The sequence below is a fragment of the Lithobates pipiens genome, unplaced genomic scaffold (genome assembly GCF_037356315.1).
Source record: "Lithobates pipiens isolate NorthernLeopardFrog02 unplaced genomic scaffold, aLitPip1_a1.2 Scaffold_28, whole genome shotgun sequence".
Classification (NCBI taxonomy): Eukaryota; Metazoa; Chordata; class Amphibia; order Anura; family Ranidae; genus Lithobates; species Lithobates pipiens.
In genome coordinates, this window is record NW_027507789.1 from 31,122,023 (window position 1) to 31,246,719 (window position 124,697).

Consider the following 124,697-nt stretch of genomic DNA (forward strand, 5'->3'; position numbering starts at 1 on the left):
AAAAAGTCAATAACTGTATATTTATTGGTTTGCGCAAAAGTTGTCACATCTACAAACTAAGGTACGTTTTCTGGAATTTACGCAGCTTTTAGTTTACGACTGCCTATCTCATTTCTTGAGGTGCTAAAATGGCAGGGCAGTACAAAACCCCCCCAAATGACCCCATTTTGGAAAGTAGACCCCCTAAGGAAATTGATAAGTGGCATGTTGAGCCCATTGAATATTTTATTTTTTTGCCTCAAGCGATTGAATAATGACAAAAAAAAATGTATTTTATTTTTTTTACACAAAGTTGTCACTAAATGATATATTGCTCACACATGCTATGGGCATATGTGAAATGACACCCCAAAATAAATTCTGCTGCTTCTCCTGAGTACGGGGATACCACATATGTGGTACTTTTTGGGAGCCTAGCCGCGTACGGGGCCCCGAAAACCAAGCACCGCCTTCAGGCTTTCTAAGGGCGTAAATTTTTGATTTCACTTCTCACTACCTATTACAGTTTTGAAGGCCATAAAATGCCAAGATGGCACAAAACCCCCACAAATGACCCCATTTTAGAAAGTAGACACCCCAAGCTATTTGCTGAGAGGCATGTTGAGTCCATGGAATATTTTATATTTTGCCACAAGTTGCGGGAAAATTACAACCTTTTTTTTTTTTTTTTTTTTTTTTTTTTACACAAAGTTGTCACTAAATGATATATTGCTCACACATGCTATGGGCATATGTGAAATGACACCCCAAAATAAATTACCACATATGTGGGACTTTTTGGGAGCTTAGCCGCGTACGGGGCCCCGAAAACCAAGCACTGCCTTCAGGCTTTCTAAGGGCGTTACAGTTTTGAAGGCCATAAAATGCCAAGATGGCACAAACCCCCCCCCCAAATGACCCCATTTTGGAAAGTAGACACCCCTAAATTTAGGGGTACACTAGTGAGACTAGGTAATAAATGGCGGGTGCCCTGAAACTATAAAAAAATAACTAACCAACCAGCGTCACCTGTAACAGTTATATGGTGATCACTGGTGAAAGGGTTAACTAGGGGGCAATCAGGGGGCTTTATGCGGTAGTATATGGGGGTCCCTGGCGCTATAAAAAGCTGCGGCGAACCTAAATACCTACCTGCCTAACTAGCGTCACCTGTGACACTAATACAGCGATCAGAAAAACGATCGCTTATTAGGCTGGGTTCACACTGGGGTGATGCGGGAACGCCACGAATCCGCGGCGGGTTCCCGCATCGCATGCCTCCCGGCGGCAGTTCACACTGCCCTATGCGAACTGCTGGGAGTGTCAGTGAAATGTTAATGACACCCTCAGATCAGTTCGCATATCGCAGTGCGATCTGCAAACTCGGATCACATGGTGTGAACACCCATGCGATCCGATTCTGCTGCGGACCAAAAAAAGGGTCCCGTGCGAATTTGCGGCGGGTGCGGCGAATGGCTGAACTCGAATCGCACAGAGATCGGATGTGATTTGCACTGCAGTGCGGTGCGAATCACATCCGTTCTCATAAACCGCTGCAATGTGAACCCAGCCTTAGTGACACTGGCGACGGGGGGTGATCACGGGGTTAAACCTTTATTGGGGGGGGTTAGGGGGGTACATTAGAACTAAAGGGGGCTAACCCTAACTGCCCTAACAGTTATTACAGTCACAAATGACACCAATGCAAAAAAAAAAAAATGCAATTGGTGTCACTGTGACTGGGGGGGCAGGGGTAATTGGGGGGTGATCGGGGGGTAAAGGTGAGTGTGCCTGGCATGTTCTACTGTGAAGTGTCGTGTTGGTGCAACTCACCGATCCTCTCTCCTCGGTGCCGGAACGAAAAATACCGACACGGAGGAGAGATTACATCACTTCCTCGCCTGTGTTTACATTACAGGAGAGGAAGTGATGCAATGCTTCACTCCCATTCGTCAGGAGCGATCGCGAGGGGGTGGCCATGAATGAATGGCCGCCCCCTCATCCCGGATCGCTCCTGCACGGATACCGACCGCCGCTGGCACCGGGGGGGGGGGGGGGCGATCGGGCCCCTCACCCGCGGGAAGGAAGGGACGTACATGTACGCCCATATGCCTGCCCGTGCCATTCTGTCGACGTACATCGTCATGCGGCGGTCGGCAAGTGGTTAAGGACAGATTACTGACTGGATTGGTAAGGCTGATCTAAAAGCTGTTGTGATACCAACATTCAAAAAGGAGCTGAGGTATATACCTTGAAACTAAAGACCAGTAAGCCTAACATCAGTAGTATGTAAATTACTGGAGGGGAAAAGGGACCATATCCAAGAATTTGCTGATGAAAATGGTATTTGTAACCAATATAGATGTATGAAAGATCATTCTTGCCACACCAGCGTTTTAACATTCTATGAGGAGATGAGCTGTAATCTGGATAGAGGAAGGCCTGTGAATGTTGTGCATCTGGATTTCGCTAAAGCATTTGACACAGTACCCTATAAACTAAGCATTTACAAACTAAGGTCTGTTGGCATTGACGATACTGTATATACCTGGATAAAAAAACTGGTCCAGATGGTGGTGATAAATTGCATATCTTCCCCCTGGAGAAAAGAAGCAAAGATGGTAAAGGGATATGATCGTAATATGCAAATATATAAATGGTGATCCTTACATGGGGGAAAGATATTCAATGTTGGGTCTCTTTAAAAGTCATGTGGTCGCTCAATGAAGTTGGGCAAGAAACAGAACCATAAACTGCATAAGGGGTTCTTTGTCAGAGCAAAAAGGATTTGGAACTCCCTTCCATAGTTTGTAGTGTTAGTGAGGAGTGTAAATAATTAAAAAAAAAAAAACTTTTAGATGGGCATTTTAGGGGAAAATTGTAGTGACACACACACACACACACACACACACACACACACACACTTTGAACTGGATGGATTGGTGTCTTTTCAACCTTACCAACTATGTAACACTAAAGTACGTATTCTGAAGAAGTAGTGAAATCTAAAACAGACCCTCATTTATCTATGTATCAATAAGCATTGCGAATAAATACATTTTTAAAGTTTACAACACAGGCATTGACGTCTTGGCTCTTTCCCTGTTTTTTTTTTTTTTTTTGGTGAACCAGAATCTTGGCAGCCTGCTAGCCCTCTATTATAAACAATCAGCAGATGTTTCGAAGTTGTTAGAAACCAACTTGAAACCCAACTCTAAAGTCTTTGTTGAAAATAATAAAATCGCATTAATGGCTTATGCCCACAGGTGCATTCCTCCTTACACCATAAACACGCTGGTTTGTTTTGGTGCCCAGGAGCCCCTGGTATGCTGCATACAGCTGCCCATGAATGGGAGAAGATGGATTGCATTCCGGGCCTTATCTCTACCGCCTACCACTAGGGTAGTATAAAGTCTAGAATCAACCATGACCATGAGTGATGTATTATTGGTCTCCTTTTCGCAGTTGATTATAGGACAGAAGGATATTCAAAAGCAGGAAACCAAAGATCCTTCCAGACCAGCACGTCTCCAGCTTCATCTGTGCAGGAACTGTACCGCGTGCCAACACCTACCCAAGAGCCTCCTCAGCCAATGCCAAGGAGGATGAGTCTGGTAAGAATTAAGGGGATCCTAGTTTCTATAATGACAAGATATTTGAACTTATTTATATTTGGAGCTGGGGAAAAAATGTTGTTGCTGTTATGTAATTATTTGCAGAAGCAACTTTGACATTGCTACATAGAGCCTGAAAAATACTACCTAACAAGTTCTAGAACCTCCAAAAATAGTTCCTTCCTTACCTTAGGTATTCTACATTTTGAGGTATCCAAGCTTTGCAATAGGGACCTGAATGCATCAAATGCTCCAACAGCAAAGAGCATCCACAGACACAACCCAATGTCTAAATATCTTTTTCTTGCTCCTCTTTTTTTTTTTTTTTGTAAAGAGTAAACCAAGGCTCAGACGGGTGAAGGCTTTGTTTGACTGCACAGCCGATAGAGAAGATGAGCTCACATTTAGCACAGGAGAAATTATTGTAATCACAGAAGAGGAGGACGACAACTGGTGGGTGAGTAGCTAAGCATAACTTTCTCGGATAACTCATTGTATAAGCGCCTTCAAACAGTATAGTCACATATAGCAAAATGGCTTGACAGTTGGCTCCAGCATAGTAACGTTTGACATTAAATGGGGCCCCTATGGTAAGTACAGCCTTGTAGGTTCGGTTTAGGCTTTAGAGGTTAAAATTGATCAAAACCTTAACCTTTAATTTGCTAAAGCACATCCTAAATCATTACCTTGTCTTTGTTTTGTTTTTAAAACCTACTTTCCATCCCAGCGTGGCTAATTTCATTCAGCCTCTTTTAGACACTTGCTGAATTCATGCACCCTCTCCAAAGTCAGCTGCTTATCACTGCTCTGGACCAGCATCTTTATAGTGACAACAGTGGCCGGACCTGTGCAATGTGTGTTGGGGTGGCCAGTTGTAGTCTCTCTCAGAATCTCTTGTGACAGTGCATGGGAAAAAAAATTACTTTTGAAATAATTTAGTGATTGTTTTTTTTTTTTTTTTTTTTTTATTGAAAAAGCCAACTTTATTGAGGTACGAATGCTTGGTACATAAATTGACGGAGGCCAACATGGCCAAAACGATAGCACATATATAGATACATTACAGTAACCGTGTAGCATAAAACAAACTACCCACAAGAGGTAGAGCCATCACATAGTACATATGTATGTATAAAAAGAGACAAAGGAAAGGGGGAGAGAGGGAGGGGAGAGGAGAAAAAAAAAAAAAAAGGGAGAGGGAAAGGAGAAGATGAAGGGTGAGTATATCAAGTACACGTTTCACCATCTGCCAACCATCTACCCCAGACCTTTTCGTATTTAGGTGAACACCCCCTATGCACATAAATCAGCTTCTTATATGGAAGAGTATCATTTACCTCTTTTTTCCAACACTGGATTGTGGGGGGCAGGGCCTGCATCCACCTTCTAGCCACCGCTTTCCTTGCCAGGAATAGGGTCTCATGCAAAAAGGTGCGAAGAGATTTATCAGCTTCTAAGCTAGGCATCAGACCGAGCAGGCACATTTTGGGGTCTAGGGTAGCAGGTGAACCCATCTGGTCGTGCAGGAATCGTATCACTTGCATCCAGTATGCTTGAATAGTGGGACAGGTCCATAGAAGGTGATAAAGGGAGCCCGGGGTATGACCACATTGACGGCATCCCGGATTGTACATGGGCTTGAAACGTGCTATATTCTGGGGAGTTAGATATGTCCTGTGTATGATATACAGCTGCGTGAGGCGATCTGACAGCCGGGGGGATACATATTTCACATCCCCCAGAATGTCATCCCAATCCTCATCCGCAATAAGCCCAACGTCCACCTCCCATCTGGTCTTCGCAGCATAAGCCAAGGCCATGACACCAGGGAGACGGATAGCGGAGTACAAGGTGGAGATTAATTTAGCTGGCTCAGTACCCGTAACTGTATCTACTATAGAGGGGACTGCCAAGGATGGGTTAGAGCTAATAAATTGGGTTTGTATGGCATGGCGGAGCTGCAGGTATCTAAAAAGGAGATGGTTAGGGAGGGAAAATTCGTCCTTGAGCATTTGAAACGTTTTTATTCCCATATTAGTCATGACCTGATAAATATATAAGATCCCGTGGCGTATCCACACCACAGGATCTGGAATGGACAGCAGTTCAGGTAGGTGCATGTTGAACCAGAGAGGCGTGTGGGAGTGGACCCGTGGGATCCCAAGTTTTTTCAGTGCCACCCCCCATACCCTCCGGTGATGTGTCAGCATGTCTGCGTTATGACGGGGGGAGCAACCCGTCAAGGGGGCCCTGAGGACTGCCTGAAGGGGGGTGTGGGCTGGATTGTCAGGATGCCCACAGATTAGTGCCTGATATCGTAGTAGTTCGCTTTTATCAAAATAATAAAAATGGGATAATTGTGAGGCAAGATAGTACTCCTGAAAGTCTGGAAGAGCAGCTCCTCCCAGCGTCGCCGGGTTTTTCAGGAGCTTCCAGGATAATTTATGTCTGCTGTGCCCCCATATAAATGAGTTAAGAATAGACTCAATCGTTTTGAAAAATTTTTGTGGTATATATAGGGGGGCATGCCACACAAGATAGAGTATCTTTGGTAAAAGTATCATTTTAACCAAATGAATGCGTCCCATAACCCCCAGCGGTAGTCTGGCCCAATTCTGTGTCTTAGTCTTGATCAGGGTACATAGGAGTTCAATGTTAAGGAGTGTGTAGTCTGTGAGTGATCTGGTCACCTGCACCCCGAGGTACTTAATCGAGGAGACCCTTGGGAGACTCAGAGGTGGAGACGTGAACGGAGGGGGAAAATGGTCAATGGGAAGGATCTGAGATTTGGACCAGTTAATACGCAAACCCGAATGGCCACCGATACATTCTATAGAATGAAGGGCAGCGCACAGGGAAGGACCCGAGTCTGCCAGGTACAGGAGGGTATCATCGGCATACAGCCCGATCTTCTCTTCCAGGTTACCAATCTTAAGGCCACGGATATTAGCATCTGCCCGAATCATGATGGCCAACGGCTCCACCGCCAGTGCATACAGCATAGGGAAAAGAGGACAGCCCTGTCGGGTCCCCCTCTCAAGGGGAAATTGGTCCGATAACCAACCATTCACAAACACCCTGGCCTTGGGGGATTGGTATAGGAGTTGAACCCAACGAATAAAATTGGGGCCAAATCCAAATCTCGAAAGGCACTCCCATAAGTAGTTCCACTCCACAGAGTCGAAGGCCTTAGCGGCATCCAGAGCCACCACGACCCTCGACCCGATGTCATCGTGGGATCCCTGAATATTCATAAATAGACGACGAATGTTCATTGCTGTATTTTTCCCTGGCATAAAGCCTGTCTGATCTGGGTGGACTAGGGACAGAATGACTTGGTTGAGGCGGGAGGCTAGGATCTTAGCTAATATCTTAATATCAACTTGGAGCAGGGAGATAGGTCTATACGATTCTGGGTATTTAGGGTCCTTGCCAGGCTTGGGGATTACTACAATTTGGGCCTCTCTCATAGAGGGGGGTAGGGTACCTGTATCAAACATAAATTTGTATAAGTCATAAAGTTTAGGGATAAGGATTTCAGAGTAAGTGGCGTAGAATTCAAGTGGTAAGCCATCTAATCCTGGGGCCTTGGACGCTGCCAGGCAGGAGATAGCCACAGAGATATCTTCTATAGTAATAGGGGCTTCTAACAGTTCAAGCTGTTCATCAGCCAGTCTGGGAAATGCAACTCCCGCCAGGTAGTCCCTGGTGTCTTGGGGAGAGTGGGTGACCCGGGAGGTGTAAAGTGCACGGTAGAACTTCCCAAATTCCTCCGCCACTAGTTGCGGATCGGTGATATCGTTCCCCCGCGGATCTAACAACGACACTACCACAGGGGGATGCGCATCCAGATGGGCCAGGTATGCAAGTAGTTTGCCTGATCGCTCACCGTACTCAAACACCCTCTGTCTACAAAAGAAGATGCGCTGCTTAGCTTTCTCAATGTGCAACTGGGAAACCTGTCGCGTCTGTATCCTAAGATTATTGGCTGTGCTGGGCGAAGGGTCCCGATGGAACGCCTCCTCCAGCACCTGTAGATGTTCCGCAGCCTGTTGCAGAATAAGTTTAGATGACCTTTTGACTCTATTGATGCGCGTGGAAAGGAGGGAGCGGGCATGCAGTTTAAACATCTCCCAGACCGTGTCATAAGCAGCTGAGTGCCCGTTAGCCGTGAAGTAATATTGTAGTTCAGTGGGGATGTCTTCCTGGTCCCTCAGGGCCGTCAGCCAAAACGGGTTGAGCCGCCAAGGCGGAGCAGGTGAGACGCTCAGGAGCTGGAGCGCAATCCAGTATGGAGTGTGATCCGAAAGTATTCTCGGAGCAAAGCCCACATCCCCTAGTTTCGGTGTTAGGGACCTTGAAATTAAAATAAAATCTATACGCGACATAGTGTTGTGACTGGCCGAGAAGCATGAGAAGGCTTTAGCGTGTGGGTGTCTGTGGCGCCAAGTGTCAACAATAGCAAAGCCAGTCAGCATGCGGTATAGCCTAGTGTGGGCTGGCGAGTCAGAGGGAGGGTCTGGTGCACCCATACGGTCCAGGGCAGGAGTGAGAGTCATATTAAAGTCTCCCATCCACACCGCTGGTACGGAGGGATATTGAGTCATAAAGGCAAGACCCTCACTAATGACAAGTGAATTGTATGGGGGGGGGACATAGCAAGCTAGTATCAGGATGGGGGATCCATTAACGGTGGCGTGTATAAACACATATCTGCCCTGAGTGATTGGTTTTTAGAACAATTTTAAAGCGGAGTTCCAGGCTTTTTTCAGGTTATTAAAAGTCAGCAGCTACAAAAAGTATAGCTGATGACTTTTAATAAACAGACACTTACCTGTCCCACGGCCCAGGGGGGACTGTGCCTAGCCTGTGTTTTACTAAACTGTGGGAGATGCTTTTACTAGGGGAAGGCATGCTTTGCAGAGACACAGAATCCATGCCTTCCCTCCTGTCAGAATGGCGATGTGTCTTGTTTACATAGGCAGACCGCTGTTCTATCATTGGTGGGTGCTGGCAGACATAGAGTCCACGGTACCTGCTGCTGGGCTCCCGCTGTGTGTGATCACAGCAAGCCAGCGGCGCTGCACGTGCCCCCCCCCCCCCCCCCCAAAAAAAAAATTGCTTTAGGGCAAACCTGAAGTTGTTAAGAATTAGGTGTTTAGGTTAGTTTAAGTATTGCAGTTTACATTTCAGGGTTATATTGAAGGTTGGGCAGCACAGTGGTGTAGTGGTTACCACACCTAGCAGCAAAAAGGGTCGCTGGTTTGAATCCCGACCATGACACCATCTGCCTGGAGTTTGCATGTTCTCCCTGTGCCTGCGTGGGTTTCCTCTGGGTATTCCGGTTTCCTCTAACACTCTAAAGACATGCTGGTAGGTTAATCGGACACTGTCTAAAATTGGCCCTAGTATATGTATGAATGTGAGTTGGGGACCTTGGCTTGTAAGCTCCTTGAGAGTAGAGACTGATGTGAATGCACAATGTATATGTAAAGCGCTGCGTAAATTGACAGCGCTATATCGGTACCTGAATTAAAAGGCTAAAGCGGAACTGAAGGGTTAATACTCGCCTGTCCAACCGTCCTTCCCCAGCGCCAGCCTTTTCTTCTGAGTGCCTGTCTTTGGGCCTCTTCATTGCCTGGCGTGGGATGAAGTCACTCCTGCACATGCTCAGAAGGGACGTCATTCCTGCACTCAGAGACCAGTCTGATGCTGTAAGCTGAGCTGCACGTGTTTACAGCTTACAGAGCTGGAGAAAACGGTGAGCAGGCAGGTAGGGGCATTTATTGATCCTTCTGCAATAAAAGCCTGTCTGCTCGCAGTTTGTTACAGAAAAACTTTAGTTCTGCTATAAATATTAGGAGGAGGTAAACGGCTTCTCTTTTTCTCTGTATGTTTGCCAGTGGAATCAATACAGATGCCAGCGAATGCACCCTGCATTGGAGGATTAATGAGGAAGTGTGCTTGTAGTGAATTTCCTAACTCATACTTTCTTTTCTCTTCTCTAGAATGGCTACATCGATGGTCAGTTGCATAGAAGAGGAGTTTTCCCAGCATCCTTTGTGCACATTTTAACTGATTAGTAAGCACAATCTCAAGGACGGGACATGAGCCAAAATAAGACAAAACCAGAGGTTGGGGTCGTCCGATAAAAAGTTCTGATTTGGTTGTATATAATGTTGGCCTTTGTATGGACCACGCCTTGGCCTGGTAAATGCAAGAGCAGATGGCAGAAATATGGCAAAAGGACCAATTCCAACTGCTTAGACTGTGCTGGTCAATGGCCTTCTTAATAAACAAGGGACCACACCTTCATCACCAAATCTGTGACTCTCCAAACCATGTAATGTGAGAGATAAAAGAGGTTAATAGACATGCATTTTATGCTTGTGCTGTGCCTTGTAATGCATATAGCTTTGTGTCATTTTTACAGATATAATCCTAATAATGTGTCAGCTTAGCTGCAAAAGTACAATCCATACAGCACACAACTTGGGGCAGTTGTGTCCACAATAACAGCAGGAAAACAAATGAAAGGCACTGCTTGGGTAAAAAGGTCTACATTTTATGGACATGGCACGTCCACATTTCTGAAATTGTGTTCAGCGGAACAAAAAAGTAGATGTCCACCCTAAACCTGAAATCCATGCATCTATAGACATCCACGATCTAACAATAACCCACTTAGCCCTGTAAAGAAGAAATCCTTATACATACCTTTTTTGAAGCTGGTCCGACCCAATCTCCAGCGGTGGAAGCTGTGCAGAGGGTACAGCCAACAACGGCTGTGAAATGAATGGGAAGTGACGTCACGCATAGAGTTACTATAGGGCTTCCGTTGTCGGCTGTGTCCTCTGCACCCGCCTACGCAAAGAAGCCACGGTTGACAGCTCAGCCTGGGATCGGGTCGAATCGACTTAAAAAAAAAAAGGTATGTATACTGATTTTATTTTTTTACAGGATTAGATAGGTTAGTGTTAGATTGTGGATGTCTATAGATGCAGGGATTTTAGTTTTAGGGTGGACTTCTAATTTAAGTGAGATTTCCTTGAAGAAATCCTTCTATGGAGAACTAAAACTTCACAGATATTGGAAACTGCGCCATAAAGTAAATGACTGTTACAGCTGGAAAAGAGCATATCACATTGACGGGTGACAATGCTGCTATGCAGTTTCTTTGCAGAATGAACTGTGTTGTCACCTTGTTACAGGAAGTGTAAAATAACAGATCTACTGGCGGGATTGTCAGGAAATAAAACAAGGTTACTAAAAGAATTCAAAAAAACATTCTACTAACGCTAGTGACAGACTGCCCCATACACAGTATATCATTTTAGATTTTGACAATAATTCCACTGCAAAAGAATCTTGTACCAAGAGGAATATGGAGGGTGTCATTCTTCACCTCTTTCCTAAATTGACATTTGTTTGGCTGTTTTTTCTTTCAATACTCTTAAAACTTACCTACAACAAGCTTGCATCAAGTCAAGTTGCAATGAAGTCAAAACTCCCAATCTGTCTAATTTTAGATGGGTAAGAATATTAAAGTTAGCTTGGCACAACAGCCAGAGAACTACATTTTTTTAAAAAGGAGAGGTCAGCATTGGCAGCACACATCCCCACTTTTGTTAAGGTAAAGGATAAGTTCACCTTTTGGAATGTAATCCATCTGTATTTAGGGGGGAACATGCAACATGTTCCAGCAGCTGCAACTTCTCCCCCTCCCTCCCCAGTGACGGCGGGCGGGTATCTTTTCCACGCTCCTACTGTCACTGTTTGGAAATATTGTGACCGTGCGGGACTCCGCCCGCCAAAGTAATTTATTTACAGCCCACTGTGAATGAGAAACTACAAGTCCTGAAGCCTTTGTGTCTGTCAGCTTGTCGTTTCAATTAACTACCATAGCGCCCTCGTAGTTCATTTATTCTTCCTGTCAATGTGTATCTGTCTGCCGGTATGAAGTGCAAGCAGAAAGATACACTGAGAAGTGTGCAGGAGTACTGCATGGCACCCGCAATCTGCTCATCACAGGTGAAATACTTTACAGGCTCCATGTAAAAATAAATAAAACATGCAAAAAGATGTGCATTTATTTATTCATTTTTTAAAAGGTGAACTTATCCTTTAAAGCAGGGGTCTCCAAACTTTCTACACAAAGGGCCAGTTTACTGTCCTTCCAGCTTCAGGGGTGACCAGTGGGAGTAGAAAATGCTCCTGCATCAGCGGGAGTAAACAATGCCCCATCATTGGTTTTAGTGGAAGGAATAGTGCCCCAATGTTGGTTTCAGTGGGAATAATAGTGCCCCATTGTTGATATCAGTGGGAGGAATAGCACCCCAACATTGGTGTCAATGGGGCATAAGTGTGCCCCATCATTAGTGTCAGTTGTGGATGGAATAGGGTCCCAAGGGCCAAATAGAGGCAAGAAAAGGGCCACATCTGGTCCCAGGGCCGCAGTTTTGAGACCACTGCTTTAAAGGAACATGTCAGGAAATTATCATTTAACTGCCAGCGACTTTTTTCTTTCGAGCAATATACTTGTATGATATAACTTGTTGACATTGTTATCAGTTTTACACATGAACAAGCAAATTGTTAAAGAACAATACTTTGCCCTCCGTCTTGATGAATGATCAGACTTGTTACTGGTAGACTTTCCCATATGTTGTTTGAGGCTGAAAACAATAAATTCGAACAAGTCTACCCAACTGTTCATCCGATAATGGTGCTCTGTCTGATCTTCGCATGCATATACACAAATCAGTCATTGGAAAAGGTTAGGATTGTAAATAATATGATCCATCCCCTGGCATCTCTTATAACGTAACCTGTTCTCTAGGAGGTGAACCAACATGTCTGATATCGGTGTATTCTTTCCATAATCTGCTGTGTTACCACCTCCTCCTGCCAGCCCCTTGATACCCCAGCTGACTTCAAAGCACAATGGAGCACTGTTAGAGCTTGCTCCCATCATTCCACACTGCCCTCCCCCCCCCAAAAAAATAGAGTGGGGAAGGGTTAGAACCCATGTCAAGTTTTTACTGCTATCTGGAGCACATTTAGAAATCTACCTTCACTTCCTCTCCTGCTGAAAACATTTTCTTTTTAATTCTTTATGGCTCTGCGTTTTACAAACATTATGCTAAACTCAAAGCACAATAACAGTTGCGACAAGCCAAAAACTAATTTTATAAAAAAAAAAACACAAAGAACAAAGGCTGAGCAAAACAAGTAAAAATGTAAGAGAAAATACTATTCTACTTGAGTCACATAATGAAAATATTTAACCAGACGGGAAGCTAAGGTAACTCTCCAACAGCCACACAGACACAAATAAAAATGTTTTTGCTTCTCGTCCATAGGAAACACAGAAAGTATTTTACCTTCACATTATGCTGCTGCCTCAACCTGGGGATCTGGCTGGACTGACTGTGTCAGGATAGCCTGGAAGTGACTTTCAGGCACCATGTAGGGGGATTTCTAGACTCCATTGTGTTGAACGTAAGCCATGGATTGTTTTCCAGGTGCTGAGTTGCTGGCCTTGCCTTAGCACTTGTCTTGTCTCTAAAAACTCGCTTAAAGGATAAGTTCACCTTTCAAAAAAATAAATAAATGCACATATATTGGCAGGAAAAAAAATGTCCCTTTATTACTTTTTACTTCTGGAGCCTGGAAAGCATTGCACCTTTGATCTGTGGTTTAGGGGTGCAATGGTCAGCCATCTGCACACAAGCCCGGCAGCTTTCTGTCCATACCTTCATATGGCCTGTCTGTTGAAAGCTGCAGGGCTTGTAAATGAACAATGAGAGTGCTCATCAGCTCCCTCACAGTTCATTCAGCACTACAAGCCATCAGCTGTGGTGGCTGACGATAGTTCTAGTTCATACATTCACAGAAATGACATTACCATGTGGGCGAAGCCCAACACGACCATGGATTTTTAAAATTGTGACAGCAGGTGCTGGAAGAAGATCCCCCACCCGCTGTCATACTGATAGGGGGTGAGGGGGAACTGGGGGCAGGAGCTGGAATATGTTACATGTTCCACCCTAAATATGGGTGTAACATGTTCCCAAAGGTGAACTTCGTCTTTAATAGGCCAGTTGGACGAGGCACCTAAAAGGTACCTCAATTATTCCCAATTCCCGCTGGCTTGGCAGTGGAAGGGGTTAATGATGTGTGACTGAGCGCAGATGTCATTCAATGTCTGGAGTGTCATGTGCATGATCTGCATTCTCATTCCTGCTATAGAGCACCATGGAAGCATTATTTCTATATAGAAGCTGCTGTTCCTGCTTGAAAAGAGTCATGTGTAACCTTAGTCCGTTCTTGCTGCATACCTACAATGACTTTGGTCACCTCCCGCACCTGCTGTATCTTATTTGCTTGTGGCCCTATCGGTCTCCAAGCCATCGGCCACAGAGACTTGAATTTTGAGTTGCTCCAGTCTTTGACAGATGAGCTTAAACCTGAGGAGTTTCAGTATACTTATATATTGCTTTCAAACAAAAGAAGACCTTTTTAGCTCTTATTGATGCATGCAACACCACTCTGAAACTAGAGGGTGGGCCTGTAGCTTCTACCTTTGCTGTTTCCAGGCTTGGGTCATTTTAAACTCTTAAGACCCAAAGACTTTCCTTCTGCACCCGCTTTTCCAAGTATTGAAACATCCTGACAGTTTTCTTGTTTGCCAGTGCCTAATCCTCCTCTAGGTGGCAGTATAATCCTGAAGGTTAAATACTTACTGTGTCCCTCAATAGACTCCAAAAAAAGGTTTTACAGTGAGTACAAAAAATCCTGTTTTTTTTTCCATCCTTCCCTCTCAGCTGCATCTTTAACAGGAGATCTGCTTAAAAGACTAGTTCATCCAAAAGCTATATTTTAGTTATAGGCAAAGCCTGGTAGACTAGGTCAGCTCTTAGCTTTGTATAAGTAATGGAAACTCCGAGAGCTATCTCCCTGTCGTACTTTTTCTTTCTGTTCCTGTCCACCTGAGAGTGTGGGAAAATGGCGTTCACCCAATACCCAAAATACCAAACGCAACCCATTCTTTTAAAATCCATCCAATGTAATCCCTCTTATAATTCCTTCTCCCTTCGGATCGCTTTTCACAGGGGCAGCAATAATAGCCACACATGTGAACAAGCCCTTAAACATAAGAACTTTGATACAATATTTTTTAAAGGGTAACTAACCGTACAGGACTTAGTTGTATTTTGTTGTTATGTTTTTAAACAAATTATTACAACGAAGTATATAATTTTATATGACAGGAAACTTAATTTTAAATGTCTGGTTATATTTTTTTCCAGTGCCAAATAATTGAATGGTGAATTTGCACAAACCCAGAAAATAAGTTTTGGGTGAATTTGGGCATGCTGCATCACAAACTAACTTCTTAAATCTCAGATGAGTTTTCTTCATCTGGGTTTCCAGCCACGTCCACTTAAAGTGGACCTGAACTCCAAAAATGAAGATTTGCTCTTATGAGCATCTAGAAATGTTTTCTGTGCCTAAGCAATACAGCTTGAAGAGTACAGGTCCTTGTATAATGCACCTATTTCAAGCAAGGTTCCAGTCTCCCTGTTCCATAATATAAAATATCTATAAAATATATCGGGAAAAGTCAGACTCCATATATAGTAGGTGGAAAGTTTTGGATCCTGATACCAATGGAGTCCTCAAGAAGAAAAAAAAAATGATAGGTGATTAAAACGGAATCCGGAGATTTGGTTATATATAATATGGCACACTTGCCAGTATTCCCAGTGCACACCCATGAACAAACTAAATGACACTCCAGACCAGCCATTCTGGGGTTCCTCCAGAGGTTGCTAGGGGTTCCTTGAGCTGTGGCTGATGAACCACCTATTTGATAATGCCTATAGAGTTCAAAGTTCAGGACCACTTGACAAAGACAGCAGCATGACACCAAATTTCTTTTTAGCTGTCTTTGAGGGTGGCATTCTAAACACCACTTTATGGGGGACATTCTTCCTATTGACCACTAATATAAGGAGAATTGTTCCTATTGAGCCCTGATGATTTGGTTTTAGTAAGGGTTCCTCAAGACATGAAAATTATTTTTGGGGTTCCTCCAGGGTTAAAAGGTTGAGAAAGCCTGCTCCAGACCATTTAGTTTCGACACAGGTGCTAATATGACTGATAAATGACCAAATTCTGTTTAGTTTAAGTAAAGGAGTCCAACTCCAGCCACAAACTTTTTATTTTTACGTTTTGGATGGGGGAAAGGCTTAGAACTTTGACTGTTTTTTTGCTACTGTCCATATCCTCATTGGCAAGCTTGCCTTCCACGTCCTGTCCTGGTTGCATGGTTGCATCCCCATTGGCAAGATTGCCATCCACTTTCTGTCCTGATTGCATTTCCATTGGCTAAACTGCCATCCACTTCCTGTACTGGTTGTGTCCCTATTGGCAAGATTGCTGCCCATTCCTGTCTTGGTTGCATCCCCATTAGCAAGATTGGCATAAACTTCCTGTAGTGTTTGCAGCCCCATTGACAATATTGCTGTCCGCTTCCTGTCCTGGTTGCATCCTCATTGGCAAGATTGACATACTTTTCCTGTCCTGGTTGCTTCCTCATTGGCAAGATTGACATCCTTTTCCTGTCCTGGTTGCATCCCCATTAGCAAGATTGTCATCCACTTCCTGTCCCGCTTGCATCCCCATTGGTAAGATTGCCATCCACTTCCAGTACTGGTTGCATCCCCATTGGCAAGATTGCCATCCATCCCTGTCTTGGTTGCATCCCCATTGGCAAGATTGCCATCCTTCCCCTGTCCTGGTTGCATCCTCATTGGCAAAATTGCCATCCACTTCCTGTCCTGGTTACATCCCCATTGGCGATATTGCCGTCTACTTCCTGACCTGGTTGTATCCCCATTGGCAAGATTGCCATCTACTTACTGTCGTAATGGCATCCTGTCTCATGGGGTGTCAACAGGAAAACTCCACAGGGAGAACAAAGATCAATATAAAAACATGGTGAAGGCTCTAACCCTTTACCTTCAGCTGGAGGTGGGCTTTACTCTTCCTTGTCCCAAAAATGTTTCATAATTTGTGGAACAGAATACCATATGAAACATTTTAGTTCTGTGTTCTAAGATGATGAAAGTTCAACAAAACTGTGATGCCCCTTTTTCTGCTGTGCCCTGTACTTGCTGTACATAGAATCGTATAAATAATAATAGTTCAGGTAATATATATATCTCTATTTATGCAAAAATGTTTAACTTGCCAAGAAAAAAATAAATAAAAATATACTAATGATTGTATCAACAAATGTGTTTTTTTTTTTCCTAAGGAAAGTTTTATTGCAACTAGATTACCACCTTGTATCTTGGAGAGAAATTATTCTATATTTGCAATGTGTTGTAAAGTTTATTTTAATGTGATTCTCCATTCTAAGCTGCTTTCTATCTGTTATTTCAGAAACATTTTTAATCTAGAGATTAAAAGTGATCTCTCCATGTGGAGATTTGTATATCGGACATTGCAATCAGCATGTTTGCTGAACAAATACAGATAACAGGAATAAACACCCAGGGAGTACGTTGATCTCAATACAGGTATATTACAGAGCTCTGGACAAAACTTGCCTTAAAATGAGTTTCACCACATACTAAGCTACTTAGCAGGAAACTCATAATGTGTGTGTAGCCCTCTTTTGGGATCAGGTAATAGGGGGAATAAGAGAAATGGCCCTTTTTAAACAGAATATTGTGCTAAACCTGTCTAAATCAGAGGACCAGAACCTTTGCTAAATGGAAGAGTGGAATTAATAATAAAGTTGGCAGCGCCTCCACCCAGGACAGGCCTCTGTGAATGTAGAGGATTCCCTTCATAGGCAATTAGCCAGTAATCTAATCAAAGTAATTGGGAGGAGAGGAACTACTGCAACCAGCACATAACATGAAGCATAGGTATATAGGTGAACACCAGTACAGAAATAATACAAGCTTTATGTAACAAGAGATTAATACAGTACATACTGTACATCCAATGTACAAACCGGTATTATCAGCAAAGGGCCCGATAGGAGTCTTGGTGGAATGGTGCACACACACTTACCGGGCACTTTATTGGGTACACCTGTTCAATTGCTTGGTAACACAAATTGCTAATCAACCAATCACATGGCAGCAACTCAATGCATTTAGGCATCTAGACGTGGTAAAGTCGACTTCCTGAATTTCAAACCGAGCAGCAGGATGGGGAAGAAAGGGGATTTAAGTGACTTTGAACGTGGAATGGTTGTTGGTGCCAGACGGGCTGGTCTGAGTATTTTGAAAACGACTGATCTACTGGGATTTTCACACACAACCATCTCTAGGGTTTACAGAAAATGGTCCAAAAAAGAGAAAATATCCAGCGGCAGTTGTGTGGACAAAAATGTCTCGTTGATGTCAGAGGAGAATGGGTCTGACTGGTTCGAGATGATAGGCAACAGTAATTGAAATAACCACTCGTTACAGCCAAGGTATGCAGAATACAATCTCTGAATGCTCAACACATTGAACCTTGAAGCAGGTGGGTTACAGCAGCAGAAGACCACATCCATGGAATGCCATTTCCATGAAGGGGTGTACTTGGTCAGCAGTAATGTTCAGGTAGGTGGTACTTGTCAAACTAACACACACATGAATGGCAGTACTCAAGGTATCTCAGCAGAACATTGCCCAAACCATCACACTGCCTCTGCCGGCTTGCTTTCTTCCTATAGTGCATCCTGGTGCCATCTCTTTCCCAGATAAGTGACACACACCCGGCCATCCACATGATGTAAAAGAAAATGTGATTCATCAGACCAGGCCACCTTCTTCCCTTGCTCTGTAGTCCAGTTCTGATGCTCACATGCCCATTGTAGGTGCTTTTGGCTGTGGACACGGGTCAGCATGGGCACCCAGACCAGTCTGCAGCTACACAGCCCCATACACAAAAAACGTATTTTCATTTTTTTCTGCTTTCAACGCATCAACTTCATGGACAAAATGTTTACGTGATGCCATAGGAAATCCTTCACTAAATTTCTATAGAAAAGTTCGCACTGGAGCTGATACTTTGGGTCACTCGCCAGTGATATGAAAACTTGTCTTTCTTGTATTGAGAGACATCATTTTGCCCCTGTACAAATCATTAGTAAGACCTCATCTGGAATATTTAGTTCAGTTCTTGGCACCAGTTCATGAAAAAGATTAAAATAAAACCTGGAAAAGGCAAAGAGAAGGGTTACCAAACTGATAAGAGGCATGGAGGAAAGATTAGAGGAACTGAATCTATTCTCTCTTGAGAAGAGGAGAATAAGGGGGGATATGATCAACATGTTCAAATACATAAGTGGTCCATATAGTGAACTTGGTGTTGAGTTAAGCTCATCACAGAGGACAAGGGGGCATTCTCTACGTCTGGAAGAAGAGATTTCATCTCCAAGTACGGAAAGGTTTTTTTCACAGTAACAACTGTGAAAATGTGGAATAGACTCCCTCGAGAGGTGTTTCTGGCCAGCTCAGTCCAATGTTTTAAGAAAGGCCTGTATTCTTTCCTTAAGGTACATAATATAACTGGATACTAATAATTATAGGTAAAGTTGATCCAGGGAACATGGGCTTCCGCAGAACTTTTTTCATGGGGAGGCATCATTTTAGGGTCACCCATGCACCAGCCCTTTTCGACAATGTCATTATCACATTATCACGGTCAGAGACTGCAGACGTAGTACAGTCCCTAGGATAAGTAATGGATAATGACCAACAGGCCCTCTTACCAGATCCAGCGAAACTGCAGCAGTGATCCCTCCGGCTGGACGATTGATCACTCTGGGTCCCCCGGGGGCGACTCTGGTCAGTAGTGTAGCATGTCTGGTCTCTCTGGCTTCCGCCTAGCACACTCCTAATTCTTTGTCCTGTAGTGCTCTCTCCCTCAGCTTTTTTCCAGGCTGCAGTCTCTCAATCTCTCTCTTGATCGATCTGTAGCCTCCTCCCTGTGGAAAATGGGGCTGCCAATTTTGGGACTACATGATGTTCTCCTCTCCTAGTCTCCTTTGATTAGCCCTCGGTTATGGCCAATAGGGAAGGAACGGAGAGGGCAGGAAGCCCTGATAGCGACGCAACTGTGTTGAATTTAAGATCTGATCCTCAATTCGGGGGGGGGGGGCACTTGACCCCCCTTGCCCCTACCTGTGGATGCCCATGCCAGGGAATATCCGATTGCCTCTCTGGGAATCAGGAAGGATTTTTTCCCCCCTTTTGGAGCAAATTGGATCATGCATTATTGTTTTTTTTTTTTTGCCTATCTTTGGATCAACTGTGGGTATAGGATTGTGTAAAAACATTTATTTTTTTCCTTCTTTTGGTTGAACCGGATGTACTATAGCACACCATGATGCACAGATGTGAATGTTCCGTGTGCTGCCAAAAGTAGTGCAGATAAGTTTTTTTTGTGCATTGAGGCTCGTTAATTATTTATTTCAAATCTAGGGCAGGGGTTTTCAACCCTATTGAGAAGAGGGCTAAATATATTCTTCCAAAACACCTGCGTGGAGAACAGCGGGAGAAAAAAATAGTACTAGTATACTCACAATAAAATTATGGGAATACAAAGTTTGATATTCTGGAAGGACGTGGATGAGGCTGGGTGTCATTGTGGGGAGATGAAGGTTCTGTGGAGGCTTCGGGGACTCTGCAACAGACCTGGCCCTGTAAGCTAGGGGGTCATTTGGGGGATTGGCAGACACTGTGTGGACTGAAAGCTTTTTTTGGGGGGGGGGGGGGGACATGAAAGGTTAAGGGGCACAAAGGGCCACCATGGTAAGTTGGGTGACACTTTGGGAGCTGGGAGGCACTGTGTGAGGTTAGGGGATCTGCAACTAGCTGTATTCCCGGAAAGATTGAAGCCACCCAGGGGTTGAAAATCGCCGGTCGCACAGTATTTGCGCAGTTGTCTTACAAGCGCAACTTTTTTTAATTAAAAAATAAGACAGTTAGCCCAATTTTTTTTATGTTATGAAAGATAATGTTACGCCAAGTAAATTGATACCCAACATGTCATGCTTCAAAATTGCGCCCGCTCGTAGAATGGCGACAAACTTTGACCCTTAAAAATTTCCATGTGCGACGTTTAAAAATCTCTACAGGTTACCAGTAATGAGTTACAGAGGAGGTATTTTGCTAGAAGTATTTGTCTCGCTCTAACGATCGCAGCGATGCCTCATATGTGATGCGTTCGCTTCTGCGCACAAGCTCGGCAGGACGGGGCACTTTCAATCAATTTTATTTTTTTCTTATTTATTATATGTTTATTTTTACACTGTCCTTTTAAAAAAAAAAAAAATGTTTTTGGTCACTTTTATTCCTATTTCAAGGAATGTAACCATCCCGTTTAATAGAACAAAAGCATGACAGGACCTCCTAAATGTGAGATTTGGGGTCAAAAAGATATGTAATTTTTTTCCCCACAAATAAAGCTTTCTTTTGGTGGTATTTGATCACCTCAGTGTTTCTTATTCTTTGCGTTATAACCAAAAAATAAGACCGACAATTTTGAAAAAAACAATATTTTTTACTTTCTGCTATAAAACATATAAAATAAATCTAATTTCTCCATCAGTTTAGATGAATATGTATTTTGCTTCATATTTTTGATTTAAAAAAAATAAAAAATCCCAATAAGTGTATATTGATTGGTGTGCGCAAAAGTTATAGTGCCCGAGTGTCTGTTACGCTCTCTTTCACGCTGCCCAAAGCCGGCACTAACAATCCCCCCGCATACAGATGGAAGAGGAGAGAGGGCTCGATCTGCTCCTCTTCCACCCACCCCTACACCTCTGTGTCTGCCCACACTCCTCAGAAAAGGAAGGTTGGGGCCAGAAATGTAAAGTCCAGCAGCCTCAGATACATCTGGATGAGAGGTGCTGACTGCAAAAGGGGTGAGTGAGCTCACCATCCATCATTAATCCTTCTCTCTCCTGCCTCTTGAGTGAGTACACTAAGGTAAATCAGGGTTCTCAGAGCACACATCACTTTAGAGTTCCCCTTTACAGAAGAGGCCACAGTGTTCCCCCTTACATGAGCGTCCTCTCCATTCTCAGTGTTTCCCCTTAAATCAGGGTTCCCAGAGCATCCCTTTACATCAGAGTCCCCCCTTACAGCAAAAGGGAACTCTGCGTATTCAATTGTAAAAAGGGAACTTTGTAGACTGATATAAAGGCGGACTCTTGTGATTAAATTCATATGATTAGAAATGTTATTTAATTGCAAAATATATGTATAGTTTATACTGTAAAACAAAATGCTGTGTGCTGCGTTCACGTTTGACTTGAAGAAAAATTTGCAACCCTAGATCCTCCGCTGTCAGGCACTGGGGTGCCGCTTCCCGGGTCTGGGGATTTGAATTCCTCCTGGCTTTTTCTCCTCTCCTCTCCTCGCAGCGCTGACAGATTCTGATTGGTGAGCGCAGTCCATGTGAGAGGTACGGAGAGCGGGGAATCACGGGGCACTGGTACAGGGGATGCGGGGGGGTCAAGTGTAAGGTCACCTTACAGATTTTCTGTAAAAGTGAACTTTACACTTTAAAGTCCGAATCTGTCTGCATACTAAACCATCAGTTCCAGACTTCGAAAAAACATGCAGTATGCGACAGGCTCGTAAAGGCCCATACACACGATCCGAATATTGTACGACAGATTGTACAACCTTTTTCGCTTAATAGTCGCAAGTAGAAATTGAAATAGGAAAATACAGTCAAGAAAATTCTTGTATGTCAGGAAAAAAAACTGGAAGTGATGTCATGTGTTGTAATGTATTATGTAACTATACTGACTAAACGAAAATCATATGATCTGGAATCATATAAGGAAAATTTTTGTGCATGTCCGATCAAATAATATCGGATGACATATATATGTGTATATGTATATATATATATATATATTAGGGCTGTGGAAATTAAAGATTAATTCCTTGATTAATCGATTCATTTTTTTGATCAATCAAAATTCTTTTGATCGGTACTCGCCTCTCCGCCGGTTTCTGGGTCCTCAGGGAGTTCCGTCGGAGATCTGGTGACGTCATGGACATCGACGTCACTGGACTCCTCCCCCCTTCCCCAAGTGCCTCTGTCTGTTAACGAAGGGGGGAGTAGTCCGGAGACATAGAAGTTCTGATTGAACGCAACACGTACGGGGGGGTAGCTACGCATGGCGTCACCCGTTGTTGCCCTACGGAACTAACACGATTGTCGGCTTTACATGCTGTGTTTTTATCATCTTTATGTGAGTAGTTTGTGTTTGAACACAAAAATGAAATCTTATACTTAAGCGGTGAGCACTTAGATCTTTTCTTTCTACCCATGACCTGGCGTCCTTGCTGAGATCTAAGGAGATGTGAGAGAAGTTTATGGTCCGTGTTAACCCTTTTGATACCCGCTTGCATGACCACCTGTTTGCACAGGGGTCCATGCCATAAGGTGAGAGTGATTAGTTAGACCGGAGGTGGAGGGATTGTCACGCTACTGTGGGAAAAAAAAACCTACTTACGTCAGTGCTACAGTTTGAATTTAAAACGTATTTGTGTGAACTGTGAAGTTAAGTCCTGGATTGTGGAAACATAAGAGGGACAAAAACTAACTAGTGTCGAGTGATTGTATATAGTGTATACCACATTTACCACTGACTAATGCAGAGTTGCAATGCAAGGAGATCAGCTAAAAGTAGTTGGCTCTGTATGTGCGTTATAATTAATTGAAATTAGTCGATTGATCGATTTTAAAAAAAATTGATCGGACACAAAAATTTTAATCAGTAACAGCCTATATATATATATATAAGAAGCCTTTACTGTGTACACAGAGAGAGCGCACAATGGTGGTTGGCAGCTTTCAAGGTTTAGGCTCCATGCACACTGAAATTCAAAAAAGCTATTTCTGGATGCCAGATTGCTGGCACAAAACGCTGGTTTAAAAACCTGCTTTTAACAGCGTTTTATACTAGCGTTTATGAGCGTTTATGAGCGTTTTACAGCGTTAGCGTTAATGGACGTTTTTTATAAAAATACACAGAGGACACTCCAAAAATCCCACAATGCATTGAAAAATAGAATGCCGAACACTAATGAACGAGCGTTTATGAGCGTTTACAAGCGTTTATGAGCGTTTATCGGCGTTTGTCGTTTTTTGGCGCTGAAAAACTGCACTTTGAACGCGAATTTCTGGCGTTCAGAAAAAAGCCCATAAACTCCACCGCTCATTAAAGCTGAAAAACTTCCATGTGTGCATGGACACATAGGCTAACATAGAGTGGAGTTTATGGGCTTTTACAAAAAACGCCCAAACTCCAATAAACTGCAGTTTATCAGCTTCAGTGTGCATGGAGCCTTATTCTAAGAATTTTGTGCAGCTACTGTAATAGATAAGTGTAGATCTCGTGTCATTTGCCTAAACAATACAGTTCTATGCCTAACAAGGTCATAGCTTGCTATGCGCCTAGAAATAATGTTATCTGCATTTTTCTCATGAGAACACAGCTCAAGCAAAAAAACGTTTTAAAGCAGAACTTCAGTTTTTTTTTTTTCAACTTTGCATCTATTAAACCTTCTGCTCTTGTTGTTTTAAACATTATTTTTTTCTGCCAGTAAATACCTTATACAGCCCGCTTCCTGATTGTCTGGTAAAAAAAAAGCCTAGGCTTATGACGTCATGCACAGCTCTCTCTTGTGACAGTTTGCCGGGAAGGGGGATGAGTCATAAGAGGGCCAAAGAGAGCTGCAGGTGTGTGTCTGTGTAAATCCAGGTAGTGAACAGGCAGCAGGTTCAGCTGCCCACAGTTAAAATGGTTGCAGCCAGACTCAGTGGAAGGAGATTTCTGGAGTGTATTTGGCAAGTACAGAATCACAGTATATATATAAAATAATATGCAAAGTGGTCGGAGGGAAGCTTCAGAATGGCAAAGATGTTTATATTACAAATTATGTGAGAAGACTGCAGTTCCTCTTTGAACAAGAACCCTACGGGAATAACATAAAAAAAATATGGAATCTCTAAAGCATAATTCTCATCGAGGCCAACTTGCTCAGTGTACTGCTGTATGAAACGGAAGAGGTTAAAGGCAACAGAAAGTATTTCTGTATTTAATATGGTCAGGAAACAAAAAAAACACCGTAGCTTCTGCCTTTCCTACTACAAAAACAGACCTGAAACACAGGAGAGATCAGATTAGATGTACAGCAGAGTAACTCCAAAAGGACCCCCCAAGCAGACATGGCGCTTCCTTCCTTAGCTTGTAGGGGTTTCCTCCAAATATATAGTACCAAGCTGTCTCATTAAAAAAAAAAACAGTGTCATGCATGCACCCTGTATGAAATGTTTACTTTAATATTAAACATTTATTTAAAGATAAAAAGCTGAAAGGCCTCAGTTTAAAACGCTTTAATTGTTCAAAAAATAAAATAGTCCAAAAATCATTGTGCTTTTACTTTAGGCTGGGCACTAATGTCTGGTATTATTAGTTAGTTTCCTGCATGGCACAATAACCTGCCAATTGCTCACTTCCCAATTTTTTTTTTTTTTACCTTTTGTTGTCTACATTGCTCCAGTCCAGCATCCTGAGTGCCAACGATGGACAATGCCAGCACAATGTATGTCGGCAAAAATGAATTGCATTCCCCACCAGGGGGACTTGACAGAACTACAATGCAGGAGATCGTTTGGAAGTCAGTTGTCGCTCTGTAACAGAGAGAGTGCCTGAACTAGGATCTTCATGGCAGGATCACAAGGTATTTTTTTTTTTAAAGAAAGCTGCTGATGTAAACAAGAAAATATCTATGAAATATTAACATGTTCAAGCTTATATAAGATTTTAGGCTGGGTTCACACTAGTGCGAATCTGAATCGCACAGCGGGAGGTTGTGACCAGCTCTCAAATTCAGCCAAAAATGTGGACCTGAAACCGTGAATGAGGACGCACCAGACTGTGAGCCGTTGTGTGCTCATAGGTGAACCCAGCCTTTGTGGTTACATATATTGTATGTGGTTTGCAACTATTTTCATTTTTTTTTCTCCTTTTTCCGACCATGTTATCAATTTAAAAGCTTATCAGACACATACGGACCATTGTCTAATATATTTTTTCATAACCAGGGTTCCTTCAGGAAGAAAGGAACACCTACAGGTTAATGCCCTTTTTAGCGATTTGTAAGGGAGTATTTTTTTCCACTGAACACCAATGTAAGAAGCATTCTTTCCATTGACCACTAATGTAAGGAAATGAGCCTTTCTTTCAAGACCAACAGTGTAAGGAGCCTTTCTTCCAATGACCGCCAACGTAAGTTGGTCCTCCTCCCGCTAGCCACCAAACTACAGGCTCCTTTCTCCACTGACCACCAATATAACGGATCCTGTCTTTTACGAACAATGTAAAGGGGTCTTTCTTCCAATGTCCTTCAATGTAAGGTGGCCCTTCTCCCACTGTCCAACAATCTACAAGGCGCCATCTCTACTAGACACCAATGTAAGGGGACACTTCACTGACTAGTGACCACTAATATAAAGGTACTTTCCACTGACTCTCATGCAAACAATAGAATTTTCGGCCACTGGCCACCAATCTACAGGGTCCTTTCTCCACTGACCACCAATGTAATGGATCCCTTCTTTTGCGAACAACAATGTGTAGTACCCTCCTAGACTGGGAGGCTAGGAAAATTCAGTGTTTGGCTTGCTATGTAGCCAGAGGAGCAGGATTTGATTGGATAAATTTGTGGTTTCTCAGGTGGTGATTTTTTTCCCCATCTCTGTTGAGAATCTTCTAGAGTTTAGGGAGGGAAATTCAAATCTGTCACCCGAATATACACTACCCTCTGGCCAATCCCTGGGCGGTGTGCCCAGTAGGTGATCAAAGAGGGAGTTAAAAGGCTGGAACCTGTTCAGACTTGTTCTTCCCTGAGGGGAATTGGAGCCATGTGCTTCATGGGGCTGTTTGCCCAGCAGCTTTCTATGGACAAACTGCTGGACTACTTTCCCTTGGATGGAGTACACTTGTTCTCAGTTGGGATCTATGAGTAGAGCCAAACCAACTTTACTGCAGTTTATCCATGGTCCTGCCATGGTCAGGCTCAGAGACCAGTAGCTATAGCAGTAGCAAGGCACCCACTGACCAGCTGGATAAGTACAGAAGCCCCGCCAAGAGGAGAGCAAGCTGGGGTCCAATAGCAGGTAGGGATAAGCAGATGCGTAGTCGGTAAACAAGCCAGTGGTTGGTGACAAGTAGTTGCAGGTTGGGATCAAGTAGAAGTGTAGTAGAGGAAGAAGCCAAGGGTTGGTAATGAGTGGTAGCGAACATATGGATGGCAGAAGGACTGGCAAGAGTGAGCGTTTGGCTGGAGGGAGCACAATATTCTAGCAAACAATGAGTGTGAAGGCATTGCTTTAATAGGAAGTTCATAGGAGAAGCAAAGGGTTCAAGGTTAAAGGCAGGATCATTCAAGGAATTGTCCAGGGAGCTGTCCTGCATTTCAGGTGGCTCAGCAAGAAGATACATTGCCAGTGACCAGAGAGTATGTATCTACAGATCCGAGCTCTGACAGGTCCCCAGCTATGGATGTTTGAATTGTACTAGCCTGCCTCTTTGTGCTTCCAAATTACTTTGTCACCCCCAGCTGCAAGAGTCTAGACTGTTCCAGTTTGTTGCTACAAGTAATTTCCTATCTTGTGGTCCTCAGCTGCAAGAACCTAGACTGCTACAGTCTGTCTTTAGTTCAACAATTCTCCCAGTCCTAAGCTGGCAGTGAAAGAAAAGTGTCCCCTGCAGATTTGTGCTCAAGTGTTTTGGAGTATCCCATACCCCATTGTCATCCCCAGTTACAAGATACTTAGCAAAAAAAAAGACATCCCCTAAACCATGGGTGCTCAACTTGCAGGACCTCCAGCTGTTGCAGAATTACAAGACCCATCATGCCTTTTGGGAGTCATACTTTTAACTGTCAGCCCTGCAATGGCCCATGGGACTTGTAGTTCCGCAACAGCTGGAGGGCCACGGGTTGAGCACCCATGCCTTGACTGATTACTGAGATGGAGTGAATGGACTGTTACTGCCTCTGCACTGCTTGGGAAAGAACCCATCTAATCTTCAGAGGCCCCTCTGGTGGTAGCACTACAAGTGTAAGGGGGTCTTTCTTCCAATGACCACCAATGTAAGGTGGTCCTTATCCCACTGGACACCAATCTACAGGGCCCCTTCTCTATTGACCACCAGTGTAAGGGGACACACCAGTGACCACTAATATAAGGTAATTTTCCACTGACTCTCAGGTAAACGATAACAATTTTCTGTGTGTCTTTTCTGGCCAAATCATTTCATTTATTTTTTATCATATAGAGTGGTTGTTAAATATGCTAAGTATGCCACATTCCTTATTATTTAAGTCCTATATGTCTGCTTACTGTTCATGTTAATGTACTGTGAGCTGCGATAATAAAGTAATTATTATTAATTATTAGCATCTGAGACCTGAAAGTATTTTCAAGGGTTCCTCCATGTTTAATAGACTAAGAAAGGCTGGTCTAAACCATTAGGCCAACGTGCAGCCCCTGAGCCGCTGTGCTCCAGATTCCACTCCACCAGTCAGCGTACCTCTTTTACCTCACTCCCAGTAACAAAATGGGGTCCCACCGAGTGCATAAGGTGGACCTCATGCGTGCTCCACTTAACTCTTTTCTCATTCCGTACCAAGTGATCAGGTATTAGACCTCTAACACTAATCCACACCCGGTGACCGACGGAGACAGAAAGCCAGGGAGTGAGCCGAACACCGAACCTCCTCACTACCAGAGGACCAACAACTATTTGCTATTCTTTCTTCCGGTTTCCAATAGCAACTTCCTTGCAAGTTAACTTTTTGTTGTTGTGATGTTAACAGAAGCCCATGTGTTATTTCAGACAATGGTTTCTTAGAGAGACACCAGGACCCCACATGCACCCTTTGCGTAACTTCAGACCAGGCTTTAAGCCAGGGAGTGAGCCGAACACCGAACCTCCTCACTACCAATGGACCAACAACTATTTGCTATTCTTTCTTCCGGTTTCCAATAGCAACTTCCTTGCAAGTTAACTTTTTGTTGTTGTGATGTTAACAGATGCCCATGTGTTATTTCAGACAATGGTTTCTTAGAGAGACACCACATGCACCCTTTGCATAACTTCAGACCAGGCTTTAAGCATTAGAAACAACTGTACTGAACTTTTGGCAGAACATGTCCAATATGCAGAAAGGTCCTTTCCCTAACTAAACCTAACTGTGGCTGCTCCAGGTTACCTGTACGGCTATAGCATCTTTGAGAAGAGTCCAAACTGGAGATAAAAGCAAAGTAGTTCATGTCCATGGGGGTTTTCTGATGGATCAGAGTTCCAAGCTGACCAGCAAGCTTCATAAGACATAGTTCTGAATTTGTATCCCGAGGCCGTTCTAGTTTTCCCCCGCTTGTTTTAGGTACCCATCTCTTGTTCTAGGTTCCCATCCCTTAGGATCAGGGCCTCTTCCCTTTATATCACACAGGAGGGAGGCTGGACCCCAGAGGAAAACCTGCAAATACACAGAAAGAAAGGTGGCACAAGCATGACTGCTTAGGCACAATGGGCCCGGGACAAATTACATGTAACATAAATGTATAGGAAAAAACCTTCACCCTTGCCCCTTCAGTCCATTAAATCAGCACACTTACAACCATTAGGTTGCAAAGGGCAAGGCCACAGCTTTATTAAAATCCAACACAGAAAAAGTGAACACTTTTAAACCAGTGCCAGTCGATGTTGTACTGTGAGCACAAAATTCCAAAGGGGGCCTGTCCTTACCATAAGTGCTGGACAGGCCGCCTACTTCCAATTTCTATCAAGGGCATAGCCCATTACAGACACTTTTTTACTGGCAAGGTCAAGAAACCACAGCAAGCTGTGACATACCATAGAAAAAAGGGACGGGGAGGGTGGGCAGCTCTTCCAGCCACGTTCCTCAAAAGACCCAGAATTCCCAGAGAACAAAACTTTCCTGAGCTAGGGCCCATCCCATCCCCCATAACAACCAATCCCTGGTGACTTCTTAGCCACCTTGTCCTGCACCTGGCCATGCCCCCATCAGTCGAGGCTCTCTTTCCCTTGGTAAAACGTATGTCAAGGGTGCTCAGAATGTCAGGACCAGGCAGATAGTGTCTTTATTGGACGGATGAAGTGGTCTTCAAACACTTAGGGCTGCACTCAAAGAGGGGAGCAATCTCCAATAGGATAGAATTTTTCTTTCATCTGGTCTCTTTCCCTTGGGGGGGGGGGGATGGGGGTTTCGAAAGGCCTTTATTAACCCCTTTCCTTCTAACCTGGGCAGCCGGGTGAACTGCTTAAACAAGAGCATGCTGCCATGTTGTGGCTGCTTTCTAAAGAAAAGGAGCATCAGACTTTGTATGAAACAAATCCAAATATCCGTGTGCATAATTCTGAACAGAACGTTTAGTGTGGTTTTAACTTTTTTTTTTTCTTTATCCCAAAAGACGATTTTCACAAAAAAAAATTTTTTTATACATATATATATATATATATATATATATATATATAAATATATTTTTATTTTCTTGTTACCGTAAACAGATCCAGTTCTCTTTTTTTGTTTTTCCTGTTATCGGTAACATGTAGTGCTTTGTATTTTTGTTTCAGGATATTTTCGGTTGTGTGTGTCCCATCGATAAGTGAGCTATGGGTGAGGTCAGCAGATGGACAGGAATATAACCGTGCCAAGAGGACCAGCTCCAACACTGAGTATAGTGGCTGTATGGAGCGAGTTCATTAACCTCCACAGTCCAGTTAGAAAAACATCTCCTGCTAACTGCACTGATGTTTCCTGTCTGGGTGTGGGGGAGGTTCTAAAAAGGATGTAAGCCGCGTTCAGCATACAGTCTATAAGTAAGCTGCTGCCTTCTACTTATTCTGCTGACGAGACAGAATTTCCAGATCGATTTTAGAGGTTTCGGAACCCAAAAGGTAATGTCATCAATGGGGAGGGACTGACTAGAACCAGAATTGGCAATATTTTGGATAAACGGTCCACCGAAAAGTGATGCTTTTCCATTTTTGATTGAGGTTGGACCTTGATTCACCTGTCATATTATTATATATCAAAAGATAGATCTCTGCACTCAGGGTACCTTGGTCTTCCTACCTGCAGCAGACCTCATGACAAAGGCTTGCTCTCCCTTTTTGGATTTCTTATTTATACTATAGAAAGTGTATGGAGTGAGACCTCGGCTGCAGCAGGAGGAGAATGACTGAGTCATGGGGAGCAAAACCAGGAATCGGGACACAAAGCTGCCCCCCAGGGGGGTATCTAAGATATATATAAAGGCGTTTCAGCATCTACTAAAAACTGAAATTTTAGTTTTGCATGGATCTGCCATTTCAAATAATTTCCAGGTATACTTTGATAAAATTTAATTTGTAAACCAGTAATTCACAGCACTTCTATTTGTTCCATTAACAGAATTCTATATTTCAAATGAAATCGGCTAAATATTTGCTGTGTTTTTATGATGACTTTCAGATTAAGTTTTCTATTGTTGAATTGAAAATGGATTGCCTGCAAATATCACTTTTCTTTTTGTTTCAATCAGATTATTTACAGTATGTGGCAATCTGTTTTCTTTTAAGACTCTTTAAAGATTCAAATCACGTTATCATTTAAAAAAAATAGAATTTCATTGTAATTCTCCCTCTTTGATTCAATCATGGAATGGGTGTCAGGACACAGATCATCAGCATCCCAATGACTTTAATTGAGCAGTTCCCAGGCTTTTTTTTTTTTTTTTACCTGCTTTGCATTATATTGCGGTTTTTAGGGTGCGGCATGTCCTATTGAGGTGCATTTGAGCTGCCGGTAAAACGTGGCCTTGCTTTGCTGCAGTGAAAAAATGCAACAGTGGTTGTAAAGTCTTAAGGTTTTTTGCCTTTATGCCCCGCTGTCTGTGTTAATGGTCGCAGCAGCGGGACTCGTGAGCGAGCATACATGGGTTCCCGCATGGAAAGCGGGTGGGAGAACCCAATGAAGAGGGGGGGCTTGGAGCACCGGCGGGGGACCCTAGAATAAGAGGATCGGGGCTGCTCTGTGCAAAAGTATTGCACAGGGCCAGTAAGTATAGGCATGTTTGTTATTTTTCTTAAAAAAAAAAATTGTGGGTTTACAAACCATTTTACTCTCTCTCCTTGGGAGACCCTGGTTATATCAGGAGCAGCTGCAGCCAAGATCCTTGTAAAATTGCAGCTGGAAATGGGCTTTCTGTCAAGCGATCTGAGCAACTCGACAGCTGCCCGAGCCCTTTTACAGGACTCGATAGGGGCTCCTCCCCTTCCTGCCGCTGCCATATCTGGGTTCTCCCATTTTACCAGTGAGCCTGAGCCTGCCATACTCTGTTGGGCTGGCTGCAGACAGAGGACATGGAGGAATATCCACCCACCTCCTTGTGATGAATGAAGCCGGAAGCGACTAGAATTAATGGCCAGTGAAGCAGTCCATCAATGATCTTGGCTTGATTGGCTGCTTTGGAGGGCAGGGAAAGGGTTGAGGGGTATAATAGACCTCAGATGTCTCCACAAAGAGGACCTGTCACTGCCCCAGCAGTCACAAGGGTGACTCAACTGATCACAGATTGGGGTAAAGGGCCAATCACAGTGACCCTTTACCATGTGATCACCTGTGTCCAATGACAGCTGATCACAATGTAAACACAAGCCGGTTATCTGCATTCCTTTGGAGAAGAGAGCCAATAACCAGCTTGTGTTAAAGGGAAATCTACACTGACAATCAGGGCACTGATTATCAGTGCATTCTCAATAGTGCCCACCAGTGCTGCTAATCAGTGCCCATCAGTGCCTCCTCATCAGTGTCACCTATCAGTGCCCATCAGTGTCGCCTATCAGTTCCCATCAGTGCAGCCTCATCAGTGTCGCCTATCAGTGCCCATCAGTTCCACCTATCAATGCCACCTATTGGTGCCCATCAGTTCCACCTATCAGTGCCCATCAGTGCAGCCTCATCACCGCACATCAGTGAAGGAGAAAAATTACCTGTTTGCAAAATTTTATACCAAACTATGAAAATGCTTTTGTTTTTTTTTTTAATTTGTCTTTTTTCGTTTTTCAAAAAATAAAAAAACCCAGTGGTCATTAAATACCACCAAATTAAAGCTCTATTTGTGTGGAAAAAAAATGCTAAATATTTCATATGTGCACATACAGTGTGGCATGCCCGCGCAATTGTTATTCAAAGTGCGACAGCGCTGAAAGCTGAAAATGTATCTGGACAGGAAGGGGGTCAAAGTTCCCTGTAGGCAAGTGGCTAAAACAGCTAAAGACCGGCAACCTGGAAGAACCCAGGAAACTCGCAGGTGTCAAACCACTGGATCCAAGTCAAATATGTGCGCCTTGAGAGCCGGTTCACACAGGGGTGACTTGCCCGACGACTTAGCCGCCTGACAAGTCACGTCCCATTCTGTACTATGGAACCGTTCTAATACGAGCGACTCAAATCGCTCCGACTTGGAAAAAAGTTCCTGTACTACTTTTGGGGCGACTTCAAGCGACTTGCATTGACTTCTATACAGAAGTCATTTTGCAAGCCACCGCTGAAGTCCTGTGCTGAGGTCGCCTGAGACAGTCGCGCTGCAAGTCGTGGGGCCCCAGTGTGAACCGAGTCTTAGTTCTGCTTTATTAGGACAGGCAGCTTTGAGCTATTGCTATGGTAAGAGGGATTTTGCTGACCTGCGTTTGCTGTGCATTGCAAACACATGTCAAATGCAAAAATAAATGCCAGTTCACACGAGCCATAACTTAAATAGTTAGGTTGAAAAAAGACACAAGTCCATCTAGTTCAACCATAAAAAATAATAATAATGATAAAATAAAAAATATAAACTGTAATTTGTTTTTTAAGATGAGACTAAAATTAGCTAAATTTCGCCATACATTTCTCCAGCACTCTGTTTTAGGAGCTAAAGTCGATTTGAAAAACGAATCAACCTATGAGGACCATGACAAATCACAGCCACATCATGCCATATTTACTAAATGGATTCATATTATTTTACCATAGCAGATTCATTTCTTTTTTTTTTAAAAAAAAGGTCAATATGAGTTGATGCATAAAAAATCCCCTTAGTGCCTAATCAGAATCCTTATTTCATGTTTTAGTTTTGAACGGCATGACAGTTGGAAGATGGTGGGTTACGGTGGTCAACTAAAAAAAAATTTGCAGCACATTTTTCATGCATCAGCCACAGAGATAGAAAAACACGTATGAAGCATTTTGAAAAACGGTGAACACGTATAAAATATCATGAGAAGCAGTAATTCCTTGAAGTTTAATATCTGGAATATTTCCAGGACAGGCTATCAAAGCTTGGGACTGTCCCTGGAAATGGGTAACAGTCGGCCATTATGCAGAATTTGATTTTGCGGGTTTCTGATGTCTAGGTAGTTCTAAAATGAGTAATGTCTACACCGTGCAGTTTCATGGTAGCTGGGGAAAATTGTAATCCTAATTCGGTTATTTTTCTTGGCTGGGAGAGAGCAAGATGGGGATAGTAAATGTTCATGTGTAGGAGCTTTTCCAGAAACAATTTGCTTGACGAAGGGCAGCCATCTGTACTGTTTATCTTTAATGCAGCCGTTCCCACCCCTCTATGGAAACTCCCATTAGAAAATGCTCTTGTTGCATTACTCTGTACAAAGCATGATTATTCTTCACATAGTCATTCAGTGTAATGATTCATAATTCCCCAACTGTCCCTGATTTGGAGGGACTGTCCCTGATTTGGAGCAATGTCCCTCTGTCCCTCATTCCTCATTTGTCCCTCATTTTGGTCTGATCTATATAATTGTATATAAAATGCACTTTTTATCTATCAAAACGTGTTTTCCAGCGCTAAACCTTTCATCTGATTTCTAAATTGCATTTGTAAATTCCAAAAGCCAATATAAAGGAATAGAAGTGGTAAAAAAGCACTTGTGGGTTTAACCAATCTTGTTTTTTTTTTTTGTACAATTCTCCTTTAAGGGGGAGTGGCAAGGGGTGTGTCCTATGCAATACATGTGCCGCTAGGTGTCCCTCATTCCCATCTCAAAAAGTTGGGAGGTATGATGATTCTTCCATTGAAGTATTGTATCTTTCAGAAATCATTTGTGCTAAAATTGTTTGTTATGATCAGATTGTTGTGGTGTGTTACACCACACACATTTGGGTTCATTGCATTACTCCAGTCAAAAAAGTAAAAAATCTCCATTAAAAAATGAAATAATAAACCTGTTTTTGGTGAAATATTCAGCTTCAGTCCAGAGATGTTCTTATTACTTATTTTCTGCCACTAGATGTCTTCAATTTAGTCACCAGCATATTTTAACCTGATCCATCTGAGCCCAGGTTGTCCTGGACGAAGCCCACCTTGTTACTGGACAGTGAAAGGAGAAGTAACACAATGATGACCCCCATCTATTTGTCACTCTGCTCTCTCCTACAAACAGGGTGCACTCTGGATGTGGCTATATATTACTAGCAAAAAGGTATGGGGTAAAGAAATGAACTCGGCAATAAAACAGGGTAATAAAACAACTCCACATAAATCAATATGTCCGTGTAAGGAGAACAATATGTGTCCTTGGAAGGCCACCAGTACAAAAGTTATAAGAGACTCTGGAGCATAGGATAGCAAAGAACCGTGCCCTCTAAGTGCAGCAAGCAAATAATTTAATGGTTAAAAGTAAGCATAGAGACACTCACAAACTAGCATGGGTATATAGTATCTGTGTTCATCCACGCTTTCCCAGGGTGATGCCTGGCATCACTGGCTGATGATGGTGATCAGTTGTCCGGCCACAATCTGGATGCACTGTTGGCACACAGCTCTTCCGGATAGCTGGAGCGAGGATCGGCGGGGTGCTCAGTGACGATGTAACTGCCGGGTACAGGGTCAGTGGGCCGTGTTTCGCGTTCGGAGTATGCATGCTCCTTCTTCAGGCTCCTTCCTCAGGCACCATCATCAGTCAGTGATGCCAGGCATCACCCCGGGACAGTGCAGATGAACACAGATACTATATACCCATGCTGGAAAACATTGCTCGTTTGTGAGTGTCTCTATGCTTACTTTTAAGGCTGCTTTCACGCTGAGGCACTATAGTGCTAAAAATGGCGCCTGTAAAGCGCCTCACCTCACACTCCAATGTGAAACCCAGAGTGCTTTCACACTGGAGCGGTGCGCTGGCAGGACTCTAAAAAAAGTGTTCCAGTGTATACACCACTTAGGAGAAGACTCAGTGAGAGTGCTGAGGCTGTGCGGGAAGTGCTGTGTCTGGCAGCCTGCGACTCTCTCATGGTAGGGCCGACCCTGGACTCGGGGCTAGCCCCAGATTCGGGGCTCCAGCCTCAATAGCCACCCTTTGACAACGCCACTGCCTAGAGGTAAGCCTATAATAAGGCTTACCTGTGGGTCCTGGAAATATCTTCTAAACCTGCACAGTTTAGGAGATGTTTACCATATATGATTGCGCCAATGTCATCGGCACTAAAGAAAGGGTGCGATTGTGCCGTTTCTAAAGGGTCCATACTGTGACCGGTGGCTCCCGCGCACATGAGCGGATGTGACATCACGTGACTCCAGCCAGTCACAGAGCCAGAGTCCACGGACCCGGAAGGAAGAGGGGTGACGATGGATGTGGCCACCAGCTGGGACAACAGGGACATCGCGAGCTTTGTTTGCAGGTAAGTGCAACATAATGGGCTAGATTGCGATGCATATTAGCCCATCATGCTTTTACTTTGCAGGGGAAAAAAGGGGAAGTAAAACCCATCAGGGCTTACTTCTTCTTTAACAAGTGCCTATCACAGGTCCAGCGTATCGTATAAGCCCCCGCAGCACTGAAATATTACTGCTGGGGGGCCCAAGGACTGTAGCTTTAAACTAATAGTGCAACCACCAGCACAAGGGGATCTCCTCACTCAATGAAAATACCAACCCTTCTGCTGATTTGATGAAAAAAAAAAAAACAACGAAAAACTTAGACTTTAAAATTTAAAGGAAAAGTACAGCTAAAACCTTTTTGGCTGTACTTCTCCTGTGGATCACAGGAGTGCAGTTCGTTCTGCACTCCTGTGAGCACTTTCAAGCCGACAGGGAGCTGAAGCCCCCTGCCAGCTGAGGTTACAGAGGTCCAGGCTTGGGAACGATCATGAACATATGATCGGGATCTGCCCACATGCCTGCATCAGCACCCGGCTCAGCCTCTCAGCGAGCCGATTAGAGGCTAAGCCGACCGCTCCCGCCCCCTCCATAGCCTAACGCTCTAGTGAGCATGGGGAGGGGCTGTACAATATAAGTGAAAGTAAAAAGAGTATGGGAATTCTTGTAAAAAAATAAATAAAATAGAAGTATGGGAATTCTTTTTGGAATCATACTTACCTAAATGGATGCAGCATCAGTCCGATAATACATCTGACCCCTGCCGACACGAACACTGAGGACCGAGCGATCAAAGACCACCGTTTGCTCAGTTCTCAGAGCTCCCTGAGCAGAGAGCTGGTGACTGCCAGCTCCCTTTACACCACCATATGGCATGTGCACAGATCTGCTGAAGGGCTCTGCTGTACAGTGTATTTCCTGAGTGTGCGCAAAGACGGTTTTGTGAGTACCATACTAACCAGCTTTGTGCAGCAAAATCCCCCAGATGTACAGGGAAGCCCGCAGAGCTGCCACAGGGCTGTCAGGACACGAAGCCCTGCGGGACATCTGTGGGTGGGGTTGGGGTAGCCGCTTTGAAGCACAATAAGTATTTTAAAAAAAAATCCAATTTGGGGGGCGTGGAATGCAAGAGAAGTGTTATTTACATTCCACAGACCACCAGTTAGCACTTGAGCTGGTAACCTGTCACTGTTTACATGATTGCCCCAGGGCGTCAGTGTAATCTCTCAGGTGTACATTTCTTGTGCCTCCCTCCTTCTCTTTCTCTTTCTTTCGACCACATTTTAATATAGGCATAGCTCCCAACTGTCTCTGATTTCGAGCAATGTAGATCTGTCACTCATTCCTCCTCATTTGTCCCTCATTTTGGTCTGATCTATATAGTTGTATATAAAATGCACTTTTTATCTATCATAACGTGTTTTCCAGCCCTAAACCTTTTATCTGATTTCTAAATTGGTGCATTTGTTAATTCCACAAGCCAATATAAAGGAATAGTAGTGGTTAAAAAAAAGCACTTGTGGGTTTAACCAATCTTGTTTTTTGTACAATTCTCCTTTAAGGGGTGTGTCCTATACCTGCATACTTTTGCTGATAGGTGTCCCTCATTCCCATCTCAAAAAGTTGGGAGGTATGGTATAGGTCAAAATGCACTTTATTTGGATAAACCAGATAGAGCCTGGGTTTACACATCTTTACTTTTGGACTCCTTCTGGCTCAGGCTGGGGATGTGGAAAACAGACTCCACCAGGGACACAAAAAAGATCTTTATGGTATAGTACGTTTTTATTTAAAAAGGTTTAAAAATGAAGCATAAGTTGCACTCACATGTGACTGTGCCAATCCCAGCACTAAGGTGCCTACAGCATGTGCGGATGGATATACCATGCTCGTATCGGCGTGCGATCCATGCCTCATTCTGGATACACTGGTTGGTAAGATGTCACGTATGAGACCCGCAAATGACGAATCCCCGCTCCATACGTAGAGTTGCCACCTCATCCCTTTAAACCCAAACGCATACCTCCCAACTTTTTGAGATGGGAATGAGGGACACCTATCAGTAAAAGTATGCAGGCATAAGACACACCCCTTTCCACACCCCTTTAAAGGAGAATTGCACAAAAAAAAAACAAGATTGGTTAAACCCACAAGCTCTTTTTTTACCACTACTATTCTTTTATATTGACTTTTGGAATTTACAAATGCAGCAATTTAGAAATAAGATGAAAGGTTTAGCGCTGGAAAACACTTTTTGATAGATAAAAAGTGCATTTTATATACATCTATATAGATCAGACCAAAATGAGGAGGAATGAGGGACATTTCTCGAAATCAGGGACAGTTTGGAGCTATGCGAACACCTTTAAAATACACAGGTTCTGAGGCTAATTAAATGCAGATAAGGCACCAAGTGAGTTTAATTACCACTTTAATCAGCCACAGAACCTGTGTAATTAATATGTGTTTCAGTTTAAAGGGATGAGGTGTGAACCATATCCATATGTGACATCTCTATAAGCCTGGTATAGCCATCCGCACATGCTGTAGGCCAGTGTTTCTCAACTCCATTCCTCAAGGCGCCACAACAGGTCATGTTTTCAGGATTTCCCTTATTTTGCACAGGTGATTTGATCAGCTTCACTGCCTTAGTAATTACCACAGACATTTCATCTAAGGGAAATCCTGAAAACCTGTCCTGTTGGGGCGCCTTGAGGACTGGAGTTGAGAAACACTGCTGTAGGCACCTTAGTTTACTTAAATCTCAGCTGATCCTTCATTGTATGTGATTATGTCAGGCAGCAAATTAAGGTGGTGTAGGTGGACTGGATGCATGGAGAAGAGGAAGCCTGCAGGAGTGAGAAATAAGGGCGTTGTGGGCCGCTGTACAGAAAATCTGACCAGATGTTCAGGGACCTTTCCTACACAACTTTAATGATTTTACTACAGTCACAGGTTCACTTTAAAGCATATTTTTACCTTGCTATGAGTTAACCATGTCATGCTATTTAGAGAGGCTGTGAAACATTTGTTTGCTGTCCTTGGGGGAAGTAGTAAGTATATTGCTAACCGAGCAGGAAGACGGTATTTAGTAGGCTACAATTAGAGTGTAAGAAACCGCTTAAGGGGCCAGCTAAGTGCTTGTGTACAGAGAAACAGCCATTAAATACATGGGGGGTTATTTACTAAAGGAAAATCCACTTTGCACTGAAAGTTGCACTTGGAAGTAAAGTCGCTGTAGATCCGAGGAGGACATGCAAGCAAAACAAAAAACAACATTTTAGCTTGCACATGACTGGATGATAAAAAAAATCAGCAGAGCTTCCCCTCATTTCAGATCTACCCCTTAGATTCAGAGCGACTGCACTTCCAAGTGCACTTGCAGTGCAAAGTGGATTTGCCTTTCATAAATAACCTCTATGGTGACTTTAACTTTTAGAAAAGTAACAGTTATTTTTATTTTATGCAAAAAAAAAAAAAAGATACAAATATTTGACACAAAAACTTTAGTGTGCATTGTTTGTCACTATTTTAGGTGGCACCCCATATTCTGGCGCATTTAATCACTTGCTTACTGGGCATTTATACCCCCTTTCCTGACAAACCCAATTTTCAGCTTTTAGTGCTAGTGCGCTTTCAATGACAATTGCGCAGTCATGCAACACTGTACTCATTTGAAATTTTTATCATTGTTTTGAGCCAGATATTTTTCTTTTAGTGGTATTTAAAGCGGTGTTCCGCCCCAAAGCAAAAAAAAAAAAGCCAGCAGCTACACATACTGCAGCTGCTGGCTTTTAACAATAGGACACTTACCTGTCCTGGAGTCCAGCAATGTGGGCACCGCAGCTGATGTTTCCATCGGCTGTCGGGTGCTGCCGCCGCCATTGTAGGTAACGGTACCCAGCAGTGTAGTCTTACGGCTTCACACTGGGAACCCTACGGCGCATGCATGAGGCCCCGCTCCTCTCTCCTACTGGCCTGGCGACAGGAAGAGGAGGAGGGAGTCCCGTGGTGATGTCACAGGCCGCGGCCCAGACTCCCGGAAGTGGGAACAGGATACCTTGTACACCGGAAGGGGAGAGGAGACAAATGAGCGAAAGTTCCACTTTTGGGTGGAACTCCGCTTTAACCACCACTGGGTTTTTTTTTTTTTTTTGCTAAACAAACAAAAAAGATGGAAATTGTTTTTTTAAAAAAAGTAATTTTTTTGGTCGTTTCTGTTGTAAAATTTTGCCAATAAGTAATCGTCATTTTTCTCCTTTACTGATGTGTGCTGATGAGTCTGCACTGATAGACGGCACTCATGAGGCACACTGATGGGCACTGATGGGTATTGATAGACGGCACTGATGAGGAGGCACTGATATTCTGCACTGATGGCACTAATAGGTGGCACTAATGGGCACTGAAAGGCTGCAGGCTGATGGGGTTGCACTGATTATCAGTGCCCCGATTATCTGTCTACATGTCCCCAGTCAAGATTGCCGGTTACAGCTGTGACAACACATGAGGAAAGGAGCCAGCAACTCAGTTTACATTGTGATCAGCTATAATTGGACACAGCTGATCACATGGTTTAAGGCCACTGTGATTGGCCCTTTACCATGATCAGTGATCGGCTGTGTCCAAAGGACAAAGCGATCACAGAGCATGCCGGATACATGAGAGGTGTGGTTTCGGGAGAGCAGCCATAGTCTCCTCCTCCCAGAATAACTAAGCCGCGCTTTAGCCGTCTTCCGGCTATAGCACAGTAAGGAATTGGTAACATAGCGCTCACCCCAGGAACGATCAGGACCATATGATCTAGATCCGCCTGCACTGGCAACCGGCTCAGCCTCTCAGCGAGTCGCTGAGAGCCTAAGCCGGCCGCTCCCACCCCTTCCACAGCCTAACGCTCCAGTGAGCATGGGCAAGGGCTGTACAAAATAAGTGAAAGTACACCAAACGTGCAGTTAAAAGAGAAGTATGGGAATTCTTTTTGGAATCCTACTTACCTAGGTGGATGCAGCATCCGTCCGATAATACATCTGACCCCTGCCGGCACGAACACTGAGGACCGAGCGATCAAAGACCACTGATTGCTCAGTTCTCAGAGCTCCCTGAGCAGAGAGCTGGTGACTGATAGCTCCCCTTGCACCACCATATGGCATGTGTACAGATTTGCTGAAGAGCTCTGCTGTACAGTGTATTTCCTGAGTGTGCGCAAAGACAGGGATGTTTTGTGAGTACCATGCTAACCAGCATTGCGCAGCTAAATCCCTCAGATGTACAGGGAAGCCCTCAGAGCTGCCAAAGGGCTGTCAGGACACGATGCCCATTTTGGGGGGGGGGGGGGGGGGGGCGTGGAATGCAAGAGAAGGATACGTTTTAGGGTAAATGTCCGCTTAATGAAGGCTGCAGGCTGATGGGGTTGCACTGATCACCAGTGCCCTGATTATCTGTGTACATGTCCCCTGTCAAGATTGCTGGTTACATTTGTGACAACACATGAGGAAAGGAGAGCCAGCAACTCCGTTTACATTGTGATCACCTGTAATTGGATACATCTGATCACATAGTTTAAGGCCACCGTGACTGGCCATTTACCATGATCAGTGATCGGCTGTGTCCAAAGGACAAAGCGATCACAGAGCGCGCCAGATGCAAATGCAGCAATTTAGAATTTGGATGAAAGGTTTAGCACTGGGAAACATGTTCTGAAAGATTAAAAGTGCATTTTATATACAACTATATAGATCAGATCAAAATGAGGAGGAAAGAGGGGCAGAGGGACATTGTGCCAAATCAGGGACAGTTGGGAGCTATGTATTTTATGCTTTGGTAAAGCTAAAGGAAGTTTTTTTTTTATTGAGACACACTATAGAAGGGATATGCTTTGTTCATATTTCATGTCTGAGGGTTACAACCTCTTTAAGTGCAGTGCCCTCCAGCAAATGTAATCCTCTGGCAATCTTCTTCAGGCCCTCGGCACAGGAACTGCTAATGTCCACACTGCGTTTCTTGTCTTAGTACATCTGTTTTCAATGGCAGCAGCCCCAAGTGAATTGTACATCTCCTTCAAAAGGAAAGAACACACTGCTCAGGCTTTCCTGCACATTTATCACCTACTCAGCCACCTTATGGATTCCTTCTAGGATTAGGCTGGGGCATGATACATATTTGAATCAGTTGAATCTCCTTGCCCTATGCTCCAGAAACTTCTTTCAGAGGCAGGTGAGAGTAATCAAACTCAGCTCAGGAAACCTTGAACAGACCCATGCGATTATTCACTGCTACGCTCACTATAGTGGAGCTAAAAACACAATTTTCTTATTCGTTATTCATTAATTCATTATTCTTTGTAAGTGTATATGTTTTCTTGAGTTGTGTTTGAAACACAGACACCGAAAACGAAATAGCATCAAAAGCTCTCAGCACTGTTATGTGATTGAGTAGCGGAGATACATTTTTTAAATGTTAACGTTCACACAGGAGTATTCTCCGATGAATCTGAAAGTTAACATGCTCAGTGATAACGGCATTTTAGCTGATTACTGAATTGCCCAGTGTTGAAGAGCTTTTACTGCGGAGGTCAGATTCACTTTCGGTTGAGGTTCACATCTACTTTGACTTTTTTTTTTTTTTTCCCCTAGAGCCCCTTTTCATTGAACATGTCTGACCTTTGTGTTCTGCTGTATGCCTATTGATTCAGACCTGCTTATTATTCTCTTATTAATCAGCTGCAGTACAGCACGGTGGCCAAAAGCCGCCTCTTCCGCTTAAGCAACGCAGAGATTGTGTGTAGGTGTTTGCTGGGTTCTCGTTATACAAATATTAGCCTCCTACTTGGGTCTTTTGTGGTGGCTTTGACCCTCATTTGTTCCCATTGTCGGTAGTCCCTGGCTGATTCTGGTTTGCTGTAACACTTCAAGGTCTTCTTTTCTATTCCTCTTTCTGGATTTGGATGCTGAGTCACCAATCGTCAGAGCATTTTGTTTTTCGATTTTTACAGCTGGCAGCACTGGGCCAAAAGCTGACGCGTCATTTGAAGGTAAATTTAGATCCTTAAAATACGTTCCTTTTTTCTTTTGCATTTAAAAAAAAAAAAAAAACATAAGAGCTGATATATTTTTACTGACCATTTAGCGCAGTCTTGGTGAGATGTTCAGCTAAGACCTAGGTTCATACATGAGCAGCTTTTTTCATGAGTGTAGAGTCGGGGAGATATGTGACCGATCTTCACAAGTAGACTGAGAGCCAGGAGCCACCACTATCCTCAAATAACACTGATAGCAAGATGTGTGTGCTATATGATCAGGAGTAGGCTGTAAGGTGATCTTCATTTGGCCTGGTCTCTCCTACTAAAGCTGTGTAATAGAGATCCCGTTCCCTGGTTGTAAGTTGTTATTCCAATTAGATAAAAGGATCTCTCTTCATGCTGGATCAAGGTCATTCTGCTGAAGATGAGAAGAGGATGACCGGTGCATCTGGTGAACGGTAAAGGGACATTACTCTATTTTAAAACTGTAATTGCATCATAGCCTGTAACGTGTGAATTTGCAGTACATATTGATTTATAATAAAAAAAAAAAAAAATGAACTACAAGGCCTACTGGCCCAACAACCTAAAAAATATCCTTGTGCAATAACTATTGCCAACCGCTGGAGAAACTAATAGTCCCGCTCTGCTCAGTCAGAAACAGATTGATGGCAACAATGCAGGATATTCAGGCACTTTACTTATTCTGATGAAGCATTTTACTGACACTTTAAAAAGTGGTAGGATCGAGGGCGATTGAAATTTGAGAAGATATAAGAAGCATCTGTCCGCAACAGAGAGCCTCAGGGGGGCGGCAATGAGTCATTGGCTATATTCACTTGTGGGTTCCATATACACTATATTGACAAAAGTATTGGGACACCTGCCTTTACATGCACATGAACTTTAATAGCATCCCAACCTTAGTCCGTAGGGTTCACTATTAAGTTGGCCCACCCTTTGTAGCTATAACAGCTTCAACTCTTCTGGGAAGACTGTCCACAAGGTTTAGGAGTGTGTCTATGGGAATGTTTGATCGTTCTTCCAGAAGCTAATTTCTGAGATCAGGCACTTATGTTGGATGAGAAGGCCTAGCCTCACTTTAATTCACCCAAAAGGTGTTCTGTTTGGTTGAGGTCAGGACTTTGTGCAGGCCAATCAAGTTCATGTCTTTATGGACCTTGCTTTGTGCACTCTTCCAATTAATTATGGTGTAGGGTTGTTTTTCAGGGGTTGGGCTTGGCCCCTTTAAGAAACTCTTAAGGCGTCGGCATACCAAGACATTTTGTACAATTTCATGCTCCCAAATTGTAGGGACAGTTTAGGGATGGCCCCTTCCTTTTTCAACATGGCTGCGCACCTGTGCACAAAGCAAGGTCCTGACCTCAACCCAATAGAACACCTTTGGGATGAAGTAGAGCGGAAACTGCAAGCCAGGCTTTTTCCTCCAACATTAGTGCCTGACCTCACAAATGCACTTCTGGAAGAATGGTCAAACATTCCCATAGACACCCTCCTAAACCTTGTGGACAGCCTTCCCAGAAGAGTTGAAGCTGTTATAGCTGCAAAGGGTGGACCAACTCAATATTGAAACCCTACGGACTAAGACTGGGATGTTGTCATAGTTCATGTGCATGTAAAGACAGGCACCACAATACTTTTGACAATATACAGAATACTTTATTAATCCCAAATGGAAATTGTTGCGACACAGACACACTTAAAGGCAACACAAGATCACAACAATAAACTGAACAAGAACAAAACAAAATGACCAATAAGAGCCGATTACACCAAATAACAAAATTAAAACTACATTAAAATACAACATAGAATAAATAACACAAATTAAAATAACAGATCAAACTACCAAATACAAATAATAAACCACTTTCTCTAACACCACCCAAATAACCAACACAATACCAGTATACTATAAAAACAACACAAAATCCTGATCATAAACCAGAATTATATCTTCACCTCCAGCCCTCACAGAAAATAATTCTATATCTTGATCGCCACAGGCAAAATGATTTCCTGTGTCGTTCTGTGGTGCATCGTGGGTGTAACAATCTGTCACTGATGGTACTCCGCAAACTGACCAGCATATTGTGGAGTGGGTGGGAGGAGTTGTCCAAGATTGAACATAACTTGAACAACATTCTCCTCTCCAAAACTGTTGTAAAAGACTCCAATTCCAATCCAATGACATCACTGGCCTTGCAAATCAGTTTGTTGAGTCTGTTGGTGTCGGACATCCTAAGCCTGCTTCCCCAGCATGCCACTGCATACAGGAGAGCGCTGGCCACCACAGACTAAAAGCCTCGTCCGGCAGATGTTAAAGGACCTCAGTCTTCTCAAAAAGTAGAGGCGACTCTGGTCCTTCCTATAGAGCACCTCAGTGTTCTTGCTCCAGTCCAGCTTATTATCTATGTGCACCTCCAGATACTTGCAACTCTCTAATATTTCCACATCCACTGGAGATTGGGGTCACTGGTGGCTTCCTCTTTCTGAAATCCACAACCAGCTCCTTTTTCTTTGTCACATTTAGATACAGATGATTACCCTCACACCATGTGACAAAGTTCTCCACCACAGTCTTATACTCGGTCTCTTCTCCATCCCTGATACATCCCACTACTGCAGAGTCATCAGAAAACTTCTGAAGATATCAAGACTCTGGTAGTGGAAATCAGTGGTGTAGACAGCAAACAGAAAAAGAGAGAGAACTGTCCCCTGTGGAACCCCAATATTTCTGATCATCCTATCCGACACACAGTCTTGCAAACGCACGTACTGCAGTCTGCGGTCAGGTAGTCTACAATCCATGACACCAGGGAAACATCAACTTGTATTGCTGCTAGCTTCTAGCCAAAAATATCCAGCCTGATAGTATCAAAAGCACTGGAGAAGTAAAAAAAAGACCCTCACACTGCTTGCTGACTTATCCAGGTGTGCATACATGCGATTTACCATGGAAATGATAGCATCCACAACCCCCAGCATTGGCTGGTATGCTAACTGCAAAGGGTCTAAACATTTACTAACCATGGGTCGTAACTGATATAAAGCAAGTCTCTCCAAGGTCTTCATGATGTGGGAGGTCAAAGTCACTGGTCTATAATCCTTGGAGCCACAAGGACGTGGTATCTTTGGCACAGGGACAAGACAGGACATCTTCCACTGCTCAGGAACCTTTTCGTAGACTCAGCCTCAAGTTAAAGAACCGTTGAAGAAAACTCTCCAGCCGGTCTTCACATGCCCTAAGCACCCTGGGGCTAACTCCACCAGGGCCTGCTGATTTTACTGCATTAAGTCTCCTCAACTGTCTACTTACCTGATCAGCTTTAAAAGACATTGATGCACTTTCCCCTAAAGGAGGAGTAGAGTTGTTCTTATGAAAAGAACAACCAGTAAAAGTATCCAATAGATGAGAGCCAGAACACACATTAAAGGAGGAAGGACATCTAGTATGAGGAGAGGAGAGTACTTTCCGCACTCTACTCTCCTGCAGCTTTGTTTTGAATCTGAGGGAGTTAAAGCCAGGGCCTCCGAATCAAACCTTATAAAAATGGTTCAGTTAATTTGCCCTCACCACCAAGACCTCTCTCACTTTTGCTGGAGTTTCCACTCCAGCTTTCTCCTATATTTCTCTTTATCCTCAGGTCCCTCTGAATAATTTTTAACTCCTCTCTATTACCCACTCTAAAAGCCATCTTCTTGGAGTTAAGAATATCCTTTATATCCCAAGTTACCCATGGTTTATTATTTGAATAATAACAATTATTGTTGGAACAATAGAATATACACAGAAATTAATATAATGTGTTATGTACTCAGTAAGCCCATCGATGTCCTTTCCATGGGGCTCACGGAGTGCATTCTAATCTGTTGCCTCAAAACAGCCCCACAATAACTCAAAGGTCTCCTCAGACCATATCTTAAAGTGGTTGTAAACCCTACAAACCACTTTGACCTACAGGTAAGCCTAGATTAAGGCTTACTTGTAGGTCCAAGAAATATCTCCTAAACCAACACGGTTTAGGAGGTAATTGCCAAAAGACAGGCACCACTGTCTACGGCGATATGCCGCGAGTGGGACTCCCGTGTGCATGCACAGGAGTGACCTCATCGCGGCTTCATCGAATGACAGCGCCGGAGCAGCGAGACCCACCAAAAAGATGGAGGCTTCGTACACAAGGGGACAGTGGTGACTTCGCTGGCTCCTGTGTCAGGTAAGTGACACATAATGGACTACTATGCGATGCATAGTAATCCATTATGCTTTGCCTTTGCAGGGAATGAAAGAGGAAGTAAACTCATCAGGGTTTACTTCTTCTTTAACTGATCTGGTGGTCACAGGTTGTCTCTGAACCATGGGTACATAACAAGGATTGAGTGTAGACCAAATTATGATCTGATCTGCCCAAAGGTGGAAGAGGAGAAATGCTAAAAACGAGAAGCAGAACTTCTGGGAAAACTGGTGAGCCAATCACACAAGCAGGAAATGATGTTTCTGGGGGTGGTCAGTACACATTCTGTGTACAGAACAACTCCATGTAGCCATGTTGCTTTGTATTTATAGAAAATTACAGCGGTTGCAGATTGAAAAAGAAAGGTAATTTTGAATAACATTCAATTACAATATGCCTTTTATTGCACTTGTATACGCTATATTATTTTTTATTTATACTTTTTTTTTTTCCCCCCCCACAAAAGTGGTGTTTTTTTCACCTTAATGCATCCTATGCATTAAGATGAAAAAACTTCTGTCACTGAGTAACCCTCCCCCGTTTTACTCACCTGAGCCCATTTCTTCACACGCTCACCCTCTCTGGCCGGTGTCTCGGCTCTTGATTGGATAGATTGATAGCAGAGCAGCCATTGGCTCCTTCTGCTGTCAATCAAATCCAATGACGTGGGGGGCAGGGCTGAGTCCAGCTTTCTGTATCTATGGACGCTAAAGCTGGATCCGGGAGCATGCCCGCACGGGTACCCCCAAGGAGAGCGCTTCTCCTAGGTGGTTTTCCAATGCGGGGGAGGAGCTACAAGCGCCACCGGGGGACCCCAGAAGAGCAGGTTCGGGGCCACTCTGTGCAAAACGAACTGCACAGTGGAGGTAAGTATGACATGTTTGTTTAAAAAAAAAACACAAGCGTTTATTAACCCTTTAAGCCTTTACAACCGATTTAATTTGTTTATTCCGCGTTTGCCTAGAGTTCATCTTTAGCTGTTTCTCTCTGCAGGCCCCACCAAGAAAGAGAGAGCAACGCAGGCCGGAGGGAAGCAATAAAACAATACAGCCACTGAATCTTCACTTACACCCACCTTCTCTAAGCCTCAAGGGCCGTTAAGAGACGATTGCTGAGCGGTTGCTATGGGTTACTACTGCGCTGCGCACAGCTCCTGGGCCTTCCCTATGGAATAAGCTTTGAACAGCGGAGGTCTTTAAATTGTGGCGTCCCAGCACTGTGTGATATTCTGAGCGAGCCGCAGACAGCAGTTCTCTTTCACACACACAATTCTGATTTTGCTTCCTCTCTTCACCGCCAGCCTCCAAATCCTCCTCATCTGGCACAAGGCTTCTGATTACGACACAAGTTGAGATCAGAAACCTCTGTTCAGGTTTCCGTTTTTTTTTTTTTTTACCCCCCCCCCCTTCAGGCTATGCATTCCTAAGAACAAGGCAAGACGCAGCAGCATCCCTTCCAACGCTACCGCCTAGCAGGGTGTACGCTGGCATCAGTATCGCCACCACATTGCGTGCCGAGCCGCAGAGAGAGACTTCAGTCCAGCACAGCACGCTGCAGCTGGGGGGAGACAGATGTAGACGCCACATCGGGGGGAAAAAAAAACAGGTTAGTTATCCTTTTTCAGATCATCACAATGGATTCAGCGGCTCCCTGCTAGAACATGTCCTGTATAGATGTACACACAGACAGGATTAACCCTTCACGGACAAGTGCCAGCAAGCCCCTGCACAAGTGCTCCCCCCCCCAACGCCTGCCTTTTTTGGCAATGTTTGCAAAGCGCTGTCAGTATGATCTTCCGCTTTTTATTTTAGACTTTCCCTTCTAAAGTGAAAGTGTTTCCTAATCGTACGCTACTTTGGCAGCATGTAAGGCAACGCTCACTGATTTCAATCAACTTTAAAGTAGATGTAAACCCCCTCCCTCTGTAACTCAATGACATTCAGTTTGCTGAAAAAGCACCGTATATCTTAAACGGGTACCATTTTTTTTTTTAACCCCTTAGTGACTGAGGGTAAAATAAATGTTAATGCTTGAACACAATTTTGCATCTTTGCGTTAGTTACAGTGATGGGGAACCTTGGCACTCCAGATGTTTTGGAACTACATTTCCCATGATGCTCCTCTACACTGCAGAGTGCCAGAGCATCATGGGAAATGTAGTTTCAAAACATCTGGGGTGCCAAGGTTCCCCATCACTGCCTTAGTAAAACTGTACGTATCATCACAACGACTTTGTGTATCCTGGTGAATTTTTTTTTTTTTTCGGAACAAATTGGGCTTTTTTCACTTGGTGGTAAAGGGTAAGGGCCAGTTCACACAGCAGGCGAGGCGAGGCGACTCCGACTTGCCTCGCCGCGACCTGCCGCGGCCTCAGCGGCGACTTGCAAATGACTTCTGTATAGAAGTCAATGCAAGTCGCCCCGAGGTCGCCCGAAAGTAGTACAGGAACCTTTTTTCTGAGTCGGAGCGACTCGAGTCGCTCCTCTCAGAACGGTTCCGTAGTACAGAACGGGGGCGACTTGCGAGAGCGAGGCGAGGCGAGTCGTGTCGCCTCGCATCGCCCGCTGTGTGAACCGGCTCTAATGGATATCTGTTAGTAATAAAGTATTTCAGTTGATAAATAGCACCACATCCCAGAAAATAGTAGAACAAAAGACAACTAGATATTATTATTATTATTATACAGGATTTATATAACGCTGACAGTTTACGCAGCGCTTTACAACATTAGGTTAGACATTACAAAACAATTCAAGACGGGGTGGAATCAGAGAGCCCTGCTCGTTAGAGCTTACAATCTAGGAGATTGGGATTCTGAAGGCGCTGAATCCTCGTTAACCACTTGCTTACTGGGCACTTAAACCCCCCTTCCTGGCCAGACCAATTTTCAGCTTTCAGCGCTGTTGCTCTTTGAATGACAATTGCGCGGTCATGCTACAGTTTACCAAAATTTAATTTTTATCATTTTTTTCACACTAATAGAGCTTTTTTTGGTGGTATTTAATTGCTGCTATTTTTTTTTATTTTTTTCTAAATAAAACAAAAAAGGACCGATTTCATACGTTTGTTATACAATTTTTGAAAACAGGTAAATTTTCTTCTTCACGGATGTGCGCTGATGAGGCTGCACTGATGGGCACTTATAGGCTGCGCTGATGGACACTGATAGGCGACACTGATGGGTGGCACTGATAAGCACTGATGAGGCGGCACTGATGGGTGGCACTGAAGGGCATTGATAGGTGGCACTGATCACTGATGGGCAGCACTGGTAGGAGACACTGATAGGCAGCACTGATCTGTGGCACTGATTATGAGACACTGATAGGCATTGATTGGCAGCACTGGTGGGCATTGATGGGTGGCACTGGTGGGTACTGATAGGTGGCATTGGTAGGTGGCACAGTGGGCACTGGTAGCTGACACTGGTGGGCACAGAAACTGCAGCTGTGGCTGATTGGCTTTTTTTTCCCAGCGTGAGCAAAAATACAGATTACCAAGCTTCTGTTTACATCATGTGATCAGCCGTCATTGACTGACAGCTGATCAAGTGGTAAAGGGCCGGGATCGAGCCCTTACTCAGATCTGTGACCAGCTGAGTCTCATAGAGTGTGCCACGCTTGACTGGCAGGGTCACGCAGAGAGCGCTTGCTCAGGAGGACGTCCATGGACGCCCTCCCGGCATTTAAGGCCCACGCTGCAGCCGTCTTTCGGCTATAGCGTGGGCCGCAAGTAGTAAAGGAATAACATTTGACAAAGTGATATAAACATAAACATATTTTATTATAAGTGTTTAACCACTTTCAGACCGGACCATTTTGCTGGTCAAAGACCAGACCACTTTTTGCGATTCGGCACTTCTCTCTCTCTAACTGTAATAAGACTACATTTCCCATGAATCCTTGGGATGGGAGTGAATGTGGGAGGTACACTAGACTTGTACATGTAAATGTAAACTTCAACACTTCAACATAAATCCCACCCCTCATTCTGCAGCCAGCAAGCCATACATAACACACGGTATGATAGGTGACAGCCTTATAAAAGCAAAGCATTTTAATATAAATGCATATTAATATAATAATGATTTAATGCATTTAATATAAATGCAAACCAGTGCAGCTTATCAGTGTCCATCAGTGCCGAATGTCAGGGACCACCATGTCAGGGACCACCAGTGTTGAATGTCAGGGACCACCATAGGACCAGCATGGGACCCTTGGAGTTAACAGCTGGTCCTTTAGCAGCAATGATTTCAAACAAGTGCTTTCGGTAGCTCTGGGTCAGACCTGCACAACGTTCAGGAGGAGTTTTTGACCATTTCTCTTTACAAAACTGCTTCAGATCATAAACATGTGTAGGATGTCTGGTGTCAATGGCTTTCTTGAGGTCATTTCATGGCATCTTTATTGGGTTAAGGTCCGGCTCTGACTGGGCCACCCCAAAAAGGTGCTTTTTTTTTTTTCTAAAGCCAGTTTATGGTGGATTTACTTTGATGCTCAGGATCATTGTCCTGCTTTATCATCCAACTTCTGCTGAGCTTCAGCTGACGCACAGCCACCCTGACATTATCCTGTAGGTTATTTTGGTACATTTTGAAATTAATTTTCCTCTTAATGATGTTCTAGGCCCTGAGGCAGCAAGGCAAACAAAAATCGTGATGTTTCCTCCATGTGATGTTCCCTTTTTGTGCCATACATACTGTAGAGTATTCTTCCTGAACAATTCAGCTTTTGTTTCATCAGTCCACAAAATATTTGCTCAGTAGCACTGGAGCCGTAGAGGCAATTAGGACCTGTCCTGGGCTGGGTATGGAGACAAGTTAGGCTAAGATGGCCCCCACCCGTCTCCATTCCATAGCAGGGCAGAAGCTACGTCAAAACGTCACTTCCACCCATATGTCTTAAAGATATATTTTTTTTGTTGTCCTTTTTTTTACATTACATTTTTTTTTCTTTTATTGCATTTAAAGCGGAGGCCCACCCTAAAATGGACCTCCGCTCATCGGAATCCCCCCCCCCCTCCGGCGCCACAATTGGCACCTTTCAGGGGGGAGGGGGGTGCAGTTACCTGGATAATCCAGGTAACTGCACCCACTTCCGGGATAGCTGTCTGCGGAAAGGGGCGTAGATTACGCCCCTTTCCGCAACTGCCCGCCCCTTTGCGCAAGTGCCCCGCTGCCTGCTGGGAAACACACAGTTCCCAGAGGCAGCGGGGACCGTCCGGATTGCGCCGCGCGGCTCGCGCATGCGCAGTAGGGAACCGGGAAATGAAGCCGAAAGGCTCCATTTCCTGATTCCCATACCCAAGATGGCGGCGGCAGGACCCGACAGACGACCTAGCGATCGGCTTCGGGTGCCGACATCGCGGGCGCGCTGGACAGGTAAGTGTTACTATTTTAAAAGTCAGCAGCTGCAGTATTTGTAGCTGCTGGCTTTAAAAAAAAAAAAAAAAAAAAACGCGGAGTCCCGGTGGACTCCCGCTTTAAGTCCAAATATGATATCTGAGGACTTTTTGACCCCAGATCTCATATTTAAGAGGACCTGTCATCCTTTTTTCTATTACAAGGGACGTTTACATTCCTTGTAATAGGAATAAAAGTGACACCATTTTTTTTTAAAACAGTGTAAAAATAAATAAAATAAAACAAATAAGAATTTTTATATTTATTTTTTTTCATCCCGACGAGCTTGCGTGCAGAACCGAACGCATACGTGAGTAGCGCCCGCATATGAAAACGGTGGTCAAACCACACATGTGAGGTATTGCGAGAGGTAGAGCGGGCCCTAGACCTCCTCTGTAACTCAAAACATGCAACCTGTAGAATTTTTTAAACGTCACCTATAGAGATTTTTAAGGGTAAAAGTTTGTCGCCATTCCACGAGTGGGCACAATTTTGAAGCGTGACATGTTGGGTATCAATTTACTTGGCCTTACATTATCTTTCACAATTAAAAAAAAAAATTGTGCTAACTTTACTGTTGTCTTATTTTTTATTCAAAATATGGCGTGACAAAAAGTATTGCGATGACCGCCATTTTATTCTCTAGGGCAGGGGTCTCCAAACTTTTCAACATGAGGGCCACATTGTAGATTTTACAAGTATTCGGGGGCCGAAAAAAAAATCAGTTATGTATAAAATACATGAATGAATAACATTTAAATATATATATTTTACATGGATCATTTTTCTAATTAGCATGATATGACTGAGAACAAAAGAGGAAAAAAAAAAACATTGCAGAGTATTGGCATGGTATGGCAGGGTATTGCAGAGAATTGGCAGGGTATTGCAGAGTATTGGCCAGGGCTCAAGTCCTGCGGGAACGCATGGGAACGGAGTTCCTGTACTTTTTCCACAACAGGAACTCCGTTCCCGTTAGCAGCCGTGTCCTGCAAGACTTTGAAGTATGCAAGCTGTGTGGTAGGTGTTACACCAGCAGCAGTTCCCGGCACAGCTCGCAATAGTAAGTGCCGCACACCTGACCATTCAGGCATTGCCAGTAGGGGGCCCCATGACAGCTTCCACTTCGTTCTACCTGTCAATCACAGCTAGCTCACAGGTAGATCAGGTCTAGGTCTAGCTGATGGGTAGATCAGCTATTCTGCTCACAGGACATGCATTGAGAGAGGTGAGCTGAGGGAGGAACATCAGTTTGGGGTGGTAAGCTGAGCACAATACCTGGCAAAGTTTGATGCCAGGAGGGAAGTTTATGTGGAAATATGTGAAGGGTTGGAATAGCAGCGAGTGTGTGTTGGAGCCCTGCAGAGTTTGCAGCCCCCCAAGCTAACATACATCTCCTAAGCAGGAACACATCGCTATCTCCCCAAGCATTCTGTCCAGATAATGTGCAGTTCATTTATGACCTTTCCGTTTAACCCTGTGTTATCCAAACTCTGTTCAATGAAAAGTGTAAACTCACCACATAAACACTCTATATACAAAATAAAATTCCCCAATAAAGATCAGAACGTGATGTACACATTTGCATGGAAGCGCAATAGAATGAATGCTGATTATACAGAGAATTACCGTATTTATGTTTATTGAGAATTGTTTTTTTTTTATGTACTAACAGTTAAGCTTCATATACACAATACGAAAATTGGATGAAAAATGACACTTTTGAAACATTCGTGCATATGAGCGTATCATTTTTTTTTTTTTGTGGGGGGGGGGGGGGGGGTGGATCTTGGGTGGGAGTCTTTTTTTTTCCCCAGGACTTGACCGCTGGTATTGGCTGGGTATGGCAGAGTATTGGCTGGGTATGGCAGAGTATTGGCAGGGTATTGGCAAGGTATTGCAGAGTATTGGCCGCTATCAGTGTCCCCATCACTGTGATGGTAAACCCACGTGCTAAAACAAAATGATAAAGTGCTGGCGTCTCAACGTGCAATCACAAATATACACAACAGAGTAAAAATGCATCGAACAAAACATGTTTTATGTATGATTTTTTGTTCGATGCATTTTTACTCTGTTGTGTATATCTGTGATTGCACGTTGAGACTCCAGCACTTTATCATTTTGTTTTAGCACATGGGTTTACCATCACCAATATTTATTGCTACACCTGCACTGGATTTTAGTATACACTACGTATACGGAAATGTATATATATTGTTTTATTTGTTTTTTATGCTGGTCATGTTTTAAAAATAAGCACTTTATTGCACATTGAATAATTGATACTATCTTTGAATTTCAAATATTCACCTACACTATTCTATTATCTTAAATATTTCTGTCTACTATTAGTGGAGCTATTACTATCAGCTACCTCGTTATCCCTAGTGTGATTTGATTTTAGTCCTCCTGTACAGCACACCAATATCTCCATACCTTTTACATTTTAATAATTGTACTCCAGGTGTTCAAACTCCAAATAGCTTTTGTTGATGTACTTAGTCTACTGGTTCACTTACTTTTTCTTACAGCACTGTGAATGTTTAACACCTTCACGCCAACTGTACGCAAATATGCGGCCTCGCTGGACTGGCTTTTTTTTCCATGGGGCTGCATATTTGCATATCTCCCTTTGTGCAGCACAGAGACTGGGGTCTCCCCAAGAGCCGCGGGGGCCTCGTTCTAACAATTGGGACCCGGAACTACCAATTCCAGGTCACCTGATCGCTGCGATAGCCTCTGATTGGCTATCACAGGGATCAATCACTGTGAAGCCCGCCCCCGTCTCTTCTGTCTCTGTGAATGGACGAGAAAAATGCATTGTATCTTTCTCAGTTCTCATCAAAAAACAAAACTAAGTGTGTGTAGAAAAAATAAAAATAATAAAATAAAAAATACCTAGATGAAGGTTTGATCTATGTCAGCCCCAGGGGTTAGTGTTTGGGTCAGGGTCAGTATTTTTTTTTTTTGGACAGGATTTTTTTTTTTAAATTGTGTGTTTAACCACTTAAGCCCCGGACCATTTAGCTGGCTTAAGACCAGACCACTTTTTGCGATTCGGCACTGCGTCGCTTTAACTGAAAATTGCGCGGTCGTGCTACGTGGCTCCCAAACAAAATTGACGTCCTTTTTTTTCCCACAAATAGAGCTTTCTTTTGGTGGTATTTGATCACCCCTGTGGTTTTTATTTTTTGCACTATAAACAAAAATAGAGCGTCAATTTTGAAAAAAACGCATTATTTTTTACTTTTTGTTATAATAAATATCCCCCAAAAATATATAAAAAAAACATTTTTTCCCTCAGTTTAGGCCGATACGTATTCTTCTACATATTTTTGGTAAAAAAAATCGCAATAAGCGATTATTGATTGGTTTGCGCAAAAGTTATAGCGTTTACAAAATAGGGGATAGTTTTATGGCATTTTTATTAATATTTTTTACCAGTAATGGCGGCGATTAGCGATTTTTATTGTGACTGCGACATTATGGCAGACACATCGGACATTTTTGACACATTTTTGGGACCATTGTCATTTATACAGCAATCAGTGCTATACAAATGCATTGATTCCTGTGTAAATGACACTGGCAGTGAAGGGGTTAACCAGTGGGTGGCAGTGTAGGGGTTAAGTGTTCCTAGGGGTGTGTTACTAACTGTGGGGGGCTGGGCTTTCTTTTAGTGAACACTGGTCTCTGCTCCAATCACATGGAGTAGAGATCAGCATCACTTGTTGCTAGGCAGAACTGGGAGATGCTGTTTACAAAGGCATCTCCTAGTTCAGCCGCCCCGTGAGAGGTTCGAGTCCGCGGGGTCCCGACTGGTACTCCTATTTGCCTGCCCGTGCCCTTCTGCCAACGTACATTGGCGTGCGCCCGTCGGGAAGTGTTTAAGGTAGGATAAGAAAAAAAAAAGCAAAATGTGCACTATTGTTTCTGGGCTGTGCAAACAACTAAAATATACATATGTGGTATCGCTGCGATCGTCAGGAGCAGGTGAGTTTATTTTGGGTTGTTATTTGGTGGTAGGTTATGGTAGCAGCAAGAAATATAGTTATATTAACAAAAAAAAAAAAAGTATATTTTGGGCCTGTTTTTATTAGAGAATATAAAAAATCAGGAGATATCCATTGCTATTTACCAGCAAATGAAAGCCCACTTTGTCCTGAAAAAAAAAACAAGGTATAATCCACCTGGATGCACAAAGTAGTTGTGATGATCTGTACGGTTTTACTAACACATGTCAAAGTTGCAAAATTGAGCTTAGGCTTTAGGATTTGTTTTATCCCTAGACGCAAAGGAGTTAATGGGTGTGTTCAAAAAAAGACACGAGAAATTCGAATTGTTTGTGTGTTAAGAGCTTAAAGCGGGCTTCCACCCAAAAATGGAACTTCTGCTTTAAGCACTCCTCGCCCCCTTACATGCCACATTTCTCTTTTTTTGGGGGGGGGGGAGTGGGGGCTCCATTAGGAGGGGGACTTCTTGTCCCACTTCCTCCTTCCACCCAGGGACCACCAAGGCAACGCCTCCTTTCGCCTTCACCTGTCGCATGTCCCAAGAGATCGCCTATCCACTCCGGGAGCGCAGTGCGACTCGTGCATGCGCCGTGCCTGCCCAGCCGTGAGGCTGAAAGCTGTCATGGCCAGGTGCCCAGAGTGGCAATGGAGGCATCGGCAGAGAAAAGGGGAAGAGGAGCGACGCCCCGTTCGCCCTGCATCGCTGGACCATGGAACAGGTAAATGTCTGTTTATTAAAAGACAACAACTACACTTTTTGTAGCTGCTGACTTTTAATAAGCCTGGAACTCCCCTTTAAGCACACTATCCCGCTAAACTATTATGGACTACCCCCCCCCCCACCAGAACACGCTAAATGATAAATTATGATATATTGTAGATGCTCTAAAGTAAATACAGCAACGTCAAGAAAATCTAAAAGCGTTTGCAATCACATAAAAAATGCAGCAGAAATGAATGTTTTATAAGCATGCCTCAGTACACTTTCTGTAGTTTTTAAAATGTCCTGTTTTTTTCTGTGTGTAGTTATCGGTACATTTTGAGAGCTGAGTGCAACCATTTCTTGTTTACCATTTAAAAACCACTAACCTCTGATTGTGGTATACACTCAGAGGCCACTTTTATGTCTTTACTGTATAGTAACACCTTGTATTGCGAGCATCATCCGTCCCGCAAACATCCTTGTAATCCAAAGCACTTGTATATCAAAGCAAGTTTTCCCATAAGAAATAATGGAAACTCAGATGATTCCTTCCACAACCATGTATTCATAGGTCTTTCCGTTTATAGTCCAAAAAAAAAAAAGAGGCGCCTCTAAGTGTAGCAATATGGTTACATTTAATGAAGGTACAACATTTAGCAAATCACATGGTTGATTATTAAAGCGGGAGTAAACCCGGGCGCCGGCATCTCACTCGTTCCACGCCGAGGAGCTAACATGTTCCCTAAGAGTGTTTTCCGGGTATCGCGGCTCCGATGCTGTGAGTGGCCGGCGCCGCGATGTCGTCACTCCTGCGCATGCGCGCGGGAGTTTTCTTCCCAGAAGGGTCCGGCGTCTGCCGGACTTTCAGCCTGAGAATCCCCGGAGCGCATGCACCGCTGAAGTCAGCAGCTCATTGCAAGGGGAATATCTCCTAAACTAAACTGTACAGGTTTAGGAGATATTCTTTTTACCTACAGGTAAGCTTTATTATAGGAAAGTGGAAATGTGGAAAGTTTCAAGGGGTGTGAATACTTTTTCAAGGCACTGTATTAGTCTTAAGCTGAACTTCTCAGGTTGGCTCAGCCCTGGCAGACAATGCAAACTTTAGAAAAATCATTTTTTTTTCTTTTATTAATTTTATTTTTGTAATTAATAGGACTATTACCTTTTATGGGTACTTGTGCCTGCTGTTACGGTGAAAATCTGCAGTCCTCTGTCCCATCGATGAATCTATGACAGGCACTCACCAAGGGTGCTATGTCTGCCCTTTCCATCCCCTTCTTTGGTCATAAAAGCTATACTTTAGCTTCCTTGAATTAAAAGCGATCTATGAAGGGAGGACAGTCAGATGAATAAAAAGACTGCATCCTTCATTCGTAGAATGTGTTTTATTCATGGAAGTTGTAGCACAGCTTCTATGAATGGAGAAAAGGGGCAAGTATTGAGATGTCACCCCCTCGTGGCAACCTTTGGGTTGTTCTAGCCATAGACTTACCATGCATGTGGGTTGGGGCCACCCTTAGTCCATGGCCTCACTACACATCAGGGTCCAAAACACAATCCAGAAGGACCGCACCTCTACTTCAGACAGTGGTCTTTTTCTACCTCCCCTAACATAAGACTTCAGAGGATTCTGAGCAAGTAACACAAAGCTTGTACTAAACTCCACCAGCTGTTGTAGAATACACACAGAGTAATATATTCTTGAATAGAACAACCCCAAACATGAGCGATTATAAGTCGCATAACTCTGTAGTGCAAAATTTATCTTACTGTTTCCTAGTGGTGCTATTACAGAAATTGTGCTGTTGCTTTAGTTGGGCTACCGATACCTTTTGTTGGTACGTCCAACAAGCCCAGTCATTGGGAAAGACCCAGGATCGGATCTCATGTAGCCTCCCTGGCGGTATTCCCGAGTCTGGCTCAGGGTAAGATTTCATTACCATAAGCGGTATTCCCGAGCCAGACTCGGGATTGCATCGCTGGATCCATGGAGGGGGTTACTTACCTTGTCCCCTGGATCCAGAGATGTCTCCCCGATGTGATCAGCGAGCCACCGTGTCTCGCTCGATCTGTCACAGTGCCGAGCTCCGTTCCCTGCGAGCGCTGCGACGCATGGGGACGGAGTTCGGCGCCAAATTCAAAAAGTATAAACCACAGTATAGATACAGTATACTGTAATCTTACAGATTACAGTATACTGTATCAAATAATTACACATCCCCTTTGTCCCTAGTGGTTTGTCCAGTGTCCTGCATGCAGTTTTATATTATAAATACTATTGTTTATGCCAGGAAACTGGAGATTGTCCATAGCAACCAAAAAATGTCAGTTTACATCAAAAGTGGTTATAGACCAGCTAGAAAACAGCGATAATAAATTAGAATCACTCGCAGAATTGAGCGCTAGTAATTTGTGGGGAAATTTGTCATCAAAAACTAAAAGTAATGACAGCGACAATTCTGCAACTCAGCACATTTCAGTGTTTTTGATTTGATTACATTATTGAATAATTTTTATTATTATTATATTATTATTTGTTATTATTTATAGTTATTTATTTTATTATTTTTATATATATATATATATATATATATATATATATATATATATGTGTGTGTGTGTGTGTATGTGTGTGTGTGTGTGTATATATATTATATTATAATTTATGATTTCATATTTCAAATTTTATGTCTATTAGACTCTTGTTTGGTTGGATTTAAGTGAATTATTTCTAAGAATTACAGGCCTACAATATAAAATGCCAAATTTCCATGCAAAATAATGGTACCGCTTTCAGCACCTAAAATCTGAAATAATCATACCGCCAGGGAGATTAAGGGAAACACTGCCTGTAGAACGGTTGCAACATAATTGGATTGTTCACCACTAATTTCCCATGATGAACTCCACACCAGAGTAAAACTTCTGCTTCACAGATAGCCTCAAAGAAGGGAAATGACTCACACACATAGGGGAAGTTATGTCACTAAACATATCTCAAACTTGTATGTACCAGCCAACAAACTTAACCACTTAAGGATCTAGCCTCTTTCTGTCATTTGTTGTTTACAAGTTAAAAACATTTTTTTTTTTTTGCTAGAAAATTACTTAGAACCCCCAAACATTATCCATTTTTTTCTAACACCATAGAGGATAAAATGGCGGCCGTTGCAATACTTTCTGTCACACCATATTTGCGCAGTTGTCTTACAAGCCCACTTTTTTTGGAATAAATACACTTTTTTGAATTAAAAAAATAAGACAACAGTAAAGTTAGCCCAATTTTTTATTTATTTTTTTACATTGTGAAAGATATTGTTACGCCAAGTAAATGGATATCTAACATGTCACGCTTCAAAATTGCACACTCTCGTGGAATGGTGACAAACTTTTACCCTAATGCCGCGTACACACGATAGAATTGTCTGGCGTACTGTGGTCCGATCGTGTGTGGGCTCCAGCTGACTTTTTCATCGTAAAGTCCGGCGGACTTAGAAAGTAGTTTTGACTCAAAATTTGTCCGTCGGACTTGGCTTTCAGCGGACAATCCGTTCATCAGTGTGCTAGTCCAGCGGACTAAGGCCGCATACACACGGGCGGATTGTCTGCCCAACTAAGTTCGTCAGACAATCCGACAGACAGTCCGTTCAACTTTTGAATGAACGGACTTGACCACACACGATGAACAGACAGTCCGCTGAAAGCTTGCGCGATGACGTGTACAGCACGTACGACGGCACTAGAAATACGACGTCCAATACACTGCAATGCAACCTTCGGCGTGTAAATCCTTTCTGAGCATGCGCCATACTTAGTCCGTCCAACTTGCCTACACACGAGCGGACTGTCCGCTGAAACCAAGTTTGGACGGACAAAATTACGGAAATTCCGAAAGACTTAGTCCGTCAGACTGTCCGCTGAAAAAGTCCGCTGAAGCCCACACACGAGCGGATTGTCCACTGAAACACGGTTCAGCGGACTAAGTTGGGCAGACAATCCGCCCGTGTGTACGCGGCCTAAGAATGACACATGCTCTGAAGCAAGTACGAGAAGGAAGGTATTGGCTACTGGCTATTGAACTTACTTTTTCTAGTCCCGTCGTACGTGCTGTACGTCATCACATTAGAAATCGCCAGACTTTGGGAGCGTCCGGGTGTGGCCAAGTCCGTTCGTTATAAAGTCCGGCGGATTGTTTGCCGGACCAATTCCGCCGGCCAATTCGATCGTGTGTACGCGGCATTAAAAATCTCCATAGGCGACGTTTAAAAAATTCTACAGGTTGCATGTTTTGAGTTACAGAGGAGGTCTAGAATTATTGCTCTCGCTGGCTGCCCTGTCCTTAACAGCATCCACACACCTGGCCTATACCTCCAGAGCTTTCATGCTGCTCTTTTTCCAACTCCTGCAGAAGCTCGAGGCTTGGCTGGTTTCCACCGTTAGGTGCATATTAAAAGATGATCTGCTTGCCTCTATTTGTGCAGCTTAGCTGCCAAAACAGACTGCTGTTTATTTTAATGCTTCTTCAAAACTCAGTTTGTTGCGGAGGCAGAGATAGTCCACAGAATTCCGCAGAGCATACACAGCTGCAATTTACATAGCTATATTAAGTCCCTGTGGCAAGTAAAAATGAATCCTTCTGAAATAGAAAGGTAAAACCCTTCTATATTTAGTTTTATGTCTTTTACTGTAAATATGGTACTAGCTTGGGGGGGGAAAATGATTGGGATGTTCAAGAAACCAGTGGTGAGATGATTGGAGCTTTGTGACATGGAGCATTATCCTGCTGGAAGGAGCCATCAGAAGATGGGGATGGGGACACTGTAGTCATAAAGGGATGGACATGGTCACCAACAATACTCAGGTAGGCCGTTGCGTTTAAAAAAAAAAGCTCAATTGGTAGTATGGGGGCCTAAAGTGTGCCAAAATATCCCCCACACCATTACACCACCACCAGCCGGAGCTGCTTATACAAGGCAGGATGGATCCATGCTTTCATGTTGTTTATGGCAAATTCTGACCCTACCATCTGAATGTCGCAGCTGAAATCGAGACTCCTCAGATTAGGCAACGTTTTTCCAATCTTCTATTGTCCAATTTTGGTGATCCTGTGCGAATTGTAGCCTCAGTTTCCTGTTCTTAGCTGACAGGAGTGGCACCCGGAGTGGTCTTCTGCTGCCTTAGCTCATCTTAAAGAAAAAGAAAGCTGGGAACCTGAAGGATAGATGGATGGTGCGGCCCAACATGCGGGCAGGGTATGTAAAACAGCAAATAACCATAGAAACTAAAAAATGTGTACACCCAAAAGGCTACCTCCTCACATTTATTAATCATATGCAAAAAATAGTACATATAAAAACAGTACAGACCAAGTAACGAACACTTCCCAGTCCTATCCCTCCCCACCTCCCTCCCAGGAAACCCTAGAAACCCCACCAATTCCCTCACCCCCTAGACCTAGGAACTGCCTCACCGGGACTCCCCAAGGAGCTGAAAATGTGCGGCTGTGCCGCTAACCCCTCACAGAGATGAAACAAACCCCTGGTGACCGCACCTGCAAAGATAGTTACTTAAAGCGGAGTTCCACCCACTTTTGAGAGGTGGTCTTAAATGAAAGACCACCTCTCCACCCCTCGTTTTTGGCTAGTTAAAAAAAAATGTTTTCTTCTTCTAACTTACCTTTTTATGAAGTACAGCCTGTACTTCTGATCCGTCCAGTCCACGGTGCAGGATGTCATATCCTCTTCTTTGGTGAGCCCCCCCCCTGTCTTCTGGGACATGTGTGTGTCCCTGAAGACAGCCGGTCACTCACAAAGTGCCGCGTGACTCATGCATGCCACTGCCTGTTTCGCTTAATTAGAATGGTGGTGCCTGCACCCGATCCGATGGACGGATCGGCCTCGGGGGGCCGACATCGCGGGCTCCCTGGACAGGTAAGTGTCCTTGTTAAAAGTCAGCAGCTACAGTAATTGTAGCTGCTGAATTACAAAAAAATAAAGAAATTTGTAGGGGGAACACCGCTTTAAACAATGGCGATTCATACATACACCCAAGCAGCTGAGAGGAGAGCACTGCCCCTTAGACCCCTTTCACACCGGGCATTTTCCAGGCGCTATAGCGTTAAAAATAGCGCCTGCAAACTGCCCTAAAACAGCTGCTCCATTCACTCCAGTGTGAAAGCCTGAGGGCTTTCACACTGGAGCAGTGCGCTGGCAGGGCGTCAGAAAAAGTCCTACCAGCAGCTTCTTTGGAGCGGTGAACTCACCCCTCCTTCCCATTGAAATCAATGGGGCAGCGCTGTCATACCTCCAGCAAAACACTGCAGCGTCGTTTTGTGGGCGAATTTAACCCCTTTGTGGCCGCTAGCGGGGGTTAAAACCGCCCTGCTAGGGGCCGAATAGCGCCACTAAAACAATGGTAAAGCAGCGCTAAAACCCCTCACGCCCGGGGGAGCACAATGTGAAAGGGGTCTAAAAGCCACTATGGGCGAATGCAGTGCAATCTGGTGGGGGGGGGGGGCGCTAGCAACCAGCATCTCAGCTGGTCTACGTGGCGGTTCACACTACAGAAACCTGAAAGTCAGCAAGACTTTGCCAGGCAACTTCGAGGCAATTTTGAGGCAACTTCGAGGCAGCTATAGCAACTTTGAGGCAATAAATATCCCCCAAAAAATATTTTAAAAAATGTCTTCCTCCGTTTAGGCCAATATGTATTCTTCTACATATTTTTGGTATAAAAAAAAAATCACAATAAGTGTATATTGATTGGTTTGCGCAAAAGTTATACACCATATTGCCCTTCATTTACAGTGAATGGGTGCAGGGAGTGGCTGCGATGCTACCATATCAGCACCACTCTTTGCTTAAACGTTTCAGCCCCAGGAGAGATTTTACCCCTTCCTGACCAGAGCACTTTTGCAATTCGGCACTGCGTCGCTTTAACTGACAATTCTGCGGTCATGCGATGTTGTACCCAAACAAAATTGACGTTAAAAAAGAGCGTCAATTTTGAAGAAAACACAATATTTTGTACTTTTTGCTATAATAAATATCCCAATTATTTTTTTTATTTTTTTTAAAAAGCTTATTTTTTTCTCAGTTTAGGCCGATATGTATTCTTCTACACATTTTTGGTAATAAAAATCGCAATAAGCGTATATTGATCGGTTTGCGCAAAAGTTATAGCGTCTACAAAATAGGGGATAGATTTATGGCACATTTTAATATTTTTTTTATTAGTAATGGCGGCGATCTGCGATTTTTATCCTGACTGTGACATTGCGGTGGACAGAACGGACACTTTTAACACTATTTGGGAACCAGTGACATTTATAAAAATGCACTGATTACTGTGTAAATGACACTGGCAGGGAAGAGATTAAACACAAGGGGTTATATTGTGTTCCCTCAGTGTGTTCTAACTGTAGGGAGGATGGGCTCACTAGAATATGACATGAGATCACTGCTCCTGATGGCAGGGAGCAATAGATCACTGTCAAGTTGCTAGGCAGAACAGGGAAATACCTTGTTTACATTTCCTTGTTCTGCCTCTCTGTGTCACGATTGCGGGCCACCGGCAGACATAGAGTCCGCAAGGAATGCTCGCATGCTCCACTGGCCCACGATTTAAAGGAGACGTACAGGTACGCTCATTTGTGCAGCCGTGCCATTGTGCTGCCGTATATCGTCGTGCGCTGGATGGCAAGTGGTTGAACTGTTCCCCTTAAAGGGATCACAACTCAAATACTGGTGCAATATACCTGCCATCACAGACACACTCCCAATATCCTGTACATACCGTATTTATTGGTGTATAACACGCACCCCAAGTTTAGGAGGGAATTTTAAGGAAAAAAACATTTAGGAGGGAAGTTTAAGGAAAAAAACTTACATTTAAATGCCCATCAATGCAGCCTTATCAGTGTCCATCTGAAGCCTTGTCAGTGTCATATGCAGCTTTGTCATGCAGCCTTGTCCATCGTTGTCCCCTTGTCAGTGTAATTTTCAGCCTTCTCAGTTTTATATTCAGCTTTTATTTTTAAAAATGGCGCCACCGAGATGTCCTGTGTTTCTCGTCGGCTTTCGGTCACCGCCTGCCATTCTCGCCCGGCTTTCGGACGCCTTCGGCCCTTCTTATCGGCCGCCTTCAGCCCTTCTCGTCAGCTTTCGCCCGCTCTCAGTGGTTTTCAGCCGCCAAGCAGGGCCAAAAGCCGTCGAGAAGGGCCGAAGGCGGTCGAAAGCCGCCGAGAAGGGCCAAAGGCGGTCGAAAGCCGCAGAGAAGGGCCGAAGGTGGCTGAAAGCCGCCCAAAGGCTCCAAAATAGTGGAGGATCGGTGTATAACACGCACTCGCGATTTTACCCTGATTTTAAGGGGAAAAAAGTGCGTGTTATACGCCGATAAATACGGTAATATACACACACATTATATACTGTAACTGTGCGTGTACATACAGTATATAAAAAAAGATTACAGATTATATTATTATAATTTTTGTTAGTGTTTAAATGACATGTCTACTGCACAGCACAAGATAATCAGTGTATAATGACTTGCGGAAAGTCTATCTACTAAAAGCTGAGCGAAGGCTTTGATTTTTAGCTTTGATCATAAGGAAATCTGCAGCCTTGGATACATTAGTGTTTTAAAGATTTGCAGCCACTGTGCAATTCAATTAAACCCTGGAGACCTTTGTCCAACTTATTCCCCTTGCCAGCGATTCCATTTACTTTTATACTAAGTCAGCACTGATATCTTCCCACTCTTCTAATCAGGCTTGTGCCAGGAAGTATGCATCATTTTTGTTCAATATATGATATGAGCAGGGCTTTGTTTCTCAGAGAAAAGGTGCAAGGACTCCCCTCTTCCAAGTCACCCCTTGTCTCCGCCCCCTACCCACCTTCAAGCACCGTCCCTTTTATAGAAAACAGAAGTATCATTTTGTTTTGCTAAGTCATTTTTATGAAAGTTGTTAAAGTGGTGTTCCACAGAAAGAAAAAAAAAATTCCTTAATATTCCTAAAAAAAAAAAAAAAAAAAATACATTTGGAATTTTTTTTTTTTAACTCTAAATGCCTGTTGCTAGGGGGTCCCTCGTAGTCTGCCTCCTTCAGTGCCTGGGCTGGTGACATCACTTCCCCTCGGCGCAGGAAGGGCTCAGCTCCGCCCCCTCCCTCCTGTCAATCATCTGGGACACGACAGGTCCCAGATGACTGTGCGGCCAATCACGGCGCCGCTTGCACATGTGAAGCCACAGCCGGGTGCCCACAGTTGCAATGCTGGTGCCGCCGAGCGGAGGGGGGGCGAGCGGGGCTTCATTCCCCCGCATCGCTGGACCCTGGTACAGGTAAGTGTCCGATTTATTAAAAGTCAGCAGCTGCAGTATTTGTAGCTGCTGACTTTTTTTTTTTTTTTTTAACCACTTTCAGACCGGACCATTTTGCTGGTCAAAGACCAGACCACTTTTTGCGATTCGGCACTACGTCGCTTTAACTGACAATTGCTCGGTCGTGCGACGTGGCTCCCAAACAAAATTGACGTCCTTTTTTTCCCACAAATAGAGCTTTCTTTTGGTGGTATTTGATCACCCCTGCGGTTTTTATTTTTTGCGCTATAAACAAAAATAGAGCGTCAATTTTGAAAGAAACGCATTCTTTTTTACTTTTTGTTATAATAAATATCCCCCAAAAATATATAAAAAAACATTTTTTTCCCTCAGTTTAGGCCGATACGTATTCTTCTACATATTTTTGGTAAAAAAAATCGCAATAAGCGATTATTGATTGGTTTGCGCAAAAGTTATAGCGTTTACATAATAGGGATAGTTTTATAGCATTTTTATTAATAATTTTTATTTATTTTTTACTAGTAATGGCGGCGATCAGCGATTTTTATTGTGACTGCGACATTGTGGGGGACCCATCGGACATTTTTGACACATTTTTGGGACCGTTGTCATTTATACAGTAATCACTGCTATATAAATGCAGTGATTCCTGTGTAAATGACACTGGCAGTGAAGGGGTTAACCAGTGGGTGGCAGTGTAGAGGTTAAGTGTTCCTAGGGGTGTGTTACTAACTGTGGGGGGGTTGGGCTTTCAATTAGTGAACACTGATCTCTGCTCCAATCACATGGAGCAGAGATCAGCGTCACTAGTTGCTAGGCAGAATGGAGAAATGTTGTTTACAACGGCATTCCTTCATTCGGCCGCTCCGTGAGACGATCGCGGGGATGCCCGCGGCGATCGAGTCCGCGGGTCCCGCGACCGGACTCACGGGGGTCCCGACCAGCGTGGGAGCGCGCCGCCGGCGGCGCACTCCCGATGGCAGGGCGGCAAATTTAAAGGGACGTACATGTACGCCCATTTGCCTGCCCGTGCCATTCTGTCGACGTACATCATCGTGCGCTGGTCGGCAAGTGGTTAAGGGGAACTCCTCTTTAAGGATAATATGAAAAGCAGTAAAATAGATCGCCTGCAGCCAGAAACAATAGGCTCCTCAAGTAACAATAAATCCCTTCAGCAACAATAGACTCCCAGCAACAGCAGATCCACCCAGCAACAACAATAGACCCCCCCCCCCCCCCCCCCCACAGAAAAATACCCCCTAACAACAACAGATTCACCCCAAGAACAATACACCCCCATCATCAACAGTAGATCTCCTAACAGCCAGCATTATTAGACCCTCCAGCAGCCAGAAACAATAGACCCCTCCCTCAACAGTAGATCCATCCCAGCAATAATTCCCCCCCCCAGCAGCAATAGACCACTCCCTCAACAATACATCCCCCCAAGCAACATAAGATTCTCCAGCAGCCAACATCAATGGACCCTCAGCACACCCCAGAACCCCTTGGCATTAGATACCTTCAGTGCTGGAGGTGCCGGAACTGTGTTCCCCCTGAAAAAAAGCCCTGGATATGAGAGTAATTAAGTAGGAAATACACAGGCATGCCGTTGGAAGCATGAAGTCAAACTCCATATTTGTTGATGGATAACCTTCAAGGTCCGCTATACAGCTATATACGATACTTGAATTTTAAAGAACTGCAGATTGTTACTTGCTTTCGTTCTGTAGATATTGAGGTAGGCCACTCCAGTTTACTCATGTTAAGTTAAAGGTTCTTGTTTTACCATGATCGGGTTTGGTCCCAGGGCTCTAATAGAAAACATTGCAATCTAGGGTAACCACATTTCTAAACTGCCATTCAGGGACACATCCCCGGCAACACCTCTGGATCATGACATGCGGCACCTGGGAGTCATGTGATGCAGGGCGTAGCGGCGTGCAGATGACACTCTCTGCAGACGCTCGGCGCTCACCTCTCTCTCTCTGACACTCATTTATTTTTAGACAAACATTCCAGCTGCAGAGTTTTCATCCGCACATATGGCTGAGGGCATATCTCCCCGAGGGGCTTCCCTGCAATAAGAGGCTGCCAGAGGCCAGATAGAGGAGGAGGGGGCCAGGAAATCAATTATCAGAATCCTTTAGTGTCCCCTCAGTTCTCTGTGTGTCTCCTTTATTAGTGTCCCCTCAGTTCTCTGTGTGTCTTCTTTATTAGTGTCCCCTCAGTTCTCTTTGTGTCTCCCTTATTAGTGTCCCCTCAGTTCTCTTTGTGTCTCCCTTATTAGTGTCCCCTCAGTTCTCTGTGTGTTCTCTTTATTAGTGTCCCCTCAGTTCTCTGTGTGTCTCCTTTATTAGTGTCCCCTCAGTTCTTTGTGTGTCTCCTTTATTAGTGTCCCCTCAGTTCTCTTTGTGTCTCCCTTATTAGTGTCCCCTCAGTTCTCTGTGTGTCTCCTTTATTAGTGTCCCCTCAGTTCTCTGTGTGTCTCCTTTATTAGTGTCCCCTCAGTTCTCTTTGTGTCTCCCTTATTAGTGTCCCCTCAGTTCTCTGTGTGTCTTCTTTATTAGTGTCCCCTCAGTTCTCTGTGTGTCTCCTTTATTAGTGTCCCCTCAGTTCTCTTTGTGTCTCCCTTATTAGTGTCCCCTCAGTTCTCTGTGTGTCTTCTTTATTAGTGTCCCCTCAGTTCTCTGTGTGTCTCCTTTATTAGTGTTTCCTTAGTTCTCTGTGTGTCTCCGTTATTGGTGTCCCCTCAGTTCTCTGTGTGTCTCCTTTATTAGTGTCCCCTCAGTTCTCTGTGTGTCTCCTTTATTAGTGTCCCCTCAGTTCTCTGTGTGTCTTCTTTATTAGTGTCCCCTCAGTTCTCTGTGTGTCTCCTTTATTAGTGTCCCCTCAGTTCTCTGTGTGTCTCCTTTATTAGTGTTCCCTCAGTACTCTGTGTGTCTCCTTTATTAGTGTTCCCTCAGTTCTCTGTGTGTCTCCTTCATCAATGTCCTCTCAGTTCCCTGTGTGTCACCTTCATGTTCCTTCAGTTCCCTGTGTCACCTTCATTACTGTCCCCTCAGTTCCCTTTGTCGCCTTCATTACTATTCGCTCAGTTCCCTGTCACCTGCTTCATTACTATACCAGTGAATGAGGTCCCTCAGGCGGGAGGATGAGAGAAGTCGGGCAGTCGATCTGAGCAGTGCAGCGGCAGTGAAGGCGATCACACCAGCCAGTCCCTGCTGCAAGTCACTCCCTCCCTCTGCATACCGCTGGGCACCAGCGTCAGACCAGAGAATTAGGGGGTGTGTGGTGACTGGAGCCAAGCAGCACTAGGCGTGGGCCTCGCACGGCCTCACTCTGAGTGTGTGATGACACTGGTTGCTAGCGGCCCTAGCAACCAGTTTGGCAATGTAGCTGTTAGGGTGGCTGTGTCCTCTATTTCATTCCAGGACACTGTATTGTCGAGAATTAATGTGCCCGGGACCCGGGACAGACATGCTAATTGTGGGACAGTCCCGGGTGATGCGAGATAGTCCCGGGCAATCCGGGACACGTGAGCACCTTACTGCAATCCCTTTAGGGCCCTTCTGAGTTACTGGCACTAATGTGCAGTGAGAAGACTGAGGTGCTGACACACTTGACTTTAAAGCTCCGGACTCCAGACTTTGCACTTTAAGTGACCCCCATGTGGCTTGTGTTGGCTGTATTTTATAGCCTTTGTGTTTGCTTACCTTTATGGTGTCTTCAGGTTGATCATATTGCGCCACAGGGTCCTTTTCATCTGCCCCTCTTCTCTGGGCTGGGCAGTCCTTACTTGAAGTGGTTCTAAAGGCTCAAGTTTTTTTTACCTTTATGCATGAAAGTAAAAACCTCTGTGCTGCAGTTCTCTCAGCCCCACCAATACTTACCTGAGCCCCATCGCGATCCAGCACCATGCATGAGAGCCTCGGCTCTCCAGGGACTCTCCCTCCTCATTGGCACAGCCAGTGAGGAGAGAGAGGGGGCGAGTTCAAGCCTGCTTGGGTTTCCCCATAGCAAGCTGCTTTCTCTGTGGGCACTTGGCAGGAGGGAAGTGCCAAGAGTGCCAGAACCTGAGAAGAGGAGGATCAGGGCTGCTCTGTGCAAAACCATTACACGGAACAGGTAAGTATGACATTTTTGTTATCAAGAAAAAAAAATCAAAAATAAAGTTGCCTTTAACATCACTTTAACCTAATCCTGACCATCCGCCGCAGTTTTATGTTACGTCGCTTCCTTAGGCTGCCACTAGGAGCGCGCACCTGCTGCTTGCACCCGGAGCCAATGCGAGTGCCCAGCTGTCTTTATGACCGTCAGGCTCCCGCGATCGCTCGTGACACGGCGAGAACTGGGATCTCTGTGTGCAAACAATATTGCGATTTTTATTACCAAAAATATGTAGAAGAATACATATCAGCCTAAACTGAGAAAAAATAAGCTTTTTTTTTAAAAAAAAAAAAAATGGGGATATTTATTATAGAAAAAAGTACAAAATATTGTGTTTTTTTATTTTCAAAATTGTCGCTGTTTTTTTGTTTATAGCGCAAAAAACAAAAACCGCAGCAGAGGCAATCAAATACCACCAAAAGAAAGCTCTATTTGTGTTAAAAAAAGGATGTCAATTTTGTTTGGGTACAACGTCGCACAACCGCGCAATTGTCAGTTAAAGCGACGCAGTGCCGAAACGCAAAAAGTGCTCTGGTCAGGAAGGGGGTGAAATCTTCTGGGGCTGAGACGGTTAAGCAGAGAGTGGTGCTGCCATGGTGGCGTCACTGCCACTCCCTGCACCCGTTCACTGTAAATGAAGGGCAATATGGTGATGCCCCCTCAGGGGGCAGAGTCATGACACCCCACATTCACTGTAAAGTCTTCAGTCTTCCAAGTTTATTGGTGCTGGGCATCATTTGACCCAGAAGAACTGAGGACATCTTGTGGCCAAGAAGAGGCACTGCTGGAGCTCCAAATTAAATGTGAATATTGCTGCTTTTTCTTTGCTTTTTACAGCACCTGGGGGTACTTCTTTTAAAAATAAATGTTTAGTCCAGAGCTGCTCTTTATGCTCTTGCTTGCTTTAGGGTGTATGAAGTGAAGTATAGTATAGCAGTTTAATTGTTTTATTTTAAATAACTAACATGTCATACTTCCCTCCACTGTGCAGCGCGTTTTGCACAACCTGAACATCCTCTTCTGGGGTCCCCCGGCCGCCTTTATATATAATATTAAAGATGGATGCTTTACTGCATTTAGTAACGCTTTAAAGCGGTAGTAAACCCGCTGAAATTTATTTTTTTCCAGACCTGTAAAGGAAAAGGCATAATGAGCTAGTATGCACCGCATACTATCTCATTATGAAATACTTACCTTGGAACGAGGCCCCGACATCTCCCCCGATACGCGCTGAGGGAGCTGACATGTTCCCTCGTCGTGTCTTCTGGATATCGCAGCTCTGTCGCTGTGTGTGGCCGGAGCAGCGATATCGTCACTCCCAGCAGGGTCTGGTGTCTGCCAGGCTTCCAGCCGAGAATCCTCTGTGCGCATGCGCCACTGCAGTCAGCGGCTCATTGCGAGGGGAATATCTCCTAAACCGTACAGGTTTGGAGATTTTTTTTTTACCTACAGGTAAATCTTATTATAGGCTTTCCTGTAGGTAAAAGTAAAAAAAAAAAAAAAAAAGACTATACAACCGCTTTAAGTTTATTGTTTTATTGTAGAGAACCAAGGGCGTGAGAAGATTGCTGGTAAAACAGAAGTGTAAATTCCAAAGAGTGAGCGTGTTGATGTAGTCTTCAGAAATACAAGAAGCTAGATTTAAAACTTGCCCACCGATAACTGAAATATAAGCTTGTGGATAAACTGGCCTTTTAAAATATTACGACTGCTAGGGGGGCCATTCCATGGCTGGCTGTGCGTTAAGATCTAATTGACTTTGGCCTAGCAAGGAACATGACACCAACCCACACAATGTTTATAGAAGTCAGATCGATTGCGTTAACTTTTCATATGTTCCGCCTGAATCTTTATAAGAAAATAAACAGTAATTCGGGGTAAAAATAGCGTATGACGAACGCTGTGTTTTTGTTCTGGAATTGCTAATTGACACAAGTGGACCCAGGCTATACTTTATTTCCCAGCATGTTCTTATATTTATGGTAGACGTGGGTGTTTTATTCTCAGCTTCTATCAAATCGCTTAGCAGTGAAACCGAGCAAACGCTTTACAGGGAATTCCACAGCACGGTTTATTTCCTGTACTGCACTCCTATCTGTTACATGGTAGTCAAATATCTCTAAGGACTACAGAATCCCCTCTGTTATGGAGGAAAGGGGTCTGTTTGGAGTCCTGTCCTATGCGAACAAAGCTGCCGCTCCATAGATACTGTGCGGTAAGTGAGCGTTGTTACCGAAGGCAGGAAGGGTGTTCCTGGCAATGAAAACAAGGAAAAACAAGCACAGCAACCATAGCTAAGGACAGGTAAGTGCAGGGCTGGGACAAGGGGTGGGCAGGAGGGACCGCTGCCCTGGGCACTGTGGTATCATGTGAGGTGGGGGGGCACCACAAGGAAATTGGGGGAGGGGATTTGTGTTGGAAAGGGGGATTTGGGGGGCAGCAGGGAGTATTGTTCTAGGAGGGGAAATTTGGGGGGTATGCTAAAGATTTAGGGGGTAAGAAACAGGGGAAGAAGATTTGTGCTAGGAGGGATGATTGGGGCACTTTGTGCTGGAAGGGGGATTTGCAGTGGGGTTATTGGGAGTGGCAATTTTGGGGGTAGATAATTTGTGCTAAGAGGAGTGATTTGGGGGGGGGGGGGGCACTTGAATTGGGGGATGGGGGGGGGTAAGATTTGTGCTGGGAGGGGGAATTTCAGCAGGGGAACAGATTTGCCCTTCAGCCCCCATATCCAATTACTGGCTAAATTCTGCCGCCTTCACCTCCGCAACATCGCCAGAATTCGGCCCTTCCTGACTAATGACACCACAAAGCAACTAGTTCACTCCTTGATTATTTCCCGCCTTGACTACTGCAACTCTCTCCTTAATGGCCTACCCTTAAGCAGGCTATCCCCCTTCAGTCTATTATGAATGCTGCTGCTAGACTAATACACCTCACTAATCGTTCCGTGACTGCTGCCCCTCTCTGCCAATCCCTTCACTGGCTTCCCCTACCCCACCGTGTAAAATTCAAAATGCTAACCATAACATGCAAAGCAATCCACAACCTTGCCCCCATCTACATCACCACCCTCATCTGCAGATATCGCCCAAATCGTCCCCTCCGCTCCTCCCAGGACCTCCTGCTTTCTAGCTCCCTTGTTACCTCCTCTCATGCTCACCTTTAGGACTTCTCCAGAGCATCTCCCATCCTCTGGAACTCCCTGCCCCAGTCTGTCCGATCAGCCCCTACCCTGTCCACCTTTAGGAGTTCCCTGAAAACTCATTTATTCAGGGAAGCCTATCCCACACCCACCTAACTGTCCCCGAGCCACCCCCATCAAATCATTCTCTGTAGCTATTACCTTTTGTACCACCATCCCCTTCCTTTAGAATGTAAGCTCTACGAGCGGGGCCCTCCTGTACCTTTTGTATTGTACTGTAATAGTGTTGTCCCCCCTATACATTGTAAAGCGCAGCGTAAACTGTTATATATATAAATCGTGAACAATAATAATTTGCACTGAAAGGAGGGGGAATTTATACTTAGGGTGCGCATACTAGCACATTATGTAACACCTGCAAATGAAGCCCGTGACGTCCCCGCTTCAGGCCGCATCCATCTTCGCCCGTCTTCCTTCCAGGGCAGCGGGAGCCGCCGGTCATTGCACACGCTCCAAATGAAAAGGCACGGGGGTGGCCATTTCTTCATCTGCGCGGTATACAGTAGATATCTCCTAAATGCCGCACGTTTAGGAGATATTTACAGTAGGTAAGCCTTATTCTAGGCTTACTTATAGGTACAAATTACACAGGGAGGTTTACAACCTCTTTAAAGAGGGAGTAAACTCGCAGAAATTTTTATGTATTTTTTCATACCTGCAGGGGAAAATGAGCTAGTATGCACCGCATGCGCGCAGATTTCTTTCCGGCAGGGTCAGGCGTCTGCCGGGCTTCCAGCCGAGAATCCCCTGTGCGCATTCGCCGCAGTGGCTCATTGCCAGGGGAACATCTCCTAAACCATACAGGTTTAGGAGATATTTTTTTTTACCTACAGGTAAGCCTTATTATAGGCTTACCTGTAAGTAAAAGTGAAAAAAAAGATTATACAACCACTTTAAGTCATTTTTTAGTCTTCGTTTTGATTAGGATGATCGGAGCGAATTCTGTGAAATTTTGTTACAAAAAAGACACTCACTGGGCTACCGTGGTGAAATTTGTTTGAAAAGCATATATATATCATTTTTAATCAATTTTCAGAGGGTGTTTTTGATGAAAAGGGGTTTAGTTATTGTAGTTTAGTGTACTTAATTTAGCGTTGCTTATGAATGTTTAACCTTTTTTTGGTACGTGATCATTACGTGTGCACTGATGGTTTATTTTCTTTTTAATATTGTTTTTTGTTTTTTTCTTTCTGTGGAAAAGGTCAAATAACGAGGAGGTGCAAGAGGGTTGAAAGGAGTTTCAGTAATTGTCATTTTTAAAGCACATTACACCCTTAAAAGCAACCTTAATTTTGTTCTCTGTATTGCCCCTGTGTTTTACACCAAAATGGTGGAATTTCACCAAAATTTTATGATTTTTACTGTTATTTCATGGATATTCACAGGAATTAAAACACAGTTCACTCATCCCTAATTTAAGCCTTCTTGAATAAAGAAACTCAAGTTGAACACTTGTCCTGAATCAGCTCAATTATTTGCCCTCTCGCCCTTTAAGCCCTTGTACACACGGTCGGACAGTCCGACAACAAAATCCGTCGGATTTTGTCCGAAACTTGTGTTGCATACACGCGGTCGGACAAAGTTGTCGGAAAATCCGATCGTACGTAACGTGATGACATTATTTCGTTACGACGGGACTACGTTCAGGCTAGTAGCCAATGGCTTTGGTCTAGGAATTTGATCTGAGCATGTGTGGCACTTTGTCCAATCGGAATTCTCTACACACAATCGGACAAAGTCCAATCGGATCATGTTGTTGGAAAGTTTTATAGCCCAGCTCTAAAACTTTGTCCGTCGGATATTCCGACGGAAACAGTCCGATGGAGCCCACACACAGTCGGAATATCCGACAACACGGTCCGATCTGACATTTTCAGTCGGAATGTCCGACCGTGTGTACAAGGGCTTAGACTGTTGGACAGGGGCAGACTGACAACTCATGGGGCCCCCGGCCAATAGGAGATTATGGGGCCCCCAGGCAATAGGAGAAGATTATGGGGCCCCCGGGCAATAGGAGATTGTGGGGCCCCCAGGCAATAAGAGAAGATTATGGGGCCCCCGGGCAATAGGAGATTATGGGGCCCCCAGGAAATAGATTGTGACCACACAGTATACACACACAGACACACAATATACACACACAGTATACACACACAGAATACATATACACACACACTGAAAAGGTACTGGAGAGATGGGGCAGCTATATTCTTGGGATCTTTAAAAAAAACACTGATTTTTACATACTGTCCCTGGTTTTATTGAGGCTGGCAACCCTGATGGGGCCCCTTGGTGGCATGGGGCCCTCGGGCAGTGCCCGAGTGTCCGAATGGTCAGTCCGCCCCTGCTGTTGGACGTATTGTCTTCTTTGTGGCTCTGTGCCTAGATTTGTAATCTATAACAGAAGAAACCACCAAAACGTCTTGTGTTTTCAGTGTCTGAACAAACCAAGCCTTGATATCTACTATCAACCTAGCTCAGCCGGCAGCATTTGGTTTTGCATGATTACAGGTCTCTAAATTACACTGTATGAGCATAAAGCAAACACATTTCATAAGTCAAATCTGCGAGCTAGCAAAGGGGATCTTGTTTGAAAGGAAATGTTGGTATATTTTCAGTAACATTTTCTATTATTGTAAGATTTACCTGAAAGGATAAGTGGAGTCAAAGATTTTTTGGCTTTAGTTCTGCTATGGATCAAAGGAACGCAGTTATGCCGCGTACACGCAACCGGTTTTCCCGTCGGAATAAACGCCAAAGGTTTTTCCGACTGAGTTCCACTGAAACTGTCGTGCGTACACACGATCACACCGAAGTCTGATCGTTAAGAACGTGGTGACATACAGCATGTACGACGGGACTAGAAAAAGGAAGTTCAATAGCCAGTAGCCAATAGCTTCCGTCTTGTACTTACTTCAGAGCATGCGTAATTTTTGGTCCGTCGAATCAGCATACAGACGAGCGGTTTCCTGATAGAAATTGGTTCCGTCGGAAATATTTAAATTATGTTCTATTTCTAGGTCCGTCAGAATTTTCGTTAAAAAAAAAAGTCAGATGAGGAATACACACGATCGGAATATATGATGAAAAGCTTCCGTCTGACTTTTTCTATCGGACATTCCGCTCGTGTGTACGCAGCATTAGTTCTGCACTCTTGGGACCTATTTTCAGCTGACAGTGGGCTAAAGGCCTCTGTTGGCTGACGTCAGACCTGGTCCAGGCTCTGAAAAGATCCTGATCATATGGTCAGGATCCACCCAGGTGCCTGGACCAGCAACTGGCTTAGCCTCTTGGCGAGCTGCTGAGAGCCTGAGCCAGGTGCCTCCGCTACTTGTACAGCCTGGCACTCCAGTGAGCACTGGAGGGGCAGAGCAGAGAGCCAGTGATTGACAGCCATCCTGCTCTCTGCAGGTTGAAGACTGAGGGCTGAGTGATCAGCAGTATTTGATTGCTCAGTTCTTGGTCTTAGAGGCAGCAAGGGACAGCTGCAGCTGGGATTGGTGTTGCAGTCATCTAGGTAAGTATGATTGTTTATTTCTTTAATATCCTATACATCTCTTTTTAAAGCAGTTACCTTAATACTCACCCCCACTCCAGTGTCCAGGAGCTCCCTGTCGGCCGCTGACATCTTCAGCTGGTCTTCTTCTGGGTTTTGCTCTTTGCCCCTTTTTCAATGTTTATGTATCTCAGTAGAAGCCTAAATTTCACATTAAGTTATGCATACACTTGCCTGGTGTTGTGGTGCGCTGCATCAAAGAAGGTGCAAGTCTGTTTTTTTGTTTTCTTTTGCCATGCATTGCCAGCCCATTTTTGATAAAATGGTTGCCTTAATGCACGGGTCTCCAAACTTTCCAAATAAAGGGCCAATTTACTGTCATTCAGGCTTCAGGGGGGCTGGACTTTGTAGAGTAGTAACTTCCCCAATGCCAATGAGAGTAAACAATGCCCTATCATTGGCTTTAGTGGGAGGAATAGAGCCCCTTTGTTGGTATCAGTGGGGGAATAGTGTCCCATCATTGATGTCAGTGGGAGAAATGGTTCTGCATCATTTTGTGTCTGTGGAAGGAATAGTTCCAAGGCAGGGAAGGGGCCGCAGTTTGAAGACCACTGCCTTAATGCAAAACATGTTAATGTTTTTGCAGTAGCACACCAGTGCGCATTGAAATAATAAGGTCTCCTTGACACAGTCTGTTGGCCATGTGATGTGCAGAATATCAGGTCTTAGTTGGGGGCTTCCGAAAATGGCAGGCAATACGTGCTTTCCATATCTTTTAAGAAACTTCCAGCTCATTAAATCTCTGCTGCTATTTTCTATATTTGAAATCCATTCAAATCAACTCACATTGAATAACTCGACTTTTTCAAAGAGCATTATGGAAACATTTCCTCATTCTTTCCCACCTCCCACTGTGCTGATCTAACCAACCCACCCTTCTTTGCTGTATACTCACACAGTTCTGTATACTCCACTGGTGTTCCGCTGCAATGTTTACCCGTGGCTGGTGCATTTTTAACTTCCTGCTGCCTGGATATGTGCAGTAGAACCCCTATAGACTGATCTGTCTCCCAGAGCCATAGATGTCTAAGGGGTTTTATTGTGCATGCGACAAACGCTAAACCCAACATTTATTGAGAGCACTGCCAATTTCCTTTAAACTCCAGTGATCCCTTCACATACCCACAATAAGCTGGCATATAAAGTCTCCCATTACTAATAAGGTATTTGTGACTCTCTTCAATAGATCATTTGACATACAAATTACCGTATTTATCTACGTATAACACGCACCTTAAATTTAAGAGGGAAACGTACATTTTAAAATATGGGTCAGTGCTCAGCAGCCTCACCAGCTTCACCAGTGTCCATCAATGCAGCCTGATCTGTGCCCTTCAGTGCTCTGCAGCCTCTAATTATTGCAGCCTGTTTAGCGCCCATCTCCAGTCTCTAATGTTCCCATTATTACAGCCTATTTAGTGCCCATTTTCAGTCTCTAATGTTCCCATTATTACAGCCTATTTAGTGCCCATCTGCAGTCTCTAATGTTCCCATTATTACAGCCTATTTAGTGCCCATCTGCAGTCTCTAATGTGCCCATTATTGCAGTCTGTTTAGTGTCCATCTGCAGCCTCGAACATGCCCATCTGCACCCTCTAATGTGCCCATTATTGCAGCCTGTTTAGTGCCCATCTGCAGACTCTAATGTGCCCATTATTGCAGCCTGTTTAGTGCCCATCTGCAGCCTCTAGCATGCCCATCATCGCAGCCTGTTAGTACACATCTGCAGACTCGCCTTTGCCGATGATTGCAGCCGCACCTGTGCTGGATGACACAGATCCGCGATCTATTGTGTATAGGGCTCTCAGTCACTCACAGTCCCACCAGGCTCATACGATGGATGGAACAGTGGTCCAATGGCCTGGGGGACAGGACTGTGTGTGACTGAGCGCCAGATACACAGGAGATTGCGTCTGTGTGTAATCCATCGGCGCTTGTCCCCTCCTTCCACTCCAAGGAAGCAGGGATCAGCGTATAAGGCGTGTATAACACGTCTGATACGCCGATGAATACGGTAGTTATTAGTGACAGGGGAATTCCTGTGTTGGGAGCTGATTGCAGGTACCTGAGCAGATCAGTTATTAAACTCGAGATGTGCAAGGTAGTGTAGAGTCTTTGGGGTAAGCCAAAAGGGCGCCAATACCTGTTGCATGAACAGTAGTGGCAGGAAGGTAATAATGTGTTTCTACTATTCAGGAGCGGTAACATCGACATTTAACATAGGCCATAGGCAACAACATAGGCCAGTGTCATGCACCGTAGCCAGGGGCGGACTGACAACTCATGGGGCCCCCGGACAATAGGAGATTATGGGGCCACAAAGTATACACACACGCAGTATACAATCAAACAGTATACACATACATGTACACACAGTATACACAGACATGTTTCTACTGGCTGAGAAGGTACTGGAGAGGTGGGGCAGCTATAATCTCAGGATTTTTAGACCAAAAGGATGTCAGTAAGGGACATTTCAGAGACAGATGTAAAAGACAAACAAACACAGATTTTTACATACTGTCCCTGGTTTTACTGAGGCTGGCAACCCTGATGGGGCCCTCTAGTGGCCCAGGGCCCTCGGGCAGTGCCCGAGTGGCCAAATGGTCAGTCCGCCCCTGACCGTAGCCACACCCAGTAGAAAGCAAATCCAGAGACAAGGGCTTCTAATTTCTGTCAGCTTACTCCACCTCGCTACCTCCTGGCTTCTTCTGCGGCTTTCACAGGCATTGCAATCTTTGGCCTGGCAGCTCACACCACCATCTCCCATCTCCTCTAGCTGGCCACTGCTGCTGAGCAGGAGGACTGCATCTGGAGTTATAACTGACAGCTCTTTGCAGAGGCACTACTTACCCCTTTCTTACCACCATGCCTGAAACCTTCCCACCAATGCACCTTTACGCCAACCTCCTTGTGTGCTCACCCACTACAGCTTACACCCATCCCCCCCCCCCCCCCCGCCCACCCCGCATCACATCAGCATAACAACTTTTCACTCATGCTACTACTCCTGACTCTCATCTTCTCCCTCTGCTCTCACTTCCTGTCCCACATGCCCCCAGTTTCCACTTTCAACTGCAGCAACGTCTACCTCTGCACTCGCTGTTCCTGTTTTGACACTGCAAAGATGCACCCTTCCTTATTCACACACCTTTGCTACTATATTAAAAAAATATAAGACATCAGTTTAAAAGCTTATGAATTTAAAAAAAATGACATTTAAATATAAATAACTGTTGCAAAAACCTATAAAATATAAAGGACTGTTGCAACATTCTGAATATACAGTAGAGTACAACACTGACACTCAGTTTACAGAATGTTGCGCCATTTCTCTTTAGGCCAGTCAATGTGTTCTTTGGCAAATTGTAAGCTCTACAGCACATGTTGTTTTTTTCAACAATGGGAGTTTGCAGGTGCTTCACATAGGCGTCATCTAATTGTCACAGTAATCGCAGGTAACTTTACACCTTCTTTCATCCCCCTGGAGCTGATCATTGGCTGAGTATTCATTTGAATGGAAGTTTTTCATTTTCTTCCACGTCTTTCTGTTTTTTTGTTCCAATTTGAAAGCATTTGAGATCATATTAGCAGAGCAGTCTATCAGTTTCTGCACTTCTTTCTATGTTTTCCCCTTTCCACTGAACCTTTTAATCAAAGTACTTCTGCTGAACAATGTCTGGAACGACCCATTTTACTCATATTTTCAGAGAGAGATGCTATACCCAGCATGTACAACATCTGCTGCCTTTACCTTAACCACTTCCCTTCTGTGCTATAGCTGAAAGATGGCTGCAGAGCAGACTTAATTTGCCGGTAGGGTGTCCATGGACGTCCTCCCGTACTCGAGCGGCCTGTGTGCCCCCTGAAGGGTGCACAGGGCGTGCTCCGCGATCAGCGAGTCTTTGAGACTCGGCTGATCACAGATTGGAGTAAGGGGTTCGATCCTGACAGCCAATGACAGCTGATCATGTGATGTAAATGGAGACGGTAATTGGCTATTTTTTCTCCTTATGAAAAAAATTTGCCGATCACCAGTGGCTGTGTGAGGGACATCGGTCCAGATCATGGAGAGCCTCTGCAGAGGATTCTGTGCCCATAAGCATCACCTACCAATGCCCACCAGTGCCACCTACCAGTGCCCACAGTACCACCGATCAGTGCCCACAGTGCCACCTATAAATCACCAATCAGTGCGTCATCACCAGTGCTACCTATCAATACCACCTACCAGTGCCCATAAGTGACATCTATCAGTGCCCATCCGTGTTGCCTTATCTGTGCCTATCAGTGTTGCCTTATCTGTGCCCAGCGTGCTGCCCATCAGTGCAGCCTCATCAGCGAATATCAATGAAGGAGAAAAATTACCCGTTAGCAAAGATTTATAACAAACTATGAAACTTTTTTTTTTTATTATTTCTGTCTTTTTTTGTTTGTTTAGCAAAAAATAAAAACCCAAGTGGTGATTAAATACCACCAAAAGAAAGCTCCATTTGTGTGAAAAAAATGATAAAAATGTCATTTGAGTACAGTGTAGCATGACCGCGCAATTATCATTCAAAGTGCGACAATGCTGAAAGCTGAAAATTGGTCTGGGCAGGAGGGGGGTTTAAGTGCCCAGTAAGCAAGTGGTTAAACAATGGCCACCTGTGTGACACCTGTTATTTTTCACAGACTGAATGACCTCACTAATTGAACTCCACACTGTTATTATTTTAAACATGCCCCTTTCAATTATTGAATCCATTACACAGAATAAGCAGCATGTATGCCATGACTGTTGGGTCTGTTGGTTGTCTATTATTCTACTACCCCTACTCAGGGCCGTCTTTAAGGCAGGGCAAAAGGGGCAGCTGCCCTGGGTCCTGTCATTGTTGTGGGGCCCAAAGCAGCAGCCCTTATACTTGCCAACTATCCCAGTTTACATTCCCTTGTCCCTTGAAGTTTTCTGTGAAGTCCTGTGCTGCTACTAATGCTGCCCAGCTCTGTCCTATTGTTGTGTACAGATGACTCACCTGCAGACCTGTGTTTACATGTAAATACTGGCATTCATATGTAAATAGCAGTCACATGCATATGTAAATAGCTGAGGACAACTGCATTGATATGTAAATAAAGGCAGCATTCATAGGTATATCATGCCCCCTGCAGTGAGGAAATGTGCTGTAACCTATAGCAACCAGTGAGCAGTATTACTGTACAGCAATCTCTAGCAGCCAATCAACAAGCACAAATGTGCTGTAATCTCTAGCAACTAATCAGTGAGCCTTAAGGAGTGCTGTAACCTCTAGCAGCCAGTCAGTAAGCAGTAATGATATGCTGTAACCTCTGGCAACCAATCGCAATCGCTGCCTGATCTGATACAGTAAACAAATTTTAAGTCCAGCTGCTATTTATTGTATGTCTCCGAGAAGGTGGAGAGTGAAATTACATGGGGGGAGGGGGGCCCTAAGAAAAATTTTGCCCAGGGTCCAATCAATATTAAAGACGGCCCTGCCCCTACTAGTAAATTATTTGCGGTGTAGAAATATAATTTATACCAAAAACAGTGATTGATCTGGTTAGGGATGTTGGACTGCTATTATTTTGAACACAACTGTGTGTGTGTGTGTGTTAAAAGTTGGGGTCTCAGTTGCATAAAAGTGGGGATCTCAGCAGGCCTGTACTGGCCATCGGGACTACCGGGAGATTCCCGGTGGGCCGATTGGCTCAGTGGGCCGCTGGGCCGGTTGTTATCAGTTTCAGCTTATTAATTTTTTTTTTTCCACCGCCGGCGGCGGCCGCGAACGCGGCTCCGCCACAGCACCTGGGCCGGCCCGGCGCACAAGTACAACCCCCCGGTTGACGCTGCCACTCACTCCCCTTGTCCCAGCGCCGTGACGTCACGGCCGGAGGGCGGAGGCGGCCCGGGGATATGGGAGGAGTTCAAGCCTAGCTGCCTGGCCTGGGAGTGAAGGGAAAGCGCCGCCGAGGAGGAGCGAGGAACCATATCATTGCTCCACAGCTGCAGCCTGCAGGATTGTCTCCAGAGTAAACAGCAGCACAGACTGTGTCAGTGTCCACTGTCCAGGGACAAAGCAATCACATTATCAGACATCAAGTAAGCACTAAATAGTAAAATCAACTGCAGGCTGTTAATATTTTTGTCAGCGTGTTTTAACAGTATACCACAGACAGGCATGTGCTCGTCTCTCCGCACTTCCATTTACAATACTTGACCAAACCTGAACCATCTGTGTGTCTGAATGTAGCCTATATGATGGATTTCAAAGATTACTGTACATTTTAGCATTGCTCTACTAACAGAGAAAACCAGCTAAATAATTATGTGATATCTGTAATATGCAGCATGGCGGGGGGGGGGGGGGGGGGGAGGGGGGGGGGTAGGAGTAAATGTACTGCCACTGTCCACTGTAACTGATTAACCTCTTCCCGCCCGCCCTATAGCCGAATGACGGCTATAGAGCAGGCGCTTTCGTCTGGGAGGCCGTCCCTGGACGTCCTGGTATTTACTTCCGCAATGTGCGCCGCCGCTGGCGCGCATCGGGGAAGTTCTGTGTTTGCCGTGTCCCCCAGAGACACAGATCGCTGTAAACGGCCAATCACAGCGGCCATTTACAGCGCGATCGGCGTGTCCAATGTGAGATGATCTCATATGTAAACATATGAGATCATCTCTCAGCGCCTCTCTCCCTCCTCACACAGACAGCGTGTGAGGAGGGAGAGATGAACGGCTGCAGCGGCCGTAAGTGGGAAAATAAAAAAATTAATTTAAAAAAGTGCCATGCTCCCCCAGTGCCATCCACCCCAGTGCCATCCACCCCAGTGCCACCTGCCCCCAGTGCCACCTGTTAGTGCCACCTGCCCCCAGTGCCACCTGTTAGTGCCACCTGCCCCCAGTGACACCTGTTAGTGCCATTTGTCCCCAGTGCCACCTGTTGTCAGTGCCATTTGTCCCCGGTGCCATCTGTCATCAGTGCCACGTATAAGTGCCATCTGTCATCAGTGCCACATGTCATCAGTGCCACATAGTGCCATCTGTCATCAGTGCTACATAGTGCCATCTGTCATCAGTGCCACATATTAGTGCCATCTGTCATTAGTGCCACGTATCAGTTTTACTTACTTAGGAATGTTTTACTTATTTTTTTGCGCAATTGCGTATAGTTTATATACTGTTTTTGTGCGTGTTTGCAAAATGAAAGTGGGCCAGTCTGGATAAAGTCCAGGGCCAAATTTTTGTCCCAGTCCAGCCCTGGATCTCAGTTGCATACATTAGCATATACATATTGATGCTTCACGGTGCCACTGGGCATGTGCTCTGGGTTTTGTTCTAAGTCATTATTATAAATTTCTTTGTATCTTTTAGGTTATTCAAGGAAGAAAAACATTGACACGTGTAGAATGATCTAAAATCCTGCACTATTACATCTGGGAATCATGGTGCAAGACCAAGTGTAATCGCCTGGAGTTTTGGAAAGAAACATAAGACACTATTATTTCCTTCTGTTGTAAATCTAGCCTTCAGCCAGTTTCATACAATATTGCATGGAAGTACTGATTGTGGGATATCTGGAATTGTCTGTTGAGAGAATAACAAGATGGTGAATTATCGTTTGCACATTCCTCTGCATGTTCTCCTCAACCTCATGGGGTAAATATTTACCTCCAGCAGCATTTTAAAAAAAAAATTTGGAATCTGACCTAAATGATTCCATGAGAATCCTAGGTCTCGTCTTTGTGTCTAATGACAAAATGGGACATTATTTTGCAATGCAACATGCTGAATAAATCTGAGGGTAAAGAGAAGAACTGGTTTTATTTTCTGGATCTGGAAAACTGAGAACCTGTGATATAATGCACTGTTTCCGCTGTCACTTCCGATTAAGCCATCACAAAAGGACAGTATGGATCCCACCACTATTATGCGTTGTGGCCTTCGTGATCTACTTCAATTACTTCTGTCCAGACTACTCTAATCCAGTGGAGGTTGTAGAAGAGTTTGATAATCATGTGTGTATGTGTGGATTTTGTAAGCCAAGTAAGCTAAAGACGCCATGGTTTGCAAAACGATTCAATGCATCTGTACAACCTCTACTAGCAAGTAAGGATCAAGTGATCCCGGCTCACGTTCTAAAATGGTGGTTGGTGAGTAAAATAGAAAAGATCAAATTTATCGACCTGTGTGTTACTAGATGGTCATGTCGTGGAAACTAAAGTGTTGTAGCCCAACAAAGCGGCCTATAGAGATGTAAACACACATGCAAGATAATGGCACTGCAACCCAATATTGCAATCAGGGCTGGCAGGTGCTCTCTGTTTCCACTCGCCGTGCCTGACCTGCGGTCTCCACCCCGCAACACAAGAGTCCTTCAATGTAGATAAAGTCCGCAGCCAGGTGAGGCTGTATAAAATTTCTCTTTATTTCATCCAAGGAGTACACATGTTCCAAACAGAGTTAACAATAAAGTGTTGGCTACTACTCTACTCCTTGGACGAAATAAAGAGAAATTGTATTCAGCCTTATCTAGTTGTCGACTTAATCTACATGGAAGGCCTACAAAGATACGATCTCAAAATTGTTTGCAGTTTCTTTGTTTAGTAAAAGTGAACCTAAACTCAGAAAGTGAATATTTGCTATTTTATGGGGGGACATCGAGAAATGCAAATTTTGCCTAAACAGTAACCTAAAAATGTACCATTTGTCTGCAATTCAGTGAAATTGCTGTACCAGATCTGCAGCGTGAGGTCACTTTAGGTGTTGCTGCCTCTGACTGCTAGTATTATAGGATTTGCAGTGAGATATGGTGATAAGACTACACTGTTCTCCTTGCTGGAGTGAAAGTTTTATCTGAGGACCCGCAGCGCAAGGATCTCGCTGCTTCTGTTTTATATATTCTGTAGATGTGTGCTTTTGCTGCCTCCTCAACTGCTGCTTGATCGTTACCCCACCCATCATCAGGTCATCAAAGGGTAGATCTAACACGAGGGAGCAAAGCCTTCTGCTCAGTGGCGGCTGGTGGTATTTTCTGTGGTGGGGGGTGGCCAGTTGGTCAGTGTCACCTGGCTGCTGAAACACTTACCGAGGGCTTCCCTCTGGGTGACCAGCTTCTATATCTCCTCGTGTCTCCTCCAGTGGTGGGTCTCCACCAGGAGTCCAGCGTAGCTTCCCTCTGGGCGACAGACGGGTGGCCTGCTAGCTTCCCCTGCATCTCCTCTCCTCGCATCTGCTCCCTCCTTCTCCCAGTGGCCAGCGTAGCTTCTCCTTTCAGCCAATCGTGAAACGGGTATCAAGACCTGCTTGCTGATTGTCCGTTGTGTGAAAATAGTGAATATTCATTCACTAGTGTCACACAACTGGCTGGGCTCAGATCGCAGTGCTCTATGCTCTGAGTCCACCCTATTTTGAAGCCTATTAGAGCCTCTGGCTCTAATCACGTGCTTCAAAGAAACCCCCCCCCCCCCGCCATTGGAATCCATGGTCCGGCGTCTCTATATAGATATCAGGGGGCCAGATGCATAGATGGGGGGTGGCGCCCGTGCGCCCCCTGTGGATGGGCCACCACTGCTTCTGCTCTACCAAGATGGCCAAGTACACATAGGGACAAAGTGTGGAACAAAGGCTTAGTAAATCAGTAATGGGGATATAATGCACTGCAGGGGGTCTACAGGCAATACTGCAGGCTAGTCCTTTACCCTGTACTTCCATTTTTTAACACAGCTCTTCTTTATGTCCGTGAACAGGCCATTCCATCCATTATTTTTTAAAAGCTGAAATTACAAACACCTAACTTGTCTGCAAAGTAGCTTATAAAAGTGTCAGAAATGTTCCCTTAATGGACAATAACTTCCACATTTTCCATGATGTACCAAACAATATCACTGCACTAATCACACTGTTAGATAAATAATTACATAGGAAACTATACTCTTTTAAATAGTCATAAATCATAGTAACTATAAAATCAATATTTATTTTGATATATACAAAAGGTTTGCCACAGTCCTGCTCTAGGACGATATCCTCTTCGCACTCAACATTGAGTGCCAGTTTCTTGCACAGCTCAGCTCACCTTCTCCTTCATTTGAAACAATGGAAACTTTTCAGCCTGCGCACTTGGTCCTAGTTAGACCAACTCCAGGCTATACCTACAAATTATCTCAAAGCTTTATCGACTCCTATCCTATAATTATATATATATATATATATATATATATATATATATATATATATATATATATATATATATATAATTTATTTAGACACAGGGCTGCTCCTATACTGGGCCAGGGGCCCATCAATTCAAAAGGGAGCCCTGGCACCTGCCGAACAGGAGGGCCAACTGTACTGCCTTATTGCAGACTCTTATGGCTCACCCTGCAGCACTTCCGGCTTCTCCTCCTTTTTCTCCTTCCGATTTAGCTGCAGGGGTATTAAAATTTGCGTCCCCACCCCCTGCTGTCCAGGCCCCCCCCATGTACCACATGCCCCCCCCCCCCCTTCAGAGAGTGTTTGACAGGCATCTAGTCCATGGCATTTTTTTCGAAAATATAATTTGATATTTTTGGAGGGGGCGGTGTTAGTTAGGCTGTATGGGGCCCCCGTGATTTCTAATAGCAGTCCTGTATAGACAGATATGTGGTCAGTTTAGCTCAGTATTCATTTAGAGCCAGATGACTGGTCTGCTATATGGGCAGCGACCACATTTTTTTCACAGAATTTGGTAACCCTGGAAACCTCATAGAAGGTAATATTGAGATGGTACCTAGTTCCGAATAGGATCTTGAAATTTGTTTCAAGCTATCCCCCTGCATGCTTCCAGGGCTGCAAAGACTCTCGCACCCCTGCACATTTGGTGAACTTGTCCCGTTGCTAGTAAATTCTGGTCAGAATTTTTTGCGCTTCTTTCAACCTTGTTTGATAAACCTCTTCACCCAGACCCAGTAATTGCACTCCTCAATAAGAGCCCCCAAGAACTCACCAAAAAGCAGTTTAAACTCCTTCTTCAAATTACAGCTGCTGGCATGTAAACGCCAGCTTGGACCTGGAAATTGCCTTAGCTTGTGCCTTGTTGGAACAAAACCTAGAATCACCAAAGTTATGATTCATGATAAAATTGAAGCCATGTTGCAAGATAGGGTCCCTGCTTATATTGCTTTATGCCAGCTATATTTGTTTATCGTACATCACGGGACACAGAGCCATAGTAGTTACTATGTGGGTTATATAGGTCACCTTTAGTGGATGAACACTGGCACACCCCAAGACAGGAAGTTCACTCCTTATATAACCCCTCCCATTACTAGGAGTACCTCAGTTTTTTTGCCAGTGTCTTAGGTGTTGGCTATGAGTATAGATGTGCTATGCTGAGCTCCACTGGAGTAATCCTTTGCTGGGGCAAGCTATGCAGCCAGATCCATTCAAAGTGTCTTTTCAGGCCAAATTGAATGGTACCCGGGCCCCGTGGCTGAAGAAACAAGGTTTAGCCCGTAACGCTTCTCTCTTTTAAGAGCTGGACTCTGGGATCCAGTGCTTTGTTTTTTTTTCAGCCATAAAGCTTGCTGCTATACAGGTCCAAGGGAGTGGAACCCCCGATAAAAAGGTGCCCTGATCCTTGAAGGTTTTTTAACGGAGCCCGCCGTGAGGGGTAGAGATTGGGTTTGTTTGGTTTTACCAAATAATCCTGCAGCGGGATAAGGTAAGTGGAAATTCCTAAGGAATTTTAGATCACCATCAAGTTTTGACTCATCCCTATTGGAACCCTGCTATCCTAATTTTATTTATTTTTTTGCCACCCAGGATTATCTAGGCTCCATCTACTGACACCCTCAGGATCCCATTTCCCCCTCCTCTTTTTAAACCCGTCCCTGTGATTTGTGATATATTATGTTGTTGGTATACGTGGGAACCGGTGCTCCAATGCTCCTATATGTTTTTTCTCTTCTCTCATTAAACATTGAAACTCCATACTCTTCACTGTGTTTTGGATTTGTTCTGCTTATGCACCGCAGCCTTAGGGCCTCAAGTGGTTCTAAAGGCAGAATGTTTTTTAAAATAATGCATTCTATGCATTAAAGTAAAAAACTTTCTGCAGCAAGCATCCCCCCCCCCCTCACCTGAGCCCGATCTTGATCCAGCGTTGTGCACAAGAGCAGAGGCTCTCCCAACCCTCTACTCCTTCATTGGCTCCCTTCTCCCTACAGCCAGTGAGGAGGGAGCAGGGGAAGGGGCCAAGCCCCGCTCTGTGTGTCTTACGGACACTTGCGATCGATCATGCACCAGTGTTCCCAAAGCAGTTGACTTGCTATGGTGGCACTTGGTGGGAGGGAGGAGCAAGGAGCGCCAGTGGGGGACCCCAGAGGAAAGGGATCAGGGCTGCTGTGTGCAAAGCCATTACACAAAGCAGGTAAGTATAACATGTTTGTTATTTGTAAAAGGTTAAAACTCAAACCTTTACAATCAATTCCATTGCTATTGAAATTGCAGGTTTCTCAATAAAAACCTTTTAACAAAAAAAATTTGAAATTTCGACGAAAACCTGCTGGACAACCTGCCTGAAGAGCTGCAGTGTGGGTGTGTTGCCCACTAATATAGTGTTGCAATGCCATTAAAATTAATGCCACCACATTGCAAGCGGTAAAGCACTTAAATAGCCATAAATTACCATAACCTATTAGTGTGAATAGGCACTTACAGTATTAGCGAAATTGTGGTTAATCAAAAAGAATAAATGTTTTGCCAGCACTTATGAGAAACAGGATTTCTCAATTCATATTGCTGTTGTGCATAAATTGAGTTTTGAGGAATTAATTTGCAGAACTGAAACGGGTGTAACTTAGGAACTGGGCCACAGGAATATAGGGAGTGATTTACTAATAGAGTGTGTGTGCAATCCGAATTTAGCCTCCTCGTTAGCCTTTGTAATGTTGTCTGGGATCAGCCGCCTTTTTTTTAGTGTATATTATATTTTATGTCATGCAGAGTCTCCAAGGAAATAACAATGCAAGTGACATTCCTGGAATACTTGGTCAGATGTTCAAGGTTATACCCAATGGGAACCCATATGAAGAAGTGTATAACAGACCATGTCGAACCTGTGCTGTTGTGGGGAATTCCGGTAACCTTAAGGGATCACGCCATGGGAAAAAAATAGATTCCCATAAAATTATTATCAGGTAACAATGCCAAATTGTTATTGAACTTACCATATTTACGGTATCTGAAGTCTTGTTCCTTAGTAACCTACCATCCAAATTACTGATTCTTGGAAGGTGCAACTACGAATATGTGATCACTTCTTTAGTAATTTTAAGAAGATGTAAGAGGGTATTTTTCAGTTGCAAAAAACCATATGCATAGACCCAAATTACCTTATGTAAAAAACATGCAAATTTTATTTTTGTCAAAGTTTAAAAATGTACTATTTTTAAAAATAACAACATACTTTTCTTGCGGTCATGATGTATGTACAATGGTTTCTGCTCGACATGTTTCACCAGAAATATGGCTTCTTCAGGAGGCTCACGAATCACTGTACGGACTGTGTTACTATAATTAAATAGAAGACATTACATTATAAATGAAATTCAATACATTAAAATATTTAACCAAATACATTGCTTTTATTTAGGAAACACACCTATACTATTTGCATATGTATATATATATATATCATCTCTATCACATATGATTCTGTATATGTATGCATTGAGAGAAGTTCCATCACATGATCTATCAAAATATGTTGTTTTTGGTTACTTATTTTGTAAATATTATAGCTGTGTTTCCTAAATAATGTCTATGTATTTGGTTAAATATTTGAATGTACTGAATTGCATTTATAATGTAATGTCTTCACTCTGTACAGTGATTTATGAGTCTCCTAAAGAAGCCATATTTCTGTTGAAACATGTCGAGCGGAAACCATTGTACATACATCATGACCGCAAGAAAATAACGACATGTTGTTGTTTTTAAAAAAGTACATTTTTTAATTTTGATAAAAAATTTAATTTGTATGTTTTTTACATAAGATTATTTCTGTCTATGCATATGTTTTTTGCACCTAAAAAATCCCCTCTTGCATCTTCTTAAAATTATGATTTATTATTTAAATGTGGTGCATGTGTTCTCAAAACTCTAGATCACACTACAAATTATTCTTTTGTAATTTGTTTTCTGGTGGTTCTTCTCTCTGATTTATTGATAAAGTATGTATATATTGCTTTTATTAAAATATAGCTTTTATCTTTGTAGCACCCTTGGGTTACAGGTAAATTTAGTTGTGTTGGGTGGTAGCCAGCTTGGCTAATTTGTAGTGTTTAGTGGTCAAATGGCTTTTCTCCTAACCCTGTTTAGCTGTAGTTTCTCCCTTTTGTCAGTAGGTGGCACTGTTGTCTTTATTAGTGTCATTAGTGTTATGAGCTACAGTGCATTCATTCAGGTCATAAACATCCCGTTCTCAGCCAATCAGATTTGCCCCTATGAATGCTGGGAAAAGGTATCTATTTGGAGAGAGGTAGGTGATTGGGGTTTTTCTCACGCAGACTGCGGTCTGGTTGGATGTGTGTGAAACAGTTCCTGGCTGCCAGGCCTGAAGCCTGAGGCCTATCCAGGTGTTGTTCTTGCTGCTAGGCCTATCCAAGTGTTTGAGATTATGCTGAGAAAAGCCTGCTAAACATCCGGAAACAATTTAAAGAGGGATGGTGACTCTTGCATGGACCAGGGACCCATGAAGAGCCTGGGAAAGTGTCAAGACGGAATCATCCATAGAATTCCTACACCTTCCTTGTGTTAAGTTTAGTTACCATAGTAGACAACCTATCCTTCAAAGTACAGATGTGCTGGCTCCGTTTAAAGGCTCTTTTGCTGTACTGCTGTCTACCTTAGCTCATCATTTTTGTCTAAGGAGTCTTCCAATCTGCCTGTCTGCTGATCGCAACTATTTTTGACTAATGGTGTCCTGAGCCCTATCCCTTCTCTCCCACATTTTTCCTGTTTGTGAGAAATAAACTTCTCCTTGTTTAAGCTTAAAAGTGACTGGTGCCCAATTTCTATCTTGTACATCACCCTCTAAGCCTAGTAATCTGCACCCTGAGGAAGTATGTCAGCCCTCCCTGCCTCTGGGAGTCACCACCAGGCTCCCGGAAATTTGGGTTAGGCACTACATCTTTAAATGTGAACTCCAGATAAATACACAGTTGATATATACACTCACCGACCACTTTATTAGGTACACCTGTTCAATTGGTAACACAAATTGCTAATCAGCCAATCACATGGCAGTAACTCAATGCGTTTAGGCATCTAGATGTAGTGAAGACTTGCTGAAATTCAAACCAGCATCAGAATGGGGAAGAAAGGGGATTTAAGTAACTTTGAACATGGCATGGTTGTTGGTGCCAGATGGGCTGGTCTGAGTATTTCAAGAACTACAGATCTACTAGGATTGCGCTGTCACATATATGATAAGAGGCCTTTCCAATTGATATGTAAAAGGCAAAAAAATCCACCAAAATTAAAATGTAAATGAAAATAAATGAAATATATGTCCAGAAAGCCAGCAAAAGTCCTTAAAGTGAGGAAAAAGAAGTGTCCTTCAATTTTCAACAGGTGCAACACCCAATGCTCCCCAAAGAATAGACAGGGCAAATATAGCCTCTTACCGGATATGTAGACCTTTCAAGGACTGTATGTGCATCAGTCAGTAACTGACTTTGGGTATAAGCCGCCTTTACTGTTCAGCCTGCATAATGGATGCCAATGATGCACATCACCACATATAAATGTTTTTTGGGGAACCTCTATCATTGCTCCATAGCCGAGCCTTACCCTCCTGGTGACACACTTAGCTTGACCGACTCTCTGATGACAAGTGTCTAAGACGTCCATGAGCTCTTCTAGTTTCCCAAGCCTCATTCTCCACTTGGCAGCAAAGTGAAGAACGAGACTTGGGACACCAGAAGAGCCGTGAATGCCTTAGACACTTCCGCCAGAGAGTCAGACAAGCTGGGTGTACAACCACTTTAAGTGACACCCACACACAGGGGCAGCCTGCCCATTAAGGGCACACGGGCATCGCCCCCTCTCTCCAGCCACCCCCTCTATGACTAATAGATAGATTCATGCATTGCATTACAACCACTATTACAGCTATTTTTTCCTACTCACCTATGGATTCATATTGCCATAAATTTTATTATGGAGCTTGCTCTTTCTGAAGGTAATATAACTATTTTGGGTCATAATGGACTATTTCAGTAAGAAGGCCCCCAGTTTGGAGTTTGGACTCATGTGTCCAGGTTTCAGACTGCCTGAAATCTGGACACATTATTCAGACTGAACTATGGCTTCCCAGCAGGGGTGCTGGCGTGCGTTGTCTAAGCTGACAACGCACGCACGCACGCACGCACGCACGCACGCACACACACACACACACACACACACACACACACACACACAGACACAGAGGAGCGAGGGCTCAATCTGCACCTCTTCCTCCTGCCCATATCCCTCTATGTCTGCCCACACTCCAATCCCTGGGGCTGTGCCTCAGATACAGCTGGATGAGAGGTGCTGACTGCCAAGGGGTGAGTGAGCTCACCATCCATCCCGGTCTATGACTCAAGTCTCCCCCCTTCTCTCTCCAGCCTCTGAGTGAGTACACCAAGGTAAATCGGGGTTCTCAGAGCACCCCTTACATCAGAGTTCCCCTTTACATCAGAAGCCACAGTGTTCCCCCTTACATCAGAGTTCCCCTTTACACCAGAGTCCACAGTGTTCCCCCTTACATCAGAGTTCTTTCCGTACATCAGAGTCCACAGTGTTCCCCCTTAATTCAGGGCTCCCATTCATATGATTAAAAATGTTATTTATTAGCAAAATATATGTATAAAAAAAAATTTGCTGTGTGCCGTTAAAGTGTTCGGCTTTGACTTGAAGAAAAGTTGGCAACCCTACCTAGCCATAGAGTATAGCATTGTGTAATAAGTCCAGGGGCTTGAATGGGATTTGCTAAAGGTGAAGCTATACCAGGCAGCTATATCCTCTTACCACTTCTTAAAGCGCAAGCATTACACTTTGCATTGGTAAAAGCTGTAACTGTCTTCTACAAACTCTGCCATCACTATAATTATGGTTGTCTACTGAAATCCAAATGTTAATTATGGAAAGCGTTTTTTTATATTTCACAGCAGGGCGCACCCTTCCTGAATGGTCACCAGATGTCGGAGAAGGGAAAATTACATAAAATTAAAAATAACATTGTTAATATTTGTGCAATATTTTTGTGTCTGTCTAAAAAAATTTATTTTATTTTTTTCCATCTTAAAACTAACTTTGAACATAAATATGCTTTTTTGAGTGTGTAAGGAAACCTGCTGTTAAAGTATTATGTAATTTAAAAAGTAAGGTTTTGTAAACTCCAGAAAGAAAATTCTTTCTGATTTGTGAAATTGTAAATGAATTTGCTAGAGGATTGCATACTGGAGATGCCTGCAGTTTTCTGTTGCAGCACATAGGAATCTAAAGATAAGTAGGGCTGTTACTGATTAAAATTTTCGTGTTCGATTTAATTAATTCCTTTTTTAATCAATTAATTGACTAATTTTGATTAATTATAACTCGCATACAGCTCCACCTACTTTTAGCTAATCTCCTTGCATTGCAACTCTGCATTAGTCAGTGGTAAATGTGGTATACACTATATACAATCACCCAACTCTAGTTAGTTTCCACAATCCATGACTTAACTTCACAGTTCACACAAATACGTTTTCAATTCAAACTGTAGCACTGACGTAAGTCTTTTTTTTTTTTTTTTCCACAGTAGTGTGACAATCCCTCCACCTCCGGTCCAACTAATAACTCTCACCTTATGGCATGGACCCCTGTGCAAACAGGTGGTCATGCAAGCGGGTATCAAAATGGTTAACACGGACCATAAACTTCTCTCACGTCTCCTTAGATCTCAGCAAGGACGCCAGGTCATGGGTAGAAAGAAAAGATCTAAGTGCTCAACCCTTAAAGCGGGAGTCCGCCGGGACTCCGCGTTTTTTTTTTTTTTAAAGTCAGCAGCTACAAATACTGCAGCTGCTGACTTTTAAAATAGTGACACTTACCTGTCCAGCGCGCCCGCGATGTTGGCACCCGAAGCCGGTCTCTAGATCGACACTCGAGTGCTGCCGCCGCCATCTTGGGTATGGGAATCAGGAAATGGAGCCTTTCGGCTTCATTTCCCGGTTCCCTACTGCGCATGCGCGAGCCGCGCTGCGCAATGAGGACGGTCCCCGCTGCCTCTTGGATCTGTGTGTTTCCCAGCAGGCAGCGGGGCACTTGCGGAAGGGGGCGGGCACTTGCGGAAAGGGGCGTAATGTACGCCCCTTTCCGCAGAGAGCTAGCCCGGAAGTGGGTGCAGTTACCTGGATTATCCAGGTAACTGCACCCCCCTCCCCCCTGAAAGGTGCCAATTGTGGCGCCGGAGGGGGGGAGGAATCCGATGAGCGGAAGGTCCATTTTAGGGTGGACCTCCGCTTTAAGTATAAGATTTCATTTTTGTGTTCAAACACAAACTACTCACATAAAGATGATAAAAACACAGCATGTAAAGCCGACAATCGTGTTAGTTCCTTAGGGCAGCAGCGGGTGACGTCATGCGTAGCTCCTCCCCCGTACGAGTTACGTCCAATCAGAACTTTGACGTCACCGGACTCCTCCGCCCTTCCCTTCGTTTGCAGACGGAGGCACTTGGGGAAGGGGGGAGGAGTCCGGTGACGTCGATGTCCGTGATGTCACCGGATCTCTGATAGAACTCCCTGAAGACCTGGAAGCCTGCGGAGAGGTGAGTACCGGTCAAAAGAATTTTGATTGATCAAAAAAAAAAAATCGATTAATCGAGGAATTAATCTTTAATTTACACAGCCCTAAAGATAAGGTTTCCTTTATGTTTAGTACACACATGTCTGTGGGCAGAATGAACAGTCTGAGTGGCGGTTCCATGAATGTCATCATGTTAAACATTTTTTTTTTGTTCGAGTTGATTTGAGCTTTGTGGCATGGAGCATTATCCTGCTGGAAGGAGCCATCAGAAGATGGGGACACTGTAGTCATAAAGGGGGTGGACATGGTCAGAAACAATACTCAGGTAGAATGTGGCATTTAAACGATGCTCAATTGGTACTAAGGGGCACAAAGTATGCCAAGAAAATATCCCCCCACACCATTACACCATCACCAGATTAAACTGTTGATACAAGGCAGAATGGATCCATGCTTTCATGTTGTTTACACCAAATTCTGACCCCACCATCTGAATGTTGCAGCTGACATTTAGACTCATCAGACCAGGCATAGTTTTTCCAATCTTCTATTGATCAATTTTGGTGATCCTGTGCGAATTTTAGCCTCAGTTTCCTGTTCTTAGATGACAGAAGCAGCACCCGGTGTGGTCTTCTGCTGCTGTAGCCCATCTACTTCAAGGTTCGATGTGTTGTGCATTTAGAGATGGTATTCTGCATACCTTGGTTGTACCAAGTGGTTATTTGAGTTACTGTTGCCTTTCCATCATCTGCCTATTCTCCTCTGACCTCTGACATCAACAAGGCATTTTCATCCACACAACTAGATATTTTCTCTTTTTCGGAGCATTCTCTGTAAACTCGAGAGATAGTTGTGCATGAAAATTCCAGTAGATCAGCAGCTTTTGAAATACTCAGACCAGCCTGTCTGGCACCATCAACCATGCCACATTCAAAGTCACTTAAATCCCTTTTTTTCCCCCATTCTAAAGCTCCGTTTGAGTTTCAGCAAGTCATCTTTACCGAGTCTAGACGCCTAAATGCATTGAGTTGTTGTCAATGTGGTTGGCTCATTAGTGTATAGGCTCCATCGGACATTTTCCATTGGAATTTGTGTCGCACAAAATTTGAGAGCTGGTTCTCAAATTTTCCAACAACAAAATCAGTTGTCGTAAATTCCGATCGTGTGTACACAATTCCGTTGCACAAAGTGCCACGCATGCTCGGAAACAAACATAAGAGCAGCACTGGCTATCACCGCGTTCTTGACGTTCGGAATTTCCGACCAACTTTGTGTGTGACCGTGTGTATGCAAGACAAGTTTGAGCCAACATCCGTGGAAAAAAAAACATGGATTTTGTTGTCTGAAAATCCGATCGTGTGTACAGGGCATTAGGAAGCACTAAGGTGTATGCAAAGCCAAAACTTTTTTATTTACTTTTGGATGGAGTGAGGGAGTTTTCAAACTGCCAGGTTTTTACTGCTGTACAAAGAGGGTCCTCTACACATTTTTAAGCTTAAATTGTAAAAAAATAAAATAATAATAATAAACTACTGACACCATCCACTGCCCTACTGACACCATCCTACAGATACTACCCACTGCCATACACTCCGCGCTTCTCTCCTGTACATACTACCCACCTTTAAAGAAATACAGAACAGTAATTTTATGTGTTAATTCTATGCGTTAATAGTGCCACATCCAATATTAAAGCCTCTCAGGCAGGGCAGGACTTAGGGTGGTGGGGGCCCCTGGGCTTGAGTCACTTTTGGGCCCTACCTTCTATACATTACCGTATTTATGGGCGTATAACACGCACCCCAAGTTTAGGAGGGAAGTTTAACGTAAAACACTTACATTTAAACGCCCATCAATGCAGCCTTGTCCAGTGTCATTTGCAGCCTTGTCATTGCAGTCTTGAAGTTTAAAAATGGCACCGCCAAGATACAGAGTCCTGTGTATCTTGGCGGCTCTCCTGTCCTCTTGGTGGCTCTTGGCAGCTCTTGGCGCCTCTCGGGTCCTCTTGGCGGCTCTCGGGTCATCTCACAGTCGCGAGCGGAGCCGAGAGTAGCCGAGTGTACTCGGCTCAGCTCTCAGTTATGCCCATTCCCTTTGTTATGTCCATCATAGGGTGGGACTGGGCGTGGCTGTGAGCGGAGCCGAGTACACTTTGCTATGTATCTCGGCGGGGCCCCCTATTGGTCGGGGCCCATGGGCTTGAGCCCAGTCAAGCCCAATGGTAAGTCCTGCCCTGCTCTCAGGCACATACTACACACCACTGTACACTCTGCACTCCTCTCAGGTACATACTACCGACCACCATACACTCCTCACTCCTCTTACATATACCACACACCGCCATACACTCCACACCCCTCTCCTGCACATACTACCCACCGCCATACACTCCTCACTCCTCTCTTGCATATACCACCCACCGCCATACACTCCACACCCCTCTCCTGCACATACTACCCAAGGCCATACACTCCACACTATACATTCTCTATATAACATTACCACATTCTGCACTATGCAAATCATTTCAGAATCTATTAAGCCACACCCTCTTTAAGCCATGCCCAATATTTAACGTAAACTCAGCGCGCTGCATTATTGACTTTGTCACTGCCTAGGGCCCACTTTTGATTTTGCACACGGGCCCACTGATTTTTTTCATACACCCCTGACACTCACTATTTGTCCTGATGACTCTTGTCTCCGCTACAGAAAGAGATGGGAAATCCAATCTTTTAGGCTGCCATTACACCTTGACTTAAGGCAAAACATTAGAATGGACAGGTCTGAAGCCAGCCTTGGAGTTGTCACAGGAACAGGAGGTGGGAACACAATTGAGACGCCTGTTCCAGTGACAACTGTCTAAAAAGGGATTTCCCTTTACTTTGGAGAGATTTTCCTCTTACTTCCTGTTGTATCTCTGGGACAGGAAGTGATGAAAAAACTTTTTAATGGGATACAGCAAAAAAAAAAAAAAAAACACTCTCTACTCTAAATAAAAAAGTTTTGTGTTCTACATACACTTTAATATCTTTTTTCAATGCCTTAACTTCACAACTTGAAGCTTTCACAAGCCTAAGGGCTCTCCACTCAGCTCCATAGGACAGCACTATAAGCCTGAAGATTCAACCACCAGCACTGTCATGTGGAAGGACAGGGAGTCACTTCCCTTCACCTGGTTCTTTTGAAGAGGGCAGAAGGGGACAAGGGAAAGCAGTGTGTTCATCTTATGCCACGTACACACGATCGGAATTCCGGCCAGAAAAAGACAGATGAGAGCTTTTAATCGGAAAATGCGACCGTGTGAATGCTCCATCGGAATTTAGCTGTCCGAATTTCAGCAAAATAATTGATAGCATGTTCTCAATTTTCCCAACGGAAAAACTTTCTATCGGTAATTCCGATTGTGTGTATGCAATTCCGACATGCCGAAAATCACGCATGCTCAGATTCAACTACGAGACAGAAGCTATTGGCTACTGGCTATTGAACTTCCTTTTTCTAGTCCCGTGTTGTACACGTTGTACGTCACCGCGTTATAAACGATTGGAATTTGATGTGACCGTGTGTAGGCAAGACAGCTTGAGCCGAATTCCGTCGGAATTCCATTGGGAAAACCATCAGAGCTTTTTCCCAGAGAGAATTCCGATCGTGTGTACGCGGCATAAGAAGAACAGTTATGTGAACCTGCATAGGCAGACTAGTTCAAGTTAAAGCCTGCATAGACAAACAGAAAAGATAATGCAGCACCATTTTGGAACTTGTTGTCGGCACAGTTTCCACCGACTCTGGATCTGCACCCCTGAAATTATTGCTGAAAGAGAAAGTTAGGGCGTTTGGCTGGCTAAGGTGATGTTTACTGTTTAGGACCCCTGGGCTCTGAACACCTTAAATATTAATCCTTATATTTTGCATTTGCCAACAAAATCTATACCCACGTGGAAACTATTTTTGGTTTGGGGTAGAACTGTGCACACCAAAGGTTTAGTGCCAAATGACTCCACTGTGTTAACCCTGCTAAATGTTATTATGCCTTTCCTAACCATCCGCTCTCTTACATTTTTTAGAATGAACAGAGCTCTCACTTCCGGATTTGAAGAAGATGTGGGCTTCAGAACCACTCATCATTTTATGTATCCAGAAAGTGCTATGCACATTTCAAATGGGGTCCATCTAGTCCTGGTGCCGTTTAAGCTGCAAGACCTTAGGTGGATTACCAGTGCCCTCTCCACAGGAGAGATCAAGTTGTACGTATCCAGTAATGAAATGATTGTTTTCTAAATGAGTTACATTGGGAATAAATGGAAAGATTTCACAAGTCACCTTAGCATTATGCATACTTGGGTTTTGATAGGCCAGTCCTAATTTTCTGTCTACAAGGGACAGAGCATTGGAAAAAAAAACAGCATGGTTTTATCCATATATGGGTATAGCTGAACAGATATGGAATTAGGGAGAGATTTATATACGCTCTACTATTTTTACACTACATAGCAAAAAGTTTCTGGATACCTGACCATCCGTCATTATGCTTTATAACCCAAAGTATGTGGATACCCTTCCAAATTATTGCATTCAATGTTTCTGTTGGAAGGTACTATTAATACAGAGACAATTGTGCACTTCCAACTGGTGATGTAGTTTGCGAAGGCCTTTCACTGTACCAGCATGACTATACCCCTGTGTTCAAAGCCATATTCATAAAGACGTATTGATGATCTCAAATGGCCTGCACAGAGCCCTGAGCTTAATGCATTAAGGTGAAAAAAGACCTGGCAGTGACTGGCCTCCCTGCCCCCCAGTTTACTTACTTGAGCATAATTTTTGCGTCGGCAGAGACGCGCTCTCCCTCTCTCCATGGAGTCCCGCCTCTTGATTTGATAGATTGATAGCAGCACAGCCATTGGCTCCCGCTGCTGTCAATCAAATCCAATAACCGGGGGGTGGGGCTGAGTCTGGCATTCGTGTCTATGGATGCAAATGCCGGACTCGGGAGCGTGCCCGCAAGGTAACGCCCCCAGGACATCTAGGGGGTTATCTGATGTGGGGAGGAGCCGCGAGAGCCACTGAGGGACCCCAGAAGTCGAGGATCGGGGCCACACTGTGCAAAACGAGCTAAAAAGAAGGGTTTACAATCACTTTAAGGATTTTTTTTATAGGAGTACAGTATTTGTAAATGTATGTATATGGTACAATACAACTGTCCATTCACCTTTGAGATATTATTGACTGGTATATAATTTACTGTTTTTCTTTCCAGTACATATACAAGGGTCAAGCAATACATTCAAGCTGATAAGGACAAGGTGAGCCCTGAAGAACTAAATACCAAGACACTATAATGGGGCTTTGGCCATAGGGTAATAGGGCTTTGCCCATAGGGTTTAAATGGAAGGATCTCAGCACAATTGAAAGATCTACCACATTGTATTTTTTTTTTTTTTTTTAGACTGTGCAGGTTTTTAGGTATATTAAAGATAATTCTATAAATTTTATTTACTATTTTTTTGGTATTTGTGCTTCTTCCTTTTTTGTATGTATTTTACCATTATTTATATACTGTCACATAGTTTTTTCATTTTGCGTTCTATAAATATAGAGATGTAAAATAATAAGGCTAATGAAGGGCTGCACAAATACAGGTCCAGGGTAGTTGTAGAGAGCTTCCATAATTCACAGGAGTCACTTAAAGGCAATTTTATCCTTTAACTGCTTGCCGACCAGCTGCCATCATTATACCGTGGCAGGTTGGTACGGCTGCGCGAATCGCCATAGCTGTACGCCGGCCCCCTTAGGAGCAGTAGCAGGCCGGAGCCAATGCACCTGGCCAGCGGGAGCGATGTCTGCTGGCCACCCACGATCACTCCACAGGGAGCCAGAACGGACATCTATCAATGTAAAAAAAAAAAAAGATCCCCATTCTAACAGGGAAGTAGAGAGAGACAGTCCCCTCCCACAGTCAGAAACACCTCCCTAGGGAACACTTAATACCTTGATTGCCCCCTAGAGTTAACCCCTTCCCTGCCAGTGACATTTATACAGTAATCAGTGGCTATTTTTAGCTCTGATCTCTGTATAAATATCAGTGGTCCCAAAAAACTGTCAAAAGTGTCTGATCTGTCCGCCGCAATGTCGCAGTCCCGCTAAAAATCGCCACCATTACTAGTAAAAAAAATAAAAAAAATACAAATGCCATAAATATATCACCTATTTGTAGATGCTGTAACTTTTGCGCAAACCAATCAATATACGCTTATTGAAAATTTCCTTTTACCAAAAATATGTAGAAGAATACATATTGGCCTAAACCGATGAAGAATTTTTTTTTTTAATCATTATTTATTTATTATAGCAAAAAAGTAAAAAAATTGTTTATTTTTTTTTTTCAAAATTGTCGGTAATTTTTTATTATAGCACAACCGCAGAGGTGATCAAATGCCACCAAAAGAAACCCCTATTTATGGGGAAAAAAGGACATACATTTTGAGCGCGCAATTGTCAGTTAAAGTGACCCAGTGCCGTATCGCAAAAAATGGCCTGGTCATTAAGGGGATAAATCCTTCCGGGGCTGAAGTGGTTAAAGCAGTCGTAAACTGCACCAAATCTTTTTTTATTTTTTAAACCCTGCAAAGTAAAGGCATAATGTGTTGGGTTAAGCATCCCGTACCTCCAGCACTGACAGGCGCTTCCATCTTCACCCGATCTTCCTTCCGGGTTCACGTCCTCCGGCCGTCTGATTGACCACGCCACAATGACGTCACTCTCACGCATGCGCGTGGGAGTCAGAAGACGTGGCACAGAGCTCTGAAGAGACGGTACCAGTATACCGTCCCTTCAGAGTGTATGCTCTGGTGACATCACCGGCTCCATGTGATTTGAATTTCTCCTAAACCATGCAAGTTGAGGAGATATTCACTGTACCTACAGGTAAGCATTATTATAGGTTTACTTGTAGGTACAATTTTAAACAAAGGGTTTACTTCCACTTTGAAAAACCCAAGTTTCACCTTTTCATTGACTCCAAGAGGTTACACCCAAACATTGAAATTTCACTGTAATCCTATGATTTTGACTAAATTTATTACAAGAGGTGCAGGACACACATCATCTGAATGTCAGGAGTCTTTCGTATCAACTCTGAATTCAGGATTATAAAATTTAGCTGACTTGTTAATCTAGATCAGTGGTCTCCAAACTGATGCCCTCTGCTTGCTTTTATCCGGCCCTTGGGGTACTATTTCATTCACTGACATCAACAATTGGACTTATGTCCTCTCATTGACACTAACAATTGGGCATATGTCCTCCCACTGCCACCAATGAAGAGGCACGATTTCTCACAATGACACCAACAATGGGACATAATTCCTCCCAATGACACTAACAATGGGGCGCAATTCCTCCTAATGACACCAATGCTGGGGCAGTATTCCTACCACTAACACCAACGATTGGGCATGGTTTAGTCCCACTGACACCAAGACAATTTCTACAACCACTGGCTTTAGTCCAGCCCCCCCTACAGTCTGAAGGACAACATACTGGCCCTTTGTTTAAAAAGTTTGGAGACCCCTGATCTAGATAAATGGTCTCCAAACTGTGGCCCTTTGCTAGCCTTTATCCGACCCTTGAGGCAATATTCCTGCCATTGACACCAACAATGGGGCACTATTCCATCCACTGACACCAACGATGGTGGCATAATTCCTTCCACTGACAACAAAAATGGGGCAATATTCCTCCCAAGGCACCAGATCAGGCATTATTTACTCCCACTGGGCACAGTCATGCCCCCCTAATGTCTGAAGGACAGTAAACTGGCCCTTTCTTTAGAAAGTTTGGAGACCCCTGATCTAGATTGCAATGTAAACAAATGTCCAGAGTGAAACAATGTTTTTACATCTTTTATCCAGGGAAATATAGAGAAATATAATAGAAATTTTACACTTCATTGCATGCTTATATAGTAACTACTGTGTTAAAACCAGTGTTTATTTTTTAGGTATTAATCTTTAATCCAGCTTTTTTCAAATACATCCATGATAATTGGACAAATCATCATGGGAGGTATCCATCTACTGGAATGCTGGCTGTCTTCTTTGCTCTACATATATGTGATGACGTGAGTATGTCCAATGACAGCATAGCTACATAATTATTAAAGGTGTCAAAAATCTCCATAGATATTTTAAATCTTAAAGTGATTGTAAAATCATAAGTTTCTTTTTCTATGCATTAAGAAAAAATAAATAAAAGCCTTAAATAAAAAGAATAAAAAGCCTTCTGTGTGCATCAGCCCCCCTAATACCTACCTGAGCCCCATCTCTATCTAGCGATGTTGTAGGAGTGTTTCAGCTTCCCAAGACTCTCCTCCTGATTGCCTGAGACAGCAGGGCAGCACCATTGGCTCCCGCTGCTGTCAATCAAAGTCAGTGAGCCAATCATGAGAGAGAGGGGGCAGAGCTGTGTCGCGGCTCGGTAACTGAATGGACACAGGGAGTTGTGGCTTGGCTCATGCCCCCATAGCAAGCTGCTTGCTGTGGGGGCACTCTTTAGGAGGGAGGGGAGAGGAGCTCCGAAGGTGGACCTGAGAAGCGGAGGATCTGGGCCGACTTGTGCCAAACCACTGCACCGAGCATGTAAGTGTAACATGTTTGTTATTTTTAACCAAAAAAATAAAAATAGACTTTAGTATCACTTTAATGCTTAACTCCTCACATCTATTAATCCCTTTATAGTTCTGTACCACTGCATGGTTTTATTTGTGATTATGTTCTGTGCTGGCAAAGGTAAGTGTCACAAGTGTCCACACACAGAGATGTAGTGCAGAAGGGGTGAGGTGTGTCTAACCAGGTCTAACAGTGCTGATTACTAAGAGCTCTGGGACTTAAGCTGGCCATAGACAGTTCGAATCTTGGTCAGTTCAGCAAGATAGTTCAGTTTTGAACCATGTATGGGCAGGCTGAATGTACCCAAGTTGACGAAGTCGGTCAACCAGCCTGTCGGATTTTACATGTCCAGCCATTGTCTAAAATGTCACTTTGTGCAAAAAACATACCACCTGAGACTCAGTCTGTTTGGACAGTATGGCAGGATGACTCCTCAAGATCCGCAAGTGGTGGCAACTCACCAAAAAGACTCCAGTGTATTTTAGGCTGACATGTACAAAATATGTTTTTTTATAGCATTTCTTGCAGATAAAAAGACATTCCTTAAAAAAAACAAAAACCTTCCTTTACTTGAGAAAAGTGAAGCTAAAGCTGGTCATAGATGGATCAAATTTCGGCTAGTTCAGCAGAGACTGGCCGAGATTGGACACATATGGGCAGGCTGGTTGTCCATCGATCAAATTCAATACAACCAGCCTGTTGGATTTTTGGCATGCGATTACTCCCAGCAGCTAGCGGTAATCATTGAGTTCTCCCTGCTGGGAAGGCCCCCTGCCAGTAGAACACAATAGTGCCACGGGAGGGATTCCCCCATCAACACTGACTGTGTTGTTGGGGGAATTGAGCAATTTTCCATGGGTTCCAGGAAAGAAAAGAATATAATTTATGGCCTGCCTAACTGGAGAACATGGGGAGGCTGGGAGCATCGAGCTAGGACTGTCCCCAGACAGCCGCCCGCAGCTTCCGGATGGCAACAGATTTGCGTGCGACTATCTTGGTTACTTGGGGAGCTACAGCCTGGTCTGAATAATGTGTCAGTTTTTCAGTCTGCTTGAAACCTGGACACATGATTAAAAACCTGGACTGCCCGGGTGAATCCCGGACAGGTGGCAACCTTACTAGGAACTAATCCATGTAATACAAAATAGTGGTAGACCGCAAACCACATCAAATGCACAAAACATAAAATAGTAAAGCTATGAAAATAGAAAAGTGTCTGTCTGACTGCATATCTATTCCTGTGACTTAAACTGAGCTTTAATCGCACTTACTGGAATCCTTCAAAACTGCAACTGATGTTCCTTGGTACTTTGCCAATTTCTTCAGGTGAAAATACTGACTGTTTAAACACATTTATTAAGGCCTCATTCACACGTGCGTACTTAAGCGTCTGTCTGTCGAGTGCCTATATTTAGGGAAACGCACCCCCTGCACCTCATTCATTTCTGACATGCTTTGCTGACTCCAAACGATCTAGAGAAGGAGGGTGGAGCGGAGCTCCAGTACACAGTTTGTGATTGACATCCTCAGTTGTGCATTATTCCCTATGAGATTGTGTTGAGGGGCGTGTGTCCCTTCGCTTGTTGGTTTCAAGTTAAAAAAAAATGTTTTTTTTGCTAGAAAATTACTTAGAACCCCCAAAAATTATATATATTTTTTAGTAGACACCATAGGGAATAAAATGATTTTTATTGAGGTTGTTTAACCACCTTCAGACCGGACCATTTTGCTGGTAAATGACCAGAGGTCTTTTTACACTTTGGCACTGCGCTGCTTTAACTGGTAATTGCGCGGTCATGCAATGTTGTACCCAAACGAAATTTGCGTCCTTTTCTTCCCACAAATAGAGCTTTCTTTTGATGGTATTTGATTGCCTCTGCGATTTTTATTTTTTGCGATATAAACGTAAAAAGACCGCAAATTTTGAAAAAAAATGATATTTTCTACTTTTTGTTATTAGAAAAATCCAATAAACTCAATTTTAGTCATACATTTAGGCCAAAATGTATTCAGCCACATGTCTTTGGTAAAAAAAAAGTCAATAATTGTATATTTATTGGTTTGCGCAAAAGTTGTCACATCTACAAACTAAGGTACATTTTCTGGAATTCACGCAGCTTTTAGTTTATGACTGCCTATCTCATTTCTTGAGGTGGTAAAATGGCAGGGCAGTACAAAACCCCCCCAAATGACCCCATTTTGGAAAGTAGACACCCTAAGGAAATTGATAAGAGGCATGTTGAGCCCATTGAATATTTTATTTTTTTGCCGCAAGCGATTGAATAATGACAAAAAAAAAATTTTTTTTTTTTTTTACACAAAGTTGTCACTAAATGATATATTGCTCACACATGCCATGGTTATATGTGGAATTGTACTCCAAAATACATTCTGCTGCTTCTCCTGAGTACGGGGATACCACATGTGGTCGACTTTTTGGAAGCCTAGCCGCGTACGGGGCCCCGAAAGCCAAGCACCGCCTTCAGGATTTCTAAGGGCATACATATGTCATTTTACTCCTCACTACCTATCACAGTTTTGAAGGCCATAAAATGCCAAGATGGCACAAAACCCCCACAAATGACCCCATTTTAGAAAGTAGACACCCCAAGCTATTTGCTGAGAGGCATGTTGAGTCCATGGAATATTTTATATTTTGCCACAAGTTGCGGGAAAATTACAAACTTTATACATTTTTCACAAAGTTGTCACTAAATGATATATTGCTCACACATGCTATGGGCATATGTGAAATGACACCCCAAAATAAATTCTGCTGCTTCTCCTGAGTACGGGGATACCACATATGTGGGACTTTTTGGGAGCCTAGCCGCGTACGGGGCCCCGAAAACCAAGCACCGCCTTCAGGCTTTCTAAGGGCGTAAATTTTTCATTTCACGCCTCACTACCTATTACAGTTTTGAAGGCCATAAAATGCCAAGATGGCACAAAACCCCCACAAATGACCCCATTTTAGAAAGTAGACACCCCAAGCTATTTGCTGAGAGGCATGTTGAGTCCATGGAATATTTTATATTTTGCCACAAGTTGCGGGAAAATTACAAACTTTTTTTTTTTTCACAAAGTTGTCACTAAATGATATATTGCTCACACATGCCATGGGCATATGTGAAATGACACCCCAAAATAAATTCTGCTGCTTCTCCTGAGTACGGGGATACCACATGTGTGTGATTTTTTGGGAGCCTAGCTGCATACGGGGCCCCGAAAGCCAAGAACCGCCTTCAGGCTTTCTAAGGGCGTAAATTTTTGATTTCACGCCTCACTACCTATTACAGTTTTGAAGGCCATAAAATGCCAAGATGGCACAAAACCCCCACAAATGACCCCATTTTAGAAAGTAGACACCCCAAGCTAGTGGTGAGAGGCATGTTGAGTCCATGGAATATTTTATATTTTGCCACAAGTTGCGGGAAAAGTACAAACTTTTATTTTTTTTTTATTTTTTTTCACAAAGTTGTCACTAAATGATATATTGCTCACACATGCCAGGGGCATATGTGAAATGACACCCCAAAATAAATTCTGCTGCTTCTCCTGAGTACGGGGATACCACATGTGTGGGACTTTTTGGGAGCCTAGTCGCGTACGGGGCCCCGAAAACCAAGAACCGCCTTCAGGATTTCTAAGGGTGTAAATATTTGATTTCACACCTCACTGCCTATCACAGTTTTGAAGGCCATAAAATGCCAAAATAGCACAAAACCCCCCAAAATGACCCCATTTTGGAAAGTAGACACCCCAAGCTATTTGCCGAGAGGCATGGTGAGTATTTTGCAGCTCTCATTTGTTTTTGAAAATGAAGAAAAAAAAAAAAATAATGTATATTTTTTTTCTTTTTTTCAATTTTCAAAACTTTGTGACAAAAATGAAGGTCTGCAAAATACTAACCATACCTCTCGGCAAATAGCTTGGGGTGTCTCCTTTCCAAAATGGGGTCACTTGGGGGGATTTTGTGCTATCTGGGCATTCCATGGCCTCCGAAACTGTGATAGGCAGTGAGGAATGCAATCAAAAATTTACACCCTTAGAAATCCTGAAGGTGGTGCTTGGATTTTGGGGTACCGTACGCGGTTAGGCTCCCAAAAGGTCTCACACTTGTGGTATCCCCGTACTCAGGAGAAGCAACAGAATGTATTTTGGGGTGTAATTTTACATATAACCATGGCATGTTTGAGCAATATATCATTTAATGACAACTTTGTGCAAAAAAAAAAAAAAAAAATAATAATAATGTATTTTTTCCACAACTTTTGTCAAAATATAAAATATTCCATGGACTCGACATGCCTCTCAGCAAATAGCTTGGGGTGTCTACTTTCTAAAATGGGGTCATTTGGGGAGGTTTTGAACTGTCCTGGCATTTTATGCACAACATTTAGAAGCTTATTGTAATTTTTTTTTCATGCAGCCTGTGGGCTGAACGAAAAAAAAATATTGATCGGTGGGTATGCCCACCATTAGATACCTCCCTTCATCCACCCACTTCTAATGGTGGGCATACATGCACCATTTATATATGCCGAAGCATGGGGGCATCCTCCCGCAAAAGGTAGGAGCAGATCGCTCCTCCACCCCTTATGCCCCCATGCTTCGGCATATATGCTCTTTTTTAACTGTGGTGGTGAAATCACCCCCGACAGTGCTGGAGTCGCGGCTTTATGTATCATGGGAGCAAACGCTGTTGCTGTCAAGATAAATAAATCCGCGCTGCAACTGAATGGCGTACCTGCTAAGCAAATGATGGTTAACAATAAAACAAAGTAACATTACAGTATAACAGTAAGACGTACCATACCTGCAAAGCAAATACAAAAAAAATAGCAAAAAATAACACATTTAACACAATCTGTGCCTAAAATATATATATGCTGAAGCATGGGGGCATCCTCCCGCAAAAAAGTTATGCCACGTACATACATTCAAACTTTTCCACGGGCAAGCCCTCCGTCGGAATTTTGACTGTATGTACGTGGCATTAGGAGCAAAATCGCTCCTCCACCCCTTATGCCCCCATGCTTCGGCATATATGCTCTTTTTTAACTGTGGTGGTGAAATCACCTCCGACAGCGCTGGAGTCGTGGCTTTACGTATCGTGGGAGCAAACGCTGTTGCTGTCAAGATAAATAAATCCACGCTACAGCTGAATGGCTTACCTGAAAACAAAAAATGGTTAACAATAAAACATTGCAGAATAGAATACAGTACAAAGGAGCAGAACAATAGAGAGAGAATAGAGAGAGAGAGAGAGAACAATAAAACGACAACTATTTTTGGTTTTTTTATTTTATATTTTTTTAGGTTTTATTTTTTTTTAACTTTTTTTTTTTTTTTAACACTTTTTTATGTAACTTTAACACTTCTGTTGTAACGGTTCCAGCGGTTTGGGTCTCTCAAAATGTGATGGCATCTTGGGAGACCCTGTGAACGTGTGCCTAGCCTGTGCAATGCTGTACCCTACGCTAATACTCAACTAGTTCATGGTAGCGTTCAAAACACTCACCCTGACAAAGACCAGGATTGCCAGGACAGCGTGGACAATAAGAACGGGTGTCACGTCTAAATCCGCGCTTTCTGCAGACACGACATTTTCTTTGGGGGGCTCGTTGGGTAGGGGTACTCGGGAGGACATAAATATAATGCCTCTCATGCAGCCGGCTTACTGCATCTGGTAGGGGAAGGTGAGGTGGAGCACCGCCTGGATACAGAAGGGCTCTGACGATATCCTCCTGGAATTTGAGGAAGGATCCAGTCCGTCCTGAAGCTTTGTGTAGTACATAAGCATTCAGTATAGCCAATTGGAATAAATAAACAGACACTTTTTTGTACCAGCGTCTGGACTTACGGGCAACTAGATACGGCGCCAACAACTGGTCATTGAGGTCCACCCCTCCCATGTTAAGGTTATATTTGTGGACACAGAGGGGTTTCTCCACAATACCAGTCGCCGTAGGAATTTGGACCGTCGTGTCTGCATGAAGGGAGGTAAGAACGAAAACATTCTTATTATCCCTCCACTTCATAGCGAGCAAATTATTACTGCGCAAGCAGGCTCTCTCCCCCAGCCTAAGACGGGACTCTACAAGCCGCTGGGGAAAGCCCCGGCGATTAGGTCGCACGGTGCCACATGCTCCAATCTGCTGATCAAACAAGTGACTAAACAGTGGCACGCTTGTGTAATAATTGTCCACGTACAAGTGGTACCCCTTTCCGAATAAGGGTGACACCATGTCCCACACTATCTTGCCAGCGCTTCCTATGTAGTCAGGGCAGTTCTCCGGCTCTACGTGACTATCTTTACCCTCATAAACCATGAAACTACATGTATAGCCTGTGGCCCTGTCACAGAGCTTATACATCTTGACCCCGTATCTGGAACGCTTGTTGGGGACGTATTGTTTGAATGACAAGCGACCAGAAAACTTAATCAGGGACTCATCAACGCAGACAACTTGATCGGGAGTAAACAAGTCTGCAAAACGTTGGTTGAAGTGGTTTATGAGGGGCCGAATTTTGTAGATCCGATCGTATTCAGGGTCTCCACGAGGACGACAGAGTTCATTGTCGCTGAAGTGCATGAACCGCATAATCTGCTCGTATCGTGCCCTGGACATGGAAGCAGAGAACACGCGCATATGGTGAATTGGGTCAGTGGACCAATATGACCGCAACTCACTCTTTTTGGTTATGCCCATGTTGAGGGAGAGGCCCAGAAAGATTTTAAATTCTGAAACCGTAACTGGTTTCCATTGTCTGGCAAGGGCGGACTGGGGAATAGTGGCGATGTGTTGAGCAGCGTACAAATTGGTTTGGTCCACAATAGATCTATAGAGATCTTCGGTGAAAAACAGTGAGTAAAAGTCAAGTGTCGTAAAATCAACTGTTTCCACGTTAATGCCAGGTTGGCCAGTGAATGGGGGAAGTACGGGTTCTGCAGAAGTGGTGGGCACCCAAATAGGATTGGCGAATTCTGCAGGAAGGGCACTATGGGTACGACGGGCCTGTCTTTGTCTTCTTCTTGGTGGCAGCGGGACACTACTTGTGCTTGCCACCTCGCCAGCTTGAACTGCACTTATGGGACTCGCCACGTCACCACGTGTTACTGCAGTGCTGGATGAAGGTCCAGGGTGTACTAGGCCGCTGGTGCTTGCCAGTTCACCAGAAGGATGAGCGGCTCTAGTACGTCTCTGCTCCATACGAGTGGCCTGCGGTTTATGCACCTCAACAACAGAATACATTCGGGATCGGGCACACCTGTCCCTAACAGAGGCCTCATCTCCGTCGTCAGAGCTATCTGTCATGGAGCCGCTGTCCTCTACAGGATCGTATTCTGAGCCTGAATCTGACAGATGAGTGACGTCCTCTTCACTATCTGTCATGCTCAGAAACGTGTAGGCCTCTTCACTAGTGTACCTTCGCTTTGCCATTTTGGGCTCTAAATTTAGGGGTACACTAGTGAGACTCACAGGTAAAAAAGCACCTAGCCTGTCAGCGACTGTTTCAAAACGCTACAAAAAAAACTGTTAGCGATCGCAGGGATCAGGCCTGACTCTGCGAACGCTGCAGTTATGTGTGTTGTGTTTTGTAAGTGACAGTGATCGATCGATACTGCACTTGGGTGGGCTGGGCTGGGCTTGGCGGAGGGGCTAAACGCAGGTGCTAGCAGGTATCTGGGCTGATCCCGCTAACAATGCGTTTTGGGAAACCTAAAATGCTGGCAACGCTAATATAGATCTGATCAGATACTATATTACTAAGGGAGGTGTATGCTTTGCGCGTGGGTGTTAGCGGTACTGGCACTAACCTGACGCTGGGGCGACGCAGGCCTTATCTGACCCTCAAACTTATATCACCCGCCGGGTGATCAGGGGGGTTAAATCTTTATTAGGTAATAAATGGCGGGTGCCCTGAAACAAAAAAAAAATAACTAACCAACCAGCGTCACCTGTAACAGTTATATGTTGATCACTGGTGAAAGGGTTAACTGGGGGGCAATCAGGGGGCTATGCGGTAGTATATGGGGGTCCCTGACGCTATAAAAAGCTGCAGCGAACCTAAATACCTACCTGCCTAACTAGCGTCACCTGTGACACTAATACAGCGATCAGAAAAACGATCGCTTATTAGTGACACTGGCGACGGGGGGTGATCACGGGGTTAAACCTTTATTGGGGGGTTAGGGGGGCACCCTAGAGCTAAAGGGGGCTAGCCCTAACTGCCCTAACAGTTATTACAGTCACAAATGACACCAATGCAAAAAAAAAAAAAAAAAAATTAAAATAAAAAAAAATGCAATTGGTGTCACTGTGACTGGGGGGGGGCAGGGGTGATTGGGGGGTGATCAGGGGGGTGAAAAGTGTGCCTGGCGTGTTCTACTGTAAGTGTAGTGTTGGGTGCAACTCACGATCCTCTCTCCTCGGTGCCGGAACGAAAAAGACCGACACGAGGAGAGATTACTTCACTTCCTCTGCCTGTGTTTACATTACAGGAGAGGAAGTGATGTCACCGAGCATTTTCATTCGTCGGGAGCGATCGCGAGGGGGTGGCCATGAATGAATGGCCGTCCCCTCGTCCGGGATCGCTCCCGAACGAATACCGACCGCCGCAGGCACCGGGCGGGGGCCCGATCGGGCCCCCGACCCGCGGGCAGGCAAGGACGTACATGTAAGCCCTTATGCCTGCCCGTGCCATTCTGTCGACGTACATCGTCGTGCGGCGGTCGGCAAGTGGTTAAATATTTTATGTTACACTGTATTTGTGCAGCGGTCTTTCAAATGCAATTGTTTTGGAAAAAATTACTTAATGAATTTTTTTTGTATAATGTGAAATATTTTACGTCACGAGAATCGTGATCTTTTTATTCTAAGCAAAAAAATCGTGATTCTCATTTTGGCCAGAATCGTGCAGCTCTAGAATGTAGCATTGGTAGTATGACACCATGGTTTGGCATAAAGAAGTGTTCCCTATTTAGAGCTGTCACAAAGTATGGAGATGGGGCTTAAAGGACAAGAAGAAGCACTTGGATTCCGATATTTTTAAGAAGATTGCAATGGAATGAGGTTGTTGTCGTCATACAAAACCAAAAAACAGTTTACTGACTCTTCAATCTTTGCTTATTTAAAGTTTATTGCATTCTTTGTTTAACCGAGAATCGGAGTCACTGGCACAGTATTGGTATCAATATCAAATTAATATAAAGATCATGATTTAATGCAATCGGAAGCAGAGGTCACAATTTTTGCAGTTGTTATTTGACAGTCTTGAGCTAATTGTGATCTTTCTTCTTCCTCCTTAGATATCAGTGTTTGGTTTTGGTGCAGACAGGAATGGAAACTGGCACCACTATTGGGAAAAGAACAAATTTCCGGGGGCCTTCCGTTGGACCGGGGTGCACAATGCTGAGTTTGAATCTGAACTCCTATCTATGTTAGCCAAAGAAGGAAGGTTAAAATTTTACAAGTGATAGATGTATTTCTAAAGCCATAAGAGAATACTGTGGGGGTTTTTTTTTGTACTTTGGTAATAAAAATGCTGCTCATTATAAATTTTGTGGTAATGTTGGTGTGTCTTATTTTACAACACAGAAAAAAGTAAAGTGTAAAGTGCGGATCTTTTTTACAGTAGCATGTGAATGTGAGCCTCAAAGAGTTTAAGATCAGGCAACAAAAGATACCTGCCCTTACATTTATTAGCTAAAAACGCTTATGAGTTCATGGCCAAGCCTTGCCAACTACCGCTTTCCTGTTGTAGCCGATGACATTTTGGACCAAGTGTCATACAGGTGTAAATTTGGTTTTTGCCTCAGAACAGTAGGGGTTCTGAGGGTTAATTATGTAGGTTGACCTTGACGTCAGTCTGGCCAGGCTATGTTAGAAGTTCTGCTTGGTCATGTGTATGGTGAGGTACACATGACAAGCCAGAATCAGGCCTGGTTGGACGTTTTGGGTATCAGCCTCGGAACCAATCAGTGGGTGTGCCAGGCCTCACTGAGGAGTCTGGGAAGGGGTACTTAAGATGTTGGGGGTCACATGTTTAGGGAGAGGAGTTTGTGAGGCCGGTGTGGTCTGTTCTGGTTCCAGGACCGGGCCAGCAACATGTTTCTGTTAGTTACCCCCAATAGACCCGTCTGGTCTGGGGTAGGGATCCATCTGTTCCCAAGTCTAAGAACCGGCTAGTCTGAGGCGCAGTAACTGAGGGAGGATTCAAGGTGTCCGGGTGTGCTCTCGGCTTGGAGGGGCACCACAGCTCATGAAAGTAACTGGGGGAGGACTCTTCGGAGGAGGGCCGACAAGTGGCATCCTGAGAAGTGCCTGGTTACTGAGTTGGGAAGGACATTGACGAATCCATGCTTTTTCCAGTACTGTTAAGGAGACGGAAAACGTTCCAGGTACTGAGGAAAAAGGTTCCTGTTCACTCTTGGTTACAACTCGTATACGTTTATAGGATTGCTTCAAGTTTTGAATCCAAGTGCTGACTGCCACGAACTCTGGCTAGAGGTCTGTTCAGCCTTGATGTGCCCAGCTGCGAGTGGCTACTCTCTGGGTGGAATTAGAGACTTTGTTATATCTGCAGTTCAAGGTACCTGAGTTCTTCACCCGTGCCCTCTGTTCCTATAAGAGACTGTGTTATTGGATGTTATCACTGCAAAATAAAACCTTTCAAAAAGGACTTTATTGGTGTCAGTGTTCAAGTTGTTGGGGATCAACCCTGGGAACCCCTAGACGTGGAAGAACAAGCCAAGTGGAGGTAGCCGGTAAGCCCATTAAGTCAAGGCCGCCCTACAAAGGGTTATGGCCGCTACACCGTCCTAGTGGTTAGTACGGGTATTCTCATTAGACAAGAAAATGGCAGTTAGAAGGCCTCACCCATACTGTAAGGGCAAGTTGGGTTCCTTCATTAAAGCAGAGATAAACCCATCTATTTAACTGTTTCCCAGAACAGTTACAATCAAGGCATGCTGTGAATGATAACTTGTGCTCTTAACTGAACTGTCAAGCCATCAGATGGCTGGAGTCATAACTGACCATATGCACCATGGCAACTGCAAATCAGAAAACTGAGATGGTAGCTTCATTGGTTGTAAAGGATAGCATAACATGAAATTAAACCAGAGAGGGGCACAAGAGGCTTTATTGGTCTACAAAGGTAGCAGCAAGCATCTTAGGGTGTGTGCTCTTGGGCAGCACTAGGAGTCACAAACCTACTGCTACAGTCTCTATAAAGAGAACCCATCATATATGGGCTAGCACAAAAATCTGAATTTTTAGTCAATAATTACTAGATAGATTTAGGTCCATGTCCTACTAGAATATCTGTTGATGGTGGAAACTCACCAGCCAAAAAAATTGCTAGGAGAGCAAAGATACCACTCACCTGCTTCTACAGGTTGTTTCCTCACTGTCTGGACCAGCAAAGGAAAAATAAACTGCGGTTTTCTTGCTGGTAAAAATAATTTTGCAGCATTTTGGCCATCGAGGGAGCAGCTCAGTAGAACAGCCTTTCTCAACCTTTTCAACACAGAGGAACCCTTGAAATATCTTTCTGGTATCAGGGACATCCTGCTAAAATATAATATATCTACAACTCATGATACATTAGTATGATGGTCAGTGGGAAGAATGCTCCTTACTATTGAGGTCCTTGGGAAGAATTACCCCCTTACAGATCGCTAAAAAGATTTATGGTGTCAGTGGGAATTTATCTGAGAGGCAAAAATTGCTTATTTGCTCAAGGAACCTCTAGCAACCTCTTGAGGAACCCTAGAGCTCCATGGAACCCTGGTTGAGAAACCCTGCAAGAGAAACAGGTGAGTGTTCTATTAAGCAATCTTCTTACTAGAGCAGTGGTCATCAACCCTGTCCTCAGGGCTCACTAACAGGCCAGGTTTGCAAGATAACTGAAATACATCACAGGTGATATCATTTGCTGCTCAGTGATTGCAGTATTCTAGTCTGCATCTCCCCAAGGCAATACATAAAACCTGGCCTGTTAGTGGGCCCTAAGGACAGGGTTGATGACCACTGTACTAGAGAGTTTCCATCAGCAATAAGAAGCATCATGGGACCTAACTGAAACATTTGGATTAGCCCCCTTATTTATCATTATTGCTATGCCTGGGAGTTAGGCCCCTTTCACACTGGGTGTCGGCGGTATTTTTAGCGGCGCTTTACCGTCATTTTAGTGGTGGTATGTGACCGCTAGCGGGACGGTTTTAACCCCCCGCTAGCGTCCAAAAAAGGGTTAAAACATTGATTTCAATGGGTAGGAGCGGTTTAGGAGTGGTGACTGCTCCTTCACTGCTCCAAAGATGCGGCTACACAAATACTGTAGCTGCTGACTTTTAATATAAGGACACCTACCTGCCCAAGGAGCCTGCGATGTCGGCACCCCAAGCCTATCTGTCCATCGGCTCTGGGTGCAGGTGCCGGCATCTTCACTAAGGGAAACGGCATACCTTCCAACTTTTTGAGATGGGAATGAGGGACACCTATCAGCAAAAGTATGCAGGCATAGGACACACCCCTTACCACTCCCTTAAAGGAGAATTGTAGAAAAAAAACAAGTGCTTTTTTTTACCACTACTATTCCTTTATATTGGCTTTTGGAATTTACAAATGCAGCAATTTAGAAATCAGATGAAAGGTTTAGCACTGGGAAATACTTTTTGATAGATAAAAAGTGCATTTTATATACAACTATATAGATCAGACCAAATGAGGGACAAATGAGGAGGAATCAGGGACATTGCTCCAAATCAGGGACAGTACCTCGAAATCAGGGACAGTTGGGCGCTATGAAACAGGAAGTGAAGCCTTGCGGCTTCACAGCCAGGTTTCCTACTGCGCATGCACCTTTTGAATGGTCCTGCTGTCTTCTTGGACCTGTGTGTCTCCCAGAAGGCAGCAGGGGAAGGAGGAGGGGCTGGAAATTAGGTAGAACGTCGCACAATGATTGCAGGGATCTTACCCGGAAGTAGGAGAGGGTACCTGCTCCCCCCAAACCCCCCCCCCCCCCCCCAAAAGGTGCCAAATGTGACAGTGGAGGGGGGGGGGTGGAGGAAGCAAACAAGTGGGTGGAGCTCCACTTTAACTCCTCAAAAGGAGAATCAATCTACAACGCTTCATCAACAGTCGCTCAGAGGTGAGCGATCTCCTCTAAGAATGCCTGAGAACTCAACAGCAGTAATTTACTTCTGCTTGATAAACAGACACCTAAATTACAGAGCCCTGTTAAAACTCAAAACATAAATAAATGACAGAGCTCTGCAGTTTAAAGTAATGAGGAGAACTGAAGCACTCTGTAGTTTTAATATTTTATGCACATCTAGAAGCTGAAGATTACCCAGAATCTAGGGAACACAGTTTAAAGCATGATAGGCAGCTCAATTAGGGTTGCCACCTGTCCAGGATTTACAGGACAGTTCGAGTTTGGAATTATGTGTCTGGGTTTCAGGCTGCCTGAAACCCGGACACATTATTCAGACTGGACTATGGCTTCCCAGCAGGCTTGCTGGCTACAGTTGTCTAAGCTGGTAGTGTCTGTTACACTCTTTCATGCTGCCCAAAGCTTTTTGCATTTTGCAGATTTGCACTACAGTTCATTTAACATGTTTTCCTATGGAATACGTTCTGTAGTGCAAATCTGCAAAATGCAAAAAGCACAAAAAATGCACAGGTGTGAATCCAGCCTTAAAAACACACACAGACGGGAGAGGAGAGAGAGAGCTCGATCTGCCCCTCTTCCTCTTGTCCCCACCTCTATGTCTGCTCACACTCCAATCCCTGTGGCTGTGCGTCAGAAAAGAAAAGCGGGGGCTGGAAATTTGAAGTCCAGCAGTCTCAGATACATCTGGATGAGAGGTGCTGACTGCCAAGGGGTGAGTGAGCTCACCATCCATCCCTGTCTGTGACTGAAGTCTCCCCCTTCTCTCTCCTGCCTCTGAGTGAGTACACTAAGGTAAATCAGGGTTCTTAGAGCACCCCTTACATCAGAGTTCCCCTTTACACCAGAGGCCGCAGTGTTCTCCCTTACATCGGAGTTCTCAGTGTTCCCCCTCCGTAAATCAGTGTTCCCAGAGCATCCTTTATGTTGGGGTCCCCAGAATTCTCCCTTACATCAGGGTCTGCAGAGTCTCCACTTACAGTGAAAGGGAACTCTGCGAGTTCAGATGTAAAAGGGGAACTCTGTGCACTCTGATGTAAAGGGAGACTCTTGTTATTAACTTCATATGATTATAAATGTTATATATTAGCCAAATATATGTATAGTTTATACAAAAAAATAAAAATATTGCTGTGCGCCGTGTGTTCGGGTTTGACTTGAAGAAAAGGTGGCAACCCTGAGCTCAATGACCAACTGCAGAAGAGCCAACCATAGCTCCCAACTGTCCCTGATTTGGAGCAATGTCCCTCTGTCCCTCTTTCCTCATTTGTCCCTCATTTGGTCTGATCTCTATAGTTGTATATAAAATGTACTTTTTATCTATCAAAAAGTGTTTTCCAGCGCTAAACCTTTCACCTGGTTTCTAAATTACTGCATTTGTAAATTCCAAAAGCCAATATAATAGAATAGTAGTGGTAAAAAAAAAGCCCTTGTGGATTTAATTAACCTTTTTTTTGGTTAATTCTCCTTTAAGGGGGTGTGACAGGAGGCGTGTCCTATGCCTACATACATTTGCTAGTAGGTGTCCCTCATTTCCATCTCAAAATGTTGGGAGGTGTGCAACAAAACTACACAAATGACTGCTCATTGTCTCAGAGGTGATAGATGGGGGTCTGGCAGCAGAGTGATTTGGTGGATGTTGGTCATACCTCCCAACTGTCCCTGATTTTGAGGGACTGTCCCTGATTTGGAGCAATGTCTCTCATTCCTCCTCATTTGTCCCTCATTTTAGTCTGATCCATATATTTGTATATAAAATGCACTTTTTATCTATCAAAAAGGTTTTCCCAGCACTAAACCTTTAATCTGATTTCTAAATTGCTGCATTTGTAAATTCCAAAAGCCAATATAAAGGAATAAAAGTGGTAAAAAAAAAAGCACTTGTGGGTTTAACCAATCATGTTTTTTTTTTCTACAATTCTCCTTTAACCACTTAAGCCCTGGACCATTTTGCAGCTGAAGGACCAGGCCCCTTTTTGCGAATCGGCACTGCGTCGCTTTAACTGACGATTGCGCGGTCATGCGACCTGGCTCCCAAACAAAATTGGCGTCCTTTTTTTTCCCCACAAATAGAGTTTTCTTTTGGTGGTATTAGATCACCTCTGTGGTTTTTATTTTTTGCGCTATAAACAAAAATAGAGCGACAATTTTGAAAAAAATGTTTTTTACTTTTTGCTATAATAAATATCCCCAAAAATATATAAAAAAACATTTTTTTTCCTCAGTTTAGGCCGATGCGTATTCTTCTACATATTTTTGGTAGAAAAAAATCCCAATAAGCGTTGATTGGTTTGCGCAAAAGTTATAGCGTCTACAAAATAGGGTTTATGGCATTTTTATCAATATTTTTTTTTTTTACTAGTAATGGCGGCGATCAGCGATTTTTATTGTGACTGGGGCATTATGGCGGACACATTGGACAATTTTGACACATTTTTGGGACCATTGGCATTAATACAGCGATCAGTGAGATTAAAAATGCACTGATTACTGTAAAAATGACACTGCCAGTGAAGGGGTTAAAACTAGGGGTTAAGTGTGACCTAATGTGTGTTTCTTATTGTAGGGGGCGTGGCTTGGCGTGTGACATCACTGATTGTCGTTCCCTATGATATTTAAAATCAGCTAAAGTAGATGAAAATCACTAATATTTCATATAAACCTTACTGTTCATTTCATTGTGAGGTTAATTTTCCATATCTGTAAATCTGTAGCTTTTAACCGCTTACAGACTGGAAGATTTTCCTGCTTAATGACCAGGCCCTTTTTTTGCGATTCGGCACTGCATCGCTTTAACTGACAATTGTGCGTTCATGCGACATTGTACATCTTTTTTTCCCCACAAATAGAGTTTTCTTTTGGTGGTATTTGATCACTTCTGCATTTTTTTTTCCTATCGGCCTAAACTGATGAAGAAATTCCTTTTTTAAAAACATTTTTGGGGATATTTATTATAGCAAAAAGTAAAAAATATTGTTTTTTTAATTGTCACTCTTTTTTTGTTTATAGCGCAAAAAAAATGCAGAGGTGATCAAATACCAGCAAAATAAAACTCTATTTGTGGGAAAAAAAGACGTTTACTTTGTTTGGGTACAACGTCGCACGAACGCGCAATTGTCAGTTAAAGCGACGCAGTGCCAAATCGCAAAAAATGGCCTGGTCATTTAGACATCTTTTTTTTCCCACAAATAAAGTTTTCTTTTGGTGGTATTTGATCACTTCTTAATTTTTCTTTTCATATCGGCCTAAACTGATGAAGAAATTAGTTTTTTAAAAACATTTTTGTCTATATTTATTATAGAAAAAAGTAAAAAATATATATATTTTTTTTAATTGTTGCTTTTTTTTGTTTATAGCATGAAAAAAAATGCAGAGGTGATCAAATACCAGCAAAAGAAAACTCTATTTGTGGGTAAAAAAGACGTCTATTTTGTTTGGGTACACGTCGCACGAACACGCAATTGTCAGTTAAAGGGACGCAGTGCCGAATCACAAAAAATCGCCTGGTCATTTAGATGTCTTTTTTTTCCCACAGATTGAGTTTTCTTTTGGTGGTATTTGATCTCCTCTGCATTTTTATCTTTTTTACGCGATAAACAAAAAAAGAGCGACCATTTAAATAAAACAATATTTTTTTACTTTTTGCTATAATAAATATCCCCAAAAATGTTTTTAAAAAACGAATTTCTTCATCAGTTTAGGCCGATATGTATTCTTCTACATATTTTTGGTTAAAAAAAATACCTCAATAAGCATATATTAAATGGTTTGCGCCTACAAGTTATAGCATCTACAAACTATGGGAAAGATTTATGGCATTTTTTTTTTTTTTTACTAGTAATGGTGGTGATCTGTGATTTTAGCGGTACTGCGACATTGCGACGGACAGGTTGGACACTTTTGAGACATTTTTGGGACCATTGACCTTTATACAGCGGCCAGTGCTATAAAAATGCACTGATTACTGTGTAAATGTCACTGGTAGGGAAGGGGTTAACACTATGGGGCGATCAAGGGTTTAAATATGTTCCCTCGTGAGTGTTTCTTACTGTGGGGAGGAGACATATCGCTGTTCCTACTTACTAGGAACAAACGATCTGTCTCCTCTCCCCCTGACAGAACAGGGATTTGTGGGTTTACAAAAATTCCCGTTCGGGCTCTCATGCCCGCGATCACGGGTGGCCGGCCATGCGCATCGGTTCCCCCGCCCCTTTGGCTGCTCCTATTCTTCCTTTTTTTTTTTTTTTTTTAACTAAGGGCCATTTCACACCATAGAAACGCAGTCCGGATGCGTTCCAGATGCTTTTCTGCACGTGTGTTTTTTACACGTTTTTTTTATGCGTTCCAGATCATTTTTCCCTTCTTTTTTCTTAGGGCCAGTTCACTCCAGACGCAGTTCTGTTCAGTTCCATGTGCTTCTTTTCTGCATTAAAAATGCATGCACAGTGTTTCCATGTATTCCAATGGCTCTAGTTCACACCATGCAGTCAGTTTCCGGTCAGTTTCTGGTGCTGTATTGGTGCAGAAAAAATGGAACTGCATCTGGTGTGAACTGGCCCTTAAACTTAAATAAGGACATATGTGTTCCAGTGCGTTTTTGGTGCATTCCAGTACATTTGTGATGCTCTTTACAGAGTTCCAGTACAGTTCAGTGCAGGAAAAATGCAGCGTGTTCTACTTTTTTTTTGTTTTCTGGAACGCACTGGAACTGCAAGCACTGGTGTGAACTATGTTGTTAACCCTTTCACGCCGAGCGTACGCAGATATGCGTACACGGCTTCCGGGGGTTATACCGGGATGATGCCCGCACCTGCAGGCATCATCCCGGTACCGTTTTTTGCAGCGGGCGATTGGCTATCCAGGCATAACAACCGATGCGGCTAAAAGCCGCTCGGCTGTTATGCCGGAGGAGCGGGAGGGGACGTCCCCCCTCCCGCCGCCTCTCGCCGCTGTTACCGGTGCTCCCGCTCGATCGGGAGCACCGATCAGTGATCCGACGCCTCCGGCTGCTGCGGAGGAACTGGAACGAAGCCGTAATCGGCTTCGTTCCAGTCTCCTCATCGTAAACACGGAAGCGACGTCATGACGTCACTTCCCGTTTACTCGGCTGCCAATGGCGCCGGTTTTAAAAAAATATCCGGTATTCAGAATCGCCGTTTTCGGCGATCTGAATACATTGACGTGTAAAGGAGGGGTGGGGGGTCTTTTAGACCCCCGATTCCTCCATAAAGAGTACCTGTCACCACCTATTACTGTCACAAGGGATGTTTACATTCCTTGTGACAGCAATAAAAATGATCAATTTTTTTTTTTTTTTAAAACAATTTAGTCATTTTAAAATAAATAAAATAAATAAAAAAAATTTTTTTAAAGCGCCCGCCGTCCCCGCGAGCTCGCGAAGCAAAGAAAACTCATACGGAAGTCGCGCCCGCGTATGTAAACGGTGTTCAAATCACACATGTGAGGTATCGCCGCGATCGTCAGAGCGAGAGCAATAATTCTAGCACTAGACCTCCTCTGTAACGCTAACCTGGTAACCGTAAAAAAATTTTAAAGCGTCGCCTTTTTAGATTTTTAGGTACCGTACTTTGTCGTCAATCTACAAGTGCGCGCAATTATAAAGTGTGACATGCTTGGTATCTATTTACTCAGCGTAACATTATCTTTCACATTACGTAAAAAAATTGGGCTAATTTTACTGTTTTTTTTTTTTTTATTCATTAAAGTGTCCCTTTTCCCAAAAAGTTGCGTTTAAAACACTGCTGCGCAAATACCGTGTGACATAAAATATTGCAACAATCGCCGTTTTATTCTCTAGAGTCTCTGCTAAAAATATATATATAATGTTTGGGGGTTCCAAGTAATTTTCTAGCAAAAAATATGGATTTTAACTTGTAAACACCAAATGTCAAAAATAGGCTTAGTCATGAAAGGGTTAAAGACCATATAACGTACTTTCCATGTGTTTTTGATGCCAAAAAAAAAAAAGAAAACGCA

The 124,697-nt window shown here is 43.8% G+C and overlaps 2 protein-coding genes across 5 annotated transcripts in view; both read left to right on the plus strand.

Moving 5' to 3' along the window:
• The window catches only part of LOC143935274 (arf-GAP with SH3 domain, ANK repeat and PH domain-containing protein 1-like), a gene marked incomplete in the record, with an annotated part of 307,045 nt that extends 290,149 nt beyond the window's left edge, over positions 1-16,896 (plus strand). The window contains 3 exon segments of the mRNA XM_077459017.1: positions 3,445-3,593; positions 3,928-4,050; positions 9,602-16,896. Of these exon segments, the coding sequence (XP_077315143.1) occupies positions 3,445-3,593; positions 3,928-4,050; positions 9,602-9,676 (347 nt within the window).
• Positions 16,897-30,470: 13,574 nt separating this feature from the next.
• On the plus strand, positions 30,471-115,084 carry LOC143935275 (CMP-N-acetylneuraminate-beta-galactosamide-alpha-2,3-sialyltransferase 2-like). 4 transcript variants are annotated; one of them, XM_077459019.1, is made up of 7 exons: positions 30,471-30,624; positions 85,402-86,180; positions 91,015-91,208; positions 100,917-101,096; positions 102,110-102,155; positions 104,852-104,971; positions 114,835-115,084. In XM_077459019.1, the coding sequence occupies exons 2-7, from the start codon at positions 85,890-85,892 to the stop codon at positions 115,000-115,002; spliced, it is 999 nt and encodes a 332-aa protein (XP_077315145.1). In that variant the 5' UTR covers positions 30,471-30,624; positions 85,402-85,889; the 3' UTR covers positions 115,003-115,084. The 4 variants fall into 4 exon arrangements, with proteins under 4 accessions (XP_077315145.1, XP_077315148.1, XP_077315146.1 ...); XM_077459022.1 differs by lacking the exon at positions 30,471-30,624 and adding an exon at positions 43,136-43,392; XM_077459020.1 differs by lacking the exon at positions 30,471-30,624 and adding an exon at positions 49,029-49,241.
• The last annotated feature ends 9,613 nt before the right edge of the window (positions 115,085-124,697 follow it).

Excerpts from the sequence above, each read along its gene's own strand:
- LOC143935275 (XM_077459019.1), top strand. The coding sequence starts at position 85,890 with ATGCACTGTTTCCGCTGTCACTTCCGATTAAGCCATCACAAAAGGACA. Across the intron at positions 101,097-102,109 it reads TCCACAGGAGAGATCAAGTT|TACATATACAAGGGTCAAGC; the intron begins GTACGTATCCAG and ends TTTTCTTTCCAG. Across the intron at positions 102,156-104,851 it reads TTCAAGCTGATAAGGACAAG|GTATTAATCTTTAATCCAGC; the intron begins GTGAGCCCTGAA and ends TTTATTTTTTAG.